The sequence below is a fragment of the Malus domestica genome, chromosome 09 (assembly GCF_042453785.1).
Source record: "Malus domestica chromosome 09, GDT2T_hap1".
Classification (NCBI taxonomy): domain Eukaryota; kingdom Viridiplantae; phylum Streptophyta; class Magnoliopsida; order Rosales; family Rosaceae; genus Malus; species Malus domestica.
The window spans coordinates 31,133,492-31,276,528 of NC_091669.1; the positions used below are offsets into that span (position 1 = coordinate 31,133,492).

The 143,037-nt window shown below is 37.2% G+C and overlaps 10 protein-coding genes, 4 long non-coding RNA genes and 1 pseudogene across 25 annotated transcripts; 7 read left to right on the forward strand and 8 right to left on the reverse strand.

The window, feature by feature from the left end:
• The first annotated feature begins 3,677 nt into the window (after positions 1-3,677).
• Positions 3,678-4,766, forward strand: LOC139188009 (uncharacterized). The gene is made up of 3 exons (XR_011571076.1): positions 3,678-4,241; positions 4,362-4,465; positions 4,635-4,766. It is a non-coding gene; the product is annotated as an uncharacterized lncRNA (long non-coding RNA).
• A 4,896-nt stretch (positions 4,767-9,662) lies between these two features.
• LOC114827044 (uncharacterized) lies at positions 9,663-10,620 on the reverse strand. Its single transcript, XR_003776316.2, has 2 exons — positions 10,390-10,620; positions 9,663-10,260 (listed from the first exon to the last, which is right to left on the reverse strand). It is a non-coding gene; the product is annotated as an uncharacterized lncRNA (long non-coding RNA).
• A 1,024-nt stretch (positions 10,621-11,644) lies between these two features.
• LOC103444126 (ribulose bisphosphate carboxylase small subunit, chloroplastic) lies at positions 11,645-13,423 on the forward strand. Of its 2 annotated transcripts, XM_070804839.1 has the most exons (4): positions 11,645-11,688; positions 11,820-12,130; positions 12,683-12,817; positions 12,920-13,423. In XM_070804839.1, the coding sequence occupies exons 2-4, from the start codon at positions 11,945-11,947 to the stop codon at positions 13,148-13,150; spliced, it is 552 nt and encodes a 183-aa protein (XP_070660940.1). In that variant the 5' UTR covers positions 11,645-11,688; positions 11,820-11,944; the 3' UTR covers positions 13,151-13,423. The 2 variants fall into 2 exon arrangements, with proteins under 2 accessions (XP_070660940.1, XP_008381263.3); XM_008383041.3 differs by lacking the exon at positions 11,645-11,688 and having other exon boundaries at positions 11,769-12,130.
• A 2,133-nt stretch (positions 13,424-15,556) lies between these two features.
• Positions 15,557-17,776, reverse strand: LOC103444128 (uncharacterized). Of its 2 annotated transcripts, none has more exons than XM_070804840.1 (4): positions 17,512-17,776; positions 16,620-16,819; positions 16,456-16,519; positions 15,557-16,197 (listed from the first exon to the last, which is right to left on the reverse strand). In XM_070804840.1, the coding sequence occupies exons 2-4, from the start codon at positions 16,784-16,786 to the stop codon at positions 15,901-15,903; spliced, it is 528 nt and encodes a 175-aa protein (XP_070660941.1). In that variant the 5' UTR covers positions 16,787-16,819; positions 17,512-17,776; the 3' UTR covers positions 15,557-15,900. The 2 variants fall into 2 exon arrangements, with proteins under 2 accessions (XP_070660941.1, XP_028964675.2); XM_029108842.2 differs by having other exon boundaries at positions 16,456-16,522; positions 17,512-17,685.
• A 13,573-nt stretch (positions 17,777-31,349) lies between these two features.
• Positions 31,350-35,962, forward strand: LOC103444132 (caffeoylshikimate esterase). 4 transcript variants are annotated; one of them, XM_029108542.2, is made up of 9 exons: positions 31,350-31,687; positions 31,781-31,992; positions 32,514-32,543; positions 32,760-32,886; positions 32,978-33,124; positions 33,870-34,000; positions 34,110-34,247; positions 34,459-34,589; positions 35,533-35,962. In XM_029108542.2, exons 1-9 carry the CDS (start codon positions 31,630-31,632, stop codon positions 35,549-35,551), a joined length of 993 nt encoding a protein of 330 aa, XP_028964375.2. In that variant the 5' UTR covers positions 31,350-31,629; the 3' UTR covers positions 35,552-35,962. The 4 variants fall into 4 exon arrangements, with proteins under 4 accessions (XP_028964375.2, XP_070660944.1, XP_008381270.3 ...); XM_070804843.1 differs by having other exon boundaries at positions 35,608-35,962; XM_008383048.4 differs by having other exon boundaries at positions 34,459-34,557.
• A 307-nt stretch (positions 35,963-36,269) lies between these two features.
• Positions 36,270-39,110, forward strand: NS (protein ABA DEFICIENT 4, chloroplastic). Of its 3 annotated transcripts, none has more exons than XM_070804845.1 (7): positions 36,270-36,356; positions 36,542-36,609; positions 37,382-37,610; positions 38,006-38,106; positions 38,243-38,371; positions 38,471-38,559; positions 38,643-39,110. In XM_070804845.1, exons 2-7 carry the CDS (start codon positions 36,565-36,567, stop codon positions 38,794-38,796), a joined length of 747 nt encoding a protein of 248 aa, XP_070660946.1. In that variant the 5' UTR covers positions 36,270-36,356; positions 36,542-36,564; the 3' UTR covers positions 38,797-39,110. The 3 variants fall into 3 exon arrangements, with proteins under 3 accessions (XP_070660946.1, XP_028964376.2, XP_070660945.1); XM_029108543.2 differs by lacking the exon at positions 36,270-36,356 and adding an exon at positions 36,374-36,428; XM_070804844.1 differs by lacking the exon at positions 36,270-36,356 and having other exon boundaries at positions 36,445-36,609.
• A 1,118-nt stretch (positions 39,111-40,228) lies between these two features.
• Positions 40,229-44,326, reverse strand: LOC103444130 (mannose-6-phosphate isomerase 1-like). Of its 2 annotated transcripts, none has more exons than XM_008383044.4 (5): positions 43,540-44,326; positions 43,228-43,395; positions 41,261-41,473; positions 40,859-41,125; positions 40,229-40,746 (listed from the first exon to the last, which is right to left on the reverse strand). In XM_008383044.4, exons 1-5 carry the CDS (start codon positions 43,900-43,902, stop codon positions 40,429-40,431), a joined length of 1,329 nt encoding a protein of 442 aa, XP_008381266.1. In that variant the 5' UTR covers positions 43,903-44,326; the 3' UTR covers positions 40,229-40,428. The 2 variants fall into 2 exon arrangements, with proteins under 2 accessions (XP_008381266.1, XP_008381268.1); XM_008383046.4 differs by having other exon boundaries at positions 43,228-43,377; positions 43,540-44,136.
• Positions 44,327-47,072: 2,746 nt separating this feature from the next.
• Positions 47,073-48,867, reverse strand: LOC139188010 (uncharacterized). Its single transcript, XR_011571077.1, has 2 exons — positions 48,660-48,867; positions 47,073-48,061 (listed from the first exon to the last, which is right to left on the reverse strand). It is a non-coding gene; the product is annotated as an uncharacterized lncRNA (long non-coding RNA).
• A 3,048-nt stretch (positions 48,868-51,915) lies between these two features.
• Positions 51,916-57,564, reverse strand: LOC103444129 (uncharacterized). The gene is made up of 10 exons (XM_008383043.4): positions 57,291-57,564; positions 56,504-56,599; positions 54,082-54,166; positions 53,450-53,571; positions 53,300-53,324; positions 53,124-53,207; positions 52,973-53,002; positions 52,774-52,879; positions 52,591-52,655; positions 51,916-52,178 (listed from the first exon to the last, which is right to left on the reverse strand). The coding sequence occupies exons 1-9, from the start codon at positions 57,378-57,380 to the stop codon at positions 52,592-52,594; spliced, it is 702 nt and encodes a 233-aa protein (XP_008381265.3). The 5' UTR covers positions 57,381-57,564; the 3' UTR covers positions 51,916-52,178; position 52,591.
• Positions 57,565-58,819: 1,255 nt separating this feature from the next.
• LOC103411733 (uncharacterized) lies at positions 58,820-62,701 on the forward strand. 4 transcript variants are annotated; one of them, XR_011571079.1, is made up of 9 exons: positions 58,820-58,929; positions 59,051-59,323; positions 59,407-59,446; positions 59,804-59,877; positions 60,010-60,103; positions 60,244-60,326; positions 60,664-60,871; positions 60,967-61,288; positions 62,396-62,701. XR_011571079.1 is itself a non-coding variant. In XM_070804846.1 (8 exons), exons 2-7 carry the CDS (start codon positions 59,252-59,254, stop codon positions 60,850-60,852), a joined length of 552 nt encoding a protein of 183 aa, XP_070660947.1. In that variant the 5' UTR covers positions 58,820-58,929; positions 59,051-59,251; the 3' UTR covers positions 60,853-60,871; positions 61,135-61,274. The 4 variants fall into 4 exon arrangements, 1 of the variants encoding a protein (XP_070660947.1); XR_011571078.1 differs by having other exon boundaries at positions 61,219-61,288; XR_011571080.1 differs by lacking the exon at positions 60,664-60,871 and having other exon boundaries at positions 61,219-61,288.
• Positions 62,702-68,020: 5,319 nt separating this feature from the next.
• On the forward strand, positions 68,021-69,807 carry LOC103444133 (uncharacterized). Its single transcript, XM_017334175.3, has 2 exons — positions 68,021-69,347; positions 69,449-69,807. The coding sequence occupies exon 1, from the start codon at positions 68,533-68,535 to the stop codon at positions 69,325-69,327; it is 795 nt and encodes a 264-aa protein (XP_017189664.3). The 5' UTR covers positions 68,021-68,532; the 3' UTR covers positions 69,328-69,347; positions 69,449-69,807.
• Positions 69,808-82,234: 12,427 nt separating this feature from the next.
• On the forward strand, positions 82,235-88,457 carry LOC103411799 (probable GPI-anchored adhesin-like protein PGA55). Its single transcript, XM_070804847.1, has 5 exons — positions 82,235-83,092; positions 83,207-83,271; positions 83,383-85,173; positions 87,295-87,406; positions 87,579-88,457. Exons 1-5 carry the CDS (start codon positions 82,936-82,938, stop codon positions 88,301-88,303), a joined length of 2,850 nt encoding a protein of 949 aa, XP_070660948.1. The 5' UTR covers positions 82,235-82,935; the 3' UTR covers positions 88,304-88,457.
• Positions 88,458-89,740: 1,283 nt separating this feature from the next.
• Positions 89,741-90,421, reverse strand: LOC103411800 (uncharacterized). Its single transcript, XM_008350423.4, has one exon. It carries the CDS (start codon positions 90,419-90,421, stop codon positions 89,741-89,743), a length of 681 nt encoding a protein of 226 aa, XP_008348645.3.
• Positions 90,422-91,376: 955 nt separating this feature from the next.
• LOC103411801 (uncharacterized) lies at positions 91,377-92,025 on the reverse strand. The gene is made up of 2 exons (XR_003775823.2): positions 91,743-92,025; positions 91,377-91,565 (listed from the first exon to the last, which is right to left on the reverse strand). It is a non-coding gene; the product is annotated as an uncharacterized lncRNA (long non-coding RNA).
• Positions 92,026-121,013: 28,988 nt separating this feature from the next.
• LOC103421938 (uncharacterized) lies at positions 121,014-123,546 on the reverse strand (annotated as a pseudogene).
• Positions 123,547-143,037: the final 19,491 nt, after the last annotated feature.

Consider the following 143,037-nt stretch of genomic DNA (forward strand, 5'->3'; position numbering starts at 1 on the left):
GAGCATATTCAAAATCCCTGCGTTTTTCATCCATCGTTGAGTCCCAACAACGATCCATGAATACAACGCTGTATGTATCGACCAAATCATGATACATCCAACAAGTCAACACCAAGCATATTGTGTCTACATCAGCATGAGCATCAGAAGATTGAAGTCAAGCAGTCCAATCCCAGATAACCTTGCTGACATCTACACGGAGTCACTACCGAAGTCTACATTTCAGAAGCTTGTCCAAGGAATTGGTATGCGTAACTTTCTCATTTGCGATGCTTGTAGTTTCATTTGGAAGTTTTGTCAAACTCAGGGGGAGTATCTAGAAGTATACTCAATTGATCTTAATGTACTCTTTTTCCCTACGATTAGGAGCATTTTTCCCATTGGGTTTTTGCTACCTAACTAGGTTTTGACGAGGCACCCATCCTGGGCTGATCATACCCTTGTGAGCTCTTCTACTTGCGTCCAGAAGACGTATAGTTTTGACTTAATACAACTTCTCACTTTTCTCCTTAGCCTATGGGCTTTTCTCCCACCTTGGGTTTTGCCATAGCAAGGTTTTGTGAGTTTTACCACTCCTGCATTCTTCCGTTTGTTTTGAGACTCGCATTCGCTACTTGTGCCGACTAAACGAGACGATTTCATCCACTACTTCTACATTTGCCTGAAGATCTGATGCGTCATCTACTTGAGTATTTGCACACTCAAGGGGGAGTGTTGTGACATATGTTCTTATCAATATGTGATTGTGTAAATCCTAAGTAGAGATAAAGTAGGAATCCTTTGGGATCTAGAAGATCTTCCCTAATATACTTTGTATTACTTGGAGAGCAAGTTTCTCTCCTCCTAATTACTATAAATAAAGGCACAAGGACTGGAGAATTAACACACAATTCCTCAAGTCTATTCTCCAATCTCTCTTCTTCTCTTTGCCGCACATCTCTGTAAAATATAGGCCACAACAAACTTATCAGTTATAACTAATCATAAGAATAAGGGTATGCAAAAAATAAAAATAAAAATAAAGAAATGACGATAATAATGTGGAATTGTAGTCCTTGGATCTACTTAAAAAGCGGATGAATTCTAATACTAGGGTACAAATTGGACTAATATCAAATTTTCCCCAAAAAAAACTAACATAAAAGTTCAGAAACTAAAATTAAACTAGAGGCAAGTTTAAAAACTATCGCTACACTTAAGCCTTAACGTATAGCACCTCCTCTTTCGTTTAGGGAAAAAGAAAAATAAGGCATGGCACTTGTAGACTCCCTTCTTGGATCCTGTATTTGTATGAGAACCCCTACCTTACTGAGCCCATTAAAAATAAGACGTCTAATAATATGGCTGGCCCAATAATTAATTCATGTTGAGGTAAGGGTTGTCCAAATTTAAGAAGTGGGCATTCTCAATTTCAAAGTTGGAACTTCTATTATTTTACTTTGTCAATGGATCGCCGAGTAATGTCGATTTGCTCTAGAGGAGTTTACATAGATTTATCAGAGAGACAAGCTAAAGGTCTACTACCAATAACATCAATATTATCTTGAACTTGGTAATTACCAAATACACAATCCGTCATCTGGGGTTTTATCACAAAGTATAAGTATTAATTGGAGTGGGGTAGGATATTTGAACTATTATTTCTCTCTGTCTATGGCCAATGTGGGATTCAACTCGCCCCCTCACGTGTGGAACCCAATTAGTGGGTCACACGTGGAAGATCTACACATCCACAACCACGTGGTGTCAAAGAACTCACCCTACACGCAGGGCTAAGGGACCCACCATCATCTCACGGGGTTAAGGGGACCCACCCATCATGTGGCAATATGAACCTGCTCCTTGGCTCTGATACCATGTAGAATTATCAAAGATACAAGAGATGGGCCAAAGGCCCACTTCCAACAACACCAATATTGTCCCCAACTTGGTAATTACCACCTGCACAATTTGTCAGGTGTGAGATTTTATCATAAAAGACCTCGGTGATATTTAAACTATTATTTCTCTCTTTCTAGGCCAATGTGGGATTCAATAGTTTCTATTATGCAAGGAGCAACATGAATGACAATATTGTATCTGAATATCTATATCATATTAATATTGTTATAGTAACGTATTGGTACTCGTTGAAAAGTTCAATTATTTATCATTTTGGTTTACTATTATTTAAGGATATTTTGGTATTTTAAAGTCTTTGGTTTTCTTGTAGATTAAGGATTTGGATTCCTTCCTTCTTAAGGATTAGGGTTGACTATTGATAAATAAGGAGTTTTCTTATTGAGTTAATACAAGTTAATCAAGATATAATTCTCAGTTTGTAACCGTTTCGACAATCTTGCTTATTTATTTTCCGTTTAATAAAATAATGTTCATAGCCTATCTTTTGTTTGTTCTTAGTACTCTGATTTTCAACTTCAACAAATCTTAAATATAAACACTTCATATTTCTTTAATTTCAAAGCTCTTGAAAACACCAAAGGAAGCATTTTCCAACCCAAAACTCAATTTTCTTTCCTAGCACTAGATCATCACTCGCTGAGCTCGTGACTCCAAGGTCTTTGTCCCAAAAGGATTCTTGATCATTTTCTTTAGGGTACATTACACAAAACTACCTCAATTATTGGTTGCACCACAATTTCATATCTCATATTTTAAACATTGCAATGTCATACCTTAATTTATGAATTTGTTGTAATGTCATACCTCCGTTAATTAATCTGTTAAATTGACCGTTAAGTGATGACATGGCGAATGCAGGGCTGACCCATATTTTGCTGATGTGGCAACCAAATTTTGTCAACTAATAAAAATATGTAATTATTAAAATTATTTTAATTCATGTAAAATATTATTAAAAAAAATCAACCTCATGACCCTCATCCCACCCAACCCATCCTTCTCCTCGCTTCTCTCTATCGCCACACATGAACCAATAACCACCATTTCTACAAAAGCAGTCAAACCCAATTTCTAAATCGTAAATGGCTTAGCCAAGAAAATCAAATAAAGCCATGTAATTTACATCAAAGGAAGAAAAGGAAACCAAATTAAGCAAACAAGCTAGCATGGGCTGAGGATCGAATTCGGGTAAATGCAGGAGAAGTCGAGGAACATGAGCTTCTTGACTCTGAATCGGTACGTGCCATCAATGATGTTGGTTTGGATCTAGAGATTGACAGTGATGAAATCGCCACATCCGTGTTATTAGTGTAAATGTCGTTAACTTTGGTGGCGGGAGCGATCACGAATCAGGGTTTCTGGGCAGATAAGAAGGAATCGATGTCGGTTTGGCGAGTGAGGTCGAGCTTAGTGTGGGTGCCGAGGGCGAGTGTAATACCCTAGAAAAAAATTTAAAATATATGATTATGTAGAAATTCTTACCGGAAAGTGAAATGATGAAAATGTCCCTCGTTGAATAAACGTAATTTGACGATGACGTATTTTATCCTCATATATTTTGTCATGTTTCTTGACATATTTGGATAGAGGACAATACCACGAGCGTGTGGGTGAAAATCGTTTGTGAAATTGAGCTATAACGAATAAGTTATAGGCAAGTAAATATAGGGACAAAATGGTCATTGTGCCTTGAATTTGGAAAACTCTAGCAAATCTGGAGCTTTGAGTTGAAGCCATGTGTGTGGCTGGGATGGAAAGGAAAGGAGGGAAAATGAGGGTGATGCAAAAAAAGGGGGGGGAACGGGTCTCTTGACCCATGCGACCCAAACCGACGGGAACCATGAAATCCGATGGTCTCTCGACCAATTTCTAGTGAGTTGCAGCCACCCACCACCTAGAACCAACTCAACATCATCTCCTCTTCCTATTACACCCCAAAAATCAAGAGATTTGGCTTTGAATTTGGGAAAACAGCATCGATGGGTGCAGTGGCTCTTGCTCGAGATCCACAAATTTTGAAATGATTTCATCCAATTAATACCACCATTAGACTCCCCTTGAGCCCTTGAACAAATCCCAAACATTGGTTGGGACGTCGGAGCGGCTTTGGAGTCGAATCAAGAACACCTAATTTAAGGGTTTCCGACATTTCGAGGCCTATTTGAGGTGTTTCTCAACCAAATTGGACTTTGGCTCAGGTATGAAAGTTTTTCCTCTCATTGAACTCTGCAAGCTTGTAAAATTTGGTAATTTTTAGAGTTCGTCGGAATTTGAAGTTTCCATTCCCCGAAAACCGCCACGCACGGAGGCATGTGGACAATGAGCTAGGCATCTATGTTGTGAGTGCATTATTTCAAAATTGTTGTGAATAAAGTGGCATTCATGTGATATATATATAGTTCTAAGATGTAGGATTAAATGAACACTCTCGTTACCTTACTTCATACTATTGTGGTCAGATTGAAGTGAGGGTAATCGGCCGTGGGACCGGTCATCAAGTTGGATTATGTTGGCACCCGAGTTCTGAGAGAATCGTGGTGACGGATGTGTATAGCCAATAATGGTAAGTGATTTTATCATTGATTATGATTTGAAATTCCAATGATTTGGTGGGAATTTCTTATATTTGATTTGCCAATTTAAATGGTTTGGCTTGAAATTGTGATTTTTGTCAAGCCATTGATGATTATGGCTTGGTATTTTGGTATTTATTTGGCCGATGATTGTTACAGCTTGAACTTATGATATTTGTTTTGCCACAGATGAAAATGGCAATAATGGTAAGTGGTTTTACCAATAGTGGATGTGGCTTGAAATTCTGATATTTATTTTGCCAATAAGGGTTACGACTAAAATTTATGATATTTGTTTTGCTAATGATGAATATGGCAAAATTTTTTTGATGTTTGATATCGCCAGTGATTGTGGCTAGAAATTTTAAGGAAGAATCGTGGTAACGGCTGCATATAGTCAATGACGGTAAGTAATTTTACCAATAATTGTGATTGGAAATTCCAATGATTTTGGTTGGAATTTCTAATATTTGATTTGCCAATTCTAATGGTTTGGCTTGAGATTGTGATATTTATTTAGCCACCAATGATTATGGCTTTCAATTTTGATATCTATTTGGTCGACGATGGTTACAGCTGAGAATTTATGATAATTCTTTTGCCAATGATGAATATGGCAATGATGGTAAGTGGTTTACCAATGATTGTGATATTTATTTTGCCAATGTGAACTATGGCTTGATGTGATATTTATTTTGCCAATGTGTATGGCTAAAATTTTCAATATCTATTCTACCAATGAGCATGCTAGGAAACCTGAGTATAAATGATTACCTTGTGGAAGTATTTATTTCTAGGGCTTGAATAAAATCGTAAACTGAGGTTATGATTTTATTCACTATAAATAGAATGGTGAAATTAGCTTTAATTCCTTTTTCTTTATTCAAGGGTAGAAATCTCTAGAACGAGATTTATTTTAAAGGGGGATGAATGTAATACCCTAGAAAAAATGTAAAAAATATATGATTATGTAGAAATTCTTACCGGAAAGTGAAACGACAAAAATGTCCCTTGTTGAATAAACGTAATTTGACAATGACGTATTTTATTCTCATATATTTTGTCATGTTTCTTGACATATTTGGATAGAGGACAATACCACGAGCGTGTGGGAGAAAACCATTCATGAAATGGAGCTATAACGAAGAAGTTATAGACTAGTAAATATAGAAACAAAACGATCATTGTGCCTTGAATCTGGAAAACTCCAGCAAATCTGGAGCTTTGAATTGAAGCCATGTGTGTGGTTGGGATGGAAAGGAAAGGAGGGAAAATGAGGGTGATCCCAATCGGATGAGAGAACAAGGAGGGAAAGGAGAAAAAAAAATAGGGAGGGGGAAACGGGTCTCTTTACCCGTGTGACCCAAACCAACGAGAGCAATGAAATCCGATGGTCTCTCGACCAATTTCCAGCTAGTTGTAGTCACCCACCACCTAGAACCAACTCAACATCATCTCCTATTTCCTATTACACCCCAAAAATCAAGAGATTTGGCTTTGAATTTGGGAAAACAGCACCGGTGGGTGCAGTGGTTATTGCCCGAGATCTACAAATTTTGAAATGATTTCATCCAATTAATACCACCATTAGACTCCCCTTGAGCCCCTAAACAAAGTCCAAGCATTGGTTGGGAAGTCATAACGATTTTGGAGTCGAATCAAGAACACCCAATTTAAGGGTTTTCGGGGGTTCGAGGTCGATTTGAGGTGTTTCCCGGCCGAATTGGACTTCAACTCAGGTATGAAAGTTGTTCATCTCATTGAACTCTACAACCCTGTAAAATTTGGTAATTTTTAGAGTTCGTCGGAATTTGGAGTTTTCGTTGGCCTAAAACCGCCACGTGCGGCGGAACGTGGACAGTGAGTCAACACTGCCTTTCTAAGCTAATTTTGATATTCTGAATCTATGTTTAATATGCAATTGGTGTGAATCACTTTTTTGAACTTAGTTAGTGATTGTTAGTCACTTGAATGATTTTGGAAATGAGTTAAAGATTGAATTTGTGAACTACGAATAGCTTGATCCCTTCGTAGGGTACGTGGGCAGTCTAACGAAGAGGTTAGATGCAGCCATAATAAAATAATTGAGATTTAATCTTTTCTTGGAAATTGTCTAAGAAAAGGAATTTGGTGATTATCTTCCAAAATAAATTTTGGGCCTATTTTAATATTTGCTTCCAAATATAAATTTTCGGGTCATTACAATGAGGTTCGTGAAACCTAGAGCTTGGAGCTTGTAGACGATGGTGGAGCCGACGAGGCCACTGTTGCAGCATGAAAGGGAGAAATGGAGAGAGAATATAGGAGGGAATGCGAGAGAGGGGTTGGTTGGTGGTTCTGGGTTTAGGCATGGCGAGAGAGAGGGGTGGGATGGTGGTTTTGGCTTCTGGGGAAGGAAGGAGACAGTTGGGGTGAGTGTTGTGCTGGGTTTTTTTTTTTTAATTTTTTGGGCAAAAGACTGTTTACTACCCTCATGTTTCATGGTTTTCAACATTTAGTACATCAATTTTTTTTCGTCTTAGAGTCATACCTAAAGTGTAAATTTTGGGACAATCTCATACATCCGTTAGTCAAACTGTTAAGTCAGCTGTTAACTGTGACGTGGCGCCCATGTGGCCAATGACTGGGCGCCACGTGTCATCCACGTGGAAATTTTAAAAAAAAAATTATAAAATAATATATATATATTATAAAATTAAAAAAAATTAAAAAAAAAAAAAACCGAATCTGGGCAGATTCGGAAGAAGAAGAAGAAGAAGAAGGAGAAGGAAGAAGAAGGAGAAGGAAGAAGAAGGAAGAAGAAGAAGAAGGAGAAGGAAGAAGGAAGAAGGAGGAAGAAGAAGAAAAAAAAAGGAAAAAAACTGGGCAGATTTGAAGAAGAAGAAGAAGAAGAAGAAGAAGAAGAAGAAGGAAGACGGAGGAAGAAGAAGGAAGGAGGAAGAAGAAAAAAAAAAACTGGGCAGATTCGAAGAAGAAGAAGGAGAAAGGAAGAAAGAGGAAGAAGAAAAAAAAACTGGGCAGATTCGATGAGGAAGAAGAAGGAAGAAGAAGAAGAAGGAGAAGGAAGGAGGAAGAAGAAAAAAAAAACTGGGCAGATTCGAAGGAGAAGAAGAAGAAGGAGAAGGAAGGAGGAAGAAGAAGAAAAAAAAACTGGGCAGATTCAAAGAAGAAGAAGGAGAAGGAGAAGGAGAAAGAGAAGGAGAAGGAAGGAGGAAGAAGGAAAAAAAAAAAAAAAACTGGGCAGATTCGAAGAGGAAGAAGAAGGAAGAAGAAAAAAGAAAAAAAAAAACTGGGCAGATTCGAAGAAGAAGAAGAAGAAGGAAGAGGAAGAAAGAGGAAGAAGAAGAAGGAGGAAGAGGAAGAAAGAATGGGCAGATTCGGAAGAAGGAGAAGGAAGAAGGAAGAAGAAGAAGGAGAAGGAAGGAGGAAGAAGAAAGAAAGAAAAAAAAAACGAATCTGCTACCCAGATTTAGAGGAAGGAGAAGGAAAAGGAAGGAAGAAGAAGAAAAAAAAAAAAAAAAAACGTTTTTTTTTTTATTTATTTATTTATTAAATTTTTTTTATTTTTTTAATTTCCACGTGGATGACACGTGGCGCCCAGTCATTATCCACATGGGCGCCACATCACTGTTAACGGCAGACTTAACAGTTTGACTAACGGATGTATGAGACTGTCCCAAAATTTACACTTTATGTATGATTCTGGGACGAAAAAAACTTGATGTACTAAATGTTGAAAACTACGAAACATAAGGGTAGTATACAGTCTTTTGCCCTAATTTTTTTATAAATAATTTTTAATAATTTGACAGATTAATTAACGGAAGTATAACATTGCAACAAATTCATAAATTCAGGTATGACATTGCAATGTTTAAAATATGAGACATGAGATTGTGATGCGATCCAAAATTAAAGTAGTTTTGTGTAATTTATCTTTTTCTTTAATTCCAGTTGTATGTTGTATAAGAATATAGCATAGATCGTGGTGGAGGTAGTTGTGGTCAAACTCCTTTCGCAACTACAACAATAAAAGTCTTTCACTGACTCAGATCCCAGTCTCCTTATGGATTTTTTTTTCAACTCGATTTCATGGTAATGGTCAATCTAATATTGGCTCATTGGTTTGGATTGACCGACTACCTCTTAATCCAAGGTGTTGGACCATGATGGCCTCTCGTAAACCAAGGTGTTGGACCATTCCTATAATCGTGGCTCGGACATAGACGATGAATTTGGGTCATGTTAAGAGCTTTCCTTAAACCGGGTTCTTGATTGGTATCCCTCATCACGTCTTTTTAGTCAATCGTTAACTAATGAACAAGACAACATCAGATTAAAACCAACTACTAAGAGAGCATCACACGTGCCCTAATTAAATGAATCATCATCAAGCTCATGTACATTATTATATAAAGACATGTTCATTCCAAAAAAAAAAATGTAACTATTCTTTAGCCAAAGAACTCATAACTTGTGATTCATCTTCCTCATTTTAGTCTAACTTAGGTATCCAAAGGGCTTTAATTCATACCACGCCCGTGTGACAATCTTAACTGTCTTTCAAATTGGTTGCAAAGACACCATAGTAATTCTACGCTTGTGTAGAATTCGTTTCCCACAATAACAACGGTTATTAAAAAAAATTCTAAAAAAACAACAGTTTCGATCACAACTTTGTTGAAGAATGCCATTCCACATCTAAAAAGTGATGGAATAAATTTTAATGGTTCTGCTCCTTATTGCAAAGAGGCATTTTGACAAAACTCAACACTTGTTGGGCAGACCGGTGGTTAAGTTGGGATAGGTAGTGTGGTGGAGTCACTCATTGGCCCGACTTTGAAATGTTGATATTGTGTCAAAGTGGGTTCCCTCAGAACTAATTGTTTTAAATGTGAACAAGATCCTGAACTGGTGAAGAATCTTATGATGCTTGAGAAGAAAAATGAGGCCATCGAAGTAGAATTGGTTGCACATGCGGCTTACTAAAGTTTGGTCACACATGATGGGGATGTGAAGAATCTCACATTGGACTTCACATAACAAATCACAACTTATAGAAACAAAATAAGTCACACTAAATGTGATCCCACTTGCAAGCATGTTGTTATAAATTTCAAAGCATGATGAGCTGTGTAAGTGGTTAAATTGAGATAATATCGATGTAATTAATAATCGACAACTTACTTTACTCTTAAAACTTGACAAACTTTGTCATAAACCATAATCAACTACAAAGTAAAGAAGTACATTCTTACCCTCTATGTACATATTCAATTTCTTCATTGACATCCTAATCAACCTTAGCTTACCGTTATTAGAAACTTGGTCTCCCTAACATTATCCATAATCAAAGACCTTAGCTAGCCTAAACCATTATGGTTATAATACAACCTAAAATGCACACCTTGTTTGTTCCATTGCTAAAGAAGAAGCACTTGTGCTGAAAGGTATGCTGTAACAAGTGAAAATTTACCCACATCTGCATGTAAGTATTTCCAAAGGAGGAAAATAAGGGTGTGTTTTTTTTGACACCCCTAGCTCTCACTAGATTGGACTGGACTAACAGCTAGTGTAGTCCAGCATTTGGCAAAGCAAAGGATTAGCTTTAATGACGCTAGCTCGGACTCGCCTCGACTACGGGCCTCACTAGCTGTCGTTAGCTAATCCCAACCAAAAGCATGGTATTAGCTAGGACTAGATGGCGCTGCTTGCTTCTCGCCAAATCTGTCTCAAGCAGCCTTCTTCAGTGACCGCAGCCCCCCACGACCTAAAATCTTAGAATCTGGTGACCACCCATATTCTGATTACCACTCACGGAGTTGGACATGAAAAGAGGCAGAGGGAAGAGAGAGAGGGATTTAAACGGAAAAACAAAGGGAAGTGAGAGAGGAAGCTGAATAGGAAAACTCACCATGGCTGCCATTGAATTGGCGATGCTAAGCTTTGAAGTGAGGGGTTGGGGTTTTTTGGGGGAAGGCATGTCTCCATTTTTTGTGATTTTAATTCGTACCATCTGTGCAACAGAGGGAGAAAATGAGCAAAGAAACTTGGATACACAGAGGGAGGAAAGGATTAGAGGTTAGATGGAGAGGGTAGAGAGACGGCGGAGAAAAAAATGAGAGGTTAGATGAAAGATGATTCCTGGATGATTCTAGAAAATAGGAAAAAGATAAATTAATAATACAATATTAATAAATATACAACAACAACAACAACAACAAAGCCTTTTCCCACTAAGTGGGGTCGACTATATGAATCCTAGAACGCCATTGCGCTTGGTTTTGTGTCATGTCCTCCGTTAGATCCAAGTACTCTAAGCCTTTTCTTAGAGTCTCTTCCAAAGTTTTCCTAGGTCTTCCTCTACCCCTTCGGCCCTGAACCTCTGTCCCGTAGTCACATCTTCGAACCGGAGCGTCAGTCGGCCTTCTTTGCACATGTCCAAATCACCGGAACCGATTTTCTCTCATCTTTCCTTCAATTTCGGCTACTCCTACTTTACCTCGGATATCCTCATTCTCAATCTTATCCTTTCTCGTGTGCCCACACATCCCACGAAGCATCCTCATCTCTGCTACACCCATTTTGTGTACGTGTTGATGTTTCACCGCCCAACATTATGTGCCATACAACATCGCTGGCCTTATTGCCGTCTTATAAAATTTTCCCTTGAGCTTCAGTGGCCTCCGCCGTGTAAGTTTATCTTACATTGCCGGCCCCAAGCCCGGATAAAGGAGGAGGGGGAGGGCGTCAGGTAGTCGACAGCCGGCACTCTATGATCACGTCGAATCCTTATGAAAATGAATCCAGAACAATATTAATAAATATACATTAAGTTAATAATAAAATATTATAGATATATATTAAATAATATAATATTAGAGTCCTATTTCTTAGTCCAACATTACACTAAACGTTTCACTAAATCATTCTAATGTAGACTAGTCTAGCTTAGTCCCTGAACCTAGTCTAGTCCGAGATAGTCCGGTGCAACAAACGCACCCTAATAGATAACCTGGAAGAAGGGGAAGAAGAAATCATGAATGCTCCGGCTTGAACATAAGCTGCCTTCCTCACCTCACCCCCATTTGGGGGTATGGTATGGAAAGCGACCGCCGGGAAGAGACTGACCAAAATAAGAGGCGAACCACCATCACACATTCACCTTCGACCTCCCTTGGATTAGATAAGTGAGCTCCTTCCACGTGTCAAGGTCATAGTGGTGCCTAGTGATAAGGCTTGCATTCAAATTGTTCCTCTGCTTCATGTGGTCTATATGCTGTAATGTCATCATTTACACCATCTAACGGTCCGTGTTTGCTGGTAAAATGTTCATGGAATCAGGACCGTAGGATATGACATTGCTAGTCGGAGCACTATTTATAGGAAGGGAGAATAGAAGTTGTGCATCATTTAACCAAGAGAAGTAAAGCACTCTAGCAAAGAAGAGAAAGCAGAGAGAGAGAGCAATGGCTTCCTCCATGATTTCCTCCGCTACCGTGTCTACAGTTTACACCGACCGTGCCGCCCCGGCTCAAGCCAGCATGGTTGCTCCATTCACTGGCCTCAAGTCGTCCTCAGCTTTCCCTGTCACCAGAAAGAGCAACGACATTACCTCTATTGCAAGCAATGGAGGAAGAGTGCAATGTATGCAGGTAAGAATTAATAGATGCTACTAAATTACCAATTCCATAAAATTGTGTTAGTGTTATAAACTTTTTATTTAAGTGTGATTGTGTAAATCTTATATCAGATTTGATTCTAAGGGAATGATTTCTTCTCTCCCTTATTACTATAAATAAAGGCAGAGGGAATAACATATCCTCTATACAACCCTACAAACACATCTATGTCTATATTTTCTTTGTGTCGCCGGCCCTCTCTCCTTATCAGTTAAATATAGGCCACAGTTAGTACATTTATTTTACATTTGAAAGCAATAGTAACCAAATACATTTTCAATAATTAATTAGTACAAAAGTTATTACATTATCTGTCGATATATAATAAATTATTATTAACAGTTTAATAAATTAACATATCAAACTAATAATATGCTTGCAAATTATAGAATTTATCCAAATTACTTATATGTATTTTTGTTTAACTTGGCCGAAATAATACTAATATTTGTGTAGTTTTTTGGCCAACAAAAAGGTACTAGCCGAAGTACAATGAATTTATCAAATATATTTTCATGAAAACAGGTGTGGCCTCCACTTGGATTGAAGAAGTTCGAGACCCTCTCTTACCTTCCTCCTCTCTCTTCCGAGTCCTTGGCCAAGGAAGTTGATTACCTCCTCCGCAAAAACTGGGTTCCCTGCTTGGAATTTGAGTTGGAGGTTAATAACTTCTAACATTATATATACATTTATTTGTAATTTGTTAAGTTAATTGTTTCCTAACTTAATCCTGTTGAACAAAATTGTGGTATGTATATATAGCATGGATTTGTGTACCGTGAGAACCACAAATCCCCAGGATACTACGATGGAAGGTACTGGACAATGTGGAAGCTGCCCATGTTCGGATGCACCGACTCTTCTCAGGTGTTGAAGGAGCTGGAGGAGGCCAAGAAGGCCTATCCCAACGCCTTCATCCGTATCATCGGATTCGACAACGTCCGCCAAGTGCAGTGCATCAGTTTCATCGCCTACAAGCCTGCAGGCTACTAAGTTGTTGTTGTTGTTGTTGTTGTTCATGTTTCATCATGTTTCTTCGTCGTAATTAATATTGTTGTTGTACGTACCATTGTGGCTCTTAGCCAAGGGTTTCGGTGGTTTGTTTAAGTTTGTCCTTGATTAGGGTTTCAAGACCTTTGTCAATTTGTTTCTTTAATTTTCTTTCCCTTTTCGAGGCAATCTCTTTTGTTTTCGAATTTGGTGTTTTAACGGATTCAGGATGATGTTTATTGAGAAATTCATGAAATAAATTATATCCTTATTTTATTTTTATTCGTAGAGATAATGTATTTATATATTGATCACATCTCTCACACGCATACACTAACATGTATATAAATCTTGCTATTTATGAAGATTGTTTAGCAATGTGATTCGTAAATAATATACAATTTTTTTTTATTGTTTTACTATTAGTATTTTCTTCGAGTCTTATTGTTTTAATATTACAAATTACAAATTCAAACGTTCTTTTCAAACACAACTCATCAAGTGGTTAAAAGTTAAAACCCAAAGTTTGAAGAAATAAAATAGACTGAAAGACACATGACAGAAATTTGGCTGCTTTCAAAATTTTCCTCCGAGATTGGTTTAATCACCTCGAATAAATAGCTTGATAATGCAATGTGCCCATCGGCTTTTTTTTGTGCTAATTACATTCATTTGAACATACATTTATGCAACGAAGTTATTCAAATTTTTTTCTTCTAATTTTTCAACTGGTTGGGAAGGGAAAACACGTAAGAGATATATATTAGGTTGTAAAACAGTCCCCTTGTAGATGGTTTAATTAAGAGCCACAAATGCTATAGCATATTTTGTTAATTGAGCGGCTGGTATTGTTTGTATCCTCCATCATTTGATAGCCACACTTATGGACATGTATTTGTTCAGATAAACAAACGGATAAGCTGCTTTTTTTTTCAAAGTTGCAGCAGTAAAAACAAAGTGCATTTGATGCGGCGTCTTAGACTCTCGGACCCCTCACACTACTAGTTGTTTTTGCTGTTTTTCGGCTGTTTGCCTCTCTGTGGGCTTTCTGGCATCTTTACCCTGGTTTTATTGAATCCAGTTTATCAAAAAAATAAATAAATAAATAAATAAATCTAAGTGCATTCATATTCCTGCAGTTAATTGCTCAAGGCTGAAAGCACTTTTGGGTCGCTGTTTGAGTGCTTTTGTAGTATTACTCATGTCCACAAGCAAAAGAAATTTTGCTACGGATTAGTTAGTGAGGCTAGCTTCCAACGGCTTTTTGGTTTCTCTATAAGTAACAAGGCTGGATATAATTAGGGGAATGCTAGGGAGACTAAACTTTATAAACTAAAAGACATGAAAGTTGATGTTAGATTATTACTTTAGTGTTGATTAACATGCTCATTTCTAATTAGTGATACATCATTTAGTTTGCAAATTTAGTCTATAAATTTAGTCTTTCTAGCATTACTCTTATAATTATATTCCGCCTAGTCATATGCCATAATTATCGATGCTATTAAGAATCCCTTGTCTAACCACCATGGGATGGCTAGTGGTAGTGGTTGGGGATGAATTCTAAATCCATATTCCACATGACACGTCCTAAATTTGATTCATAATGCTGGTGACTCACACGATAGTGGTCAAAGGGAGGCTGGAATGCTTTTATGAGTCTTCCCGATCCCCGAAAAAAGTAATCTACTATGACAAAGCCGTCAACTAATCCTTTTTTAGTATAAAAATAATAATTAAGGATCCCCTTGTCTTGGGCATCTTAAATGGTGTTCATCGTCACGTCTCCCCAAGTCAAGTGATTAACTTAGAGGGCAGGATAACAAGTTTCACCCCCACCGATAAGAGCACACTATGTGTACCGTCGTGCGCAACCATCATACTCAAACCCTATTGGTACAAAAAGACATGGTAACCATTCCTTTGCTAGGAAACTCTAAAAACTCTTGAATTCTTATTCATCTCCTGAGCCTAACTTAAGTGAGAGATCTTAAGATTAAATCTCAAAAACTTTTTATCGGGAGCTTTTGGCTCACACCACATTGGGATAAAAAATGTCTAACCGATCTTGGCCGTAGAAATAGCAAAGTTGTATTTCTACAGCTTGAGCAACGAACGATCAAACATATTTGAGGAGATAAAAATATACGATCAATCAAACCAACAAATAGAAAATAACCTCTACGTGTGAGTAAGAAGTATTAGGTTCAACCATCATGGATAACAAATTCAACATAAGTCGAGCATAGCAAGCACATTGAAAAATAGGCATTTGCGAGATGCCTTTCTTAGATACAGGCAAGACCAAGATAAAGCATAGCCGGCAAATATAGAAGTACCGATAATTACCAGAACACATTTATCCCCAAAAATATAACCAAAATACATTTACAGATTAATAGACCAAACTAAATCACAATTAAGCTTTTATACACTCTTCCTGGTGATTGCCAGAAAAATTATGACCCATCTTACATTACAATAGAGCAAAGGCTTTAGACATATACAAACCCCTTCTCCATAACGCAAGGTTTGACAGTTCGACACTCTTTTCGTGATGTTCCCATCAAACTACTTGCAGATATTAGCAACTGAGATGATCATCGACAACAACTTACGCTATATACAGTACTAGTAGATCTCAATTTCTCAAAAAATTGTCAAAATTCACTCTTCTTGTTAAGTCCGCTGTACTCGTGAGCTGTGGTGGCATTTAGCTTTCCTTCTTATATGTACACTTACTTCGATTAAGTTTAGGCAAATGCTGGGATGCGGGAACTTTGGCGATCCCTATTGAGACAGTCAAATCCCTCTACTCTAACTGCAGCAGGTTTAAGCCCATACTTCATTCTAACACAACCTGCTTTGCGTGGCGATGATAAAGTTGATGGAGATGGAACAGGCAATGCTGAAACAGGAGTGAGCTTCTCATCTCCAAATCGGGCATCTTGAATTAAAGGGTTAGCAGCCCTACTAGGAGGGGAAACACCGCAAAAATATGGGGGCGATATGGCAACCTCGTTAGATGATTGCTCCAACCCATAACCCTCCTGTAGATACCAAAATGTTAGCCAATCATAATATCATAACATCGAGTACAAAACAGCACCACCACCGTGGTGCAGTCATTTGGCAACAGATATCTACACAATTTATTATATAAGGGAAAAGCAAAATGCGTAAGATCAAATAGCGTGCAGCTCCAAATTTGATCAATCATTTAATCGTTTATCCGTCTTAACCGAATCCAGATCGTCATTTACATAGAAACCAAAATTATTCATAAGGAAAAGAAATAACAAGTTTACCTTCCTGAGAATAAGGTCCAGAAGCTCTGCCCCAGCTTTTGAGTCACATAACTCGGGTTGATGACTGCTAATCGCAAAGAAGAGAAGATACATGTTATAACCTATAAATAAAACATAATAACCAACATAAGGTGGAAGGGACAGCATTGGAGAAGAAAAAGTACCTCATCTGCCACCGCAAGGGCCTAACGGGGTTGTTTGACAAATTCCCAACTCGCCTGGGCTTGGGGCAAATCACAGGCTCCTTGGTGTCAGACATCAAGGCAGAACCTCGGATGTCTTCACAGCCCACGAAAGAGGCGTTCTGCTGCTGAACATTGAAATGGTTCATTTTCGAAACCTTTCCTGTTCCACAAAAGAACGCCTGTCCATAACAACACAGCACCACCAGAAAAAAACACAATCAGATAAACTTTCCCAGAAATATTCTAGATCCACAGAAAATCTTAAAATTGCTTATCTTACGGACTTAAACTCGATTTAACTTTGATAAATCAAGAAACAAACACAGAAAGAGATCAAACCCAGAAACGATAACCCCATCCCCTAATTATTTTGATTGATAATTCTGTACTTTCTACTTTCTAGGCAACCAAACAGGAAGATAGAAAATTTTACAGCAGATCTAATAAGTCACACCTTTGAGAGGATTCCTCCGTTACATACACCAATTCGAGGTTAAACACCCCAAAAAGGCCGTAATTTTTCGCATCAAAACCCAAGCTGAGACGGCTTCGATTTCATCGGAAGTCGTCGCCCAAAATCGCCTCAGAAATTAGGGGTTTAAAATTGGTTTTGCGAATAGTAAAGACAGCTCAAACCGATTTACAAAACAATATCTAACCACAAAATTCTGTCTTCCCAGAAATTCAAAAGATATAATCCAGAAAAAAAATTTCAAATCAACTCAAATCCAACCAACATTTGACTCGGATCTGTTACACATATTTTGTGGGTAATTGACTAAAATTAGGGAAATAATAACTACAATTCAACGCGACAGATCTGAAATAAACACTAGGCCAGCTACATCAGAGTTGGGACAGAGAGAGATACCTGGCGGGAAGCCTCCGGGGGAAGAAGGCGAGGGAGGGAGGGGCAGTGGCGGAAGGAAGGAGGGTGGCAACGCGATCTGGGATTCGTTTTATTTTTATATAGTGGTGAAAGTAACGGTGGTGGCGAAGGTGGTACGACGTCATTTTCATCCACGTGCTTGTTTCAACTTTGTTTTATCTGAATCCGCGTGAATTTGTTTCCCCCTTTAATCTTTTTTCTTTAATCGTCCTCCCAATTCACAGCTACGAATCCGCGTGGACTTGTTTCCCTTGGACTTGGATCCTCTCCTGAGCTAATGGAGAGGATCCTCATGACCACTAATCAATGGCCGTTGGATTTTTACCTAACGGCTACAAATAAGAAGGTCCCTTTAAAATTATAATAATTATAGCCGTTGGATAAAAATCCAACGGCTCATGATTAGTGGTCAGGAGGATCCTCTCCATTAGCTCAGGCGAGGATCCAAATCCGTTTCCCTTCTCAGTTGCAATGACATTTTTTTCCGAGTAAACGTGATATAAGTTTAATTTTATGTGTTATTATTAGATTGGGTCTACTATATTGCTTATTTGGTAAGTGTTTTTAAATAGTTAAAAACATTTTTAAAGAAAATATTTTTAAAGTTAATCCTTAGTAAAAATATAAGTTAATTAAGAAAAAACACTTAATTAGTGTTTATTGCAGAAAGCAAGCATTTTAAGTGCTTCTGGAATTGATTTTTTTTTCTTCTAAAAACGTTTTCAATGGTTTAAAAGCACTTGCCAAACGAGCTTTTAAATTAGGACTATTCACTGATTATTTACCTCAATATTTTTATAATTTGTTTTATCAAATTGTGATAAATGTCATTCTTTATTTATAAGTTTATGTTTTACACAAATTTAGGATTAAATATAAGAATTAAACATTGTTTCTCATTTTTCTTGCTCCTAATTCGTGTCTCAATTTTTTTCTTCAAACTCCATAGATTAAAGGTGTTTACAAATCTATGTTGTAGGTACTACATTTATCATCATATATACTAGTATGGATTTATAAATCTATGGATGATGCAATTTTTGAACTATTTCCATAGAAGATAGGTAGATTAATTTTTATTTATTTTTATGGATACCTCTATCACAGGTTAAATGTATTTTATCAACATATGGTATATGTATATCTTTCTGATGGGAAATTTCGAAAAATAACCAAAATTTTTGACCTCATATAGAATTATAACCAACATTTTTAGTTTATAATAATTATAACCAAAATTTGATATAAAAATACTAACATACCCTTACTAACAAATAAAGTTCCTGATTTACTCTTAACGTGAAAAACTACCAATGCTGCAGCATGCATCGTCAATGTCACATCCCGGCCCGAGCCCCCACCACATCCCGGGCTCAACCCCACTGTAACACGATATTATCCGCTTTGGGCCCCGACCACGCCCTCACTGTTTTGTTTCTGGGAACTCACACCAGAGCTTCCCTAGGGTCACCCATCATAGAATTGCTCTCGCGCGAACTCGTTTAACTTCGGAGTTCCGATGGAACCCGAAGCCAATGAGCTCCTAAAAAGCCTCGTGCTAGATAGAGATGGGAAAATACATATAAGGCTTACAGGATCCACTCCCTTGGGCGATGTGGGATCTTACAATCCACCCCCTTAGAGCAATTACATCCCTAAAGACTTTCCACCAACACCCAGCTCATTTATCCACTTAAGTGAACAATAATAGATCCCAGTGAACAATAATAGGCCAAAGCATCTCCACCCCTAAAAAATAACGTAGTCCATTTTATTAAAATATTATTATTTTTTATTATAAAATAATAAAAATTAATATTTTTATTTTTTATTTCTGAATTTATAAAAAATAAACAATATTTTTATTTCTGAATTTATAAAATAATATTTTTATTTTTATCACTGATACCAAATTGTCACATCCTGACCCGGGCACTTACCACATCATGGCCCCGCCTCCGCCGTAGCACGATATTGTCTGCTTTGGGCCCTGACCACGCCCTCACGGTTTTGTTTCTGGGAACTCACACAAGAACTTCCCAGTGGGTCACCCATCATAGGATTGCTCTCGCGCGAACTCGCTTAACTTCAGAGTTCCGATGGAACCCGAAGCCAGTGAGCTCCCAAAAAGCCTCGTGCTAAATAGAGATGGGAATATAAATATAAGGCTGACATGATCCACTCCCCTGGGCGATGTGGAACCCGAAGCCAGTTAGCTCTCAAAAAGCCTCGTGCTAAATAGAGATAGGAATATACATATAAGGCTTACAAGATCCACTCCCCTAGGCGATGTGGGATATTACAATCCACCCCCTTAGGGCGCGATGTCCTCGTCGGCACACATCTGGCCAAGGATTGGCTCTGATACCAAATTGTCACATCCCGGCTCAGGCACCTACCACATCCCAGGCCCTACCTTCGTCGTAGCACGATATTGTCCGCTTTAGGCCTCGACCATGCCCTCAAGGTTTTGTTTCTAGGAACTCACACGAGAACTTCCCAGTGGGTCACCCATCATAGGATTGCTCTCACGCAAACTCGCTTAACTTCGAAGTTCCTACGGAACCCAAAGCCAGTGAGCTCCCAAAATGCCTCGTGCTAGGTAGAGATGGGAATATACATATAAGGCTTATAGGATCTTCACCTATAGGCGATGTAAGATATTACAATCTAGCCCCCTTAGGGGCCCGAAGTCCTCGTCGGCACACTTCCGGCAAAGGATTGGTTCTGATACCAAATTGTCATATCCTAGCCCGAGCCCCCATCACATCCCAGGCTCAACTTCACCGTATATTGTCCGCTTTGAGCCCCTACCACACCTTCACGGTTTTGTTTATAGGAACTTAGACAAGAATTTCCCAGTGGGTCACCCATCATGGGATTGCTCTCACGCAAACTCACTTAACTTCGAAGTTCCAATGAAACCCAAAGTCAGTGAGCTCCCAAAAAACTTCGTGCTAGATAGAGATGAGAATATACATATAAGGTTTACAGGATCTACTCCCCTAGGCGATGTGGGATGTTACAATCCACCCCCCTTAAAGCAATTACACCCCTAAAGACTTTGCACCAGCACCCAGCTCATTTATCCACTTAAGTGAACAATAATAGATCTCAGTGAACAGTAATAAGCAAAAGCATCTCCACCCTTAAAAGAATAGCCTAGTCCATTTTATTAAAATATTATTATATTTTATTATAAAATAATAAAAATAATATTTTTATTTTTTATTTCTGAATTTATAAAAAAATAAATAATATTTTTATTTTCTCCTTCCCATCACCGCCATTACCGTCGAACAAAAGCGAGCCCATCATCCAGTACTCAATATTATGTTGCCTCTTAAGCCCGAAGTTCTTTGGCCACGAAGGCCAAGTCTGGGTGGTGATATGAGTCTAGTCGGTGCTCCGGCGATTCATAATTCTGACGTTGAAGCGACGTGGGAGATCGTACATGTAGACTTTGAGAGGTGGGGAGGTGGTGGCACAGAGGGACCGGACAACCGGCGGCGACGATGAGGGGAAAAGCGGGAAGAAGTAGGATCAAATGTCGACGGTGCCGATGAAGATTGAGTAGGTAAGGAGGAGTAGGAAGGCGAAGACGGTTTTTTCGTACATTTTGTGAGATCTGGCATTGGGCAACCTCGCACAGGAAAAAAAAAAGGTGGTTGATGTCACGCTGGCATCAAATAGGCCGGTCCCAAGGTCAGTAAAAAAAGGGCTGGTCTGAAGACTGGCACGGGCTGGGTGCCAGGCAAGTTTGTGGGCTTGAGTGAATTGACAGAGTCCCAGCCTAGTTTTTTTACTGTGTGCTAGGCTATTCCACCTCCGGTGGAAATGCTCTTAGGGCCCCAACATCCTCGTTGGAACACATCCAGTCAGGGATTGGCTTTGATACCAAATTGTCACATCCCAGGCCCCGCCACTGCCATAGCACGATATTGTCCGCTTTGGGCCTCGACCACGCCCTCACAGTTTTGTTTCTGGGAACTCTCGCTCAAACTCACTTAACTTCAGAGTTCCTACGAAACCCAAAGCCAGTAAGCTCTCAAAAGGCCTCGTGCTAAGTAGAGATGAGAATATACATATAAGGCTTGCAGGATCTTCACCCTTGAGCGATGTGGGATGTTACAATCAAGCTTTCCTTTTCCACAATTCTTGCATCACCAGTGCTGCATAATTCATGTACTATTTGAATTTCTCTTCTTGACATACTTGCCGCATAATTCATATACTATTTGACCAATAATATCAAACACTAATGCATGAATAATCAGAAAATACACTTATCCATCTCTTCACTAAATTTTGGATCTGCTTTCCCAAATTTTATTATTATTGGGCTATTAATCTATTAATTTTACCCTTTTGTTCTTAATAAAATTGTAATCTTTCTACAATATCTAAACCAATAATAATAAAATGTTTGTTTCCCAAAATCTCCATCAAAACATGTGGACGAGGAAGCCTTCATACACAAATCCAAGACCCTACTACCACTTCTTAGCTTACAAACATGGCTGCAACGGCCAAAAATCCCTCAAAGTCCGCCCCGTACAAAGGAAGAAGCTTTCGGGTTCACGAAATAAAGAAACCCAGAAGTAGTTTCTGTAATGGGTTCAAAGGTATGCTTTATATTTTCTTGATTTGCTCTTGGGTTTCGTGTTCGAATCATACAGTTTTGTATAGCTACATACCTCTGTAATGTGCCTTAGGAAAATCTAATTTTAAGAGTATATTAGTACTTTTATATTAACTTTTGGTTATAATTATCATAAACTCAAAAATGTGGCTATAATTCTATGAGGTCCAAATTTTGGTTACTTTTCCAAATTTTCCCTTTTAGACCCTCAAAAGAGTGGACTGCCGTGACAAAACCACCAGATGGTCCCTAATTTTTTTTTAAATCTATGGTGTAGGTGTCATATGATGACATCTAAATTTTATTTTAACTAGTTTTATAAAATTGGTTAGATTTTTTTTTAAAAAATAATTCAATTAAACTATTGATTAAAGATGCATAAATTAAGAAATTTAATTAAAATTGAAAAATAAGAAAATTGAGCTAAATCAAACAGCAGTTTGTTGTAGGCCTATTTAACTAAACAATTATAGGGCAAAGAAATAGGGGGTGTGGTGGCAAGAAAGAGAAGGGAGAGTTGATGTAATTCTAAGGTATGTTTGATCTCACCCCATTGTGCCTTTATTTACAGTAGTAGGAAAGGTAAATTATTTACCCTAATAAAATTACAACTCTAATAGAATAATATCTAAAGATAAGATATGGCAGAATCCTACAAGGACATCCTATGATTTAATAGAATTTACATGATCATATTCCTAAACAATTAGGATTGCAACACTCCCTCTTGAGTGTGTAAATACTCATCGTATCAGGCCTCCAGCGATGAAGTAGATCAGTTGATGAAGTTGTCGGCACAACATGTGAATGTCAGTCTCAAATTAACGAAATTGTGCATTGGTAGTAAAAACTCACAAATTCTTGCTACGATAAAACTCAATATGAGATAAAAACTCATAGACTAAGGAGAAACGTGAGAAGTATACATAATGTGTAACATCCCACATCGCCTAGGGGAGTGGATCTTGTAAGCCTTATATGTATATTCTCATCTCTACCTAGCACAAGGCCTTTTGGGAGCTCGCTGGCTTCAAGTTCCATCAAAACTCCGAAATTAAGCAAGTTCGTGCGAGAGTAATTCCATGATGGGTGACCCACTGGGAAGTTCTCGTGTGAGTTCCCAAAAATAAAACCGTGAGGGCGTGGTCGGGGCCCAAAGCGGACAATATCGTGCTTCGATAAAGTCGAGCTTGGGATGTGGTGTGGGCCCGGGCCGGGATGTGACAATTTATTGTGATGACCCGTCTTTAATTTTATGTTTTTACAAATTTTAAAAGCGTGATTTTATGAAAATACCCTTATAGGCGAGGGTCTTGACTTTCGTTGATTAACGTATAGTGAGGTGCATGAATTAATCCTTTAGCATTTTCTTGAAGTACTCGACATTACGGACTCGTAGGCGCAAGTAGAAGAAGATTTGGGGTTATGATTAAAGTTTTACGGAACTGTAAACTCGAGAAATACTTTTGTTGTAGTCATTATTTATATATTTTTATAATGTTTATATTTAATTATCATTTAGTTATTTTTAAAGTTGAAGAAAAAGAGAAAGAAGAAGTGGGGAACAGGAGAAGAGAAGAAATAAGGGCTACTGCCCAATCAGAATGAATAGGGAGAGTGACTAACCAGACGAATGAGGTGATGAGATAGCCAATCGGGAGGATGGAAGAGAGGGCCAAGGATAGAACGAAGAGCAGGGGATCAGGAACCCTTTCTCCTTGACCCGTTTCGGACCACGACCCGCATGTAGACCCAGCGACTCCAATCCAAGTTCTAAGGTCCTCTAGCAATTTTTTAGGCGAAATTCACCGAGCTTTCACTTGGGAACTTTTTCACGACCTCTCCCTTCCTATTTCTACCAAAAACCTGAGTCAATTGGGGCTCCAATTCGTAGAAAACGAACCGGGAACCCAATGGGTGCACGACGGGGAATCCGCCATTCCTACCACCATTTTCTTTGATTACCACCACAGTTAGCCTTCCCTTGGACCCAGGAATAAGACCCAACCGGTGGTTGGGGCAATGAAGCTTCGGAGACGACGAATCGATAACCACCATTTCTAGGGTTCCGGCTGGTTTGAGAAAAATTGGAGCTTTTCCCGTCTAAATTAGACTTGGTCGTAGGTATAAAGTTTACTCTACTCATTGAGATCTTTATTCTTATAAATTTTGGTAATTTTTGTAAATAGTTGAATTTTCCGGCGAGTCGAGGTAGCCGACCGCCACCCATGGCGACGCATGGCCAGGGGGTTGTCAATGTTATTCTTAGGCTAAATTAGATGCCTTGAGCTTAGTTTTGGTAATTGTATGACATAGGTTGATTGTTGGAACCTAAATTCTCTACATTACGTTAATATGTCATTATATGAATCGACGATCTAGCCGTTGGATCGTCACCAAACTTTAATATGTTATAGTACGTAATATTTGAGGACCATAGGAACTTACAGATTATGAATCCGATATATGGATCTTCTCAAATTGGATTTGTAAGTTCATAAAATAAAATGTTAACCGCCACTTGGTTTTGGCGATTGGCGGAAATCCGACTGTGGGATCGTAATGGAACTTTAGGATGTTCTTCTAGAAGTATAATGTGGATCTTTGGAAGTAAGGGATCGAAAATCTGTGATGCGGATCTTCCAAATTGAACTGCATAGGGATGTGTGTTATGTAAGTTACATATTTTATTGATAAGAATTCTGAGTTGTGATTTGATAATTGTTCTAGGGTTGTGCTAGGGAGTTGTAGCGTGAACTCTAAGTGAGTGGGCTTTTGTTTTCAGTATATATATGTATGCTTGGTATTTTTCCCAGAAAATGCGTTTAAATGGAGTTATGTTTTGAAATGCCATGCCTCATGATTTATACTTAGATTATGAGTTAGTATAGTATGCATATTGTTATTTGACGCTGTGGATGCTCAGGTAAGTACCAGGTGAGTTATAGATTGTTAATGTGAGTTGATAAGTATGTTGAGATGAATTGAGAGCTCATAAACTAGCACCCCGGTGTTAGTGCTCCCGGCCGTGGCCAGGGCATAGACCTTCACGTGATGTTCACCTCCCGCACTGTACGCTCACCTTAGATCCAAGTTAGGTGCACATGTCTGTCGTACAGATCACTATAGGTGGTTCCGACTCGTAGGTGACCCGCAATTATTCGCACAGTCTTCACGTGATCGTAGCACTTGAGTGTATTTATTTACACCCAGTCCTGTCGTACAGGCCACTATAGGTGGTTCCGACTCGTGTGCAGGTATACTTGATGAGTTATGGGTTCAGCCATACAGTCCACAATAGGTAGATCCGGCTAACATATTACTTTCATTGATTTACTTCACATGATTTACGCATTATTGATACTGAGATATTTTATATGGCATATATGTGGATTTTGCTAATTCAAGTATGGTTTCTATATATATATATATATTCTATTTTCTGGGAAATTATACAGGTTTTACGGCGAGGGGTTCTACCTTTAATAATTGAAATGGTTTTTGAAAAGCTTTGTTTTTGCCCACTCACACTTTCTATCTTGTGCCCCTCCAGGTTTAATTTGCTAAAAGTTCATATCGACGAGGATTCTTGGCAAATCTCAGGATAGGTGGTTACTTCTGGGGGTATAATCCTTATCCACTCCACTATACTTACTCTTTCAAGGTCTATATGTGGGCTCAATGATGTGTCTTGCCAAAAGAATCACAACAAAGGAGATGTCCGGTCTAGTGCACTGAGCCAAGTACAATAAAGCACCAATTGTATTTAGGTATGGAACTTCAAGCTCTAAAACCTCTTCCACATCCTCCTGAGGGCGGAAATGTTCTCGTTTAACATTTAGTGTCCAAACGGCCATAGAAATACTCGAAGACTTCGCTTTATCCTCATTAAAACAAGGTGTTGATGCACAAAACCAAAAGGGTCTTGGAATAACGTAAATCCGACCGTGAATCTACATGAAAGTAAATAACACAAGATGTATCGTGGTTCACCCCAAGGTTTGGGCTACGTCCACACTGATATAGTATTTCTCTGAGAGGGAGAAAGAGAGCCTCTGTAATGAGAGTGAGGCTATTCTCTGAATATGAGAGGTTTGAGGGTTGTAAGGGTGAGGAGGACCTTGTATAGAATAAGGGCTCCTCACTTATTACATATTTGCCCCTCCATTTATTACATAATTACACTTGAGTCCCCCGAGTATTTATACGAGGTCTAAATACAGAGGCCCTAAGTATGGTACAAACACAACGCAACACTTTTTAGTGTAGTTCGACTGATGTACTAGGATTCTATCCGAACAATACTTGATCTTCAAGCCTAGATATATAGTATCAAGTTTTCCCAAGATCTTTCATCTCAAATTCCAATTTTAAGTGTGCGGCAGTTTTCTCAAGCTCTTCGGGAGTCTCAATAAGATTCATAACATCAACATAAGCTGCAACAATCCCAAATCCAAAATATGACTTCTTGATCAACACACATTGGCATAGTTCATTATTCACATAACCCTAACTTATATATTCACTCACACAATTATATAACATTCGACCAGATTATTTCAATATGTATAGTGATCTCCTCAGTCGAATCGAAAGGGTGTTAAGTGGTCTAGAACTATTTGATCTAGTGAATGTAAGTCATTCTGGAACTTTCATGTAGATTTCTATATCAAGATCCCCATAGAGATACGCGATTACCACGTCTATGAGTTACATATTTAGTTTTTCGGAAACTACCAAACTGATAAAGTAAGAACGTTATAACGTCCATTATGGGAGAATACGTCTCCTTATAATTAATCACAAGGCATTGAGAGAAGTATTGCGCTACAAGGTGTACCTTATGTTGCACTATTTCATTATTCTCATTATGCTTCCTTACGAAAACCCACTCGTAGCAAACGAGCTTTACATGTGTAGGTGTATGAGCTACGGGTCAAAATTTCGCAAGTGAATCGAGGTCAACTTAGATTGCTTGTTTCCAGTTTGGATAATCTGTTCTACGTCGACACTCAATAACGAAATGTGGTTCAATGTCATCGCTTAGTATGATATCAAGCTACTATGTATGCAAAGACATCGTCGACTATCATCTCAGTCTAATTCCAAAGCTCATCCAAATTTTCATAATTGACCGAAATCTCATGATTCTCGGAAGGTGGATTCATCTCGTTCAAGACATTTTCGTAATCTATAATAACCTAATGCATTGGAATGGTTGAGTAGACAATGGTTGGATGCACACTAGGTTCACTAGTTTATGATGTTTTCCTCCTCTGGGTTGTGAATCTTTTGAGCCAAGAGGTCTACTACGCTTCTAGGTAAAAACAAATGATTGGTTAGCCGTCAATGTACCAGGCCGCGAGCTAGGTGCGGCCGATCCTCTTTTGAGGACAACTCATCCTTCTAGGGCGAAATTATGTCATACGTTTGGTACGCCGATCCTTGAAGGTGCATTCACAACAAATATATGTGATCTCATCACTTTTGCTAGATCGGTAAAAGCATTCAGCATGCTTTGAACAATACTCTATATACCTAGAATACGCATTTCAGTTTCAGATTGGGCAGTGCAGAGATCTAAATAAGACATAATGGTGGTAATCCACGACAATTCGTGGTGCTCTTCTAGAATTTTAGCATTCTTATCTCTATCTAATGATAGAAAAATTGTTTCATCAAAGTGACAATCCGCAAAACATGTGGTAAAGTGATTGCCTATCAAGGGCTCTAAGTAGCTAATAACTGGCATAAATTCATATTTTTCTCTAATGACCCATTTTGGTATGTAGTGGTGGCTATATTGGTACATAGACTGCACACCAAACACACTAAGTGCAAAATGTCAGGCTCGTACCCAATAACTAACTGTAGCGGTGAATGAGATTGGGTAGTAGTGGTCCTCAAGCGGACCAATATGGTTACATGCAATATTGCATAGCCCCAGGCAAACAGCTTGGTTCACATAACCAAGGTCCGAGCTATCACTAGAAAGAGCTTTATAAAAACTTATCCCATGCCGTTTTGGTATGAACATGGGGTACTAGATGTTCAACTTCAACCCCAACAGTGCAATAATCATCGAAAGACTGCGATGTAATCTTTCCAGCATTATCCAATCAAATGGACTTAATTGAATAATTATGGTGGTGAGCCATAAGCTTAATTATTTGAGTTAGGAGTTTCACAGAGGCAAAATTGCGCGTAGACAATAAATAGACATAAGACCAACATGTCGATGCATCAACGAACACCATAAAGCATCTGAATGGTCCGAATGTTGGTTGAATAGGTCCACAAATATCCTATTGAATCTTCTGAACAAACTTAGAGGGTCGTGAATAATCTTTGTAGTTAAGGGTTGAGGATTTAACTTCCCCAAGATACATGCTTTGCAAGACAAGTTTCCAGGATAAGGCATTCTAGGATTTGAAGAAGTACTTGACGTTACCTCTCTTACTATCCAAGCTAGAGGTAGAGGAGAATTTGTACATCTATATAGTTGTATTCAAAGTAGCAGTGTTCTTTGTCCTCATATGAGAAGAGTTTGGGGCTCAACTGGCTGTATTCTACACTTCTAAAGCTCTCCTCGATGTTGACCTATTTACCAAATTATTGCCTAAGAGCTCATTTCCAAAGCACGTTAGAGGTATTGGGTGTTGGATAAATAGGGTCTAATTGCTATATTAATTCACATAGAAAATTAATAAATAATTCATGCAATTATATATTAAAATTAATGCATACACATGAGTAACCAATGTTAAATGAACATGATATAATGGATTAGAAAAACCTAAAAATTCAGTCGAGACAAGTGTTAAACACTCTGTTCTTAAGACAAGTTTACGCCCCACTACGATGCTCATGATTGATCGGCGCTTGTCTCTCAAGATACAATGACCACATCCTTCTAATAATAGCACTCCAAATCACAAGGCTCCATGAACCATGATTGTGTTGAAAAACTCTCTTATATGGACTTAATGAGACTCTCTAATATTCAATGCACTTTATGTATGATTTTGTAAAACAAAGAAAAGTTATTTATGATTATAGGGGGGCTTCCCTATTTATAGAAGTAGAGATACCTCTTTGGAAAACATGTGACTATTCATGAAGAATCAAAAATTGCAACTCTTCATTTGAATAAACACATCTATATACCAAAAGCCTCCACTTCTAATTTCCATTCAATTAATAAATTTAATATAATAATAGTAATAATAATAATAATAATAATAATCCAACAATGGGTTACGCAGACTTTCAGAGCTAACGTAAGGCATCTTGTCGTTGTCGATGTTCAAGGAAGCGTCCAATCATGAGCTAGTTAAAGGGAGGCATCTCGAAGATGCCAACACTTTGGCATGTGTACTCATTTTGCCTCTGTTAAGTTTTTTATCCCACTGGCTTTTGCTTAAAAAGGTTTTTAATGAGGCACCAGTTCTGGTCTTCCGACCAAACAGTAACAGTCATCCGTCACTTGAGCCATGCCTAAAGTCATGGAAGTCCTCTTAAGGAGTTTTGCCGTTCTGTCCACGACGATTACCCATTTTTCTGGGTCATCCATATAAATAGCATACATTTTAATTTTAAGAGAGACAAAGACAAGACATTGACATGGAGTCCCTGTGATTACCAAATTGAGCAATTTGTGAACGTCCAAAGGAGAGTGTTACAGGAAATTTTATGTCCGTCCTCCAATTGATGTAGCTGTTGTAACCACTAGGCTATTAATTCCTCAAATAACTATTCATTTCTCAAGTAAATATTATAATTCATTGTGTGGCTTAGTTGAACTCCCTTCCCATAGTATAAAAATATCGATAAAAAAAAAGGTAAATGTTATAACCATTAAGCCATTGATTCATTAAATGAATTGTTCATTCATTCCTCAATTGATTGTGACACTTGATTCTCTTAATTAAATTAGTCACATGGCTACGTCACCCTCTCGTGTCAGCCAAAATGCCTCGATTGGGGTCGGGGTGTGTCATGGGCTGACCATACAACCCACGAAATTGGGTCTTAAAATCTGGGTTCTAATTTACAAAGCTAAAACAATGGGCTCCTCATTGGGCTAGGACCAATTGGCCTAAAACATATTATGGCCCGCAGGAAAATTATGAAGAAAAACACCGGATTTTGGGTGTTCTTGGCAGAAAACTTCCCGGTTCCAATTCGGGGTCATAACTCAATCCAAAACCTGCATTCAAAAGCCAAAATGAAGAACAAGGAGTAAGGATTCGAGCCTTACCAAGATGGAGTGGCGTTGTCGTCGATATCGGTCGAAAAAAATCCCTAAAACTCACGGTCACTCGTCGGAAATTTTAAGAAATGTATTTTCCCCAAGGATTCTGCATCCACACCATTCCAAAATGTCTCAAGACACCCTTATCTAACCTAACAAAATTTTATAGCAGTCTAAGGTGCTTACCTTAGTCGATTCGAGATCTCGCCAGAGTTACCACACGGAGACTACACAATATTAAAGGGTGAGGAAAGGTGAGTATGGGATGTGAGGGAGAAAAGGAGAAGTCTTGATAGTTGCAGTGTGTGCAAGTATGTATGTATGTGTTGTGTCAGGGACGAGAGCACCATTTAATTTCGCGAGCGAGAAAATAATTTAAAACTATATAAGTATATCCACATCACCAAGTCGACGAGGGCATAATCGTCATTTTCACACATTCAGGGAGAAAATATATATTTATTCAGGACGGGTCGTCACGGTTTTGCTGTTCTGCCCACGACGATTGCCCATTTTTCTGGGTCATCCATATAAATAACATACATTTTATTTTTGAGAGAGACAAAGACGAGACATTGACATGGAGTTCATGTGATTACCTAACTGAGCAATTTGTGAACGTCCAAAGGAGAGGGTTACAAGAAATTTTATGTTCGTCCTCCAATTGATGTAGCTGTTGTAACCACTAGGCTATTAATTCCTCAAATAACTATTCATTTCTCAAGTAAATGTTATAATCAATTATGTGGCTTAACCGAACTTCTCATCCTCATAGTATAAAAATATCGATATACTAAAAAAAAAAGTAAATGTTATAACCATTAAGCCATTGATTCTTTAAATGAATTGCTCATTCATTCCTCAATTGATTGTGACACTTGATTCTCTTAATTAAATTAGTCACATCAGTATATAAAAATGACCATGCCTCACATTAAAACGTACTTAAAAAATAAAAATAAAATTTCAAATAGAATTCTCTTATTTCTCTCTCAAATTATTTTCTCGATCATTTTTTTTTCTTTTTATTTGTTCAATAATCAATATTAAAGGCTTCCCAACCAGATCGCATCTTCAAGTCTGTAGATAACATAATTAAATTATTTTAATTTCCGAAAAGACAGATTCCCATTTGGTTTGGCTTCCTCCTACCCGGCGATTCCATTTATTTCTACAATTAATCATTAATTTAATAAAATCTCAGATGGCGTTGAAACTCGCCAAGCCATACAGATACAGTCGCCACCCTTTTTCTCTTCCCGGTACAATTGACCTTACTTCCCGCTCCAGTTGATTTATCATTTGGTTGTTCTCGTTTCTGACTCCAGAAAGAAACTCCGTTCGAAACGTTTCAGAGCTCAGCGCGGTCCCGTTTTGTTTCCGAATTAGAAAGAGGAAGAAGAGCACAGAAGCAGCAGCAATGGCGCCCAAGAAGCGGCAGCTGCCAGGCGTCGACGAGAAACTGCAGAACCTTCTGGATGCAAACATGGATGAAGCTCCCGCCAGACGGCGCGCTCGTGAGGCCTTCAAGGAAATTCAGCTTGGGATTGACCACATTCTGTTCAAGGTATTTTGTTTGGCTGTTTTTCTGTCTGTTTACTTGTGGTATTGGTAAAGTGGACTTTTTATTCATTATTTTTTTTGTGGGGTTGTTTTAGTTAGATTGAGTTGTAGGTGGCCAAGTTGGCTGTTTTTCGCGCAAGTTGTAATTTGTGAGAGTGTAATTGGGTTTTGTAGTGGGTTGGTGATGATTGACACGGAAACTTGTAAATGGGTCAATTAGAATAAGTGGTTGGGAGGAATGGATGAACTATTTTTCAAAGTAAATTTTTTTTTAATTTTTTAATTTTTTTTTACATTGACATTATTATTGCTGCTCCCTGAGTTTGTTTTCGGTTCAGTCTTGCAGTCCACACAAGCACGAACCGCTACTGAAACTGGCTATTTATACTATTTTGCTTTGGTTTTTTTGGTCATGTTTCTTAAATGGTAGTTCGAGTTCAGGATGTTATGTAATTGTTAAGGGGTTGCAGACATTTTTTAATATTAGTAATGTTTATTGTTTTATTTTTTTTGGTTAATTTGCAGACACCGACTGATGGATTGAAAATGGATGAGGTAATAACTCTTTTATGATGGTAATCAACTTACATTGTTATTTCATTCGTACTTATGTCATTTCAAGTTTCTCTGCTTACCTATAATTAAGTTTAAGCGATCATGTAACATGCTAGGATTCGTTATTCATAAGCATTGGGCCCCCGTTTTAGATTTCCGAAGTTTCTGCGGTCTATTTTTCGTTTGAAGATGATCACAGCATATTCTATTGTGTAGTCATATGAGGTGAACTCCAGGGGACTGGAGATCTTCAGCAAGAGTTGGCTTCCAGCGACATCTTGTCCCAAAGCAATAGTGTGTTACTGTCATGGCTACGGAGATACTTGCACTTTTTTCTTTGAAGGCATGTAACCTGTGATGAGAGTATTTGCTGACCAAATTTCTGCGTTTGACATGCTCCTTTGTGGAACATAATCGTTTCATGATATCTGCAGGAATTGCAAGGAAGCTGGCATCAAATGGGTACGGAGTTTTTGCAATGGATTACCCTGGCTTTGGTCTCTCAGAAGGTCTTCATTGCCATATTCCCAACTTTGACAGACTTGTAGATGATGTCATTGAGCATTACTCCAAAGTCAAAGGTACGCTAAATATATATTAACCTTCCTGTTAGAACTTTCTAATTTGAGTCAAGTGAGAAGTATGGGCCTGGAAATCTGAGGGTCAAAAGAACTCTAATGGGGTGTTTGGATGACGGATTTCCAAGTACCAAGTGATGTCAAAAACCAAATTCAGGGAAAGTTTTACTCATGACGTAATGTAGCTCTTCTCAGCTACTTATTCTTTTGTACTTTGCATCTGAAATAGAGAATTAAACTCCTTGGTTGCAGGGCCGGCCCTGAGGGAGTGCAGGTGGTGCACACCACCAGGCCCTAATTTTGAAAGGCCCCCGAGTGTATACATACTATATATAAATATGCGAATATATTATTATAAAAAATAAATAAATAACCCAAAAAATTCAAAACTAGGTGCTCTTTGATGCAGGAAATGCATATCCACCTACCACATGATCATATGTTTTTATAATTTATGTGCTGAAACTATTTTATAGGAAAAACTAAAAATATAATTTGTAACTTCTTTTCATGGTTCATACTCATAGTGAGAGTTTCAGTTAAAATTTCGCACAAGGCCCTCGAAATTTCAGGGCTGGCCATGCTTGGCTGATGGTAGATCTTTTTATTTATTTTTATTTCCCATGGAACAATCAAGTGATAGACTAAAGGATACGTCTGGGTCTGTCTGTTCATTGAACAAGAAAATAGACAAAACGCCATCTTCATTTCAATTGTTAATATTTACAAACTTTGGTTTGGAGCGCAGAGCAGCCTGAGTTCCGTACACTCCCGACCTTTCTCTTTGGACAGTCCTTGGGTGGAGCTGTAGCACTGAAGGCTCACCTAAAACAACCTAGTGCATGGAATGGCGCAATACTAGTTGCACCAATGTGCAAGGTAAATTCCATAAGATTGTGTTAAGCATTAGGAAGAAGGTTTTTCCTTAATTTTCACCTTCATTCACTTAAAAGGTGTAAATTTATTTTTTTATTTTTATTTTATGTAGATTGCAGATGACATGGTTCCACCATGGCTACTAACACAAATCCTGATTGGGGTGGCCAAGTTCCTTCCAAAGCAAAAATTGGTTCCACAAAAGAATCTGGCTGAGGCAGCATTTAGAGACTTGAAGAAAAGAGAAATGGTTAGTCACTTAGTCTCTTTTCTTTGATGAATAGCTTCAAGTAGTGAAAACATGGAGGGTCTTATGTTCATAAGATGGGTGGTAATGCTATTTTACTAGCTTTCTCAAGTTGTTCTAATCAGTTATCTATGCCATGATTTGATGCATCATTTCTTTTTTAATCTTCTTGCAGAAGTTGTGGCTGATAATTTGTTCGTTTTCCTGAATGCAGACAGCCTATAATGTTATTGCTTACAAGGATAAACCACGCCTGGAAACTGCTCTAGAAATGCTCCGAACTACTGAAGAGATAGAACACCAATTGGAAGAAGTATGCCAATCCATGACTCCTTTTTTATTACAGTTAATTTCTAAACCAATTGAACCACCATTTTAGTTTTCTTTGATTGCATCAAGTTCTATTCAGTATGTTCAGTGTGAACCTTTTCCCTTAATATGTAACGCCTGTTGCTTCATATTCCCTAATCTCTTCTTTGTTCTTTCTGGTGGTTAACAGTTCCCGTGTCTACATAACTAGGTGGTAATTCTTATTAAGCTTAATCCACAGATGTCATCTGAAGTAACTTTAACCCATTACAGTTTGACTGGATTACAAATCCAAAAAAGAAATAAATGCAACTTTAATATTTACATATATAACCTACTGCTCTTTTAGATTATGATTCTTGATATGAAGTAGCAGTAGCACAGGACAATTACACCACATTTCCATGGACTGTCGATGATGTGTTTTCCTAGAAACCATTTTTCTGTATCCAGTTTGACATGACCCTATTTGGTTTAGCTTCTGCTTATTGAGGTTCAGGTTGGGCTTCATTTCTTTTAGACCAATGAAGATCAGTGGTATTGCACTCAGAACCAACCTGAGTCTTGCTTGCAGACCCCTATTTGACTCTAGAACCAAGATGTACTAATTAGGACCTTCACAGCCAGTAAACCTATGTTAGGTATCTTTCTGTCAATAAAGCCCTGTACATCTTTCTGAAATTTCCACTAGATTCAATATATGTTAGTTAAACGCAAAACTGTCCGAAAAGTTTGTAAAATTGTTGAAACAGAATCTAGTAGGTTGTGGTAGTTTCTTATTCTTTTGGGACAGTGCAGGGGACTGGACAACCGGTGTTAGTTGGCTCTGTCTTTTCAACAAATACACGATTTTGTTTCAAATTTTAGATATTATATTTAACGGTTTACCCAAAAAGTTCAGTGTATTTCAGTATAATTTAGCAGCAGTAGCATATAAATTCTAAATTTATTAGGTCACTGCTAATAAATTTCATTACAGGTCTCTCTTCCATTATTAATCCTGCATGGAGAGGCTGACATTGTAACTGATCCAGCTGTAAGTAAGGCCCTGCAGGAAAAGGCAAGCAGTTCCGACAAGAAGCTCATCCTTTACATGGATGCATATCATTCCCTTTTGGAGGGTGAGCCAGATGAAATGATAATTCGAGTTCTTAGTGACATCATTTCGTGGCTTAATGAACACAGCGAAAAACTAATAGGCAGCTAAGGGAAGGGGAAGAATAAGAAGCACTGGAAGAGTGTCTATTGTGAATGTAATGATTTTTTGCCGAACAACATTGGATTATTGTATTATTTATGGAAACAATTCAAATAAATTATGTCTATTTCTCCACTTTCCTAAGGGAGCCTGGAGCTTTTCTAATTTTTTCCCTCTTGCTTGGTGAATAAAATTTTAAGTTTTTTTAGTAGTTAATAAGATTATAGTTAGTTAAATACTTAAATTACTGTTGTATTTAATTAGTATTTATTTGATTAAAACTGGAATATTATTTTATCAGAACCTGTATTGGATTGTAGCCTTGAGGAATGAAGGATCAGTTCCTCTTTGCTAGAGAGTGAACGTTATCCATCCATTTGAAAAAAATATATGAATTGTCATTTTCTTCTGTTGTTTGGACCACTGAGAAAGCTACAAACAAATGCAGTACAAGTGGGCTGTGGGAATGCGACTTTCTTACCCAGGAATGTGTTACGCAACGACGCCGTGGTATTCCAAACCAATAACGAGCTGCCATATGTTTGATTTTTCTACGTGGTAGTTAATTATTGGTTTGGGATATCGTTACAGTTACGTCTCAGAAGGTAAGTCTCCTATACCCTCCCCTCTCGCTCTCTCCAAGCTCGGTGTCTCTACTGTTATCTGCGAGTGAAACTGTAGTTTTTTTTGCATTATTGAAGTTCTTTCCTTATCTTCATTTTTTTTCCGAATTCCCAATTTCAGTACTGTAAAAACATATTATGGAGCAGCCATTATTACTTGTATACAGGGCTTTCTGGTCTCACAACAGAGATGGCCTTCTCTTCTTGCTTTTGCCATTCTCCATTCTCCTTCAAGGTATGACTTCTTCTAAGCTTTCCAAGCTTCATTTTCTCTTCCCTCCATTTTTTTTCTCCTGTTCGGAACGTTTCTCTGGGAATGATTAAGTATATAATACCCTGTTCCCTTGCAGTTTTTGGATTTATAGTTGTGTTGTTTAATTCTGTTTCTGGTTAAAGCCTTTCTCTGGGTGTCAAAATGGGTGTTTGCTAGAGTAGTTTACTTGGATTTACGATTTGTATACCCCAATGCTGTTTTCCTTGGCCACGAAAATACGTAATTGTTCTTCTTTTAAAATTGAAAAGTCCATTGCATTTTACCTGTAATTTTGTTATCTATTGTCTTTATAATAACCGAGAGGTCGCACTTGGTGCGATGGCAAGTGCCTTCGCCCATGAGCGGTAGGTCTCGGGTTCGAGACTTGGGAGCAGCCTCTCCATAAATGGGGGTAAGGCTAGCCGACATTCACCTCTCCCAGACCCTGCATAAAGCGGGAGCCTTGTGCACTGGGTACGACCTTTTATTGTCTTTATGATAACCGTGGCAGCAATATTTAAAAATCTGGAAAGAGACATTTCACCATTCCTTAGAATTGATCCCATTCCCATTGGGTACGGCGATGACGCGAACATGTTTGATGCTTGTGTAAAGCTTTCCTTTGGTATAAGCGTTAATTTAGAGCTCAATGGGGGGATGGATGTGAAGTTTTGGTATAAGCATTAACGTGTATTCCGATATAATGTTCTGAGTTGGGAATCTTCTGTTACAACTAAAGTTTCGTTTCTCATAGGTTGACTATGGCAAGAAGACTATAAGACATTGGAGCAACGATACAAGTGCACAAAGCTTCACATTTACGCTGAGAGGTTATAACACCGAAGTCTTAGGTCAACAAGTTGTGACAGTGGAATCTCACATGCACAAGGACTGGAGTTTTGTCGGAGGTTCAACATTTCCCATAAGACCGAAACTTGAAAGATACATTCCACATCGAAAATGCTCTGGAGTATACATGTCATGTAATCCTTTCTGCTACTTTTAATGCTTTTCGTTTATAATTGATATCATTTGCAGTGTTGCGTGGTTGATTTGAATCTTGCTATGTTTTGTTAAGTGCAAAAGTTAGGATATTTGACCGTATGAAGATAAAAGCCCACGACCATCATTAATAAGATGTTGAAGTACTCATTACTGGAATTCCTTCCTATAAAATAGTTACCAGTGGCCGTGTCATATGATGCACAAGTTTGACAGACTGATAGTTTTAAGAAGTGCAAAATCATCTTATTTCTTCCCTCTAAAAGGAATGGTTTATCGCCATTACTTGTTCATGATTCGTTTATTATCTGTTGACAAGTTCTCAAATACCATCTATATCAATAAGGTTAGTGTATTTTTCTTTTTGTGCGCTCAGGGTTGGCAAGTTCTCAAATTGCTAGTAGAGTTTTTACCTTGGGAACGACTGCAGTTCTCCCATTTTATGCCCTCATGGTTCTGGCACCTAAAGCTCAACTGGTATGTTCTTGGTATGTATGCTTTCATGCCGTAAATGCTTCTTATTGTTATTATTTTTCACATCAGTATAATCTTGCATGATTTGCCCAACCTAAATTGATGGACCTAATTCGTTGAAGTCACTTAAAAAATGCAGACAAAAGTATTTACAGAGAGTAGTATACCATATGTTCTGCTTGGAGTTCTCTATGCCTATCTACTATACCTCTCTTGGACTCCTGAAACGCTGCAGTTGATCTTTGGAAGTAAATACTGGCTGCCTGAGGTGTGTACAGTTATTAGTAATATACAAGTTAAACAACCCTTTCTCGCATGTTATGAAATTTTATACAAGCTTTTCCCCCTACCTATGTACTATGTGCAGCTGACTGGTATAGCAAAGATGTTCACCAATGAGATAACATTAGCTTCTGCCTGGATTCACTTGTTGGTTGTTGATCTCTTTGCTGCAAGGTCTCTCTCTCTCTCTCACACACACACACTCACACGACCATGCATGCAAAGACAGTTCTAACACTTTATGTTCATTGATCCAGGCAGGTTTTCAGGGATGGTCTGCAAAACCAAATAGAGACTCGACATTCAGTTTCTCTTTGCCTGTTTTTCTGCCCCATCGGAATACTTACTCATGTCATTACCAAAGCACTTACTAAAAGTGGTGGAAGCTTAAGCGGTCACAGTATACATTGACAACTAAACTAGGCTGAAACAATCTAAGAATTTCGGGAAGTTGGAAAAAAAACAACTTTCACTTGAATGAAGTCGCTTAATTTTATAGATTCCTTTAAATCACTGATCTTATTGGAATGATTAAGTTATTTAATGATTGCTGTTAGTTGTTACCATTGTATTGAGCCAAGAGCACTAATTGTAGCAATTTAGTTCTGGCACCTCTTCATCTTCTTTCTTGCACCTCGATACATAGATGTCGTAGGAAGCCTTTGTTGCTTGATCTCTCTGTAATGTCTTGCTCGTCGATACATAGATGTGGTTTGTTGTATTGATGTTCTAGTGACCAGTAAGAGTTTCCAGCACCACTGAGGACACATGCCAATTGTCGAACCTCGTGTAAGTTCCATATGGTATCAGAGTGGGATCGTCTGCTGTTTTTTTCAATTCAATCTGATGACGACGATCCAAAGTATGAGGAATGCTTTGCCTGTTGCCAGCCAGTATCAGCAATCCAAGGTCTTGAGATTTTTTTTTTTATTATTCTGCATGACATCTTTGGATCTCTGTCAAGGAGATGCATGGAATTCAAAACAATGCAGACATGATTTTTCAGTTGAACAAGGATAAAAGCAGATGTCTTCATTCACCAAACAATTCAAAACTGCTCTGTATTTTTTTTTCTAATGTACCAGGATGATGGTGGTCTGAACGTGACAGGCAGGTTTTACCCTCCTATCCGTGTTGAAGGGGTTGCCCATGACATGGTGTTGGAATGTTTATGGAAGTGCTCTGGCAAACTTATGTGAAAGTGCTTATGGTTTGTAGAAGTGCTTTCTTGTGAAACACCTTCTAGACATTTCTTCAGGAAGCACATTGAACCGTTTCTAGAAATTATTTGGATATTTGTAGCAAACACAAAAGTGCTTCCCACATAAGCAATCATAAAGGCTTCCCTTTAATTTCCACCAGAATTTACTCATTCACGTTCTTAACACACCCCTCTTTATTTCAGACCATCAAATATGATAAATCAAAACAGAAATAACATGCACGATTAAATAGGGATGTAGAGAAACAATAGGATATGTGCATATCACATCGTTATACTAACTGTCAGCTTAAGGCTGGTGTGGCATGATCCCACTAGATCAAAGCGTTGGGCCGTACACTTATCTTCTTTTTAGCCCGTTTATAAATTATTGTGGGTCTAATAGCCATCAAAGCTATTGACACTTCTTACTGACAGAAACATTGATTTCAATAGTTCTCTCTTTTTAACTAACTAATAACTACGGTTAAAGGGTATCTATTTTCACTTGTAAGTTAGAGTTCTTAGCTTTGACTCACATAGATGGCGAAGACTATTAAATTTGTGTTGAATTTGATACTTAGTGACTTGTCTATTGTGTCACAAACGATTTAAATGGATCTTTTTATATATATAAAAAAAGAACTCAAATTGATGCATTTTTTATTCTGTATAATTCTTACTTCATTTCATTGCACACCAGCACAGGCATTCTCATGACAGTGCTAATATTATTATTACATTTATTACATACGCTTATTGTAAAAAAAATCAAAAAATGCAAAATTCATAAATTGTGTGCTTTACGCTAAAAGCTAAGGTGTGCAGCTGTTTAGTGAAATTCATGACGCTTGGAAGAACATGCTGCTCACACCCGCTCGGTATATCTGCAACTCGGATGCGCCTGTTATGCGAATCCGAGTGTTTGCTGGTGCGAAAAGAACGTCTCCTTCTGTAATTACATCACCTTGAACATTGCTTGCATACATGATTCCCTCCCCGAACGTGACCACAAAAATCGAAGGCCCCGGGACTGCAGGGAACTCTGCCGATTCTCCCTGCGGGAGTTGACAGCGATCAACCTCAAATTCATCGAAAGGTGGGAGGTACCTTGTCACATAAGGACCTATTGCAACTCCTTGCAGGATGTCAGGATACCCCTGCAAAAGAAAATATATCAAATTTCGGACATGTATGCGAAATGCAAGGAAACTTCGCACCAAGCAAGTAGACGTTAAGAGTGAATTCCACGGCGGGGATGCTGTATTTTACCTGCTTGTATGACAGCATTGAACAAAGGGTTTGAACATCCATATGCTTTGGAGTAAGGCCAGCCCTCACTACATTGTCCGAGGTTGCCATGCACTCAACGCACTCGCCAAATATGTAAGCGTGAGGTTCATTAGCTCCGATGTACAGCGCTTCGCCCGGATTAAGCTTCACATGGTTCAAGAAGAAGGCAGATATAACACCCACATCAGTTGGATATTGCTTTACCAACTGCAACACCAACTGTTCCTTCTCTGTCAAAAGCCTCGCCTGCCAAAAGAGCGAAAACAGTTACAGAAACTCAGAATGATCATAGCAGGATCTTCAATCAGATCATCCTACGGGCGAGAACTTGCCCTTAAACGTAATTTGACAGTTACATTGAAGAAAAACGCATCGACCAACCTGACTTTCGGCGTGTAAACGATCTTTCATTTTAGTAATTACTGTGGTTATCATCTCTTTGCTAGCTAACATGAGGTGGGTGAAAAGTGAACGCAGAGCAGACTTTACTTTCTCCTCCTCATCTAGATCAGTGATTCCGGATACTTTTTTTGCTTCTTCACTGCCAACCAGTTCTTCAATCTCAGGGACATTATCAAGCACAACTTTGAGTTCCTGTAAACAAAATACGAAAATTGTAATTACACTTGTAAATTATAAGTAATTATAATTAGTTGGTATTGCCACAGAGATCCCAGCAGAGAAGGCAATATTCCTTTAGAGGATAAACAAATGGGAAGAAGAAAGTAACACTACACCTGCTATTGACCTCAATTATTAAATATAATCTAAGTTTAATTAAAGAAATAGCAGTCAAAACGTCCACTATGATGGAATCCAATATTATGGTAGTGGAATTCTTAGTTGCATTATGATTTGAAGGTTTAATTTATTTAACGAGCGTCAGAGAGTATGCCAGCAAATGTATCAGTTTTGTCATTTGTGCGTAAAAATATTTAGTAATATGATTGTTTAGATTTGCTAACATATTCTTTAATATATAGATAATGTCCACAAAATAGTATGGGCTCCCTTACCGTAAAACCTCAATAAATGAATGTTCAATAAAATAATAACCTCAATTAAATAATAAAATCTTTTGATCCCAACTCGACTCTAAACTACATATTAATAAAATACTCATTGTCAACCAAAATTCTATGAAATTATCAGTTTAACCATTTAATTAAAATGAAATATGAAAAAGAAATATGGGCAAAAATTTAATTTCACAACCAAAATTTTGCTTTTTTTTTTCAAAATCTAACCTACATGTAATTCTGACATATCTCTAATTAAAAACTATAAAAAAATAAAAAAATAAAGCCTCTCCCCAACTATCACCCTCTTCGTCTCTCCTCCTACTTCAAAAACAAATTACTGTATTAAGATAATACTCTTGCTAAATGCATAAGATAATAATTTCTCGTAATATATATATATACTTAGAAATCGTTTACTTAACAACTTCTATTTTCTTAATCCAGCTCTTTTTTCAAAATATGATTCTTAAAAGAAAAATAAACAAAAAATAAAATTCTTTATAAATAAATAATTATTCATTTATCGATAAATTAATAAATTATTTATTTATCAATATAATAATAACTTCTTTCAAATAATAATTTTTTTAGGCCTCAAATTATTCATTTATAAAGTTTTATTGTATATTAACGAGTGTGTGATTCTAATATTGTTAATTGTTTTTACCAATTAAAGCGAAAATGGTTTGATTCCTAAACAGTTGGAAGGAGAAAAAGTAATTTTTCAACTCATTTGGCATTATATCATTCTCTGCCCTAATAGTCCTCAATAATTCTAATTTTGACCAGGTAAAGGGCCAATTATTCAATGGACCCCATGCAGGATTCCAACTAGTTTTGTTTATTATTTTTGTAAATCACGTAACATGACAGTTGATGGTTAGACTTTTTCTTTAAATTATTGAAAAATAAGTTTAATAATCAAACGTCACACTATATGATTTACAAAATACAATTTAAAAATTAATCACCCTAACATTTCTTTTGTTTAATATCAAAATAAACAAAACAAAAGGAGGCACGGAAACATTCAAAAGTGTTAATGATTGTCATGAAAAGACTCAGCGACCAAACAAGTCAAGCCGACCCAATGTTTTGGGAAATTATGTATCCCAGATATATCCCCTATTAGCATCTCTCATCATTCGCTCATGCTCAGAAAAATGCTAAGACAGCTTGTGTTTAGAGAGATGTTAAGACGGGAATATACAGTCAATTATATGTTAGAGTCTGTTAGTTAAAAACTATCTTCAGATTCTTATCATATTTCGAAATTAAATCAACACGAATCAAACCTGAAATTAATAAAAACATGAAAATCATTACCTTAAGATTGATAAAACCACAAAGAGCCTCGAAGTGTGTAGTAGCAAGGGCCATCTCAGGCTTGTGATTGGCATCCTTGTAAACATTTGGCATCAACTTGTGCAAAATCTTGGCCAAATCCTTATCTGGGTGTGCCTGTATTGACAATGCCTTTCCCACAGAAAGCACCTGAAAACCACGATAAACACACAAACACCAAACAAAGAAAACTCCACACCAGAGTCCACACCCCCAATTTTTGGAACAAACACAATCCCAAAAAAATTAAAAATTAAAAATTAAAAAAAAAATTAAGGGAAAAAAATGGAGTACCTTGAACAGAAAAGGGAGGTCAGAGCCCCACTTTTGGATCACCTTCTCACCAAGCACATTTGGGTTTTTGGAAATCCAATCTTTGAGAGATATAATCTGAGACCCAATTGGGAAAAACCCATTATTCTCATCCGAATTCCGAATCAAAAAAGAAGGTCCAGACTCATGGGTTCCCATCCAAAATTCAGCATATGATTTTTGTGGGTTAATCCCAGAACCAGAGTTGAAAGCAGAGAGCCTGGCCACTTGGGAATCTTGACCCCTCTTCCCCCAATCGTAGTTTTGGATGGAGCATCTCAGCCGCTGAATCAAACCCGCCCTCTGGTTTTGGTTCTTCATTGACTTCTTGCCGACGGAGTCCATGAATGATTGGACAATTCAGTCGAGTTGTTATAATAAAACTGCTATCGTTTCGCCTCGGTAAAGAAGAGGGAAAAAGGGAAAACAGAGTGTGCGAATGAAGGCTAAGAGAAGGAAATGGAATGGGAATGAGATGCGCATTAGATGGTGGTGGCCATGAGGGAGGGATTTGAAGAAGAAGTTGCTGCTTTTATAAGTGTTTGAAAGGGAAGAGAGAGAGAGGGAGGGAAATTACTTAGAGAGAGAGAGAGTGAAGGGGAAGTTAAGAGAAAGAGATAGAGAAGGAAAGTGGCAGTGGGGCCTACACTGCCATAAGTCTCATGACTTTACCCACAAAAAGTGTTTCCAGTTCTCCTCTCCCTTACCATGTCATTCTTTCCCTGTCAGATTAAATACTTGTTGCTTTCTGCGGTTGCAGGAAACTTCCTACACTACTTTTTTCTCACCATATTTAACCGTCAATCACTCGTTTAATAGTACTTATTTACTTATAAATGGGGTATTAAGTTCGACGCTTATTGATATCAACTTATTTTAATAATTTGGACGAAGTTTAACATGCTTAATGTAAAATATACACTTGTTTTGTAAAAGTAGTTTTTATTATTTTTTAAAACAATTACACAGTTTTGGTTTAGATCGAGGAATAGTTGTTGTATTTGGCTTTTGTCAATTACATGTATTTGACGGGAAAAACTATTTTATTATGTTCTGTTATGTACTGCAATACAATGTATCAATGAAATTTCCATATTTATCATTATTTAGAATGAATTTTAGATGTGCTGGTGGCGATCTATGGGAATATGTTGTTGGAGGAATACATTGCGTTTATATATGGTAAAAAAGAATGATTTTGTATAATATTCATTAGATTTTTCCTTATAAAAAAAATCGATTAATTGATAAAGTTTAACAATACAACAAGTATGCGTGCAAGAATAAAACGCTATTGGTAATGATCTTGTTATAGTAAAGAGTGACAAAAATCATTCAATGTACCAAACATGGTAACGATCTTGCTATAGTAAAGAGCTACCTTGATACCTCCATTGGAAAATTGCCAAAATAGTGTTGTCTTTTCAAAATAAATAGTAATATCAAGATATTTTGTTTTACAAAAATCAGAATATTCCAAAATTTGTCCGAATTAGATTTCTCGAGTCTCCTTCGATATTAATATTGTCAAAACTCATTCATACTATCCAATGTAACATAAATTCGTCAAAGAGTCATAACTTCAGCTTGTAACACAAAAGTGTAACCAATCAAAAATAGATCGGACATTAAATTTAACAACTTTATTTTAGTTGTAACAAACAAAAGAATTTTCATTATCAATATTAAGGAGAAGAAACTAGGATGAGATTTAAGAAGGTGGAATGTGATTGATAGTTTTGATGACGTCTAAGGTTGGTGGTGGATGGTAGGTAGGTATGAGAAAAAAAAAAGGGTAGGGAGAAAGCCACGTTAAATACGATGACATATTTAGCTTACGGCCAGTATTCCAACGGAGGGCGTCAAATCATACAACCCCAATTTCGACAAAACAGCAAAAACCCTAGGACTTCCTGCACGACGAATGCGAAACCAAGAACGCCGTTATGGAAGCAAATCGTCGGTGGATTTCTATGTTGAGATACTGGGCCCCACGTCATAATATGCTTTACAATGATTGATAAACACCCATATGTTACTCGTGGCCTTTTTATGCACGCATATTTTTCATACTATATTTGTACTAGCTTTCTAATATATGTATGATCAACTAACATATATTAGAAAGATAATACAAATGTAGTATGAAAAATGAGAGACTATTTTTTAGACAGCATTTTTGTTTATCATTCTCAAGTGGTGATAATGCTCATTCTACTTGTTATCACTAAATGATTTTTAAATTTGAGATTTGTGTCTATCATTACACATGTCTTGAAATTTAAACTCATTCAATAGAAATAAATAGAATGTGAGCATCACCGTTACTTGAGGGTGCTGAGCAAGAATATTCTCATTTCTATGACTATTTTATAAACTTGATATAGCAGTTGATGATTAGACTCATTTTTTAATGATTTTAGGAAGAAGTATAACTATTAGCCGCCACATCAAAAGATGGTCTCTCTAGCATGCTAACATTTATAGAGAAGAGTAATGCTAACAATCATCTCGCTTACTTTTTCATTTCAACCTTCTCATTTCTCTTCCTGTCACATGTACTTCACTAGCACTCAAATTAATTTTGCATGCTAGTGAAAAAAACGTGGCAAGAGTAAAACTAAGAAGGTTGAAATGAGAAGGTAAGTACATAGATTTCTAACACTCCCCAACATTATAAATGGAGAAAGATTACATGACATGAGTTTACTATCACGGTGACGCCTCGTGCTAAAAAAAGAAAAAAGATGTGTAGTTTATGTATTACGTCATTTTCATTGATAAGAGGTGTCACTTGATAGTGTATTCGTATCATGTAAGTTATTCTCATATAAACGATTTTTTTAGATTAAAACACAAATGAATAAAAGCTTGACTTCCTTTTAATTTTCTTGAGATTTTCTTTTCTGAGATTTTAAAAGGAAGCCGTGATCTCTGTCATGTGAATTGTATAGTCACGTGGCGTGCTTTTACGTTTCTACGTCAAAGCAGTTGGGCACCATTGCTCCCTTTCTTTTTGGTCCAAACTTTGGCTCCACTTGTTGCGTTTTGAACGGGAATCGCATGAACTTTGTCTCTGATGTCGTATTGGGCAAGTTGGAATTTAATTGGGGTTGGCCATTTATCTGGCCAATTGGGCCTAACCAACAACAAGAATTAAAAATCGAATGTCCATTTTAACAAAAAAAATGTTGACTTATGTTCAAAAGGTGGTTGTTTTTGGGAATACAAACTATTGGTAGAGGACGAGTCGAAACTTTATAATGACTGGTTTTTTTTCAAGATTAAATCTTCTGTATTTATTTTTGTGTGGTATTTATGTGATCTCTATTATTGATTGACATGTGTTAAGTTTTTGACAAAAAAGTTAAAATGGTTAAGTTTATTAATATGTGTCAATCAATGATAGATGTCACAGAGAGATCACACACAAAATGAATGCAAAATATATGAACGGTATAACTGTGACTTCTACATCTACGCGTAAATGAGTCTCACCATGTTATGGTATAAAATTTTCTGAGGGCAAACGATGGCAAATTTAATTGAGAAATAAAGCATTACAATCAGTAAGGGGAACATCATGGATAGTATATGAGAAATTTTCAAACCAAAAACTCATGATCAGAGAACAAAGCCAACTTGGCCAATCAGTCAGTTGCAAATGAGCAAAACCAACTTTGACATCCTCGCCATTAAGAATCAAGGGAGAAGAAGTGATATTACTACTTTAAGCTACACCGAAGGGGATGAAAAGAGTTTAAAGATGGGATGCAATGGTTGAATAGGAAAGCCCTATTTACCACTCGCGTCCACATTCACTTTCAAACAAGTTGCAGAGGCGGCGTCCAGATAGTAGGGGAGGATGAATGCTAGGTTTTGTCGGTAGGTTGGACTTGAAAAAAATATTTTGCAGACGAAGGTTGGCAGCTTTACGAAGATCAGCTAGGTCGTCACATTTGCCCTCCCACAAGGAATTTTTAGCAGTCCAGAGGAAGTGGACAATCATCATCAAAGCATCCATAAGGCCAATCACTAGCAACCTGGAGCAACAAATCTTGTATGGAAAATGCGAGGAAATTATAAGACTTAATTTGAAGGGAGGATGAAAAAGGACGTGTTTAGTAAATGGGCATTAATCCTTGAGCACATGCAACATGTCTCTGGAGAGGAGTTACAGAAAATACAACAATCATCCACGACCACGCCTTTCTTCGCTAAATTTGCTCGGGTTAGAAGAATATCCGAGCAAACTTTCTACATACAGACTTTGACCTTGCCAAGATCATTCACACGCCAGGTTAGGTTGCTCGCCATATACTAGAGATAGAGCCTAACAAAATGGAAGAAGCACCAACAAAATTCAACCCATTCACCACTTTGTAAGCACTATCAACATAAAATAAGCATTTCGAATCAAAATGCCAAATTAACATGCCCGCCAACCTACTCGCAAGTAACACAGTGATCTGGATGATGCATGGAACAAGCCTTTTTGACTATGCTGCAGAATCACAAAGTCACCAACCTACTCGTCAGACAACAGTGATATCTCAAGTGTGAGATTACTTTCATTATTGCAACTAAAGTTAACTCTTGACATGTAAGTAAAACTCTATACAAGAACTTGATCGCGTTCATTGTACACAATCTTTTTTTTATGCACATACACACTTGTCTTAGTGTTCCTACATTGATGGATCGGTATGAGTGGATATATATTGTGTATTTTTATATATCCACTCCATATATCTCACAAATCGGGAACAATTTTTTAATAATCACATAAAGGACAAGGTCTCTACAATCTAACTTATTTAGATTTCTCTTAACCCTTTAGGATACCTCTTTCTTATGTTTATAAATTTGTTATCCATGACCTAATATTTAGGATTATTTGGTAATCCTATAATTAGTGGTCTTGCTCAAATGATTTGTTTATGGACTAATATCGTCCTAAAACTTTATCATCTCTATGATTGATTTTTAGGGCATACATCCAATGTGCGTGTGGGTAAAAATCATAGTTCTTTATCTAACCAGGCAATCCACTAAGAGAAATTAAACATCCAATCAAGGAATTCTCAGCCAAACTCAATTACCTAGATCTGTCTAAGCAGCAATTTGATACCACTATGCAACCTTCGATTTCTTCTCATCAACACTCAGTTCATTCCTCACAAGCACAACACTTTATCAACTCGAATCTTCATCTTGCGCTACGAATTCCTCATATGAAACAATGAATGATAAAGAAATGCAACTATGGATTTAAGATTAGATTTAATTTCTTCAAGAAACACATTCAATCTTGAATAAACCATATTAAATTAATTCACTCATACGTGAATGGTTGATTTGATTTAATTAGAAAAAAAAAAGCTTTGATTGAATTTTTTTAGTGCAAAAACCATGATTATCTGACACAATCTACAAGAAACTGTATAGCAAGATAATAAGAATTATAAGATATTACCTGACAACATCTAAGCAAATAGACATATATCATGACGTAATGCTTCAAATGTTTTAAACATGACAGATTCAAAACATAAGCTGAAAACCCTAGTTTTGTAAGTCGATTACAACACAGAAGCATGCAGATTTTGATGTCGATTTTTAACCTGATTAAGTTTCAATTGTATAACTAAGGCTATGATACTAATCCTTATTAGTTCATACACGTTAAAAAACAAACTGATAACTAACCCGAGATAGTCAGAACAGTCATAGCAGTCATAGCAGTTGAGTTGAGTAGAGAAACCTTCACATTCAAATAAAGTGTTAATCACAAGAGATGAGAAAGATCTATTAGGGCTTAGGGTTTATACCGGAAAAAGAAGTGTGAGAGTCTATTGTATGTTATAGTTTTCCGAGAAAAGGAAGAGCAAAAGGAACGTAAGAGGCAGCAAAAATGAAGGAGCAATGCTTCAAACTCCCTCGCAGGCCCCCAACATTCCCATACTTGACGTTGATCGAACAAAGTATTGACATGGAATATTGGAAGCCCTTGAGGGAAGTTGAAACCTTCTCCTATAAACTCAATCTCATCAACTTCATTAATTTCCATTTGACACCAAACCTTCACTTCATGGGTTTATATATTACTGATAAGTCTGAAGTTGCTTCTGAAAAATTAAAAGCTGACAATCGAATCCAATCTTTAACGAATATATATAGCTAGCTAGGTTTCTTTCTTTCTGTTGTATCAAATCTCAATCGCAAATAGTTGCAGCAAAACAGGCAAAAATTTACACCTTTGGCTTCGCGACAGATCATGGATATTGACTTCTTTTAAATCACTGTAGTCAAAATTGTTTGTTTGGAGAATAAAGGTCGACTCATTCCCTCTCCCAAGGGTCATGGGAATTTCTTCTGTATACGTGCACACACAGTTAGGGAATGCTGTTTAATTTGCCCATGTGAATCAATCCAAATTAAATGAAATAATTAGAGACCTGAAAAACACAATAAAAAGGAGATAATTGCGGCTTTCTCATCCACCTACGCATGTTTGGAATCCATGAAATAATTTCATATGGTTTAGTTTTAACCTTTAACTGATGAAGAATAAAGGTACTAAACCGAGGAAGAAACATTATGAAAAGCCAATACAAGGCACTTGCTTTTGTTATATTGATTCTTTACATTGGTGTAGATCAAACTTGAAAGTAGGTGAATGATTTTATTTTGAGGGGACCGGAAGGGCATTATAGATGAAAGAAATTTATTCGATCTAATCTTACCATTTTGGGAATTAGAATGAAGTAACTCAGTAGTTGGAAACAATTTTTTCATTTTTTCCTTCAACACACCTTGAATATAATGAATTATCGAATCCAATCTGAGACACCCTATATATCCATTAAGAGTCCCTTATGTTGTCCCACCCCCTTTACATCCAAATGGGTATTCATTCGACTAGTGAAGAGATGATAATCAAATGCACTAAATATTCGTAATGCACAAAGTTTTGATTTTATATGAATTTAGTTCATGATCACCTTTTAGAGCTTCTAATTCGATATGCAGGCCAGTTGTAGAGCAGCGTGTGATTGTAATCCATAAAGAGGGGATCGATAGAGAGATTACAAATACATCGAAAATTATAATGTATTGTGCTTGTTTCGTTTGAAAAATAATGAGTTAGATTTTTTTGAGATGATTTTACGTGTGAAATAAAAATTCACTACTATGACAATAGATAACATATTTATGATGAATAGTCAATTTGTTTGATTTATATTAAAAGTTAAGCAACTTTTAAATTAAATGAACTTTTGTAAAGACGATATTTATATTCTGCATGATGTATGGTAAAATGATCCATCGTCATCATGAGAAATAGCTCCTTCTATGTGAGGAGCCAAGTAGCGTCGCTAGTTAAATCCTTTGACGCGTTCATATTGGCGTACACTTTGGTTGGGATATAAGAATACAAGAATACAATCATAAATAGGATACAATAATAACTCCTAAACCTAAGAAGGAACAGTTTCCTTGGATGGCAAGGCTCCTTGTCTAACATATTCTTCTAGTATTTTTGCTTGTGTCCATTCTGATGCCTTTGTTCCTCCATGACCTTTTTATACACAATCGTTTATTTGTTTGGCTCTTATATGGAAGATAACTTTTTGTTGCTTTTACATTTATCTAAAATGGCTTGTCTTCCTTAATTTTGGTGTGGCAGGCGGTTCCAGCTTCTTTGCTCTTGAATTTTCTTGGTTTGTTTGGCTCCAATTTTCCGAATGTGCATTTTGTTTACAAGTTTGTCTTACTTTTTTAATTTATGAATCCTCTAAACAACCGTAGTTTTTTTTTTTCATTCAATAAAACTCTCTCATTCACCTCTCCCAGACCCTGCGTAAAGCGGGAGCCTTGTGCACTGGGTACAACCTTTTAATAAAACTCTCTCATACTGTAAAGTAAAAATATGGCAATAAAAGTCAACTTGCTAGTGGCCAGTTTTATCTAAAGCAGTTAACCTAATTATGCTCCACTTGCAAGGTCAACTCACTAGATAGTAGAGAGCATCTGAGAGTAATCGAAAGGCTTGTAAAGGGATGACCAATATAATTATTGGAATTCTTGGAGAGCCGATTAGATATCACATGGCTCAATTGATTGACATGTTCACTGTAATTTGTTTAATTAATGTCATTCACTAGTACTTGGAACGGGGATTCAGTCCGTCACATCAACCGTAATTTGAGACTCATTTGTATAAGAAAGGCAGTTATCATGTTGTCAATAAATCTAACCTTTTTTTTACCATTCCAATGATTCTCCAACGTCTAAGCATTGGCCAAACCAATTTCAAAAAAAAAAAAAAAAAAATGATGGGTTGGAACAAACCAATTTCAAAAAAAAGACGGTCTATATTTTTAGGGTATAAAAACTTTACATCAATATGTTTAAATCTTTGTTATGAGTGTAAAACACCAGTATAAACTTTACAACAACCATCAGAGTGTAATAGTAACCCACAATGAAAGGGTTGAAAGAATCAGTTGTGGCTAAAATGCCATGAAGCTAACTACTCATCAAGGGAGAGTGGAAAAAATAAGTGAGAGCTGACTCTCCGGGCGGATATGAGACGACTGATCCAAAATCTCCTGGACCTGAAAATTGTAGAGCAGTAGAGATGTTGGGAAAAATCTACCTTTTAATTATAATTCGTCTAGGAACATGTTTCCCAACGATTCATCCAGCCTTCTGTTAAAAATATCACATATGCATATACATATGCAGCTTTCCACAAAGAACTCCATTCCATTGTCTTGGGGGTCTGCTGTTGGCTTCTCTAAATGTTTGTTAGAATAGGATTTTCTTCTATGTTTATCGTTAAACTAATGACGGAATTCTTTTTATTTCTTATGTATTTATACATATACAAGAAAAAGAATGCCTTTGTTATTTCTGATTTGTTTCGGTGTAAATTCTAATGTATGACTTTGTACCTTCATTATGTATAAAATAAATCTACTCAAATATACACATGTAAAATCAATTCCGTGAAGAAGGAGACTGTACCTCACGATAGAATGACAAGCCCTAGATACACCGATGCAGAAAGAAATATAAACGATATCAATCCCCTGCAAATAAAGATTATTATGTTATGAAAAAAAAACATCAATTCATCAGGACAATTACGTATTTTTAGATAAGGAATTTCATGTTTCTGCTTTGAGCTTGTCATGCTATATGGCTTACCATATCACTCCCCATCCAACCCCAGTACAGGGGCAGGGGCAAATTTCTGCAAATTTTTCAGCATCACTGGAGTTGACCCTTCTAGATATTAAATCATCATATATATCTGCGACAATTACAGTCTAGTGATATAAAATCTGCAATTTAATTGTTCAGAATAGCTAATATACATATGTTATGAATGATCACTGAGAATTACCATAAACTGAGAACAAACTGTTCATCACACCTGCAATTTCAAAGTAAAATATAAGCAACATTTTATTTTGCACACAAGAGAAGTGACAATGATGCAGAACTAAGAAGAACTTCATCTCAGAAAGTAAAGATTTGAAAAGATAAGAATATACCAATAAAGAGAATGACATAGCGAAGAATACGGACTTTAGTTAATTCTTGGAGAACCCATACTATAGCAAGGAATACAATAAATCCTGAAAAGACTCATCAGTAAGGATCAGTAATATCTGGAAGTATGTGAATAATATAAAACTAATACATATTGCACGCATGTGAAGCTACTCACCAATACAAAGTCCTCTAAGTGTCCACTGTATAAAACAATAGAATTTAGAATGCAAGAGTGAAGAAACTAAGATCCTGAAAGCTCTAATCAAAGAATATGAGAATGGAGCTAAAACATTATTGTCTGCATAAGTTTACTGAGCTCTCTTACATTTTTTGCCACAAAAAGCACAACTAGCAAGGCAACGCCAAGACAACCAGCAGCAATTCGAGCAGTAACGAGATTTGTCGATGCAAGTATTAAAGCCATTCCCCAAAATGATGAACCCAGATCTGGATGCAGAAAGAAATACGAAACCATGAGAACCAAGATCTGGATACAACTCATAACTATTTAGTTTACTACAAAGCCAATTTTAATTAAGACCGAAAAGAAAAATACATATTTTTGAAGCCAGCATGGTTTTCATGTAACACCGGGATGCATGAAATATGAAACCACGAGAAACAGTCCTACTTTAGCATCAGACGCCATGTTCAGTGTCAGCACACACAATTCGCCTCGTGTCATAAACTGAGACACATCTTAGACATGCAAATATTGAAGATGAAGACAAAGTAACAAACTGAGGAGGGGCAAAAGTTTCTGAACGACAAATGCAAGTGTGAGAAAGTGAGAAACTTATATGAGGAACTATGTATGCTCAAATCCAGAAGGATACTCATATCATGCTAAAAAACGTCAAAAATTGCATTTCAAAGCCCATTATTTATGTCTCGTAAAGTACAATAATAAGGATACATTGCAATGAAAAATAAAGTTTAGGGACAAAGGTGTAGTACATCCTGCAGGCAAGATCAACCAATATATACCACCACGTGTTTGTGTCACCCCACCCTCATTTGCGTGAACCTGGATGCCCTCCACCTACAAATTGATTCAAACTATAAAATCCATAAGTGACATGGGAACTTCCCTAGAAGCTAAGGGCATTTAATGTAGGGGTAGGTGGTAGCAAGTTAGCAGCATGTGTTTTTGTGTATGTCAGCCTTCAAAAACAGAACTATCAGAAAGCTTCAACTATTGAGAGTATAACCATTTAGAAAACCTATGAGATGCCAAAGCACAGGAAATATACAGGAAACCGTAAGAAAATGACAAAACAAAAGCATAATAATAATAATCAATAATTATGATGATAAGAATTAAAATAATATTAGCAACAATAGTAATAGCGAGAGTGAATACTATTAAAGACATGCAACATTCCAATTTGCAATAAGCTTTGACAATGAATAGCTAGTGCAACAATACACGTACATTTGGACTTTCTCACTTGTAGAGTAGCATAAATCGTATGTTCCTCGTCAACAATTTAGAGCTCTTAATTTTCTCTTACACTATTTAAACAACTGAGTCATGATCTGACATTCAAAATAAACTAGATATAGCAAAATTCTTTGCTTAAAACTGTCGCTGATTCAAACCGACTGGGCCAAAGCAGAACAAGCTTTAGTCCGCTGATACGCTTGTCTAGAAAAGTAAATTGTGAGCCATTGATCAACCTTCTAAAGAGAATATTGTACGACAAGCGAGGAACAACATTTTCAGCTAAGGATCTTTTCAATCCCATGATGAATTAAGGACTTGATAAAACAGAATTCAGTGTAATCGTGAACATGTGTTTAAACTCAAACTCATGCAACTTGAGATGTGAATTCTTACATAACAAGCAAACAACTTTGGAAATAACAGACAAGTTTGAAAACTTAATAACTTGCCAGAAAAATAACACGAAAAATATTTGTAAGCAAGAACAAATATGGGAAGATGACCCGGGGGGGGGGGGGGGGGACCTAGTAGTTCTAAAACCAATATGTGAGCAGATCAAGATAATCGCAAGAGCTCTGGTAACAGAAAATGAGTGAGTGAGAACCTTGCAAGCTTGAAGACTAAGAAAACTTTGAACTTGAAAAAGATTGTGTGAAATGATATCCTTGAATGCCGTTTTAGCTGAGAAGCTCTGTTAAAGCCTAGTGACCAACAACATTGTCTAACAATTTGTGAAATTCTGATCATATCTGATTTTCCATGGGATCTTTTAACCATCCCCAAACTCATTCATTGCCCTTATGTTTTCAAATTATAACTTCCTTTGGCCAGCTCCCTCATCAAGGCTTTGTTATCATGGTTCCACACATATGAGCGAATTGAACCCAAGCACAAAACAGGGCACAGAAAAATCGGGAGAGAACAAGAAAATATGCTGGTGTAGACATATTTACTTAAGATATCCTAAAATATGGTGTAGATAATTCAACATCAGAAATTTAAAACCTAGCATAGCAATATATAAGATCTTTAGCCCCTCCAAATGTTGCTAATTGGTTTGGATTGAATGCTCTAATTCTATCACAACCCAGAGCATCAGCGATCAAAGTAAACAGAACAGGCTAATGCCCTGTATTCTATTGAATAATGAAATTGGGTCTCAGATTGAAGGATGCTGACTTGAAGTTAAAATGGATGTCCTGACTTATGAGGACTGTGGTGATGATACATAATGATGGTTTTTATGAAGAGGACAAGGACTGGTCAAAGAACTACAAGATCTGAGTTCTAAATTAATGGTTAGCAAAGCTGAGTTCACTCAGCGAGAGCGAGTACTCCGAAACTGCATATAGAAATTCAGTGAAAACGCTATATAATGTAAGGCCTGGTACATTGAACCACCAGTCATTCAATAAAACAACAGAAGGCCTGGTACATTGAACAACACAAAGAAATTCAATGAGGAAATAACACCAAGGCTAAAGAAAATGAACACTAAATCTTATTTGATTGTCCAAACTTTGTCCCTTGCTTCTCTACAACGTAGGGTCATGCGGAAAATCCTCCAGCCCTAATACAATAAGGAAACCTTCGGTAGAAGATTAGTTTCTTTTGATCTAATGAAAACTCCACAAAGTAAACAGAAAAAATGATTGCCCTTGGATCCTTGACTAGGATACTGGCAGCACAACATGATACTGTGTCAGTTAAAGATCCCTATTACCTAGCTTGAAGTTGTGAACAAGTGAACCAATTACATTTTATATCTGTGCACTTGTGTATAAACTATCACCAAGAAAGAAATATAAATGATGAACTGGAGTCCTTGAAAATAAATATTTATATAGGAAAGCAACAATTCTTTCCTTTTCGGATCTGACCACATCACTGAAACAAGAAAGGAATAGAAGATAAAAAATACTTTCTTCTTACCTTGCCACATGTGAGTATGCAAGCAATTGCATGGCTTGCTTCATGCAAGAAGACCGTGATGAGCTTAAAAGGTGTGAGTAGTATTGTCCTCCAAAGCTTTAACAGTAAGAACAAACATTCAGATCAAAAGGCTAACTGGATCGAGTCAGTGCCAAACTAACAATGAGATTGATTAAAAATTAAAATCAAAAAATCAAAAAATCATGCAAGATATATCTAGCCAACATAACATGGCCTTTCTACAGATCATATAAGTGAGTCCATGTTATTCTGCTATATTTATATCCTTCCCCAAATTCATCAAATCTCTTCGTACAACCTCAAACAGCACTCTGAATTTTCCCAAATCCACTAGGTGGATTGCAAATGATTTTATCGACGAGAGCCTCTAGTTACACATGACCAAACCATCTTGGTTGCATGTTAGCATAAATACAACACATAGCTTCATTCATATATTTCTAAGCTAGTTAGCATAAATACCAGCGGAAAATAAAATTGGGGTTTCGGAAATCAACTTTGTTAGTCCAAAACCATTAAAACTGACAACAAATTGCTGAGAAAAAAAAGAAAAAGCAAAAGAACAAATGATATCTTTGACCTCAACTTTTCCCTCTTTTTTCAAAATCCCAATTCAACAATCTGGTCAACAAGTCGAGTCAACCCGCTTAACTTTGAAGTTCAAGAAACGATAACAAATACACCGGAAAGACCAATCCTAAGCCTTGTATCTACAATTTTAGTTTGTGTGAATTGAAAAAACAAAGAGAAGGTAGAGAGCGATTACCGCGAGGATGACAACGGTGAAGACTCCAATGGTGGCCAAGAAGACGACCTGGTCATGCTTGCAACAGCTCTTCAGCTCCCAATTCGGCATTCTTCAAATCCAGGACTTCCGAGCCAGCTACCCAGAAATCTCAGACGAGCGTTGGCTGGGAGTTGAACGTTTGGCCAGAAAGATGTTCTTCTTTATTGTTTTTGGAAGAGAGATGTTCTTCTTTTTGGTTGACAACAAAGGTTGTCCTTTTGTCCCTTTTCTTTTTACATCCCATTATTTTAATATATACAAAGACTACAGTTGGTATGTTCTCATTGGTAGAAAGACGTATAGCGCGTGTACAGCAGTTTATGTTAGAATCCGGATCCTCGCCGTCGAATCCTTTTTGTGAAGATCTCTCAATTTTACGGTTCATCCTCCATTGTGTAGTAAGAAATTATTTTAAATATTTTTTTAAAATTAAACACAAACGTAGTTGATAAAAATTGACCATATATTATATTGGGTAAATTGTCAAAATGATCCCTAAGATTTGCATAACTCATCACTTTGGTCCCTTAGATTCCAAATCAATAAAATTGTCCCTGAGATTGTTCACCATCCATCATTTTGATCATTCCGTTAAAAACTCCGTTAAGTGTCTCAGAGCTCTTTGTTGGAAGTTTAGGCAATTTTTAAAACTTCATAACTCAATCGTTTCTTAACCAAATTCGACCCATAATATATCAAAATGAAGATAGGAAAGTGTAGAATAAGATTATACCTATTTTGAAGCCCAATGGTTACCAAAGATTTCCTGAAAATTGCCTCAAAGTTGACTGGTCCAAGTGAAAACTTGAAAACTCGCCGGAAATTGGATAAACTTTAAACGTTCATAACTTTTTCAATACTTAACAAAATCAAGTGATTCAAAACAAAAATCATACTTCTCGACGAGACAAAGAGAATAGTACCTTTTTCGACAGCTAACTTGTCGTGGTTTGGCTGAAAAACGACTCGAATGTGGCTGTCTTGGTCTCGAGTTAACCACTTTTGAGCCGTTTTCCTGCCAAACCAAGGCAAGTTAGCCGTCGAAAAAGGTATCATTCTCTTCGTCTCGTCAAGAAATATGATTTTTGTTTTGGAATGACTTGATTTCGTTGAGTATTAAAGAAGTTATGAACGTTTAAAGTTTCCCCAGTTTCAGACGAGTTTTCAAATTTTCACTCGGACCAGTCAACTTTGAGGCTATTTTACAGCAATCTCTTGCAACCAGTGGGTTTCGAAATAGTTATAATCCTATTCTACACTTTCCTATCTTCTTTTTGATATATTATGGGTCAAATTTGGTTAAGAAACAATTGCGTTATGAAGTTTTGAAAATTGCTCAAACTTCTGACCAAGAGCTCTTGGAAACTTATCGGAGTTTTTAACGGAAGAACCAAAATGATGAATTGTAGACAATCTCAGGGATTACTTTTATCGATTTGGAATCTGAGGGATCAAATTGATAAGTTATGCAATCTCAAGACCATTTTGATAATTTACCCTATGATATATGATGAATGGGCCGTGTCTTTTTCTTCCTAGTTTCCACAGCCGCAAGGCCCGCCGCAACCCTACTCTGCAACCATTTTCCAGGTCGCCGGACGGTCCTGGAACCACCCTGGTACGTTTTACATCCGCCCTACTCCGTTCATCACTTGCTTTCTTGATTTCCCGTCACTACTCCGATTCATCTCCTTGGATTAAACTGCAATTTCAAGACTTTGAGATAAATCGATTTCCAGGTTTTTAAATTCGTCTGCAAGGACGAAGATTGGTACGGCAAGATCAGCCGGACTCGCTGCAGTGTGGCAAGGTTCTTGTTTGCCGAAGCCCTCCTGGCGCACCTCGTTCCACCAGACAACTTGGAAAGCCGCCTTCAAAAACACAGGGACTGTGTATTCCCATTCCATTGAGTCCCACACCACGGACAAACACGGGTTATAATGTTTACGAATGATCGGAGGCAAGAAGAGCGAACTGGAAGATCTGGAACTCCGAGGCTGCAATACCTTCAGGTACAGCAACACTAATCCTTTGTTTAAAAGGAAATGGTCCCATCTATTTGTGTATGCATTAGTTATTGTTCTTTTTGTTCCAGGAGTTGGTGACTCGATTTCAGAGTACAACTGATGATGAAGGTACGCTTTGCTGCTCGTAATTCGTGTTTGCCTATGGTTTGAAGCTTTATCATGCATTTTCTAGCTCTCTAGTTTGGATACATTGGTGTTTCTTTTCTTTAGGTTCTCTTGAGTTGTGCCACTCTTTCTTCAGTGATAATTTATGTGCCTTCTCGGATGTTTGTGGATCCTCATAAGTGATAACGCTAGCAGTAGGAGTTTCGGTGTTGGCATGGAAATATTTGTTTAGGTTTGTTAGTAATTTGTTATTTGTAGGCAGAGTACAAGGCTATATTTTAGAATTCTTCTGATGAGTCAATGACATTTGATTCATCTCATGGTTAGTTTATCAACTATCGTCTGTTCCATTCTTTGCAGAGGCAAAAGAGAAAATTGTTGCTAATTTGGCAAACTTTGCTTATGATCCTTACAACTATGCCTTTTTGCGCCAGGTATACAAATAATTTGATATTGATTTTGATTTTTGTTAACATTTTGATGTTGAGTTGATTTGTCTGCAAAAGACAATTTAACTGTTTTCCATGACGGTTTTGGCCTGATAAGGATTTTATGATTACAAACAGCTCAATGTGTTGGAATTGTTTGTGGACTGCATAACCGAACCAAATGAGAAGCTGGTGGAATTTGGTGTAGGAGGGATATGCAATTGTTGTGCTGGTAAGTCTACCTATCTAATCCCAATGGTGATCCTGTATAATTGGTCTGCTGCTATTAGTTTTTAAGACAACCATCTAGGAAGCGTCTATCAATAGTGTGTGTGAGTTGTGTGTTTTGTAACTAAATTTTTTAAGATGCAGATCCGGCAAATGCTGCAATTATCGCTCAATGTGGAGGAATCTCTCTTGTTATTCAATGTTTATCAAGTCCAGTCAGAAACACTGTAAGTAGCAGCTTGAAATTTGTGTGCGTTTGTGAATTTTCTGTTCTGAGAATGTGATTTGAAAGTTGGACCTGATCAAGTCTTATAGAATAGGAACACTAACACAATTAAGTTGGAGCTTATTGATTCTTATAGAAATGGAGGAACATCGAATTATGCCAATATGACTTGGGATTCTGTACTTGTATTTTTTTCCCAATTGTACTGGTTTAAAATAATCCGTGCTGGTCAAACTATTATACGCCACTAATGTTTAGGTCAATCAACATGGTTATTAGTGCTTTATAAGGAAACTCAGTTTTTGATACATTATATTGAAAATTGAATTGATTGTTAGGTGAATTATGCAATTGGATCCCTATATTATCTATGCAACGCACCTAACAAGAAGGAGATTATAAAGCCAGAGGTGGTTGATGTCATGAAGAGATATGCTGCAGCTGAAGCAGTAAATGTCAGTTTCAGTAATCTGGCCAAGGCATTTTTGGACAAACATGTTTCTGAAAACAACTTGAAGGCAAAGTAGTTTTTGTTATTAGACTAAGGTATTGAATGCATGTTGATTATTGGTCTTTGTTAACATTTTTTTTTTTTTTTTTTTGTGTCTTCCTGAAAACTGTTTACTTTTGTTTTTGCGTAGTTGGTTCCAGCATCTTTATCTAAGGACTTGTATGTTTTTTTACTGTGGAACATATTAAGCAATACCCCCTTGAACTTTAGCCATGTCGCCGTGTCTGAAATGGTTCTTGAGTTTATTTACTCTTTCCCGGAAGACGTTCATTTTGTTTTTAAAAATGTTTCTGAGGAGAGTGCACAATAAAGAATTCGTATTTGATCCATGTATTGGCCAAAAGTACCTGGTCCTTCACTTTGTTCCTCTCATCCAAATCAGGAATCCCACTGTTGACGACGAAGGCGAGGACGAGATATTCTTCCACTCTCTTTAGGATCCACTGGACTTGGTAAGTTTAATCTAGAGTCTAATTTCTAATATTTTCCATTTTTCATTCTCCTCCTTTCTCGTTTGATTTCTAGGTTTTGATGTGTTTATCCTTATATTCAGTTCTGTGTATTTTTGTTTTTTTTTGTTTGTTATTGTGATTGATTATGCTTGATTTATATGCTTTTGGTCTGATTGTTCTTAATTTTTTCCCCTGCCCTACTCTATCCTTTTTCCAAGGGAGAACTAATAAAAAGTCCCTCACAAAACTTTTTTTTTTTTTTTAATTGAAAAACACGTTAGATATCAAGGACAATTTTTGTATCATAAGGACAAAAAAAAAATGAGTCACATTTCGTGAGGGTGACTGGTTTATTCTGAGCCCTGTTGCTTATTCGTTCTGGGAATCAATTGTTTCTTATTCCAAATGTTTGTGTTTCATCACAAGAAATACTTTACAGAGGTTATTTGTGGATCCAAATTTGCAAGAGCAGCATTCCAAACTACTTGATCTTCTTCAAGTAGTCCATTCTTATCCTGACTTTTAGTGTCTTTGAAGAGTATTGACTAGATAGAAGGCTTGAGGTGAGGGTTGTGTCGTCATTGTGGAGTTAACATATGAAGATGCAAGAAACAATGTTCGTTTGATTTCTTTGACAATATTCTTAAGTGCCCAGTCGACCTTTCTTATTGTATGTGACATAGTGATTATAACTTTTGGTATTTGAGGAATGAGACACTCCAATTTACTCTGTTAGGTATATCGAGCAAGAAATGACTGATTCGATGAGGGGGGGAAATTGTGGAAATTTGGGGTTTGAAATCCCATCGAAAAAGGTAGAATTTTGTCAACCCCAAGTAGTTTTTCGATTTTTTCTTTTGCAGTCCAAAGCCCTGAAGCACCCAACGTTTAAGATTAGACGCCCCAAAAGAGGAAATTGTAGTTCTAAGCTTGGGATTGGTTTCTTTTTTCGTTTTGATATTTTCTTATAAAAACTTCACACATGGTTCTTCATTCTTGTGTTGCGTCGGGTAGTGTTATTGCTTTGGTTGTTTCTACCATTGTTCTTGGTTATAATCTAATGAAATGCAAAGTCAAATGCAGTTGATTGCCCCTTTCTTGCTACAGGTTCTCGGAACACCTACAACAACGATTCCACCAATAAGAAGAGAAGAAATTTGCAGGCGAGAACAAGGAAAATAGGACCAAAAGAAGATTAGGGGTAAACAATGATTCAATCATACACAGAGACAAACACAAAATATGAGTTGAAGTGATGATGAATTGCTCGATAACCATGCATTGATGTTAACTTATGATTTTGAATATCTCGAGAAATATCACTAGCATCGTAGATTGTATATTTTGACATGTTCGTGTGATTTTTGTTTGGTTATTTGTGGCACCAATACAAATTTGTGTCATTGACAAGAAGTACTATGTACGTATATATCGACAGTCTCGACACTATCTAGTTTTTGCCATATACATCAAAGCCTATCGATAATACAACACTAGCATTTAGTAAAGGAGTTAGCTAGTGTGAGCTTTTCCATGTACATCTGTGTTTAGATATTTCTTGAATTCGAAGAGCAATCGGAGAACTTCCGGCACGCTATGTCTCTCTTCGAGGATGAGATGGACGGAGTGGACAGAATTATTGAAATTCGGTGACTGTTAACCGAGAGATTTTCGTAGAGAATTGAAGAGTGCAGTGTTTTAGGTGCTGGGTAGGCGGTGGGTTGCTATGCTGGTTAAAATTCCTTTCTACCGTGAAAAAGTATACTTCATGCATGTCACACGATGAATTTTGTTGGAAAAATTAGTAGAACTAACGGAAAGAAAGAACCAAAATTGTAACTTGGGTTGACCACCAGACCAATTTTTAATATCCAAGACCAAACGCAAATCAGGGTTTAGGGTTTAGCAACAATTCTCGTATAACCCGAAATGATTATACAAATTATAATTTCTCTTTACCTAAGTTTTAACCGTCTTCCCTCTTTGTACCAAATAAGAACATGTAAACAAATAACCAAGCAAATAAAATTAAAAATAAACGGCCTAAAACTCTGATACATACTATATTCTCGGACATGACAGAAAAACCCAACCCCAAACTCTTATCACCTCTTTGTGGGTCATGGTCCAGCGAAGGGTAGGGTCAATGAGGTGAATTAGCTCAACAACCACTTTCATACTTTTCAGTTGCTTTGTTTTTCGAGCAAGAAACATCAAGAAAAAAGAAGAGAAAATGGCTTTAATTATTTGTTTATCTTTAATTTACTTTCTAATTTTAGCCACTTGCCATGTGAGCAAACGCTAAAAGAAGCAACAAACCAAAGAAAAAGTGGTCATGACAAGTAAATTATCGTGACTATATCTTATATAGTTCATTACAACCTTTTCATTAATAATTTTTAAAAATTATATAAGTTACAGCCACAAACACATTATTAAAACTAAATAACGTTTAGTAACGAACTGTGACTAATATACATTTAGTTAGGAAATTATGCACACCCTTTTCCCACTTTTCCCCTTTACGTGTTTGTTTATTTCTAACATTTAAATTGAATAAATTAAAAAAAATTAAAAGTACAAATATAAACATAATTGTTCACAAAAAAGTTGATATGATACGGAAGTCATTTTCCTAATAATTGTTCCACTACATAATAAATAATAATTGAATAAATTCAAGAAGAATCGAAGAACAAATATAAACATAATTGTTCATATAAAAGTTGATATGATACAGAAATCATTTCCCTAATAATTGTTCCATTACATAATGTATAGTCTTCATTTTTCTACAACGTGAATTCTGTGTCGATGAACCGTATAACCAAGTGAAGGTTTTCATAGGTAGAAGAATAGAAAGATAAAGGATAAAGAAATAAATCTGAATTTTCTTGCTTGAGAAATTTGACCGATTAATTTCTAATTATATAATTTTGCGTTTGTTCTGGTGATGTTCTTCCAGTTGATTGTACTGTTTTTTAATAAAATACAATCACTATTGTATTTACCAAAATAAATTATATTTTTCTTTTTAAGTCAAGTAATATAATTGAAGTAATAAAGTCAAGTGGTATAATTATATTACTTTGACTTTAAATGCAGTGTCTTTGGAGCTCAGCAGCAACACTAAAGAAGATGGGGCACCATCACTGCAATATGTCAATGGTTTTACAAAGATGGTACAACGGCTTACCATTAGCCACACAATTGCGGTTCTCCTTTTAACTTGCGTCTTGCCACCGACCTGAATAATATTGTCGGATTTTTATCGCAAATAATCCTTGAAATTGACTCTCACCATCAAGATAGTCTCTGAAATTGAAAATCAATCAATATAATCCTTGAAAATAAGTGTCGTAAATCAATGTGATCATTTCGTTACAAATCTGTTAAAAATTCCGTTAAGTGTTAATGTGGCACATAAATGGGTCTCATAAGTCATTTTTCTCATAAATGGTCCTTCAAATTAACTCATGACATCAAAATAGTCCCTAAAATTGACATGCGACATCAAAATGGTTCTTGAAATTGAAAATCGATCAATGTAGTTTCTCAAGTAAGTGTCCCAAATTAATGTAGTCATTCCGTCACAATTCTGTCAAAAATTCTATTATGTGCTGATGTGACACATAAATGGATCACACAAATCTAATTAAATTTAAAAAATTACAAATAGGTTTAATAATTTAATAGTTAATAAAAAGTTATGATCCCAAAACCCAGTCCTGCAATCACATCCAATCCCAGTCCACATTCCTCTACCTCATTCGTTGTCTATTCTCTAAAAAATCTCAATACCCCCATCTTTACACACTTCGACACCCTTCACCGAATTGAACCTAGATCGAGATCACCTTTGGTGAGGGTCAATTTCATTGTGCAACCTAGACCGACACATTTCGACACTCTATTCGGAGTAGGTCCTACTATAAGGAAAAAAAAATCTATTGTGCAAAAAGGTATTTAGACAACTTTTTAAATTATTTATTAAACCTACATCAACACATAACGTTTTTTTTTTTTACAGAATTGTGGCAAAATGATCATATTGATTTATGACACTTATTTTCAAGGACTACATTCATAGATTTTCAATTTTAAGAACCATCTTAATGGTGTGGGTCAATTTCATGGACTATCTTGATGTTGTGAGTCAATTTCAGGGCTCATTTATGTGTCACATCAGCACTTAACAAATTTTTTAACAGCATTGTGACGGAAGGACCACATTGATTTGCGACACCTATTTTCAGGGACTACATTGATTGATTTTCAATTTCAGGGACCATCTTGATGGTGAGGGTAAATTCTAGGGACCATTTGTGATAAAAACCCTAATATTACTTATTAGAAGTGGAACCACTCAACATATATTGTAATTTTAATTTTTTTATATGAAATTTTGGTATTCTTCAACACACTCCCTCATGTGAAACCACCAAAAAGTGGATCACAAGTGACATCAATCATTCAAGCACAAAATCTAGGCAATGTAGTAAACACGATAATTCAGGCAAAACAAAATAAAAATCCAATTCAAGCCTAGTAAAAAAAAAAAAAACCCCCCGCATTGAGATCATGTACAACGAATATAGTTTTAGTTTTTGCATATTGAACATTGTTCTAAAAGTCCCGGCCTAAAGCGGTTTAGTCCCCGCCTAAGCGCTAGGCGGCTAGCCACCGTCCCGATTAATCTGTAGGCGTTTGAAAATCAAGACGGTCTAGGCGCCAGCCCAGCCTTCCCAACCTGCCCAAAACCGCCTAAACCCCCGCCTAAGTTGCGATTCTCACTTAGACGGAATATTATTAACTTTCGTTTTACATTTTATTATTTTCAAAATTGTAAAAAACTTGTTGAATACTTAGATGAACACACAATATATGTTTGTTCCCCATGTTTTCATTATGTTCTAAAACTTTATAATCTATGCCATTCTATTTTGTAATTTATGTATCCCAATATAATTATGTATTTTTTAAGTATAAGTAAACACTCATTTATACGATTATATAATAAATTTACTTACATCCACCTAATCTGCCTAGGCCCTGCCTAGCTGTCTAGGAGTTAAAACCAAACCCGTCGACCGATTAGCGCTAGACGTCTTTTAGAACCTTGATATTGGATAATAGTTGGTAATGTGTCTTGAGAAGTTGACCCAAAAAATCATTAGGGAAGAAATGGAGACCCATGTTGTAGTGTTATTTGCTTTCTCAAACATGTTAGGGGGAAAGTAAGGGAGAATTAAAGTAGGCAGTAAGTGACTTGCATGATTGTAATATAATTGCATGTGTGTCATGTCAACAACATTGATAAATCCAATTATCATCTTTGCTGCTTGAGATTAGGGTCACAAGTCCTTTTCATGGTGTGATAATATGAGGGAAAGCAGAAGTTAGATGCTTGAGATTAGGGTCACAAGTCCTTTTCATGGTGTGATAATACGAGGGAAAGCAGAAGTTAGAGCCCTGCCCATAAAAATTGCTTTTGGTTACAGCAGCTCTTGTAGTTTACGTGCATGCGTACCGAAAAGTTAAGCCACATTTAAGGTAATGAAAACCATGAAATGTACATACCCATTCTAGTTAGTGAGTAAGCTGGACTATTATAAACGTATATACATGTTCTTGTGAAATATTTTTGTTTTTTTATATATTTTGAATTATACAGATAAATAAGCAATTTTGTCACATACACACAGTCATGGATGGAACCAAAAACATTTTTTAGTGGGGCAACTTCAAATGATAAAATTAATGTAAAATTTTGGTACAATGCTATTAGCTTATTATCAAACCACATGATTTTGGGGAAGAGGTATTTAGAACAATAAAATTGTAAACCATTAGCTAATAAAAATTACATGGCTTGGAAAGGTGAAAGAGTAGGAAAAGTATATAATATGAGAGTGTATTTTGAGTTGAGTGTTTGGGTTGAGACTTCACTTCTGAGTACATAAGTAATTTATAGTTTTAATTAGAGCATTTTTCATAGAAAAAAAAGTTGAGTGCGGTGGGCATATATTACTAACGGATTATAGTTAGTAAATAATGTTTTATGTGCCTCGTATTTTACTAACGGATTATAGTTAGTAAATAACATTTCAACATATCCGACGTAGGACTAGGACTGCAGCTCAGATTGGCGAATTCCAGCATAAATTGTGTTTTAGGAGTTTTTGCAGCTCGTTTTCTATCCACGATTCTTTCTATAAAAGAAACGACTAGATGAAATCAAATTCTTTGCTTTGCTACGACCTAAGATGAATTTCAAACGTTTGAGATCGTTTAGTGGGTCAAAAACATATTTTAATTATTTTTCGGACGTACTTTCTTGTTTTATTTCCTTTTGTTGTTATAGGGTTGTGGCACTATTTAAACAACTTTTGAAATTATATTTAAGTTATCTTTTAATTCTATAATCAATTAAAATAAAAGCTTCTCTCAATTCTTTAGTATTCCAAAACTTTATCTAAAAGTAATCATTCGTGATCCCTCAACCTATAAATTCCGCTCACTATCCCTATTGAAAATGGTTCTTGAAACGTGATAATTCAAACATAGATTTTCAAAATTTTGCCAAAATTACCATAAAAATGCCTAAAATGATTTATATATTGAATTTTAATTGCTGAATTGATCAAAATTAAAATTTTCCGACATATTGATCAAATATTAATAACATAGCAATAAGATATCGACCTAATACTTAAAATATGATTATTTCATCAATTAAAATTTTGAAAAAAAACATTTCTTGTTAATAAACAAATTAAAATAAAATGAAAAAGAGAAAATTAGGTAAGCATACAATTTGCTAATTGATCAACCCCTTTTCCCACGTCGATAAAAACATGGCCTACCTGTTTGAGACAGCAGCAGAATTATTTCAGTCCCTCAATTACTTCCACCGAGGCCGGCCTAACTTGGTTGCTTGCTTTTATCTCCCTCTGAAACTCTCAACCAACCGACTTGGTCTTTCAGTTCACTCCTCTTCACTATTGTCCAAATCACTTGCTTCTCTTCTTCATTGGTTCCATCAACAACAAAAAACAATCTTAAATTCATCACTCTTTCTGTGGTTGAATTGAATTCCCCGTTCTATAAAATCCAGACATGTCCATGTTTGAAGTTTTAACCCTCAAAACCAACATGTTTTCTTGGTTTTTCTTATCCTAACTTCTCTCTGAGTGATTTTCTGGCTTTGGCTTTCCTTGAAATTCAAGTAATCTTAAGAGAAAATGGCAGTTGAGCTGTATTCAGATAACCCTAGCAGTATGGAAGTGATGAGTCCGAGGATTTCATTCTCCTATAATCTCTGCCAATCTGATGTTGCAGCTGTCGAACAGCAAAACCACTCTCTCAGATCCAATTCTTTATCCTCACGAGGTATGAATTCGAGCATGGAGTTCGACTTCTGCGTCAGCGAGAGCTTCGAGCAGGATTCCTCCTCCGCGGACGAGCTTTTCTCGGACGGGAAAATGATCCCAACTGAGATCAAGAAAAAGTCTTCCCATCAGCCAAAGCAGTTGGATCAAATCATGCCTCCATTGCCAACAGCACCGGCTACTAATCAACGTGACCCGAAAATAACTACGGCGAAAGAGAGCAAGATCATGACGAATAGTAGTAGTAGTAGTGAAGGTGATGAGAAGCAGAGTTCAAAGTCTTTCTGGGGTTTCAAAAGGAGCAGTAGCTGTGGCAGTGGATATGGCAGAACCTTATGTCCATTACCGCTTTTGCCAAGAAGCAATTCAACTGGTTCTTCGTCAAGTGCGAAGAGATCGCTGTTTTTGAAAGAGGGTCAGAATCAGAAGCAGAATTCCCATAAATCTGCATCCAAAAAGCCCTCCTCCTCACAATATTCTTCTGCTCCAATGAGTAATTATCAAAAGCCTCCACTGAAAAAGGGTCAATATGGTTCATATGGGGGCAATGCTGTTCCATTTAGTCCTGTCCTAAATATTCCTACGGCTAATATGTTTGGTTTTGGATCAATCTTTCCCAATGTCAAGGATAAGACCAGGAAGAAATGATGATATGCATATGGGATTAGGTCATTAACTTTTTTTTTTTTTTTTTTTTTATTGTCTAATTTAATTTCTTGGGATTTTTTTAATGTGATTTGTGGACATTATCTGTATGTCAAATGTAAAGGGCTTCTGAAGGGTCAAGACAAAGAGATAAAAAGGTGCATGAAGGGAGGGGACATACCACAAGGCATATGCATAATTCAAGCCACATGCTTTGGAGTGCTAAAAGACAAGGTCACCGTACTTTTTCTTGGTTATTCCACATGCATGCTCTTTCCATTGGTCTTTGTTCACATATTTAGATTTCTGTGACATGGTTTGTATTTTAATCTTTTTCTCACCCTGTATTAGTGAACAGTAGAATTTAGAGAGGTATGATCTTTGTACTTGAGGAGTCTTTGACATTTTCTTTGTACTTGGCTTGGAGTTTCATTATGTTAGCTTGTTAATTTTTATTTTGATGAATTCTACATTTCTGTGTAAGATTTTGTATGTGCTTATTGATAAACATTATAGGCCCAACATGGTCTACCACCTTGTCCTAACTTAACCGCCTATTACTAGGTATTGGGTTTTACCACAAAAGGGATTGATAATTTTAGGGATAGAAACCCTCATATATTAATTGTATGTTATATTGTCATATGACCAACGTGGGATCCCATTCTCTAACACTTATAAGTAATTGAGCTATTCCACATATTGCTAATTGGTTTATGGTAGAATCTCAATTTTCTTGATGATAACAGAGAATGTTGTCGCATGTGTGAATCCCAAAGGGCACACGTGCTCCATGTCACCCGATTTGTGTTACCCATGTGCTAGAATTGAAAATTCTCCACAAGTGAAGGAGTGTATTGAGAGTATAAATCCTATGTCGGAGAAAGAATGGATTTTGTATGTGCTTATAAGTAATTAGTCTATTTTATATATTACCAATTAGTTTTATAGAATCTCAAATTTTTTCATGCACACACAAGGTGCATTATATGAATGGGGTTCTCATTAATTTGTGCATTATTTATTCCGAGTTATCGTGAACATGATAATTAAGTCTGATAATCATATGCCTTTTGTTGATCAATCTTGTAAAATATATGAAGGAAGGGTTCCAACAGGAAATCCATTGGCAATAAGAGTATATTTTCTGATGGATTCCAGTTTCTTATTGTTTTTAAGTAAAACACTTACGCATGCTAGGCATTTGAATAAGGCACTTATTGCAGATAAAGAGAGTGATGAAAAGATAGAGAAGTTTTTTTTTTTTTTCAAACAAATAAAATCTTGTTTGGGCCTTATTTGTTTGAAGGCGTGGCTAAGCTTGTTTATTGTTGGATTTTTGTAAAAAAGGTGAATAAGTCATTGTATTCTACAGTAAGCGAACTAGGCCCAAGGCATCTGGAAAGAGAAAGTAGCCTTATGAATATGCTTTGTTGTTCTTCCAGCAGCTCATATTTGGCTTCCTAGAGTGCATCCAATAGTTCTGGAAATCGTTAAAGATACAACAACAACAACAACAACAAAGCATTTTCCCACTAAGTGGGGTCGGCTATATGAATCCTAGAACGCCATTGCGCTCGGTTTTGTGTCATGTCCTCCGTTAGATCCAAGTACTCAAGTCTTTTCTTAGGGTCTCTTCCAAAGTTTTCCTAGGTCTTCCTCTACCCCTTCGGCCCTGAACCTCTGTCCCGTAGTCACATTTTCGAACCGGAGCGTCAGTAGGCCTTCTTTGCACATGTCCAAACCACCGGAACCGATTTTCTCTCATATTTCCTTCAATTTTGGCTACTCCTACTTTACCTCGGATAACCTCATTCCCAATCTTATCCTTTCTCGTGTGCCCATACATCCCACGAAGCATCCTCATCTCCGCTACACCCATTAAAATCGTTAAAGATGAATGGTGAAAAAACTCTTCGCATGAGAGTTTGAGGCGTGGTAGCTAAGGATCAGCAAGGTTAGTAAATGAGAGATATATGATGTTTGGTTTTACACTTTGTAAGATATATTTTAGTAGTGGTTCAGTTGTTGGCCATAGTGATGGAAGGGCTTTAAATGTAGAAGATTAGTGGTGGGCATAAGGTTGGATTTGTATCATAGGTTATGATGTTCTTCCAATAGCCAGGAGAAAGTGTTTTCACATTGCATGCATTTAAAAAGTTTACCAATCGTCATTATGGTTTGCAGTGAAGGTGAATGATTTCAAGGAAAGGAAAGAGAATAACAAGGCTTGGAGCGGTTGCTCGAAAGCTGAGAGAAGAGTTTCTCATGGTTGTAGTTGAAAATTATCCCCTCCCTCTCCTGCTCTGAACTTGGCTTTCTTTTTATACAGGCCGGAAACTCTTTTCTATATTTGTAATGGTAATGCTAGGAAGATCGTCTTTTTTTTTTTGGTCGACAACAAAGTAAGCAGTTTCTTTGAAAGAGGAAAACCCAATACAAGTACATCAAATTAGCCCAACAAAATGGGATAGCCAAAGGCCAATCAGCAAAAATGCAGAAAATAAAAAAACATTAATCCTTAACCCGCACAACGACCTCCACCACCGCCATCACCTCGCTAGGGACCACATAGGCAGTCATTTGAAGAAATTCAACTCCGCGTTGAATTCGATGAAGGAAACGTAGCGCAAACCAAATCAACCTGCAACAAGGAAAAAGCCCCAACCAAAATTCGCCACCAAGATCGATAAACCAGAGAAGAGCCCACAGATCTGAACCATGAACACAAGCACCTTCAACGAGTAAATAAAGGTTATAATCTTCTTATGTCCTATGAGTAAAAGAAAACGATGAAGGCTTATTTTTAGTGGGATAAAAAGGAACACCAGAAAGTATCACCCTTGCTTATCCCGCATGGGAAAACTCTAAATAATGAGCTTGGACTTCGGTGCTCCATTGAACTCCCATGGGTTCCATATTGAAAAACAATGAATTATACTCTTAATAGCACTTCACATTTACCCTACTTTTCTCAACTTTGTCCATAGTAAGAATTGCAAAGAGAGCTTTACTTATGGAGGCAAAGAGAGCTTTACATAAGGAAACAAAAACACCAAATATATTTCATAGAATAGTTCACTAGTTTTGAATCATTTTAAAGAAAGACACAAACCCAAACCCCAATAAACCTATCCAAAAGCAAGCAAACCAAAATTTTAAAATTCCAATAATGCTCCCCATAGACTTCTTACTTAACCAAGCCAAAACTACAAACATACATCATTTATAAAAACTTCAAACTGATTTTAGATTCATAAAAATTAATTTATGCAAGATCAGTTTGAAAATTTTCTGCACTTTTAGGATTTTGTAACACATGTTTTTGACACACATTTTGACACCCATTTTTAGGGCCCAGTTCATAATTCATTTCAACGATCCAAATAATCTATATTTTCATACATCGTTCTAAATTATCTTTGCAAAAAATTAGACTAATACAAAACTATGAAGACATTCATTTGTAGTGAAAAAAATGGACGAATGCAGTTTTACAAAGAAACACTAAATTTAATCCAACAGTCATATGGTTTCAGATTTAGGTGATTTTTGGTATACATGATCTTTGAGAAAGATCTCAAAGATAGACAGTTCAAATCATTAAAAACATTTCAGAATGTGCCTCAAAAAATGTGTGTCCCCAAGTCCTAACATATACATATACATATATACATATATACATATATAATTGATCGTATATCTTTAAGTTACTTGTTTGGATTGATTTTGTATTTGCAGCTACCACGGAAGATAGTGAATAAGAAAATATAGGACAACAAAATGTGTCATCTAACACTAACTTTTAAAGAAGGTTATGAAACTTTATTTTTTTGGGTAGCAGTGGTGTAATTTTTTTTAATTTAGTTTTGGACGTCTTGATTGTAGGTGTCACAAATCGATCAATTTAGTCCTTGAAAATAGGTATCGCAAATCAATATGTTCCTTCAGTCATAATTCTGTAAAAAAAAAAATTTGTTATGTACTGATGTGAGTTTAATAATTTAATAATTAGTTAAAAAAGTTGTCAAAATACCTTTTTGCACAATGTAATTTTTTTTCTTATAGTATGGCCTAATCCGAAGAGAGATCCCCTCTATAAATTCTTAAAGGCACAAAGCTTAACCAAGGCCTAAGAGGGGGTTTGGAAACAATTTTCAACCAACAATAGATGCGCCTCAATTAGAAGTTCATTATTTCAAGGCAGACTTTGTCGTCCTTTGCGTCACCAAACCACCAAGGGAGCCCCCAACAAGCTCTTGATACGAGCATATTTATGCGACTTAGTTGGCTTGTTCTTGTGCATTTATGTCATGTTTCCTTAGTTATTTTAATGTTTAAAGTCATTTTCGTGTGTTTTCAGAGTCTAAGTACAAAGTATGCAAGAAGATGCATTTTGGAGGCCTTTGGAGCATGTTTCGGGCTTGGAATGGATAGCAAATGCATGGGCCAAGTGGATGGACGAATTTGAGAACTAAAGAGGCCAAGAATATGAAGAATTATGGTCCAAAAGATGAAGAAAACAGCCCAAAAATCTGTCACCCCAACTTGCATTCCTTGCCATGCAAACCACATAGAATTCCCTTTGGATTCCATGCCATGCTTGATCACTCGTCCCCTACATAATTTCTAATTTCATGCTTCAATTCATTTAATTATTACACTCAATTGCTTGATACCTCTTGTTCCCTTCACTTATTAGATTTTAGACAACATTTACATCCATTACATGCACCAATTGATGCTCCATCATTCACATTTGGAATCCCATGCCTTGTGTACCACATGTTGCTGCACCTTTGACCCATTTATTGACACATTTTCACCTCCATTTCCATCTCTATGCAATGTACACAATCATTCATGCTCCCTAGCTTCAAGACCACTCCATTTTACCCTTCACACTTTGCATCATCACTTCATTTTCACCCTTGGACCATTGCACACCACACACACAAATTACCATGCATTTCATCCTTAACCTAACTTGATTTTCTAAGGTTTTTGGGGCCTATAAATACATGTTTACACCCCTTGGCAAAAGGACAATCCCCCATATTCATCATTTTATCACAGAAATTCGTCCATACACACCCTAGGAAGCAAAACACCCCAAAAACACCATTCTAGTGCCTAGAAAACATAACAGTCACTCCACCTTCTTCCACCCTCTTTGCCTAGTTCTCTACCACTCCCCAACCATCAAACACTCTTCCACTCTCACCCTAAACCCTTCCACAAAATTCCCCATCCATTCTACACCATAAATCCACCCAAAAATCTGTCCACAAGCTTCATGCCGCAACAAGGAGGAAGGGAGATCCATTGATGCACTTGCTTTCCAAGTTGGAGCATTTTAGGTGTTTTCTTTCCTTTGATTTTAATGTCTAATTTTATGTATCTTTGTATTGCTAGAATGAGGAACTAAACCCCCTTAGTTGGGGGGTGATTCGAAACCATGTACATGCTTGCAATATGATTTGATTACATTCAGTTGTTATTTCATAAGTTGCGGATTCAATTCGTTCATCTACTTGATTGATAACTTATTTGTGTATGTTGATTGAGAGTGCACGCTTAGTTTTCATGCATGAATATGATGCTAGATTATGAGGGAGTTTCACCTAATAGTTACAATCTTATAATCACAAGTAGTGAAGGTCGCTTGAAAACGATCGCGTTGAATGAATTATTGGCACTAGTTTCATGCTCATCATAGTAACAAATGCCTCGTCAACACTTATAGTTCTCATTGTGCTTCATGATTCTTGATTGTATCTTTATTGTGCTCATGACGTAAGGAACCTTTGAGGAATGCTTTGAATTGTTGTATGCGCTTTTCCATCCAATTCATTAACTTAAGGAGAACTTGAAGGTTAATTTAAGCGTATCTAATTAACTTGGGGTGTTGAGTTTCATAATTTATTGAAAGAACAACTGAAAATCATTTTGTTTGCAAGTGTGTCATGTGTGGAGAAGAACCTCCTAACTAGCCTTTTATCCATCCTTTTCATCAAAAAACGTTTTACAATCTGTTTTGTTTTCAATTTTCGTCCAAAACAAATCCCCCTTTATTTTGAAGTCTTAGATTAGTTAGAAAGTGTTTTGATTTGTGTTTCTAAGTGTTTTGATTCAAGTTTTCATCCAACTTCGTCCAAGTTCTTGTTAGGTTCTCAAAACTGCCCAGAAAGTGGTTTTTAGGCAGTTTTGAGTCATTAGGTTGCTGTTTTGAGTTTTATGTTTGTTTAAGTATTTTAAAGTATAGTTTTGCATTCTTTGAGTCTAGTTTAGTGTTTTAAATTTTGTTTTTATGTTTTTAAGTCAGTTTTCAAGTGTTTAGCAATCCCTCCTAATCCCCGGCCTAGAACGATCCCTACTTACATACTTTACTACATTTGATAAAAAGAGGGTTTAATTTTGTGTGTTAACTTATTTTACGCATCAGCTCTTCAAGATTAAGGTTGTGAGAATGTTGATTACCTAAATATTAATGGTGATGTCACAGAAGTCGTCGCCAATCCAAGCTATCACCAAAGGTGATGTCGATCCAAGTCCAATTCAGTAAAGGTTGTCGAAGTGTGTAAAGATGGGTGTATTGAGATTTTTTTTTCTCTAGAGAATAGACAACGAAGGTTACCATAGATGGAGGTAGAGGAATGTGGACTGATATCGTAGGTGATTGCGGGACTACATTTTTGGGTTGACAACTTTTTTTATTAATTATTAAATTATTAAACCTATTTGTAATTTTTTTTTTAAATTTAATTAGACTTGTGTGACTTATTTATGCATCACATCAGTACACAACATAATTTTTTACAGAATTGTAATGGAATGACTACATTGATTTGAGACACTTAATTGCAGGAATACACTAATCGATTTTCAATTTCAGGGACCATTTTGATGTCTCGGGTTAATTTTAGGGACCATTTTGATGTTGTGGATCAATTTCAAGGACTATTTATTATTATATATATATATATATATATATACACACAAAGGAACTTATGAGCCCCATTTATATGCCACATCAGCATTTAACATAATTTTTAACAGAATTATGACAGAATGACCAGATTGAATTACGACACCTATTTTCAGGAACTGCATTGATCGGTTTTCAATTTCATGGACTATCTTGATGGTGAGGGTCAATTTCAAGTACTATTTGTGATAAAAACCCTTTTTTATTTTAATTTTTTTATTATCTTAGTAGGTATGTGATTCATGAGGACTCATTATGATTAATGTGTTAGAATATAAGTATGAAACTGAATATTATGGTCGGTCATAGTGTTTCAATTGACATAGAAAAGTCTTGCTTGTAGGATTTAATTCAGATTATCCTGGTCCTTGTGGGATTGGAAGTTGCTGATGTACTCATAATATGTTTGGATTCATAGTTGGTATCCTATGGTGATTCTAATAGGAGAATTATTAGGATTGATCTAATATAAATAGTGGTAATTGCTCCCACAAAACGTACACTCAATATATCGAACTAAGACCTATTGTTAGTTTGAGTACTTTTGGTTTGGCACGAACCATGTTTACTAGAATGGTGAAACTCTCTTTTAAAAGGATAGTGAAACTCTAATTTTTACTTCATGGGTGGCAGGGGAGGAGCCAGATCGAGTCGAGAGTTGTAGGTTGAGAGGTCTGAGTTCTAAGTTTCATGAATTCTGATCGGAAGAAGATCGGTGATAGGAGACCAGAGTATGAATATCGACGTAGAAAGCTTGGAGGGAGGACATAATCAATATATTATTCTGCAGACAAGCAAACTTAACGCCTACTTCATGGAGTTAATTAAATTCACATAATGCCATTTATATTAAGTTCTATGTGGCATTTCTTTTCACTTATAAATGAGAAGTCTTATGTTCACATTTTCTTAATGCCGATGTTGATACCAATACATTCCCCACCCTTGAATGAAAATATGTTGTTGTATGTACCAAAAAAATCCACACAAAGTACGGTAAAGTTGAATTTCAAGAAATCTAGTAGAAATAATTATAAAAAAAAAATTAAAATCAAGTTACATGGATATACAAAAAAAGAAAGCTTTAATGAAAGGGTAATGCTAGGAGATTAAATTAGTAGACAAAGTTTGCAAGTTAAATGATGTGTCACTAATAAGAAATATGCATATTTATCAACAATTAAGCAATAATCCAATTGTCAACTTCCATGTATTTTAATTTACAAAATTTTTATCTACAAATTTAGTCTCCATAGTATTACTCATAATGAAAAGAGCTTTTCCAAACTTTTTATTAACAAAAAAAAAACCATATAATAACTTTATTTAAAAGACATAAACTTTAATGAAAAATGACTTTCTTGTGAGAGTTAATGAAAACGACTTCAACTTTAATAAAGATGACAAAAAACGGTTAAAAAAAAAAACTAAAAACTAATGCACAAGTCCCGCGTGTCTCGTCACACACTATTTTCTAAATTGAATACTAACTATTTATAGAACTGAACACTGACTATTTCTTAACAAGTACTATCAATATTTCTTAAAACTGAACACTGATTATTTCTAGGATTAAATACGGGTATTATCACTATTTCTTAAATTGAACACTGGAAATACCACTATTTACTATTTCTTAAACTGAACACTAGTACTATCACTATATTTTAAATTGAACACTGACTATTTCTAGAACTGAACACTGACTACTTATTAAACTGAACACTAGTAATATCACTATTTCTTCAAACTGAACACTGATTATTTCCAAAACTGAATACAAGTATTATAACTATTTCTTAAATTGAACACTAGTAATATCACTATTTCTTAAATTGAATGCTGACTATTTCTAGAACTGAACACTAGTACTATCACTATTTCTTAAACTAAACACTGGTACCATCGCTATTTCTTAAACTGAACACTGACTATTTTTTAAATTCCCCATAAAAAAAAAACCACCTTGTTTATGCATGGTCGGTTACATCCTCTGTTGAAGCAGTGAAATATGCAGAGATGTTCTTGATTCAATTGTACCCATAAGTCATTACATTTCAAATTGCAACATCCTTCTCGTGAATCATATCAAAAACCACACTTGAAAACATGCGGTGTAAATATTGACATGCATATAGATTGGACTGAATTATTGTCATGCATATGGTCAACCTGCAGTTTAAATATTTTACAAATAAAAATATATTTTGGAAATAATGAATGGCTGTGGACCTTCTGGTGCATGCATTAGATAGTTCTATTGCCTTTGGATTTTTCTGTTAATTTTTTTTTTTTGTCGTGATTTTTCTGTTGAATAGTCACGGAGCATACTTGAAAACCAAATGCTTGGAATCGGCTTAATAAATTAGGCTTACTCCCGGCGCATGTATAAAAGGCGCAGTGTGTGTATGCATTTTTTGTCCTTATCATTACATAAAATTATTACGCTTTTGGTTAATGTTTTAAATTTCCATTTCATTAATTTTCCTAAAAAAAAAAATTGCCTTATATAATCCTTTAAATGAACATAAATTTCACTTGTTTTGGCACACAAGTATATTTGGCTAATTTAATTAAGACCACAAAGCTCAATTAATAATATTGACAATTCTAACCCAAAAAGATATTGTCATTTAGTATTATGATCTAGTGGTATTCCTCTTCACTTGTAAGCGAGAGGGTTTTGGGTAAGAAACACTAAACTTACGCTCACTAATAACATATAAAACCATCTAAGTTATTAAAAAAAAAAAAAACGGACACACGCGTTTTGATAGAAATGATCAATGATCATAACTAATAAATGGACACAATTTTTCCTTTTGAAAACAAGCGATAATTACAATTTAAAGAAAAAAAGACTTAATCAAAGGTAAAACTTTTCTTCTGCATATGACTATGTGCCCTCTCCCTCCCCCAAAGCACCTAGACCTCTCAAACCCTCTCTACTATTGGCATCTTGCTCTGGCTTGGGGTTGGCAGCAGCCCATCCCTTCCCTCCTCGCCCTCCTCCCTCTTCCCCTTTCTTCCACCCTCTATTTCATCACTATCTCCCATCTCTCCCTGATTTTCGCCCTTCTTCCTCTTCTCCTTTTTCCACCCTTGTTTCCTTACTTTCTCCCCTTCTCTTCCTCTCTTCCCTCTTGGTTTCCCCATCTCTCCCTTTTCCTCCGACTCTACCACGGTTTTTCCCTCTCCAAACCACCATGGTTGGAGATTTAGTTATCTATTTTTGCATTTAGCTTTCGGTTGTTTTCTTTCTGAGCATTTTGTGTCTCAAGTTGCTTTGAGCTTGGTCTCAATCTTCCCTTAGTTTATCTCTAATATGTTTTCTTTGCCTTGTTCCTTTCCAAACATCGCTCCTCACCGTGAATCTTCTACCATCTACTCTTGCTACTCGTTTCATTGAGTGTCTTTTCCTAGGATCTCCTCCTGAGGCATACTTTGGTGGTTCGTAACATTTAAAGTGCATTTTGCACTATTTGATAGGATTATGGAAGCGCTCCCAGCGCGGGTAGCTTGCTTACCCCCATTTTCCGTTCATCAATTTGGTTCTTTGGCCCTTCTTTCGGGTGATGGTGATGGATATATGCTGGCGGTGCATCGGTTTTGGTGGAGGTGGCTGTCTAGGTTTTTCGGTTTGGTTGCTGCTATGGGCTGCTCACTTTGGGCCCTTTTCATTGTAGTTTTTGTTTATGGAGTTGAGCTTTTGCTTGGCCATTTTGGATTCTCTTTTGGAGTAGTTATTACCTTGTATTAGCTTTCTCATTAAATGAAATTTACTTTGTTTGTCCAAAAAAAGAAAAAGAAAAGAAAAAAGGACTTAAACTTGAGACACTATAATTTAATAATAATAAATAAAAAAAGACTTAAACTCGAGACTTTGGCCCTGTTTGGTGGGCTGAATGTGATAGGTTGTAATCAATTAAAATGAATTTGAGTTAAGTTCGTTGTTTGTTGTGTCAAATGTGAGATAGAAATGACTGAACATGATGAATTATGAGTCCATAATAATGTAGGTTATCTAACCTATCCTTATACATGAGCTCCAAGTTCTGTCTTATAAGTCATTGCCAATCATTTCCAACCCCTTACATAAACATTGCCCCTTTTTTTTAGTACAAGATATATTTTAGGCTAAATAACCAAAATGGTCCCTGAGATTTGCATAACTTATCACTTTGGTCCCTGAGATTCCAAATCAGTAAAAGTGGTCCCTGAGATTGTCCATCATCCATCATTTTGGTCATTCTGTTAAAAATTCTGTTAAATGTTCTGGAGCTCTTGGCCGGAAGTTTGGGCAATTTTCAAAGCTTCGTAACTCAATCGTTTCTTAACCAAATTCGACCCATAATATATCAAAATGAAGATAGGAAAGTGTAGAATAAGATTATACTTATTTGGAAGCCCAATGGTTGCCGGAGATGGCCAGAAAATAGCCTCAAAGTTGACTGATTCGAGCGAAAACTCGAAAACTCGTCGGAAACTGGGTAAACTTTAAACGTTCATAACTTATTCAATACTCAACGAAAGACAAAAATCATACTTCTTGACGAGACGAAGAGAATAGTATCTTTTTTGATGGCTAGATCACCGTGTTTTGGTCGGAAAACGGCTCGAAAGTGGCTAACTCGAGACCAAGACAGCCACTTTCGAGCCGTTTTCTGGCAAAACCAAGGAGAGTTAGCCGTAAAAAAAAATGTATCATTTTCTTCGTCTCGTCGAGAAGTATGATTTTCATTTTTGAATCACTTGATTTCGTTGAGTATTGAAGAAGTTATGAACGTTTAAAGTTTATCCAGTTTCCGGCAAGTTTTCAAGTTTTCCCTCGGACCAGTCAACTTTGAGGCTATTTTCAAGCTATCTCCAGCAACCATTGGGCTTCCAAATAGGTATAATTTTATTCTATACTTTCATATCTTCATTTTGATATATTATGGGTCGAAATTGGTTAAGAAACGATTGAGGTACGAAGCTTTGAAAATTGCCCAAACTTCCAGCCAAGAGCTCTAGGACACTTAACGGAATGATCAAAATGATAGACGGTAGACAATTTCAGTGACCACTTTTATTGATTTGGAATCTCAGGGACCAAAGTGATGAGTTATGCAAATCTCAGGGACCATTTTGGCTATTTAAAGGAGGAGAGAGTTTGACTAAACCGTATAATGAGCAACCTAATTTGATATCGAATTTGTTAAAGTTAAATATAAAACCTTGCACTTACAAATGAAGACTATCAAATCGTAATACGAATAGCAAAATTGCCATATTTAGACCTAGTTTGAGAGTGAGGTGCTTAAAAAAAAAGCACCTATGAAAAAAAGTTGTTAGGGTTTTAGGTGTTTGGTAAACTAAAAAAAAAAGGCTTATTTTGGAAGCTGCTGTGAGAATAAGCTGAAATCAAAGGAAAAAACTGAAGCTACTATTTGCAGCTTTGGAAAACTGGTTTTTTTTTCAAATCACACGGGGCTACAGTGCTCATTTAATGAAAAGACCCACTATCAGACTGCTTTTTTTTCCAAAAGCACTTTTACAAAAAAGTTTACCAAACGCTCTGCTGATTTATTTCACAGCCGCTTATTCTCACAGCACAACCGCTTATTTTCACAACAGTTTTTTTTCAAAGTACAGCAATACCAAACCAGTCCTTAATCTGTTTAAAATTATCAGTAGTACTCTCAACAAGTCCAATCTTTTAAGGTACATAAAATTTGGACATTATCTGCGGTGCGTGGGATTTGACGTTCCCGGCAGCGAGTAAAAGATGCATTGAGAGTATCGATTTTTAGAAAGTTGAAAACACGGGCTCCCAGTGTGCAAGACAGCAGACAGACGTAGACCCAACGAAATCTCCAATTCTCCAATTCCAAATTTGTCCCTATTCTATTCCCCAAAACCCCCAAACAATACCATTATTATATTACAACCCCCACATATTCACAATAGTTTATTATTCTCTCTGTTATGTTTGACTAGCTGTGCACTCTACAGTGCGCCTGGGGTGTACAGTTGTCGTCCTCCTCTTATCCTGCGCACGCGCCACTGTCACTGACCAAAGCCAAAGTCTCTTTTCGCAGTGAAAATGGCAGAGAGGAGCCTCCTCGAGCTTCTCCATGTGGTTTTCGATCTCTAGGGCTTCCCGAGAACATACGACGTGTCGTTTGCAGATTTCCTTTTCTCTCGATCGGCGCTTTTCGTGGTCGTTATTCCATTGTCGTCATCCTCACCGTCAATCTGAATCTCTTCAGGCTCTCTCTCAGCTGCTGCTTTTCTCTATCCATTGCGTGCAAAAAAGGAATACATTGCGTCAGACGTCGTCGTTTTTGCAGTGAAGGGTTGCTTTTGTTGCTCTGCACTTGCAGGAGAGAGAGAGAGTGTTCTGTAGTCGCTTAAAGGAGTGTAGTTATTGTACGGACCGTGTGTTTTCTGGTATGTTTTTGGGTGCTTTCAGAAACAAAAATTGGGGGTTTGGAGGAAATGTGAGTCCCTTTTTTGGTGAAATGGGGTTTTTTTGAAAATGGGGACTGGGCTTGGTAGATTTCATCAAAAGCTCTCCACTTTTTGGGCTTTGAAAGAAAAGGAGCTTTGAGGTTTTTCATTAGTGGTGGTGGGGAAGAAAAATGAATGATTCTGCAGGGAAAACGGCGTCGTCTTTGGTGATAGCAGAGAAGAAGATTCATAGGCCGGGTGGTTGCGTTGGCATTTTCTTCCAGCTCCTTGACTGGAACCGCCGGTTCGCCAAGAAGAAGCTCTTCTCCAAGAAATTGCTTCCTCCATGTCAGTCATTTATCTTCTATAAAAGCTTCTTTTTATTTCCTTTTTAATTAAAAAAATAATTAGAAATATAAAAAGTTTGGTGACATTTTTGTGTGTGTTAATTTGATGGATCAGCTCGAGCAAACAAGGTTTCCAAGAAGTTCAGAGATGAAAAAATGCCGATTTCCAAGCTACATTTGGTATGCATCTTATTGTAGCTTGTAAATTTAGATTTATTTGTACTTTTCTTGGTGGGTTTGATTGTTTTAATTCTCTCTTTTTGTTGGGAATGCTGTGTGTTTGAATGATAGATTGCTGATGAAAACAGTGGGGGTTTCCCAAATGCGAAGAAAAACGGGAATCCTAGTGTTGTTTATGAGCACAAGCATGAACTGCGTGCTCCGAGTTTGGTTGCTAGGCTTATGGGTCTTGAATCCATGCCTGCCACACGCGAGAAGCCCAAGAAAGCTTCGTTTGCTGATGTTAGTGACAGTGGAGAGAAGACAATTGTGAATAACTGTAGTGGTAATGATAGAGAAGAACTGAATTTGGAGACACAAAATGGAAAGTCTGAAGCAAGGCCTCAGAAGCTGCAGAAAATGGGACCGTATGAGAAGAGGGCAGTGACTAGGTTTGGAGCCGAGGCACTTCAAATTAAGAGTGTTTTGTCGTGCTCGAGAAAGCATCACCCAAGGCTTGCTTCTCCAGTGAAGAGTCCGAGGATTTCCTCTGGGAAGAATGCTTCGCGAAACTCTCGGTTGATTGGTGCTGCTACTAGAATTTTAGAACCTGGACTGCAGTCTACGAATAGAGCAAAAGGTGCCCTCACTTACTCGCCTTCGTTTCAATATCCTCCGGTGTGTGAGGTTGTGGAAGATGGAGCAACAGTTCAATCACCAGAGATTTCTAAGCATGCACGTTGTAATGCTGGTGCGTCCAATTCTCTGATAGGCCAAACTTCTTGCAAAAGCTGTGGTAGTTCAGTAGATGTTGTGGAATCATCGTCAAAGGTGGAGGCACAACAACCTGCTTTCCCATCCTTTGCTTCAAACATTATCAATGGCTCTTCGATGGTAGCAGAACAAAGTAAGCCGAAGTCATCCATATCCTCCTTTGGGAAAGAAAAGGATGCAATTTCTCAGGGAACTCGGAACCAACCTGTATCAGTTTCTGGTCAAAAGGGAATACGATCCCTTGGTGAACCTGTCACAGAAGGGAAGTCTCTACCACCAGAAGGTCTAGCTTCATGGCAGTTGTTGTCAAATCAACCATGCAAACCTCAGAAGGGAGAAGCATCTTCGATTACCTCAAAGAATAGGTCTCAGATGCAGCATCGAATGTCACTAGGAAGAGAAAGGATTCCACCCAGATCCAAACTAAATAGTCTTGATGGCAGAAGAGACTCATCTGCTGCCAATGCTGTTACAGGGACCAAAGACTTTGTTGCCTTGAACCGAAATCTGACTGGTCGTTCCCGACCAAGGGTGCTTACCAAAATGAACGATTATAAGTTTGACACAGAGAAGGAAGCTTTTAATGGAAAAGATGATTATCCATCACAGCTAAGGACCACAATACGGAAAAGGAGGATTATCAATGGTAGTGGCCAAGTTGGAAGTAGTGGTTTTGTTGGTTCAACTTCCACAAGACGGGGGAATTATCAGTTTGATGTGCCAACTGGAAAAAGATTAGGAAATGGTGTTCATTTTATGAACCACACTTCTGCTAGGAATGAATTAGCAGGTCAGAGAGAAGGTAACAGAGCAAATGGAAATAAGGGCACTGATGTTATTTCATTCACATTTAATTCCCCTATCAGGAACAGGACTGGAAACCCTGCGGGAATGCAAGGTACAAACATAGACAATTGCATAAAGGCACCTCCCCAAGAACCATTGCCATTGAGTGGAGATGTTATTGGTGCCTTTCTGGAACAAAAACTGAGGGAGCTTGCTTGTCAAGAAGATGAAAACATGGCAACAGGTGCTTCATCCAAGAGGTCCACTGCTATGATTCTCCAAGAGCTAATATCTGCCTTGTCTGCAGATCATTCTATTTCTTCTCATGACGGACAGATGGCCAATACAGATATAGCATCACCTGTAAGTGTCTTTGTCTATTCAACTGTTTTTATTGACATAGCATTACTTATACTTTTTATACCAAGAAGAATATGTTGGAAGTGTGACTATTTGAGTCTGGGAACTAGTTGGAATGAATTTGACTACTTTGAGAGATGATATTTGGGTTTTTACTTTTTACTGACATTATGAAACCCGAGAACTTTAAATAGGAAAAAACTCAATGACTACAGTTATAGGTTTCCCTGTTTTATGTATTTGATAACTGGTTGGGTGGTTTATTTCTCATATTATGATCCAAACCTTTTGGTACTAGTATTTGTCTAATATGATGCGTTTTAGATGTATTACTGAAGTTCTTAATTTGAAACAAGCAGTACAGTACTAGGTTAATTAAATGGTATCTGATGTATGACATATGTAACTGTCCATTAGAGTTGGCCAATACATGGAAGATCTCTCATGGATGATAGTTGAGCACTTTTCGTGTTTGTATGGTTTAGTCATCTTAGGTTGCATCGCTGTTTAATCCCAGATTATTTATGTCCCATGCATCATAAAATAGTTTTGATTTCAATTTCGGGGATACTAAAAAAGATAGGGAAAGTATTTCTTTATTTTAGTGCTGACCTACATTAAATGAGCTTAGATATTTGTAACCTCATGTAAATTGAAGATTCATACACAGTTATTGCTCCTGTTAGTGAGATTGGATGTTCATGTAATCGTAAATGGGGGCCAAAACGGAACTTCCAATTTTATATAATTTTAATTTTAAAAACTTTATTCTTGTTTTATATGGTAGGAGGTTGCATTTCTGTGTATTGCGGATACAAAACAGAAACTGTTCTGACCTGGGATGACTAAAATAAAATGGATACATCATTGTTGCTGGGTGGATTTTCATTAGACTTTCTTGAGCGTTCTAAGTACTCATATAGTGCTTCCACCAGGGTAGTTTGAGGTATACTAATGCGTTCTTTCTTAATTATGAGGAATTTGCCTGTGGATTCTGTTTATCAAATATCAATTCACGTGCCATGGAGGGCTTTTGTCCACGCATACGCCAATCTGTCAACAGTAATTACTTTGGCATCTACATAATGGAGGTTGTCTGTGCATGTGCACCATGTTACTAGTAATTTAGATGAGTGGAATGGAGAAGAATTCAGGTCTTGGGAAAGCTAATTCAACAAAGCATGCTGCTGTGTGATCTATTGATTTAGTTTCCTCACGCTTTGCTTAAAAATACCATGAGCAAGAATTTCATATTACATTGATAAACTAGTTACGGTGGTTTGGACATGTGAAACGAAGGCCTACTGACATTCCGGTTGGAAGATGCGATTACGAGAAAAAGTTTCAGCCTCGGAGGGGTAGAGGAAGACCTAGGAAGACTTTGGAAAAGACTCTACAAAAAGACTTGAAGTCCTTGGATCTAACGGAAGATGTGGCACAGAACTGAGTGCAATGGCGTTCTAGGATTCATACAGCCGACCTCGCTTAGTGGGAAAAGGCTTTGTTGTTGTTGTTGTATTGATAAATTAGGGGCAACCCCTGGTTGTTATATTCAGAAAGTGACTATTGGTAACCTATAAGCAAGTGAAAAAGTTATCAACTTCAAAGGACGTACATTCATGAGTTGGTTGCCAGTAGCATGTTTACTGCCATATCTTGTGTATGTATTACCCTATTAGGAACAATAATATTAAGGAGATGCTGAACCAATAGGGAGTATGAAGGGAGAATGGAAAGAAAGGTCAGGAAGACGAACAAGGGGATACCTAGGCTTTAATATTACATGATGAAATTTCTCAGTATTACTCAAGTTAGCATCTCTATTCAATCATTTCCCTGTATGCTTTCTATTTGCTTCTCCTGCAACTTTTACCGGTTAAAGTTTCTGTGGAATATCGTAGATGTTAATACTCGATTAGCATTGGCATGCAAAATTAGTTGTTTATACACACTGTCCTTTAATGATTTAATCCTCATCGCCAACTTCTCTTGTAAAAGTAGGAATTATTGTTAATCTCAGTTAATGAGCCTGCATTGTGCCTAACTTCAAATCTTTCTTGTGTTTTATAAAAAGGTGTTTTGGTACATTTCTTGACTCTTTTAGCTTCTGTTGTTCCTCATCAGGCTTGTGGAAAGACAGATAGATCAGTTGGAATCTTTCATGATGGTCATCATTTGAGCCCTGGGTCGGTTCTTGAAGCTTCATTTTCTTCGAGTAGTCTGGATGATAGCTCAGGTAGAGTACTTGAGTAATAGTAGAAACTGCTAGGCAAAAACAGATACATAATTTCCTTTTCTAAACCGAGGTGGTAGAGTACTCGGATAACCCCCTAATCTAAATGTGATTTGTTTTGTTTTGATAAGATCCTTGAAATGTGATTTTATCTTCGTCTTGCTTCTGATTCCAGGGCATAGGTCCTTCTACCCTCACTCTATGGATTACTCTGCTGATCAGTTGCAACTTGGACATGATGCTGATATTGTAGACTCTGCCACTTCAGCGGACAAAAATAAGACTGGCGGTGAGATGATAACTGCTCTTTTCGGCAATGTATCAAGAATGTTGCATAGCATCGATGCTGGTGGGGAGAGATTGAGTGGAGGCAAGCTCACCAATGCAAATGAAGTTATCTTGAATGCCGAACTGTTGTTTGGAGATGTGACTCTTCACAATAAGGGGAACATAATGGAAGGTCTTTTTGTCAGTCCCTTGCTTCTTGATCTGGAAACTATTGCTGGCACCATGATGACGAAATTCCATGTGTATAGTAGTTTCAGGGGCGTCAAAGAACTTACTGAATTCCTATTTGGCTTTGTCGTTGAGTACTTGGAATCAAAATATGACCGATACTGCAACTCCGGATTCAGATTTTGGAAAAAACTCCCCGCAGGCATGAACCACAAGTTGATGATTCAAGAGGTTCGGGAGGAGATTCAGAAGTGGACGGATTTGGCTGGAATGATTCCTGATGAGTTGATAGAATGGGATATTAGTCATTCCCTGGGGAAGTGGACGGATTTTAATATCGAAGCGTTTGAGGTCGGTTCTGAAATTGACGGAGACATTCTTCAAAGTTTGGTTAATGAAGTTGTGATCGACCTCTGCGAGAGCAGGCTGCTGGATTCCTTTTGAAATTCATGTAAAACCCTAGCAACCATTTTTTTATATTTTTGAGTTCGTATGATCATAGATCAGCCATGTCACATGTTAATTTCTGTGTGTTAAACCAAGCAAATGTATTCTTTTGTACAAATCAATGGAAGGCTTAGGGTTTAGTTTAAGATCAGTTATCAGGTTTTGCCAGTTTGTACGTGCTAGTATTTTGCACTTTTTTTATTTTCCCGCTTTTGAGTGTCATAAAAGTTGGTCAACCTTGTCAATCCAACTGCTGATATAATAAATAGCCGAAAAAAAAAAGTAGATAGTGTTTGATAACCTGAAGTACCAAAAGTGGTTTTAGCAAAAAGAAAAAAAGGAGGGGTATCATTGTGAAAATGAAAGTTTCATTATGTTCACCCGGCCTTATACGAAAAAGCGCTTTTTTGAGAAGCATGATTAGAGCATCTTCTGTTTTTTGCAATTTTAGACTAAAGAGGCTGCTTTTTTTTTTCTTTAGCTTCACTTTTTTATTTATTTTTTCTTTTACAAACACAATTTAGGCCTAGTTTGTTATTTTTTTTTCACCAAAAACTGATTAACTTTAAAGTTAAGCAGTTAAAAAAGTGTGGTAAAAGTAAAATATACTGCTTACTTTAAAAGCAATGGTCTCTAGACATCAGTTTTTAAAAACTGACTGTAAGTTATTTTTAAAAGCTGCTTTAATAAAAAAATAGAGTTGAGCCTTTAGAATATTTTAAATTTATGTTATTTATTTTAAACAATGACATTATTTATTCTTGGACATAACTTGGTTTCAGCAGCAGTTCTTGCTGCTCAATTATTTGGACACGTGTCCATCCGTGATTGGCCAGCAGCATGAGCTATTGCTTATTTTTTAGCAGCCAAGTTTTGTTCGTATGAAAAACATTGTTAAGAAGGATAAAGAACAAAACTTGGCTGTTGGCTAATCACAAATGGACATGTGTTCAAGTAATTGATTTTTTAATCATAGATTGAACACGTGTCCATTTATGATTGGCTAGCAGCTGCTGATTTTTCAGCAGCCAAGTTCTGTCCAAGTGAAAACCCATAACCCTCGGAAAATTTGAGAACAAATGGCCAAGCGGTACCTCTAAGCTTTTGCATTCCATCAAAAAACAAAAGTGGTAAGAGCCGTTACAAGTAAAAGTTCCATTCAAGTAGATATCTGGACCGATCAGATCAAAATTTTTACTACCATGATTTGATCAATCATCTTCAATTAAAACAGAGGATTTGCACAAACAACAAATCAAGGGGAAAAAAGTACATCCAGGAGTTGAAACGATTCATCAAACTTTATCATTGACTAGTTACATTCCGAAACAAATAAAAAAAAAAAAAAGAATTTTAAGTGGTATTCGAATTCCCAGGCCATGAAACCACAAACAACATATTCAGCAAAGAAGACCCCCCAAAAGCACCAGACTTTCAGAACTGTCTGTACCCCAAAACAGTCTTTGGCATTGCTCTGCCATTGCCGTTGGCATTCCTTCCGCCCCTGTTTTCGCCGCTAATAGCATTAGCGGCGGCGGACGACAACCCCTTCAACTCCTCCATACTCGCGTAGCTCTTCCTCCCCATGATGCCTCCACCATTGTTGTGCCTCTTCTCTCCCGCGATCGCCGATTTACTCCCTCTTGAATTCGACAGAACCCCGTCCGCCGCTTTCGCCCAACTCTTCGCCGGCGGAGTCATCTCCTGCATCGACGGAAGCCTCGACGGCGGCTTGCGGTTCTCTTTCCGCAACACGGCTGAGAAATCAGGCACCGATTGAGCGAGAACGGAAGACCCTTTTCGCGAATCGGTCAGATGGGTCTGAAATTTGACTTGTTTCTTCAATGGGGTCGGTTTCGATTCGGGTTCTTCGGACTCCTCTGGGCTCATGTACTTCCTCCTTAGCCGCGATTCTCTGAGTTCCGCGTAGGCTCTGTATCTGGGTCCTCTCTCCATGGAGTAGCTCTCGGTGGCGAACCTCAGGGGGACTGGATGCTGATCTGGGTTAGGGTTCTGTGAGAGAATGAGAGCGATGGGGTCGAGGGCTTGGAACAGCGACTGAAAAGCTTGGTTTTGTAGGTGGGTTTGTTGCAGAGAGCCGTTAGTCTCTGCCATTGTTGAAGAATTCGGGGTCAGCTGCGTTTTGTTTTCTTCTTCCTTCTTCTCTCTCTAAAATCTCAATCTTTCTCTCTCTAGAATCTGAAATTCGGTCGTTTTTGGGGTGATTTAATAATGGCGTATGTAGTTTGTGAATTCGGTTTTACTTAGTTTGCAATTAAAGGTTTTGGATTTGCAACGGTCGAAAAATGGAAAGAGACTCTGTGTTACCATTTTGCTTGCTCTTTTTCTCGCTTCCAACGTTCTGAATTTTGAATCGCTTTGGATACCCTATCGACGGTCTGATTTGACTGACTTTTCCACGATGACTTTTTAGAGCCGTCTGATATTTTATTCCTTGTGCTGTGTCAGCGGCAGGGGAACTAAAAATTAATCAAGGGAAAGTGGCTAATAATTCAAATATTTGGTTCTAATTTTGCTATGTCAGCGTACTTAACGGAGCTGATGATAAACTTGACGGAGGGGGTAAAATGGGACTTTAAACATCGGTCATGAAGGCAAGATGAGTCACTTTATCTTTTGGCCAACAAGGTGAGATTTGCTCATACTAATAGACTTTCATACAACGGTATTATAAAAGTGTGCATTTAAGGGCTCGTTTGGTATACATAATTGGATTAAAATAAATAACTTATTAAATTAAAGGTAGGTTGAACGAAAAAAATATAAAATTATGAGTACCTAAAGAATAAAAGATAAATTACTCACAGAGAAAACTTATCCATTTCAACCTTCATTAAAATGGTTGGATTAGTAGGGATAGCTAATCCTCTTTTAATTCCATCCCGATGAAAAACCAATCACTTCCGCCTTCAATATACCTTGAATTTGAGAGTTCTTCGTTTCAATCCAATCGTGTGTACCAAACGAGCCATTAATCTCTCTATTTTAAGAGGGCAATACATCAATTACGATTTTGGCATATATTGTTAGCTCTTCATATAAGGTGCCATGGCATTAATATTGTGCAAATTACATAACTGTTTCGGAAGAAATATGTCACACACAAAAGGAATTGTGCAAATTACACTTTGTGGTATTTGTATTTCTGCCTCAAATTGAAACTAGTGATGGTCTGGTCAAATCCATTGAGCACCAGGGTACTTACAGCTTCAACCCCTTGATCCAGTGCTGCATCAATCTGACCACATATATAGCAGATATTGGTCGCACCTTTAAGATCAAAGGTCGAAATGCACACACGTCGAAATGAACAGGCACCGTAAATTGTGTATGCGTGAGCATTTGTACACGCATCATGCGGATGCAACCAATTATTTAGAGACAAAGACATAAATATTTTGAAACAACCATATACCTGATGTCTGTCTACGGTACTGAATCTCTGTGGAAGATGGGCTTTCATGTCCACAGTTCCCGGTGGATTTCCGATGCCTGAAAACGTAATTCAAATATTTTTTTTGATTTTCCACCAAGGCAAGCAATAGACCTTGTATTGAAACTCGTACTAGGGGCAGTACGAGTTGCGGTAGTTTTGTTTTAGACTTAATTAACAAACCATCCTGATTTTCTGGTGGATCAAATACCAACCCATATTAGACCGAGAAAGACCACTCGAACCAATTCAAACCCGTAGTTTCGGGCGGGGTTGGTTTCTCACCGAAGTGGGATTAGTTTCATTCTATTTGTTGAATGCATACATATAGTAAAAAACTCCACAAAAGCAGTACATGACATTCAGTACAAGTAATGGAACCCTTCCTTCACCGGATACAGATTGCAAAAATTTGAGAACATGACTTTTAAGACTTGTTCTTTATGTTACTTCAACCTTTCCTTAAAGTGCAACAGAAATTTAGATAGTGGATTCCCACGTTAATGGCATGGCCAGAACAGAGTTTCATGATATGGCCTTTGGGACATCACAGGGTTTAGGTTTTAAGTACCAAAATTATAAGAGAACACGTATGAGTAGTGGTACTTAAAGAACAGTTATATGAGCCTAAATTGACGCAAAAATGCAAGCAGAAATGATGAGAACAAACCGATTCTCCGCTATAATTCATGTAGGCTTGAGGCTTCACCAACGTAATTGGTACTTCTCCGATGGAACCTGTACTGATCCCGCAAAGCAATCTGAATGAACAACAAAACACAAGAGAATGTGGAGCTGAAAAACAAGGACTGAAGCGCTTAAATACCACTGAAGACACACCTATTCCAACCAAGGCCTTTGACTGAATTGTATTCATCGCAATGCCTTCTGTTTTAGCAAATACCATCAATCATCTCGAAACCAATCTAATGTAGGGCATTGAAAAACCATTCAACTGAAACAGTTAAATTAGTTTATAAGGTTAGAATATTACATTGTGCCTAGTCCCCTCCTCAACCCACTACATTTTGGGTTCAAACCTCCGCCTTCCCCTTAACATAGCTTAGAGTAGTAACATCGCTTGTAACATAAAAACTGGTCAAGTTTCGACATTTTTAATGCCTCAGTTGGCTAAATTTTGAGATTATTTGTTTTTGTTTCCTGGAATTATTGTATCTTTATGGACAAACACACATAATTTTAAGCAGAAAATATGTACGCTCCCAAGAAATAAAAAATAACAGATAAGCTGGGAATAACAAGGATATGATAAATAAATGGAAAGAAAAGTAGAAAGAAGGAATGAAATCACGAAAAAGATAGATACCGAACCCGGCTAAAAATTTTGGAGGTTGAATTTGACGTTGGGGGAATATGAATGTGAGGAAGTTGCGGAGGGAAGGAGGTGCAGGGAAGTCCTTTATGGTTTGCAGATAGAGGGAGGTGCTTCAGAGATGGAGTAAAATACCAGCAAAACCTCCGGAATTTCACTTTGCGTTGGCCCAATGCACCAATTCATTGGTGGGTTGGGCCTCTAGTGGTCATGATGGATCTTATATAGTGCAAGTACAAATTGAGCGAGTTTTTTTTATAATGTATTGGTGGAGTCAGAAATTTATCGAGAAATGTCAATTTTAAGCAACTAAGATTAAAATAGAGAGCATTATATATAAAGACAAAAACTTTCATTATATTTCAAGAAACTCAACCAGTTTTTAAACAATTTTAAAGAGATAAATTAAATATAATTAAATTGTCTGTAAAGGGCATTGATTACTGAAGTAAAACCGTCACCTCTTCCACCCATCTCTCTCTCTCGTCACTGACTCTTTTGACTTTTGAAATCTCTCCAATTTTGTTTCTTGATAGCTGATACCGTGCAAATGCGTACCATAACAAATGGATAGAAGGAGTTAACAAAATCATGCGTTTGTGGGACTATATATATATATATATATATATATATGATTTATAAAGAAAAACTTAATTAATCGTATGGTATTTGAAACTGATTTTGTAAAAGTGATCGAAGATGGGTTGAATTGATTCTGCAAAAATGACTGAAGACGGATCGAACTGATTATGCAAAACTAAATACGCAAAAAGTGGTCAAAGACGGGTTGAACTAATTTTGCAAAAATAGTCGATGACAAGTTGAACTGATATTGCAAAAATGGTCGAAGACGGTTTGAACTTATTCTATAAAAGGTGGTTGCGGACAGATTGAATTGATTTTGCAAAAAGTGGTCGAAGACGAGTTAAACTGATTCTGAAAAAATGGTCGATGACGAGTTGAACAAATTCTGCAAAAATGGTTGAAGATTGGTTGAACTGATTCTGCAAAAAGTGTCGAAGACGGGTTGAACTGATTCTGCAAAAATGGTTGACGACGGGTTGAACTAATTTTGCAAAAATAGTCGAGGATCGGTTGAATTGATTCTACAAAAATGTTTGATGACGGGTTGAACTAATTCTGCAAAAATGTTTGAGGACAGATTAAACTAATTTTGCAAAGATGGTCGACGATGGGTGTGGAGCAAAAAATAATCAGGAGACGACACATGAATTTTGGGTCAAAATGACAAAATTACCCTTGAGTAGCACCAGAATTCCCATACGTGAGCAGTGGACAATCATCCCACAATCAAGTCAAAAGTACCCAAAATAGGTATTTATTCAAAACCTATTTCATCCATCTTCTCCAAAAGGTAACCCCAAAACATTCATTTTAAATTATGTTAATTAGCTAATTAATAGATTTATTACCTAATTAATCTATTAATGGCTAATTAAATTACCAATTAACTACAAAATACACTCAAAAACACCACAAAGGGCCGGTCACCTTCTCCCCCAAGGAGGCCTGCCATGCCTTATATATATTACCCCATTTTCTCTAAAAACCTAGGTCTACACTCTTGCTAAATACTCAAAATTCTCCAAACACTTTTCCCTCAAAATTCTAACTTTGGCATTGGAGGTTTTTCTGCCAAAGCCCTCCCCATTCATCGTGGGCGCGTGAGGCTATTGGCCTTGACCTAAGGTGTTATTTGTTTTGTAGGTGCAATTTTGTCTAAGAACAAGGAGGAAGAAATTTGCATCCATAAAGTGGTGCTTTCATTGAGAGTTGAGTCCCACACTCGTAGAAGACTCTCGCATCCAAGAGATGGGACCGCGGCGATCCAAGAGGCTAAATGTGACAATAAGTGGAGTGGCACCACCACCACGAGTTTCCACTATGGGAACCATTACGGTGGCTACCACGGTAGTCACTTGCGGCAAGGTCCATGGTGTCACCACCACGGCTCGAGCCGTGCTATCTAAGGCCCATGGCACCAAGGTCACGGCCCAGGCAAAGTCATTCCACGCCCAACGTGAGCCCAACGCTTTTCCAAGCCGAGTCCAAGCCTCGCACCCGTGTGTGCCACACGTCGAGCAACCCACTCATGTGGCCCAGCTTGCTCTCACCGAGCAGCCCACTCTCGCAGCCCACCCTATTCCTGCCGAGCAACCCACTCTTACGGCCTAACCTGCTCCCACCGAACAACCCACTCCCGAGGCCCAACTTGCTCCCGTGGCCTTCTAAGTAGCTCAAATCGGTCCAAGATTAGTTCAACAGTCCCGACTCCAAATTTTCGGATCGACGATCAAACCGGGAGCATTTTCACCACATTTTTCTGTGAATTTGACATTTCCCAACTCAAATCTCGCGCTCGGAGTCTACCACACTTCCATTGCTCAATGAGATACATTCCTTCCAAGCTCTTCCAACCTAAATGGAGAACAACACTTGTCTAGACAAGTTATAGAGTTGACGAGTGCCCTCGCATAAAAGACGAACTTGGTGAATCAGCTCTTGCAGCTCACCGAGATGCAATGTGCCCCTGACGAGAGGTCTCAAAGTAGGACAAGGGTAGACGAAGAATCTCTCCAGCAGCGTCCCAGCAACCAGCCACTTGACCAGTCACGAACTGAGCGTTCTAATGGAGTACATTCGAGACTGGGCCCTCGAGATAGCGTATACTCATGTCTTAACGCGTGGAGGAGCGTGCATTCTCAGTTAGGCCCACGGAAAAACATACATTCATGGTTGGGGCCACACTCCGATAATCGACATGAGCAACCTTCCAGGCAAAGTGTTCATTTGTGGCAAGGCCCGTAAGGAGCATCATCCACCTCACATCAAAATAGGCAGCACAACGGACTAAGAGAAGCAGTCACTCAATCTAGCTCAAGTTCAACCAGTAACCTGCGAGTTACCTGCTCGTTTGCTAGGAAACATACCACATGCACCGCAGCTGCGCCGTAGATGAGCCGAACACATGGATGAGCAGCCTAGACCAGCATGTCATGACCGGGGGCAGCCGAGAGCTCTGCCACCTCAATAAAGGAAAATTCAGGAAGAAGTAGAAAAGCTCATGACCGAGCGATTGCACGATTTCCTGTACAACGAAGCTATTGACAAGGCGCTCCGATGAGACATGACCAACATAAACGAGTCATATTTCAATGACAAGATCGATGAGACATGACTACCCCACATAGATTGTCGAATACAAAGACTACTTCTGTTTCGACAAACGCAGCAGCTCAGCCTAATGGCGCGCCAGGGGTAGACGAGTACTAGAAGGACACATCAGCCTAACTACCAAGAACCGGGGGTAGGCCTTATGGTCCTAGTGGTCCAATCCCTCTTGCTGCGCATAACCTGGCCCAAGCCCTGCTTTCACAGCCTTGCCTACCCGTTCCATGGCTCTCGGTAGCCATTGACCTATCACCATGGCTTATAACTGTGCCAATCTTGCATCACAGCTCCCAGTCGTGCCAATTTTTCCATGTTACTCGCGTCAACCAAGCCTAAAAAAGGCACACGACGAAACACCTAATGATGGTGAAATAATTCTGGGAGCAGCTCATTGCGCTTACACCCTTACATGGGTTCCACAAGCAGTTTGAAGTCTCAAGCAGTTCACCAAAAAAGACCTCGTAGGTTGAGGATTATTTTAGTTATCCAGCAGTCCAGCTTTCCTTAACTACTATCCATAACAACTGCTCAAAACCCTTTATGGGTCTGCTCTCCAGTGTGAGAGGATAAACTAATTTCTCTCCAGTGCGAGAGGGTAAACCAATTCCCCGACACCCATATGGGTTTGCTCTCCAGTGCGAGAGGATAAACTAATTGCTCTCTAGTGTGAGAGGGTAAACTAATTGCTCTCCAGTGCGAGAGGGTAAACTAATTCCCCGACACCCATTTGGGTAAACTTTCCAGTGCGAAAAGGCCACATAGCTCAAAAGATCGAATGCTTGAAGATCAACTAGGCAGCAAATGGTCAGGGGGCAACAACCATTTTTGCACTTAACAGTTCGCTCATCTGACACTTCATCTTCAACTGCTCTGATCTTCGTAGCTCCACCCTTGACTGCTCCATCTACGGCAGCTGAGAAATCAAACTCAAGCAGTTTCCTTATTTTTGGAAAGCAGCCCAGATGTGGCAGCCCAAACCGTTGCTTATGCCACGCCACTTCCTCGGCCAATGCCGAGCCAATCCTTGGCTTCAATCAAGCCAAGCAGCACAAGCAATGGCCCTTACCACATCGCCTTCTTGGCCCATGCCAAGCCGACTCCTGGACCCTGCCAGCCGAAGAGACAAGAAGGATTAATTTTTTCTTACATCAGTGTGGCACGAAGAAGACAAAGAAATCAACGGAAGACGGTTCTTTGCACGAGCAAGCAAAGAAGAGTGCTAAGGGATGGGGAACAAATATCCTCTAGCTTTGTATCTTTCTTGTAGGGATAAATAATTGCCCTCCGAAGTTCATTTAATCCCCTACTTAAGGTAGGCTTAAATAGGCTTTGGAGGCGATTTATTTCTCTTTCCTAGAAGAATCTAATTCCAAGTCCAAGAGAGAATCTGCATCAAAGTTGGAGATCTCTACACTTGCTGCCCTTTCCTGCGAGCAGCCCATCAGGTGTGAGGGTATTTGTGGAGCAAAAAATAATCAAGAGATGACATGTGGATTTTTGGGCACAAAGGATAAAATTACCCTTGAGGAGCATAGAATTCCTATGCGTGAGCAGTAGACAATCATCCCACAATCAAGTCAAAAGTGCCCAAAATAGGTATTTATTCAAAACCTATCTCATCCATCTTCTCCACAAGGTAACCCCCAAAACATTCCTTTTAAATTATGTTAATTAGTTAATTAATAAATTTATTACCTAATTAATCTATTAATGGCTAATTAAATTACCAATTAACTACAAAATACACTAAAAAACACCACAAAAGGCAGGCCACCTTCTCCCCCAAGGAGGCCTGCCATGCCCTTTATATACTACCCCATTTTCTCTAAAAACCTAGGTCTACACTCTTGCTAAATTCTCCAAACACTTTTCCCTCAAAATTCTAACTTTGGCATTGGAGGTTATTCGGCCAAAGCCCCCCCATTCATCGTGGGCGCGTGAGGCTATTGGCCTCCTATGGTGTTATTTGTTTTGTAGGTGCAAATTTTTCCAAGAATAAGGAATTTGCATCCACAACAGGTTGAACTGATTCTACATATAATTTCAAAACTGATTCTGCAGAAATAGTCGAAGATGAGTTTAACTTATGGCGCGTATTATAAGCTTGTGTGCTTCCTTCTCTTTCTTCTTCGTCATGACGGATGATTTAGAGAACCTTCCTCCTCCTCTATCATCGCCATTGTTGTTGTTCGATATCTCCCTAACAGATATATCTTTTTGCACTGTTTTTGCACTCCTTCTCCTGCCTGCACCTGATCCCTGTCGTCTCTCTCGGCGACTCCCTTCGCTCCCACGGATTTTCAAACTGATTTGATTTTTCCCTTGATTTTTTCTTCTTCTTTGAGAAGAATTCTGATGATTTTTTTTTTTAATAAATAAATTGATTCCAAACCAACAAATAAAACGAACCGAAAGTTATGATGTTGTAGTAGGCGGTAATGTGTGTCCGGCTGCCCTTTTAAACAAATAAGGAAGAAAACGTAATTTGGTCACTTACGCACTAATAGAGAAACTGCTTTTAATGTGTTTTACACTTGTAATAAAATTTGTCTCTTTTTGAAATGTTTAAAAAATATTGTCTCAATATAAAATTAAGTACTAAAAGTATACTTTATGTGTACTTTTTTTTCTAAATAATAGCCATAATATTGCATCTAAGTCAATGAGACGGCGGCCGGCCATTATAATTTACAGAAAGTTGACAACTCTTAATGCAGAGAAGAGTTGTTGTGGCTTATTTGAAAGGGTGCTGCTGAATGGATGCACACCATTCAAAGAGAAACAGCAGCCTCTATAAATAGAGGGGCTTGCAGGGTTGATTATCTAATTCATTATGCAAGGAACGTCGTCATTGAAGGTACTCTGTCACAGCCCGTCCCAAATAATTAATTTTTCGATAATGTGAAATGACGGTTTTATCCTTGGACGGGGAAATTGTTGCGTGTGTGTATGACATATTGAGACTTAAAGATTATTTTGTGGTTTTGGATGGGTGACCCACGTGGATCACACACACACACACACACAAACCTCATTCTTTTTCTTCCTCCCCGTACACCCTCTCTCTCGGTTTCACTCACTCTCTCTCCTTGCTATTCGTACGGACAAGCTTCAAGATCACCCCAAACTTCACAGATCGAAGGTTTTGGGTGCACCATTGTGTTCCTCATGGTGCTACGAGTTGATTGGTACCTATTTCAGGAAAATCTAAGCTTATAGGAAGCTTAAAGAGGTCTTCACGAGTCTCGGGGTAGCTTGTTCGAGGAATTTGGACGTCGAGATCACGAGAAACGTCGAGTTGCAGTTTTGGTCGGAATTTTGAAGCTTCCCCGACGTGATTTCGTGAGATTTGAAGCTTCAAATAGGTATAACGCCATTCTTCTCACTCTAAGCTTTCATTTGGTTCAAATTTCATGAAAAATGGTTGAGAAACGAGTGAGAATAGTGAGTTTGAAATTTTACCCAGTTTTTCGACGACCGGCGACTCGCCGGGGACGAAAAAGGAATATTCCGTCAGTTTGGACGGAATATTCTCACGATGTCAGTTAGATTAGACGGAATCTGTTAGGTTTAACGGAATATTCCCTAACGGTGGTTAGGGAATCCGTCAGGTTTAGACCGCAAGTGGGGGCGCGTTTTGCCGTGCCCTTGCCGGCGCGTGGCGGCACGTAGGAAGTCCAAAAATATTTCTAAAAATATGGGGATGATCCTGAGGTTGTGTAGATCACTGTGGTATATTCATATACCTATTTTGAGCAATGTATGAGAAGTTATTAGCTAGTTTTGTATATGTGCTTAAAAATAACGTTTCTATAGTTAACTCGAGGACAAGCGTATCCACGGGCGACTCGGGAGCTATGACTCTTCGACTTATCAGTGAGTGAGCTTTTGTTTTTAGTATATATATTTATATACTTGATATATTTCCCAGAAATGCATTTTAAAGAAAGTATACTTTGAAATAATATGCCAAATGCTTCTATATTTTGAATATGCATTCTATGATTGCATACATTTATAAATGGGGTGCTGTGGAGGCACTGGTGAGTTCAAGTAAGTTATGTTTGGTTGTGTGAATCATCGATGATGTGATATGTGATATGTGATTGAGTAATATTGAGCTCATAAAGCTGCACCTAGGGTGATTGTGAATTAGCCAGAGATATGAAGTACATGCCTGTTTATTTACCTCACCTCCCGCACTATATGCTCATATTGGATCCAACTTAAGTGCACAGTCTTGTCGTACAAACCTTATTCATGGTTCCGACTCGTAGGTGACTAGCGAACTATCGCCCGACTATTATGAGATAATAGAGTTGAGCATAATTATATTTCACCCAATCTTGTCGTACAGACCCTTTTCAGTGGTTCCGACTTATGTGCAGTATATTGCCGTATAGGTCATAGTAGTGACTCTGACTAGATTGAGTTTGAGCTATGAATTCAGCCGTACAGACTACCTCAGGAGTTCCAGCTAGCATATCACATTTCTATGAAATTATTCTTACCTGGATTGTTTACTTTGTTATGTTTTGACATAGCATGCATATGAATATGATTGTGTGAAGCATGAATTGAATTGATATGATTATATATATATATATATATATATATATATATATATGTGTGTGTGTGTGTGTGTGTGTGTGTGTGTGTGTATATACATGTGTGTATATGCTTATATCTTAATTCTGGGAAAATCTTACATGTTTTACAGCGAGGGGTTAGTATGTTGATAAATGAAATGTTTTTGTAAAACATTTGTTTTTGCCCACTCACGTTTTCTGTTTTGCACCCCTCCAGGTTCTAAGTAAGTTGCTGTTGGTGGCTCGGGATCGTCGGCAGTTCTGACCTATTTGAATAATAGTAGGACATTCCTGGTATTGTGTAACTAGTACTTGTCCTACTGGACTGCACCTAGACTTATTATGCTCTGATTAAGAGTGTTCACTGTTATAACTAACTCCTATCACTTTCGTTTAGTAGTGCACTCTAGTAATTTGGTTTTTAATTATTCGTATATTTACTATCTTTATCGCTTCCGCACTGTGCACATGGCTACGTCACTCTCACGTGACGGCTAGCATGCCTTGACCTCGGTCGGGGTGTGTCATACTCTTTTGGATATTCTATGTCTAAAACAATTGAGGTCGGTAGAGTTCATTTTTGCTCCCAGAGTTTGTAATAGGCAACATATCTAGTGGCGTCTTTTGCCTTCAGACCTGGGATAGCTTTGAACTAGAGTGGTTGTTCAATACTCTGGCTTCTGATGTAAATGTTTCTATTCAAATTTAATACAATTTCACTTTCGACAAAAAAAAAAAATCATTACTTCTCTTATTTCATTTTTTGGTGAGAAAAAGTTTAAGGGGAGGGGGCTACCCTATCCCAAGGTAGGACATAAAATAAAGTCTCTTTAAATTTGGATTTAAAAAGATACTGATAGTTTAATTAAAAATGATATGGGTGTAGAATGTAAGTCAGGTGTAGAGAGAGGTTATAGGGATTCAAATATAATTTCCCTTACAGAAGGGGTCTTAGTCTTTTTATTTTTTATTTTTATAGGTCGCCCACCAAGAGAGATTGCCGACAGTGAGACTCGAACCTAGTCTTTGGTCTAGCGAAGAAAATCCATACACCTTCTCTTCTTTTACTAACTAAATTCTCTCCATATAATTTCATTATTTTCTTACAGGGTGTTCTTGTTTATCTAAACTTTGCTTGTGCAGAACATTGTTGAACATCAGAGTGAGTCTAGCTTCATTGTATCCACAAGGCATATTTGCAATTCCCCTTTGCAACTCGCTATCTTTCATACTTCTTCCTAGCCATTACGCACTTATTTTCCTACACTTAAAAGGTAAAAATGTGTATGAATGATTACAAGGCCGTTTCCAAAATTTTGGGGACCTAGTCGAAAAATTATAAACGAGCCCTTTTGCTCCAGTACAATGAATAAGTCCTAATTACATAATCTCACAAAAGTATACCGAAATTGTAAAAAAGTAATCATTATTAGAGTATCATACTTAAAAGAAATTTTAAAGTTATGTGATCAATCAACAAAATCATTAGTGAACATATAAAAGAAACCATGAAGCAAAACAAATGATGAACAAATCAAGGTAGAAACTAAAACACTTATCCAAATTGCAAAAAACAATTATGGTAGACCTGAATAAAGGCAACTTTTAATTTTGCGGAACAAATGATGCTAAAGCCTTAATCTCTCTATCTCTCTCCCTTCTCTCTGCCCAAACAAGAAATAAAATAGTCAAATTCCATGTATGAGTCAAATGTAACCATGTATGAGTCAAAATTCGGGGGCCTTTAGAGGTGGGGCCTGTACAATTGCACAACTCAAAGTTGGGGGGCTCTTTAGAGGTGGTGCCCTGTGCAATTGCACAAGTTGTTCCGCTCAAAGTCTGCACTGAATGATTAAATAATTTCATTGAGAATGATGAGTTTTCTCATTGCATATATACATTAATTTACGAACTTAACTTTCAATTTGTGGATATATGGTCTGAACCATGGGATTTGAGTGTGTCAATCTTCTACAAGGCCCGACCTCAAGAAGAGATAGCAGGTGCTCGGAAAATTTTAACCAAGTGTGGGCCATAATGATCAGGTTACTCACATTTGTTGGGATCGTTCCCTCCCTACTAAGTTTATGAATGCTCTTTTTTTTAATATACTGTGGTGCTCGCGGTTCTTCCATCTAATTTATTTGTTTTCCCCAGCAAACTGTATATATCTCACAGATCTCAGAACACGCATTATCTGTCTCCCACAACCACCAGATATCACTTGTGGAGTCTAAAATAATCTTAAAAATTCTAAAGGTGACATGTAAATTTTTACTCACATGATTGCCCACATTAAATGGGCATGATTTTCAAATACTTTCACGCGCAGCTCAACATCCCTGGAGGTTCAAGCAACAGAATACGATTGCTCATAACTCTCCTCCTTGTGGCAAGAAAAAGTCAAAGACATTAAAGATATAAATTAATTACCAAATCTCATCTTTAATACATTTCAAATTGAAGATTAACTTCATCAAGTAAGTAATCCATATTTCAATCGATTAGGGATGCTACATCATTATCTTAAGTATTATTTCTTATTTAATATCTTGAGAATATTCTTTCCTCACACATTGGCCAATAGGATGCCACCACGTGAAGGGAAAAACCCTAACACTGTGACCGGCCTCTCCCCTATATATACCTCCATTTCTACCAAATTTTGGTAAGCTTTTGCTATCCCTAAAAGCCCTAAACACTCACTCTTTTTAGAGAAGCTAACAAAGACATTAGAAATCCATTGGCTCAACCCCACCCACCTCGTGGGCGAGTGAGTCTTAGGTCTTTGATCAAATGTGTTGATTGTTTTGTACGTACATTTTCATCAAGATTGAAGATGGGAGAAATTCGCTACCACAAAATGGTGTTTTCATTGAGAACTTGATTCAAATATTTGAAGAAGACTTTTGCAATTGGTTTTTGAAAATTTTTATTATGATGAATTTTCTACATGCCGTATCAATTAATTTTTCTTAGAAAAGTTTCTTGATCAGTCCCTGGAGAAAGGATACAATGGTAGGAAATTCTGAAACCACGACGAATGAAGTCCCATATGTTCAAGGATTTAGACCGCATAATGGAAACGAGGACATAACCTCACAACGATAGTCCTCGAAGCTCAACGCGACATCAGGAAGAGCCCCACCACCATGGCCACTGCCCAGCGTAAGGCCGCTAGACAGCAACCTATCTTGCTGCCTTAGCAGCAGAATCCACCTTCCTACTCTTCATAGTTGCGAGCCTCTCTGAAGCTGAACTAGACTTAACTCCAAACGGACACTTCGATGCAAATCCAGATACAAAGGCACCACAGAACTACTACGTTAGGTGATTTTCTCCTTAATGGTCGTGGCTAGGGCTAAAAAAAAAATCCCAAAAATCCCAAACCAAACCGAAAAAGTCCCAAAACCGAACCGAAAAAATCCCAAACTAAAAATCTCGAAAATTTCGGTATGGAAATCGGTCTCAAATTTTTGGGATTTTGGTAATCCCAAACCGAACCGAAATAAAAAATATATATGTAGAATTTTAATAGCCATCGGATTCGGTTGAGGTTTAATCTCAACCGTTGAATATTATCAAACATACTCAGAACAACAACAAAGCTCACTCACTCACACCACGACTCACGCAGCCATGCTCACCCTCTCTGACCTCAGACTCAACCTCGCTCACCGTCATCACCCTGCTCGCCGATTTCCCTCTCTGTTTTCAAATACGGCCACAGAAGTGACTCACCTAAGTCATGACTCACCTCTCTCTCGACTATCACCTCTCTGATCTCTCTCAATCTCTCTCGACTTCTCATCCATCACAGATAGTGGAGGAGGAGCATTTGTCTCTCGACGTCGACTGTGCACCGATTCTCTTCTCCCCCAAATCAGGTAAATTTTGGAATTAATTTAGGGTTGAAATTTAGTTTAGGGTTGGAATTCTAGATTAGCGTTTGTGAAATTTAATTTAGGGTTGGAATTCTAGATTAGGGTTTAGGGGTTGAAATTTAATTTAGGGCTTGAAATTTAGGGGTTGAAATACACCTTACTGGTTGAAATTTAGGGGTTGAAACTTATTTCACCGTCTGTTTTTCACACAAATGTTTCTCCATACAACAGGTGCATTCTGAATTGAGGAAATGGTTTCAAGGAAATGTCAGTTCTGAAGTTGATGCATCAACCTGGATTATTTATGGAGGTATCTTTTTACACCTTTACTGCATCATTTTGTTGTTTATCTGCTTGTACATCCTATCCTTTTCTCAATTACAACTTTGAAGGACCTAAAATATATTTATGTTGACTAATGTGTATTCCCCCCACCCCACCTTGCCAAAAGGAATAATATCTATAGAAATAATATAAGAGTCAGCTGACTTTCTGAAAAGTTGTTTAACTGTCCCAATAATGAAGCATTATGACATTTGTATACATGTTTCTTGTACCCTTAAGTATGGCCTTTCAAGTCTCAATTCTTGTACCCTAAACCCTAAGATTGGATGCTTACTAAAACACAATTTACCTGGACTTTGGTGGAAAAGTTAAACTCGAAAGGGACTAGAGGATAAGAATGATCTGTTGTATGGATGGAGGCTATCATCTGCCAAAATCATTTTGAGTCATAAATATATTTGTTCTCTTGCGAAGAATTCATTTTGTCTTGTGTTTGAATTAAGGAGTCCACTCAGTTTTCATGTCTTGTGTACATATGGGAAAGCTTATCTTTCTCTGTTCACTTTCACAACAATTGGCTGAAACGGATAATTTTTTTAGGGTCTGTGAACGGTGCAAACAACAAAGAACTAGCAGGTCAGCGTAATAACGACGGATTTTTTTGTTGGTAGAGCTTCTCTAAAGGTAATGATCATAGGTTATGCATACTAATTGTGATCTCCCAATTTCGTTAGTAAAAAAAATTTTGCTTATGCCTAGTAAAAAAAAAGTTTGGTTATCCCCGTATTCTTACATTTATGCTTCTCTCCAGCCTGAGTTTATTGACATTATCAAGTCTGCAGAGTTGGACCTGGTGTGACTTTTAGATCTCTTATCTGTGAGGTAGCGAATATTTTCCGTACAATTTTACGCGTACTTCTTTTGAGGAAATAATTATGCTTCTTTTGAGTTAAGGTTGCATGTTGTTTACCAAGCCTTGAGGCATATGTAGTAGAAATTGAATAGGCAGATCACAGATGTTATTGTGTACATATTGGCAGATTGGTTGTATACTTGTATGTCAAATTTTAGTCTAACAGATTGGCAGATTGGCAGCCTGGCTATATGTCAAATTTTCAATATAAAAGGTTGAATTTTAGCCCAAAAGCATAATATGTCAAATTTTAGTCCAAAAGCCCAAAACCATTTCGGGATTCCCAATTTGTCCCAAAATCCCGAAACTATTTTGAAATTCCCAAAAATTTCGATTTGGGAATCGGGACAAGGGTTTCTGTTCGGTATCCTATACCGAACCAGCCCTAGTCGTGGCCACCTTCTAAGCCTCTAGCTTTGCTGGCTCAGACTTAGTAGTCCATTTCTTTCCCTTGGGAGAAGTCAAATCAATGACAAGCTTTTCAGTAGTGGAGGAGCCCCCACGGGCGGTAGGAGAAGTCCTCAGCTTCTTCTCGATTGATGGTTCTCGGCAACAATTTGACAAGCAAATGCCTTCTCCTTGATTCGCTAACCTCTTCCCTAAGAGGCAATCCACCTTTTTCACAACAAAGAGGACTGAGCAACCAGCGCCACTCACGCTACTCAGTGGGAATGCTAAGGGCAATGTGCATTTTTTTCATATCTGGCGAAGTTCTTAGAGTTGAGCCAAATTTCGAATCTACACAAAGTAAGGATGACGATCAATAAATTGAAGTCAAGGGAAACTTAATAAAAATTCCAAGCAAACCAAGAATGAAGCTGTTTACTTACCCTTGATGAATTCAGTCGGAACGTGCATCTTAGGAGAGGAGTCAGACTCCTACCCACCGCTGACCTCCAAGGTATTTCTCGCCAATTCATGATCACCTTTGTAGGAAACATCATACAACCTATGGTGATACTCAGCTGCCCCACACTTTCCTTGTGGCTGATCTTGAAGAAGTACCAGAACTCATTAATGGTCAAGCCTAGATCAAAGAACCTACTCAAGTTCGAGAACCCCACAATTACGCGAACTGCATTCGGGGAACATTGAGAAAACGCACACTTCATGGAGCAGATCACTTCCTGGAAAGGTGTGGCATGGAAAAAGTGAATGCCAACACAAAGTAGTACATGTGAAATTTGATAGCTCTCTTCCTAACTTTGGCAGCTTAACTACATGGTTCATGGCTATTGTCATCTTTCACCTGCTTGACATGAACTCCTAATGGAATCGCATGCTTGTACATCTTAAAGAAATCTCGAAATAACTCATCGAAATTGAACTTGACATAAACAACCTTGAAGTAACCCACTTTATCGGAAGACCCACCTTGATGATACAAGGACATAGAATATACATCACTCTTGCAATTAGAGGAAGACATCTAGAAAATTATATATATATATATATATATATGAAATACTGCACGAGCCCAGCGCTTGCCCCACGGCCCAGCCTTCTAGCAGCCCAAGAAAGGTGGTACATTCTCATCTCTTTTCCAGCGCACATGCGCCCTAACAAGGCCCAAGAGTTTCTAACCCTACTCACTAGCAAGAGAGATAGCACCCTGTGCCTATCTCTCACCTTTTTCTTTACTCCAATGAGCCTGAGCCCTTGCGACATGCCAGTCAGCCCAACGTACCAGGTAAGCCTAGCATGCCAACGTCCTAATGCTCACCTCGGCTCAAGCCGAGCCATCACCTGGCCTTAGCCAGCCAGCCATGCCACGCCGCACTAGCCGCTCGGCTCCTTGCCGAGCCATCCTACTTACAACAACTCCTGGAGCTGCTCGCTACAACAACTCGTGGCGTTCAAGCCACACCAATTCCAATCCTCGGCTCACACCAAGCCAATTTTTCAAGCCTCGAGGCTCCAAAAAAATTAAAAAGAAGAAAAATGAATTTGTTTTCTTACCTTGGTGCGGCGCAGAGAAGAAGAAGAATAACGAGAAATGATTCTTTGCAAGGGCAAGCGAAGAAGAAAGTTAGGGGAGAGGGAATAAATTTCCTCTGGCTTCTCTTTCTTGTAGGGATAAAAATTGTTCTCCAAATTTATTTAATCCCCTGCTTAAGGCATAATTAAATAGGTATTGGTGACAATTGGTTTTCCTTTCCTAGAAGAATTTATCTCGAAGTCAAAGAAGGAGATTTACATCAAATTGGGAAACAACTATCTACACACCTAAGCAGCTTGTGATTTCTACACTTGCTGCCCTTTTCTACATGTAGCCCAACATGTGGCGGGGCATTTATGGAACTTAAAATAACCCAAAAAATCCTAGAGGCGAGACATGAACTTTTATTCAAGAAAGACATGATTGCCCTTATTAAATGGGCAGGGCTATCAAATACTCCCACGCCCAACTCAGCACCCCTGAAGGTTCAAGCAGCTGAATACGACTGCTTATAGCTCTCTTGCTCATGGCAAGGAAAAGTCAAAGGCATTAATGATAGGGATTAGTTACCAAATCCTATCTTTAATACATTCCCAATTGAAGATTGACTATTCAAGTAAGTAATCCCTACTTCAATCAATTAGGGATGCTACCATCATTATCTCAAAATATTATTTTCTATTTAATATTTTGGTAATATTCTTTGCTAACACCTTTGCCAATAGGATGTCTACAAGTGTATGGTAAAACCTTAACACTGTGGTTGGCCTCTCCCTGATGTGGTTATATTTTCATATATTATTAGCATATACTTCTTTGGATTTTGTATATTCGAATGGGTTAAATGCACTAAACTCTATTGTTTTAATTTATAGGCATTCAATATTAGAGTTACATGAAAAAGAAGTGGAAAACGAGCTTTTTGGGTGTCTAAGGTAATTCCAATGGAGCAAGAGACTTATTAATTGTGCCAAGACATATGCATTACAGTAAGAAGATGAAACTACAACGGTTTTGGAGATCAAATGGACATGGGAATGCTATTCAATGAATTTAAGGAGAGAACTTAATTACTAGTTTTATTATTTCCGTTTATTTTTCCTTTGCTTTAATAAGGACTTAAAGTCTATTAGTTAGGATTTTAGTGGGTATTTAATTGGATTTAGTAGGATGTATTTTCCTTCTTGCCGTGAGTTTTATATAAGGAGGTCACTTCTTATTATGAGTGAGCCAACAAATAGAACAAATCATATTTTAGATAGGGGTTGCAGCAAGCAAGGGAAGAGGGAAGAGCTTTTCCAGTTTCTTTTCTTTTCTAGGGCTACGATGTAGCTTGATCATACTTAATTGCCTTGTGGCATTGTTATTATTAAGTTTTATTCCATATTGAGTGTCTTCTGCTATTCGCAATGCGCTTGATTTTTATTTAGATGCTTGATCACCATCTAGGTTTAGTTAAGATGATTTGATGCAAGTTAGAGTAGATGCCATACTTAACTTGGGTTTAGCTTCTTGCAATTGATACCTTAAACACCTATTTGTAGGTGCCATGCAATTAGGGCCGGTTTGTGTGATTTTCTAACGATTTCAATAGAGCTTAATGAGTTCTTACTTGTTTAAATTCATCTAGTTGCCATAAAGGGTTAACATGTAAGGATACTTTTGATGCAACCAGATATTATGGCCATTGAATAATTTGGAAAAAATCGATCATCAATATTGGGGAATAACTTGAGCATAACATATTAAGGGAATTAAGTAGAAATGGTTACGGTGACTTCGGATGCCCTAAGTCTTCTTTTCATATGTTTTCAATTTATTATTACATGCATTTTATTTTCAAGTTTTATTTAATTTCAATTTAATTCAAAATATATATATATTTTTTTGGGTAAAGCTTCTCCATTATAATTTGTTTCAATTTAGTTAGTAGGATTTTTAGATCAATTCGACTCTGTGTGACGATATTTGTGCTTATATGCTATAATGTCATATGATTCTTATACTTGCATTCACTAAAATTAGAGACTTAATGAGGTTAATTTTGATTATCTAATTTTCGCAACACTCCCCTATATATGCCTCCACCTCTACCAAATTTCAATAAGCTTTTGCTAAGCCCTAAACAATCACTCTTTTTACAGAAACTAACTTTGGCATCGGAGATCCATTGGCCTAACTCTCCCACCCCACCTCGTGGGCGCGTGAGGCTTAGGTCTTTAATCAAAGGTGTTGATTGTTTTGTAAGCACATTTTCGTCAAATATCGAATATGGTGGAAATCGCTACCACGTCACCCACATATATGATGCAGGAAAAAAAACAAAGGACGAGAGAAATAGAAAGAACGAGGGATAGATACCTGGGAATCACTTAACTAGGGGCAACGAAAATCACTCACATTGCTAATCGTGGATTCACTCGACATGACCAAGTCTCACACTTGATTTTTGAAGGAGAAACAACTCACTTCGATTGCACTAAGAAAATGATATTTTATTCATTCAAGTCTCATTTCTCAAAGGTTTAGTCCATATATTTATAAGGAATACAACACAATGAAACTGTAGTCCAAATTGGACTTTTGCTCTACCCCAAAAATATTTAAAATGTTCTTAAATGACTACTTAATTATTTGTGTTGCTTTAAAACTCAATTAAATATATTTGATGGTTCCAATACGCATGAAACTCTTGGTAGATTCCAATACATGAATAAGAGCCTTGGTTACTGCATCATTCTCCTCTTCTTTGAAGAAACTCGTCATCGAGTTTAAATCTTTGTTGACTCCGTTATAATCTTGAAATTGATTTTTGCCTTTCCATGCAAATAAGTACTTGGAATATTTTCTTGTTCTTGAAGTGGTAAATTCATGCTCCATGAAAAATCTTGCAATCCAACTTATATCAATCTTCATTTGATTGACTAAATCAACTAAAACATGAGAAGCCTTCCAATTAAAAATAGGGTTATTAGATATAGATCCTTGCAACTCTTATTTTTTAGACAAAAACCCATCTAGTTATAAACATCCAAATAAAACCCAAATTTAAAAATAACTACCAAGTATAGAAGTAATAAACCTATTATTACAAAATATTTACAATTTGTACCACAATATTCAAAATAAATTTAATAAATGTTATTACTCACCTTAATTATAATGAAAATATAATTATTGTACATATTATTACCCCTAACACACATATATACGTTCAACTGTATATATTACTACCATAAGATCAATATATATATATATATATATATATATATATATGTGTGTGTGTGTGTGTGTGTGTGTATGTGTGTGTGTGTGTGTACATATATAGTTTACCCATATGAACGTATAGTAGTACTACATATATAGTTTACCTATATATAATACTACTATACGTTTATATATATATATATATATATATGCACAGTACAACATATATAATCAAACACATTAAACTAATTAATCTACCTATATTTAAATTTATGATGAGCAAATAACATATATTTTGTAGGTAAATTAATATTGCATCAAATAACATTCTTTTATTTTGTAGGTAATTTATTTTCCATGTATTATTACATATATTTGGCACATTTTATTATTATAAGATGTGACGGCCTATCCCTAAAAATTATAGTTTTTGTAATTTTAAAAGTGTGAATTTACGAAAATGCCTTAGAGGTGAAGGTGTTGACTTTCATTGACCAATGTGTAATGAGACGTATTAAATATTCTGTTGATGCACAAAATCAGTGGGGACTTTGGTACAACAGAAAATGTTAAGTTTGTGACCTTCGCTAGATTGCTCCAGTCACTAGTGTGGATAAGTATGTAAATGGATAGAGACAGGGAAGCAAGCACAAGATGTACGTGGTTCACCCAGATTGGCTACGTCCACGGAGTAGAGGAGTTCTCATTAATTGTGAAGGGTTTACACAAGTAAATAGGTTCAAGCTCTCATTTAATGAGTACAAGTGAATGATTTAGTACAAATAATATTTGGAAATATTGTGGGAGAATGATCTCCTTTTATAGAAGAGAGTTTCTAGCTTTGTTCTGACATTGACACGTGTCGTGTTGTGATTGGCTTCTGATGTTGACACGTGTCGCGCTATGATTGGTTTCTGATGTCGACACGTGTCGCACTGTGATTGCCCTCCTGGTTGAAGGGAAACTCTTATGGGTCCTTGACGGTATAACGTTGACCGGTGCTCAGTAGTTTCGGGATTGGTCAAGTATGGTACAAACATATTCTTTTAGCGTATTCCTGAAGTACTCGACGATATGAACAAGTAAGCGCAAGCAGAAGTGAATTTGGAATTACGAACCGAAAGTATTTTGAAGAAATAACTATTTAATTTATATTATATTAATGTATGCTAAATTAGGAGGACATGTGTGTGTGTGTGTGTGTGTGTGTGTGTGTGTGTGATAGAAAAGGGGAAGAAAAAGAAAAGGAATGGGGGGAGCAGAAGAAAGGAGGAGAAGGGAAGGGCTGCTGCCTAATCAAGAAGAGAAGAGAAGTGAGGTCACCGACCAGAGAAGAGAGCAAGGAGGAGAAAGAAGGGAGAAAAGAAAAAGGGGAAACCAGGTTTCCCTCAACCCGTGACCCGACCTGGTGGATTCTCCCATCTCTGGCCACCTTGGACAACAAGGTTAGTGTCAAAATGACCCTTACCACGAGGCCAACCGATCCCTCTTCCATTTACATGTGAAAATTGGATGGAAATTGGTGAATTTTGGGTAAAATCGTGCAAGAAGGGGGCACACGGGTTGGGTTTCATTCCACCATGATTGGAAGCTACCTCCTTCAATTACCATTACAAATAAACGCCCCTCAACCTCAGGAACAAAGCCCAAACACTTGTGGCGGTGTTGGAGTGAGCATGAAGGTCGAATTGAAGCACACAATCTTTAGGATTTTCGACGGATTTATGTAAAATTGAAGCTCTTACCGGCCAAATTGGCCTTAGTCACAGGTATGAAAGTTACTCTACTCATTGAGATCTTCATTCTTATAAATTTTGGTAATTTTTGGAAATAGTTGGATTTTTCGGCATGTCGGGGCGACCGACCGCCACCTGCGGCGGTGCGTGGCCAGGAGACTGTCGATGCTACTTTTAAGCTAAATTAAATGCTCTGAATTCAGTTTTGATATCCGAATGTCATAGGTTGATCGTTTGAATCAAATTTTGTTACGATACTTGGTTTGGCCAAACTATGAATTGACGATCCGACTGTTGGATCGTCACCAAACTTGGATACATTATAATATGTAATATTTAAGGATCATAGGAATTTATGGATCGGGAATCCGAAGTACAGATCTTCCCTAATTGGATTTGTAAGTTCGTAAAATAAATGTTAACCACCACTTGGTTTTGGACAATTGGCGGAGATCCGACCGTTGGATCGTAATGAAATTTTAGTATGTTATTCTAGAAGCATAATGTGTATCTTTGGAGGTTACAGATTAGAAATCTGAGATGCTAATCTTTCAGATCGAGTTTTGCAGGGTTGTGGATCCAACCGTCGATCTTCGATTGACGATTGACTTATGGTCAATGAGTCTCAAACTATTTTAGAATGTCCTTGATGATGTGCTTTATGTGAATTACGTATTCTATTGATAAGAGTTATGAGATGTAGCATGGACTCCAGGTGAGTGGGTCTTTTTCTTTTGTCATATGTATATAATTGATAGTTCCACAAACACTTCGAAATTGATTTATGCATGTTACCTACAAATAATTACTGTGAACTACGATTGGCTTGATCCATGTTTAGGGTACGTAGGCAGTCTAATGAGACGTTAAATGCAGCCATACAATAAATGAGACTAAATAATTGAGACAATAGCCTTGTTTGGGGAATTGAGCAGTGTGAAGGAGATTGGTGGAAAATGTGAGATTAAACCTTATGTTTTAGTGGTTAAATGTTGATTATAAATCAATGTGTGAAGAATCATAACATTGAAGTGAAAAATAGTTAGTAATGATAGTTAATTAAACTAGTGTTTAGTTGAGCTTATTACCGATAATTATTTTCGAAGGTAATTAGTTCCGGAGTGGGGCAATATAGCTTATGCATTTTATGCCATTTGTGTATATGTTTATATGTTTGGAAATAGTATGATATGGTTGAATTTCAGATTTTCATCTTGGTATATTCACATGTATGTTACTTGCACACAATTAAGGGTGAACGCTCTGAAGTGCAAAAGGGAACGCAAGACACACGTGTAAGTTCAGGTGAGTTTATGATATTAATTGAAATGATGGAGTTATAACATGACTACATTTATGTTTTAGGCAACTCCGACCTTGTTGTACAGGTTGCCCATGAGTCATACATGTTATATTAGATGTAGTTAGAGCTCATAAACTTGCACCCCGGTGTTAGTGCTCCCGCCCATGGCCAGGGCACAGTCCTTCACGTGATGTTCACCTCCTGCACCTTACTCTTACCTTGGATCCAAGGTAGGTGCACAGTTCTGTCGTACAAACCACTATAGGTGGTTCCGACTCGTAGGTGACCCGCGATTATTTGCAGTCTTTACGTGATCGTAGCACTTGAGCGTATTTATTTACACCCAGTCTTGTTGTACAGACCACCTTAGGTGGTTTCGACTCGTGTGCAGGTATACTTATTGAGCTATGGATAAGTCGTACAGGTAACTAGATGTGACTCCGACCTATGAGTTAGCATATATGATGAGATATGCTATGAGCTAGCATATATGAAGAGATATGTTATGAGCTAGCATATATGATGAGATATGTGATGAGCTAGCATATATGATGAGATATGTGATGAGTTAGCATATATGATGAGATATGTTATGAGCTAGCATTTATGATGAGATATGTTATGAGCTAGCATATGTGATGAGATAAGGATAAGTCGTACAGGTCACTAGAGGTGACTCCGACTTATGAGCTAGCCTTGATTGATGAGATATGGATAAGTCGTATAGGTCATGTAAGGTGACTCCAGCTAGCATGTGATGATATATTGATTCAACCGTACATGATAGGTGGATCCAGCTAACATGCCATTTCATATTGGTTTATTTCACCTGGGTTACTTATTCTTGTTAAGATATTTGTCGTGGCATAACTGTAAGACTATTATTTTGGTTATGGTTTTGATTTATAGTCACGCCTGTTATTTTCTGGGAAATAATACAGGTATTACGGCGAGGGGCTACTACCTTTGGTAGTTGGAATTGGTTTGAAAAGTTTTATTTCACTCGCTCACATTTTTTATTTTTCTACCCCTCCAAGTTTTAGCAACAGAGTTCCGTACAACGAGGATTCGTGGCACCTTTCAGCACATGTCTTTTTATGATGGTATAATCATTATCTCACCTTACTGTACTATACCTATGCTCTGTATCACGCGTGAAATGGGTCCATATCCGCTCACCGCACACTCGTGTACTTAGGCACTTTTAGATTTTAATTTATTCACATTTTATACATTATCACACTTTATGGCTTTGTCACCTTCCAGGTGTCGGCTAGCACGGCCCGATTTGGGTTCCTAGTGGACATTCCAGGTCAGGGTGTGTCAATAAGATATATGTACGAATAATAGGTAAATTAATCTTGAATAAAATACAGTTGCTTTATTTTGTAAGTAAATTAATTTTGAATCAAATAACATATCTTCATTATGTAGGTATTTTATTTTGTATGTATCATCATATTTATTGGGCACATTTTATTATTATATGTACAAATAATAGGTAAACTAGTATTGAATAAAATAATAACGTTTTTTTATGTATGTATATTATTTTGCATATATTAGGTTTGCTTTATTATGTAGGTAAATTATTTTGCATGAATTTTTTTTTGTATATCTGGCATTTTTTTGTTTGTTGTTATATATATATATATGTGTGTGTGTGTGTGTGTGTGAAATAATTTACCTACATTTATATGTAAAATATAATTTTATTGACTTAACTAAGCATGTATTACTACATTTATTAGGCATGTTTTATTGTTATTATATATTAGGCAATGAATTTATTATTTCTTTATTTTTGTAAAATCATTAATTCTCCCGTACAATTTGTATGGAATTAATTGTGTAAATCAAACATTCAAATAAATATGGGTGTTCTGGGCATCAAATTGATGCGTAAAATAAGTTAACACACAAAATTAAACCCTCTTTTTGACAATTGTAGTATAGATGTAAGTAGGGTATCGTTCTAGGCCGGGGATTAGGAGGGATTGCTAATCTATTCTAAATTAATTTAAAAATATTAAATAAGACTCAAGGACACAAAATTAGGCTAAAAACTCTAATAACTCGAAACACACTTAAAATGACTCAAAATAATGAAAACAATTAAATTAAACACTAGGAACTGAAATGGACGGAAATTAAATTAAAAGACTAACAATAAAGAAAACTAACTAAATAATATAATTTAATAATGGATGGGTGTTCGGTTTTGATGAAAAGTAAATTAAACTTAACTAAATTACAGAATTGACAAAAACATAAAATTAAGGTAAAATGATAAATGACGGACTAGCTAGAGGGTTCTTCTCCACACATGACACATATGCAACCTAAATTGATTTTTCAGTTGTTCTTTCAATAAATTGTAAATCTCAACACTTCAGATTAACCGTGAACAGCACTTTTTTAATCTTCAAGTTTTCCTTAAGTTATTGAATTGGACGGAAAAACGCATACAACAATTCAAAACATTCTTCAAAAGTCCCCTACGTGAAAAGCACAATAGAGATACAATCAAAGATCATTAAACTTTGTGAAAACTATAAGCATTGACGAGGCATTCGTAACTATGAAAAGCATGATACTCTTGCCAAGAATTTACTTAACGTGATTGTGACTAGCAACCTTTACTACTTGTGAAAATAAGTTCATAACGATTAGGTGAAATTCACTTATATTCTAGCATCAAATTCATGCATGTAAATTAAGCGTGCACTCTCAACCAACATACACAAATCAGTTTTTATACGAACGGATAAGTAAATTGAAATCACAACTTATGAAATCACAACCGAAGGTAATCAATTCATATTACAAATATATCCATGACTTTGAATTAACCTCTAGCCAAAATAAAATTAATTACACATTATTAAAACAAAAATAAAATAGGAGTTTGGAAAGATTAAACCGAAAGAAAGGATCTGCTGCTTGGACTCTGAACTGCATGGACTCTGAACTGCATTTTCATGCTGACCTTCTGTCCTGCCAGTCAAACTGCCAAAGGCAGCTTGTGACCCCCCTGCGACTCTTTCCCGCTTCTGACCTGCCCTCACTTCCTCTCACCTCTGACTCCTTCACGCCACCTGTCCGTCTCACCTCCTGCTGCCTTGGGTAGCTACCCGCGCCTTGCTCCTCACGTCCCTTCTCCTTTCCTCTCTCGCAAGTCTCTCTATTTCTGTTTCTCTTACGCTGCCTAAGGCAGCTCCCCCTCCTGCCTCTGCGAGCTGACCTTCTGCGAGCTGCCCAAAGGGCAGCTCTCTTCTCCCGCTCCAAGACCCCCTTCTTTTCTTCTTATTTCTGCGCCTTCAGTCTTCTCTGTCTCCCCTCTCGAGCTGCCCAAAGGGCAGCTCCCCCTTTTCCTTAATTCTCCCCCCCCAAGACCGCCTTATCTTTCCGTCTCCCCCTTTTATTTCCTGGCTTTTCTTTTCTTTTATTTCCCATTTCTCACTCGTATTTTATTCCCTCCGTCCATCAAGGCTGCCAGACAGCCTTCCTTTTATTTTTCTATTCTATTCTTAGCGCTGCCCAAAGGCAGCTGCCTTTTTCCGCGCCCATTTCCTTTCTTTTTTATTTACTTCATCAGTCCTGCACGTTTTTCTCTCTTGGATTCCCTTATTTTATTTTCCTTTTTCTCCTGGCTGCCTCACTGCCCTCAATTCTGTCGGTCTTCACAGCTTTCCACCTGCAAGGGCCCGCATCAATCCCTTCTATCTCTCCTCTTGTTCCAAAATTATTCCCCCAGCTGTCTCCCTATTTTTCTTTTCTGACCTTTTACTTTTCTTCCGCTGGCAGCCTACCTTCTTGGATTCTCCTTTCACAATATAATACAAAATTGATTTGTATCATAAACTCTAAATTAGTAGCAGTTTGGGAATTAAGAACAAATTCAAGTAACAAATCCAAAACCAATATTCTATGAAACAATCAATTCAATGCATATAAAATAAACCAAAATAAAACCCAATCCAAAAATAAAATCAATATTCTTTCTGTTTATTATTTAAAACTCATTTATGCTATTTTTATTTTCTTTGCATTATACCCTATAAACACAAAAATAACATAAATAGCTCAAAAATATAAGGAACTAATTAAGAAAAGACGAGTGAATTCGAAGTAAAAATATATATAAATATGATCCGATCACAAATTTTTTTAAATGTGTAAAGTCAAATATAATTAATGAGTTTGCTAATGTGGAATCTAGTAAATGAGTTTTATTCAAATAAAAAACTTATGTTGGGTTTTATGTGGAAAAAATTAAATTTTAGGGGCTAAAGTCATATTTTCAGTTAAAAATATCAAAACCAATAAAATCAATGTATTCATAAATAGTACCTTCTTTCACATCAACAATATCTTGAAATTTGATATCTCTCACTTCAGCAGTGTCATCTCTCATATGTGCAATGTGGTATTGACCAATCTCCTTCAAATATTCTTGAAATGAAGACCCTTTTTCTCTGCCATCGAAATTTTTGTAAGATGCCCATTTAGCATGTCGTGGGTTAAGCTTTTTCTGAGTACTAAGAAAACAAAGTGCCTCATGATCAGAGTTCAATATGAATTCTACATTTCCTAATGCCCTTGCAATAGGCACCATCGAAGAACATACATTGGAGCTTGGCGAATCATCATCAACATACTCATCATAAATTGAAGGAGACTTCTAATCTACCAAGCTAATCCCTTCAACCATTTGGTTTTCAAATGGATGGATAATATCACCCATGATCTTCTAATGTAGCGGAAAACCTACTTTGATGCCACTTGACATAGGAAAAAACCAAAGGAACGAGGGAAATATAAAGAACGAGGGATACCTGGGAATCACTCAACAAGGGGCAATGAAAATCATTCACGTTGCTAATCGTGGATTCACTCTACACGATCAAGTCTCACACTTGATTTTAGAAGGAGAAACAACTCACTTCGATTGTACTAAGCAAATGATATTTTAATTCATTCAAGTCTCCTTTCTCAAGGGTTTAGTACATATATTTATAAGGAAAACAACACAATGAAACTTTAATCTGAATTGGACTTTTGCTCTACCCAAAAATATTTAAAATGTTCTTAAATGACTACTTAATTATTTGTCTTGCTCTAAAACTCAATTATATATATTTGATGGTTCCAATACGCATGAGACTCTTGGTAGATTTCAATACATGCATAAGAGCCTTGGTTACTGCATCAAGATACCACCCACAACCCCCAGATAACAACCATGACATCATATACTCGTGGTTCTTCCATCTAATTTATTTGTTTCCCATTGTTCTCTTCTTGTTTTTGGATTGTATAGTTGTGGAGTGACTCCCACATACCACCCATAACCCCCAGATAAACAAAGAGAGAGAGAGAGAGAGAGAGAGAGAGAGTGAGAGAGAGAGAGAGAGAGAGAAAGAGAGAGAGATATGGCAGCTGCAATGCAGGATTCCAGTAATGTTTCTGAGGCATATCCAATGAAAGGTGGAGATGGCCCTAACAACTATGCCAACAACTCTACATAATAGGTTCTGCTAATTAATGAAAACTCTTTTTTTTTTTCCTTTTTTTTTCTTTCTTTCTTTTTCTTCAGGCTACTTCGAAATTCTTTTGATGTCTTCTTCATTAGTAAACTTGGAAAAGAGAAAAACTTCTTCTTTCTTAATCCTTTATGTTGGAACATCTATTGTCCCATATCAGCCAAAAAGGAAGAAGGAAAGCGGTTTAAATAGAAATACATGGGTGGGTCCCGTTTGGCCATGTGCGATGGTATCAGAGCCAGGAGACATGCCTGTATTGCCACATGATTGGGTGGGTCCCCGTTTGGCCACGCCTGATGGGTGAATCCTGACATGGCTTCACGTAGGCCAAAGATGCCACATGATTGGGTGGGTCACCATTGGCCTCGCACAATGGGTGAGCCCCGACTTGATTCCACGTGGTTACCAATGTGTGGATCTCCATGTGTGACCCATAAAATGGGGTCTCACGTGCGGGGGAGTGTTGGAACATCCATTGTCCCACATCGGCCAGGAAGGAAGAAAGAAAACAGTTTAAATAGAAATACCCATCTCTAACTAATACCCTTTTGTGATAAAACCCCACACCTGAGGATTGTGCAGGTGGTTAAGTGGGGACAATATCGTTGTTGTTGGAGTGGGCCCTTGGCTCGTTGACTTGAAAAATTCTACACTTTCTATTAATTTCTAGGAAATTCCTAGGAACTCTATTAGCATTGTAATTTGGTTTGTGATTTTGCAGAAAGTAGTTGTTGATGCTACTAAAGAACTTCTAAGCAAGGCTATATTATGATCCCACATCGGCTACACAAGCAATTATGTAGTGATACTTAAGTCCTTAGGGTCTTCCCACCTATCATGCTAGTCTTTTGGGTTGGGCTCTTCCCTTGGGCTTAAGTTCTAACAGGCTATGAAAGAAAAACTTGACCTAGACATGTTTTTACCATTCAACGCCTTCCATATTGCAGATTTGGGTCGTTCAGTTGGGCCGAATACATTTTTTTCTGTTGAAAATATACTTGAAGCTGTGAAATTTGAGTATCAAAGTGGAAGGCCGGGTTCTCAAATCCCGGAGTTTCAAGTTTTCTTCAGCGATCATACCTTAAATGATTTTAACATGCTCTTCAAATCCCTCCCTTAGAACAGGAACTACTATGCAGTAGGGGCCGGCCCTGAGAAAATGGGGGCCCTAGGAAAGCCTTCGAGTGGGGGACTCAAAGTTCTTTGACACCCAACTCATTGTACATTTATATGTATAAGAAAATGGTTCGCTAAATACGTGAAAAAAATTCATTTCTACATAAAAATCATTAGAATTCATATCCAAAGAAGAAAGATATGCAAACATTACTTAAATATTACACGTCTCGCGTTTTTAGACGCAAATGTATTAATTAAGTTTACATAATATAACTTTTCAACCAATTCTTTTTCAATTGACAAAATAGCTAACCCATTCAATCTTTCTTGTGACATAGTTGATCGAAGATACGATTTGATCAACTTTAATTTTGAGAAACTTCTTTCTGCAGAGGCAACTGTAACTGGTATGGTTAACAAAATACGATAAGAAACCCATGCATTTGGGAAACAACTATCCATTTGTCTTATTTATTTCAGCACTTCCATTGCCCGATTTATTTCCTTCAGCATCAAAGTTTCTCTCAAGATTCTTAGCTTTATAAATAAGTCTTTTCCATCAATATCAGAATGCTCACCATGTTTTAGAAATCCTTCTAGATTGATACAAAAACCCTTCAAGCTATCATTGTCTACATCTTTTAACTTCTTAAAATTAAACAAAAGCCCAAAAGTTTCTTTGTATTTCTAAAATTGTTCAAACCTGATATGAAGTGAAGTACGAGCTTGATCAACTATATAAATGAAGTAATCAACTCTAAAAGCTTCAATTGCTGATTGTGTTGCCGCTTCACTAGCACTCTCATCAAACTGTTTCTTTCTTCGAATGATGCATTTCTCACGAAAAACAGGCTCAATCCCCATCTCACTTGCTATTTTCTTAGCTTCATTCATTGCCTCTTCAAATCTAGTTTCTCTATACTGATCAAGAACAGATATAAGCCTTTTCAATTGATCAATAGCAACATCAATATGCATGTCTTCTTTTTGAAGAGTTTTGCTAACAGTATTAATAGCAAACAACAATTCATGCCAAATAACCATACCTAACAAGAACTCAAAATTCTCTAGCTCATGGATTGCTAGGGATTCGGCTTCACTCTTTGACTTAGGATCTTCACTAGTATTTGCCAAGTGAATCAAAGCATCTATTATCTGTTGAGCACTTTCTCTTATGGGTTTAACACTTTCAATATGACTATTTTTTATGATCCATTTCTTGCTACGTATACTTGAGCTCAATCTCTTGAAACTTGAAATCCCCTCGCCAAACTTAGCCTAAAGAAAATTTTTGATTCCCTAATAAAGAAGAAATTGTATAACCAGTGAAAGCAAGAAATTGTATAACCACAGTGAAAGCAAATTATTTCATCGTTTTTCAAAAGATGAGAATAAAATTTTAAACAAAAGAGACAGAATAATAATAGGAGAATTCTTGAGCCATTTTTGGGACATGGAATAGCAAGTGCATCTACTTTCATTCTCTACCTTTTTTTTACCATATACTTGGAACTGAATTCAGATCATGAATGATTGAAATCTCTCTCTCTCTCTCTCTCTCTCTCTCTCTTTCCCAACGAGTTTGTGACAATGGTTTGAGGGTGTGATTTTCTTACACATGATATGTAAAAACTTTCTATCGCTTTGTTGAGGATGAGAACAATGTATATATACGTTGTAGCACTAAAAAAAAAGACATAGCTTTAGGACAACAGTTGACCATATCACAAAGTGCAAGATGAAGGCAATGATAACCACATGAAGTGCAGAATGCTCTAGGATTTATTTCAAGTACTCTGCTTTGCACGCCTTTATTTTTTCCTTTCATATTTGAACCGTTGTCATAACCTTGTCCCCTTATGTCATCAACATCAAGTTTAAGAGTGCTTAATGCACCTAAAAGCACATCAAACAGTGCACGCCCTGTTGAGTCATGTACATTCAGAAATTCTAAAAAGAATTCTTCAACCTTTATTGGAGTTTTTGTAACATCCACACACCTTATTATAAGAGACATTTGATCTTCATGACTGGCATCCGGAGTGCAATCAAGTATCACTGAAAAATACTTTGCTTCTTTGATTCTTGCTATGATTTCACTTTTGACCTCACTTGCCAACAGTTGTATCAATTCATTTTGAATCTTGTGACCAAGATAATGGTAATGAGTCTCATGTGTATCAATACGCCGAATGTGCTCTTGCATTGTAGGATCAAATTCAGCAATCATTTCAATCACATTTAAAAAATTTCCATTATTCTCTTCATACAGCTTCTCATTGTCTCCACGAAATGTCAAAGTAACTTTTGCAAGTTTTTTCACAACAACAATTATCCTCCATAACACTTGTCTCCAATGTTCTTTCTCTTTGCTGATTTGTTGTTGCACACTTTCGTCAATTATTTTACATTTTTGCAATCTTCTTTCGAATTCAATCCATTCACTCATGTAGTGAATGTGTTCCTTGCTAGTTTCATGAGTTGTAAGTCTGTGACCAATATTCTTCCAATCTTTAAGACCCTCATTATCCAAGTAAGTCTTGATTCCAATTTTCTTGAATAACTTGCAACAAAAACAAAATACTATATCCAAAGAACATGAGTACACTAGCCACTTCCTATCTTGCGTCTCCCCATTAGGCAATTTTCTAATGTAATGTACAAAAGAAAAATGCCTACCTGAATTATCTTTCAGAAATGCAACATCACCAACTCTTTTAGGACCTCTTTCCACTAACATGTCCCTAAGATTTTGATCAATCTTATCTCAATTCCCTGGATCATAAATATTCAAGGGAAAGACAATTTCATTATCCTCACCATTCTCATTACTTGATCATGTTCTTCAACCAGTCTCAATCAGAGGTTCATCTTCTTGCTTTTTACTACCATCGTCAGATAGAGACTCATATCGCTCATCTTACTCTTCATTATCAGTCTCAGTCGTGAATTCATCTTTCTCCCCATTACTGTCATGATTCCCTTGTTCCTCATTCACTGAACTATCATCTTGTTTCTTGAAAAACTTACTAAGAGATCTAGCCTGAGACTTTATTAATGCTTCTTCCTTTTCCTTATTTCTTCTTTTTTGAGACCCAATGAGATACTTTCTGTTTCTGTTAGTGGGCTTACTATTTCAAATAGGAGGCATGATAGCCAACTCTTTTTCAATTAGGAAATAACAACCCCACAATCAACAATCAACTCAATATTCTGTAAGCAACAATAATTGACAAAGAAACCTAAAATTCAAAATTTACCCACTACCCAACACAAAAGTTTGATACAAATGACACAACACAAAACGAGGCGCATAAAAAATACGGTAAAATTCAACATCGAAACTTCGAATTATCTTGAACCAAAACTAGTTAGGAAGCAAAAGTAACCAACCTTGTTAAGTGCACCCATAATCCATTTATCTTCTTGAAGGGATTTAACCACTTTATTAAGTGCATCCACAAGTTTGAATTTTATAACTGCAATATAGACACTTGACAAGTGAATACTCTGATTTCGCATAAACAATATGCATTAAAATAAACAAATCATAAACCCTAGAATCGAAAATCCTAATTATATTTACAAACATAGCACTCACAAATTAAATTATAGAAAAAGAAGTAGAAGAGAAGCATTAATCGGGTACTTGACCTTTGTAAGCGGAGTGGGAAAGAACCGATTCGTAGGCACATACTTGCTACCAGTATGCTGGGCGTTAAATTCCCAAAAAAAAGTTGAATTGTTGCTGAAGTTTCACCCCACCCAAGACACTTTGTACGCCAAGTTTCAAGACAATTATATGATTTTATATTTAAATATTTTATTAAATTCAAACTCTAAAAATATATTTATATATATTATATATACACACACATATTTAAAAAGAAATATTTTGGGCCCCCCTAACTTAAAACGCTGCACGGCAAGTTCCAAAAAAATATTTATAATTTCATATTTAGATATTTTACTCAAACTACAAAATTATATATATAAATATATATAGAAAATTATGATGGGTACTCCAAAATTCTCATTTTACATTCCAAACTTTCTATATTTGGAAAGAAAAATACACTTATGAAGAGTGTATGATGAGATTTTTAGAGTATCAATAACACTTCCCTATATATAAAAAATAAAAATAAAAAAATTTGGGGGGCCCCTGAAGTGGGGACCCTAGGCAGGCGCCTACTTGGGCTACCCTCAGGGCCGGCCCTAAGTGGGTGTGCCAGGTTCTTTCTACGGTCGCTTATTTCCCAAGGCTTCCTTTTAACTTTTTTCACTTTCATTAGCCCTTCATTTGCTTTCTAGAGTACCAAAAGATGTATTGGACAAAAACAGCCGTGCTTGGAATAAAGGACGAATCCACTACTCAAATAACCAAGACGAAGTATTCAAGGTATATCAAACTCAATATGCTGAGGACATGGAGTGTTTCCTCCGAGGCAGAGCACTAGAGAATCTGCATCGAGGATTGATTGTGCTTAGCCTTTTAGGAAGCCCTCGTCACTTTATTGAAATTGTGGGTTTTGATCAACCTGCATACACCGGTCTATTAAATTCGTTTCGTTATAAGCTTTTTTCTTTCTGAGTAGAGGTATTCTAACGGATTTTGAATGTTTCAACTTCAAGGTGAACGTGCATCAAAATAAAATAAATAATAAAAAGTAGTTGTGACAATGCTAAAATAAATCCTATCTATGTATAAAAATCGATCAATGTCAAAGTAACTGGAGAGTTTTATGTCACATATTTGATATTGCAAATATTGTTGTTTGATGCAGTATTTCAGAAGACCGTATCTTTCATACATATATGGGTGTGTAATTAGTACTATGTTTTCGTTTATATATACAGCGAGTAATTAGTGAAGAAAAAGTAGATTCATTTAAGATCCCTTGCTACTTTGTGTCTCCCCAAGAACTGCTGGAAGTCATTGTGGAACGAAATGGATGCTTTAGCATAGAGAGATTGGAAACCTTACCTCAGCATGTCTTGAAACATGGCACTCCCGGTGCTCCTGCTATAGCTAAAGTTACCACATCTACCTTGAGAGCTGCCACAGAGGGACTCATCAAGCAACAATTTGGTGAAGAAATTTGAGATGATCTCTTCAGCTTGTATCAGCAGAAACTTGAAGATCAAATCTCAATATATGAGTCAACGAAGCCACTTTTCCTTTTTGTTGTGCTTAAACGCAAGACAAATTGATTTGAACATCATTGCTTGTATTCCTGAAACTATCCGCTTGTTAGTTATTTAATATTGTAGAGTAGATTTTAAGTGAGTTTCCCTTGGTATAACAATAAAAAGGTATTAAGTACCTATATTAGAAAGCGTATCTGCAAATGTTTAAAGAGCATCACCATAAAGTTATGGTTTGAAATGCCATAATGTCCCCTCACAATATGATTAAATCTCACATTGCCCTTTGAAAATATGACACATCTTTGCCCGTTTGATCTATATATTTTGCATTCACTTTGCCTCTTTATCGCAAAATCGTAAAAAAAATCTGTTAGTAATGCACAAATGGGAGAGAGATGGCAGCTGCAGTGAAGGATTCCAGTAATGTTTCTGAAGCATATCCAGTGACAGGTGGAGATGGCCCCAACAGCCATGCCAATAACTCTACACGCCAGGTTCTGCTCATGTAGCCTTTACTAGTATATATTAAGAATTCTGACGATGCGTTTTTTATTAGTTCAACTGGTAAAAGTTGCAAATTAAACTATTCATTGATGATAATTTTTTTTTTCCTTTCCTTTCTGTTCTTTTGTAGAAAGGAGTTGTTGATGCTGCCAAAGAACTTCTAACCAAGGCAATTAAACAAAATCTTGATCTGGACATCTGCTTACCTTGCGACACCTTCCTGTTGCAGATTTGGGTTGCTCGGTTGGGCCTAATACATTTTTCTCTTTTGAAAACATACTTGAAGCTGTGAAGTTCGAGTATGAAAGCTGAGGGCTGAGTTATCAAATCCTCGAATTTCAAGTTTTTTTCAGTGATCAGACCCTAAATGATTTTAACATGCTCTTCAAATGCCTCCCACTTAATGGGAACTACTATGCAGCGGGTGTGCCAGGTTCCTTTTACGGTCGCTTATTTCCTAAGGCTTACATTCACTTTTTCACTCGTCATTTGCCCTTGGTAAGGAAAATTCATTAAATATAATGATTAACTACCCAAATCCTATATTTACTACATTTCCAATTGAAGATCGACTTCATTAAAGTAAGTAATCCCTATTTAAATTAATTAGGAATATTTACTTCATTATCTCATATATTATTTCCTATTTAATATATTGAGAATATTTCTCCATAAATGTGAAACCCCACCCCAAAAAATTAGTGTAATTTCACAATTTTTAAATAAAAAAATGAAATTACCGTTCTGTCCCTAACCTTACCCAATCCGAATCTACTTTTCAGATTTTCTCAAACGTTCACTCTCTTTCTCTGCTTGCCCCGTGGCGCCACCCTTGAAGGAAATTTTGTGAAAAACATGTTCATTTGAGCAACATCTATTGCATGCAATTAACATTTAAAGGCGGAATCATGCTTGTATGCACTCAAAACAAAACAATACCCATGAAATTCAAAGCCTAGTAGAAAGGTGAACCATGACTCAACTCAAGAACAAAGTGAGTTGAGATATTTTATACCTTTGTTGATTCCTCTTTGCATAAGCAAAGGCTAATCACCCAAGGAGAGGGCCTTCATTCCTTGCCTCTTAGTTCCATTGATTTCTTGGAGGAGGATGGCATAAAGGATTCTCCAAGTTCCCAAAATTGAGAACCTCTAAATTTTCCACACCAAGGAGGGACATGAAGAAGAGATGAGTGACCTTGGAGGATGAGAGATTGCTAGCTAATCTCCTCCAAGGGGGCCGGCCTCTTAGAGAGAAAAGGGAGAGACATGTTCTCTCCAATTTTCTCCAAAAGAAACCCTAAGGATGAAATGGCTATAAAGTTGCCTTTATACCACCTCACAATGGAGTGGCAAACTTGCAATTAAAGCAAGTTGACTACCCTCCTCTATTTGGCCGGCCTTAAGGGTTTATTGGGCTTTCAAGCCCTTTGTTTATTCAAGTTGTCATACAAGTTGAGTTAATGGGCTTGACATTCAAATCCCATTGGGCCTTGTGGCCCAAAACTAACCCGAGGTCTTTAACGAACTTTATTCGTTTGATTAATTAACATATTAATTAATCATTGCCATAAATAATTAAACCATTTAATTATCCTTACTCATCTCCGTTGTTTCTTCAATCTCTACCTTACAAGGTGTACGATCCATTAGGTTCCTTTTAGCGAGGCAGTGGACGATTAGAACTCTTTCAAATCGATTGTGAATTGAAACTTACTTTCAATTCTCCCTTTAGTGATTATACACGTTTAGGGCTTCCACAAACCATGAGTGACACCAAGCAGTATGTCATGGTTACCCAAGCTAATCAAAAGAGGTGGAGAACCTATTCAGTTTAGGATTACAATGCAATACAGTCTTTCTCTAATACAATACTCTTGACCACATTGTTTGGTTTGATAGTTTAATCATGTCTACTATCCAATGTGATTCATTTACATATATGATTACCTTGAATGTGATTTGGAATGACTTCCTAAATCTCATTCATACTCTGGCCAGAGATTCTTAATCATATCATAGAGTATTCTCCCTTAAACGGTTTGAAGGTTAGAGATCCCTTGTTGCGCATTCACTTGCCTCCATGGCTAAGTGACTTAACCCCAACTATGCCGTGGACACCCTTTGACAGAGTGACTTTGACATAGTCAAAGATCAAGGACCTAACCACAAGACAACTATGATGCCTCAGGTCAAAGGACTACTTTGCATTATCCCAACCATGAGTTCTCATGTGACATGAGTATGAGAACTCCTCGTTGATCATGTTCAGTGAACTCATTCTCTATTGAGCACCTACATGCTTGTCTTGGTGTCAATCACACCAATGACTCGAGACCAGTCATTCTCCCTGAGAGAAGACACAACACGTACTGATCTTAACGGACTGTCAATGCCCAATTGGCAATCCTATGATTTGGAACATTTAGGATATGTATACGAAAGAGAATGGTCTCATGAATCTAACTTCTTTAAATTACATTCTCCTAATTACATATTTCTTGGACTTATCGTTTAAGCATATAACATTTATATGAGACGGCTTAAAACAATAATCTTTGCCCTTGATATTAAACTAGATTAGTTTAACATGTGAAATGTCCGTAAAGTATCATCATATGATTGGTTTTAGGGCACATTTCCAACAATCTCCCACTTGCACTAGAGCCAATCAGCTTGGTCATCAATGATGATACCTCTTATGTAGTCATTTCAAAATGGCTGAGTAGTAGGCCTATGCAATGTATATCTATATGTTATCCATAGAAGCAACCTTAAGAATAACGAAGTCATCATTATAAATGATTCTCAATTATGTGGTTCAGTCTTTCATTTGAGTTCGGATCTCGATGAGACCGTGATTCCCTGGCTTGAGCTATCGCCCCATTAGTGTCGTAGTGTCGGTACACTGGAGACACTTTCTGGTTGGAACCAAATAGAGAGTTCATAAATGAACTTTCCCATCCAAACAATATTGTTGTAAGCTTCTGTATGGCAATATATTTTGCATTCATAATGGAACACACTAAAGTCATTACTTTTAATGTTTCCATCCAAATATCTCTTTAGTCATAATAAAGAGATATCTGATTATCTCTTCATTCATAATGAAGAAACATCCAATGATGGATTAGATTCATAATCTAATACATTTACGCTTTCATTACGTTACTCTAATTCTTCCTCATTCACTTGACAGTTGTCATGGTTCTGATCCTGGGTTTACATTTTTCATACAATATGAAATACATAAATCACCTTTTTGCGTATATATAAAGGATTCTATTTACGCATTATTTCTTTGGGAGTCAAAGGGTATGTTCCCTTTGAAAAGAGCTACCTCCTAGTCTCACTAGAGTTGTTCTTCTGATTGAAGTTTATCATCATATGAGAAACTTCCTACCATCTTTTGTCTATCATTAGGGCTTGATATAATCCAATTATATCCTGAAATATATCATTATAGATTTCCATCCCATGTTTATAGACTATGTCTCCCATATACATTCTATCGTTATAGAATGTTTAAAGTCATAACTTTAACGAAGAAGTATTCTTTTCATTTCCAAAATTAATATATCATATATGTGTTATATTTTAGGAACATGATTAACTCCCACTAATCTTTTGTAAACTTAGTAAACAAAAGATTCATTTACATCTTTATGAGAAATCAATTGATTTGATCTTTCTCTCATAAGACGCTTATAGTTCCCACTAGCTTGCCAAGATCCATGATGGATGGATCTCTATAACTTACATATCTTGTGATTCATAGTTTTCGACATATATTATCAAGACTATCTTAATAATGGTTTTGGAAACCCATATTATGTCCAAACATTGAATTACCATTTAGTTGTAGCTAGCAATCTTCGAATTAATTGAAACCAAGACTACGTCAAAGATGGTTTCTTCCAAGTCAACCATTCTCTTTGATTGTAGTCACCTTAAGCTACCATTTAGCTATAAAGGTTTCATTGTTTCGGGTCAAATGGTACTTTACCATTTCCTTGAGTATATGTTGTATATAAACTCAATGTAGTCATAAGGATTTTCATTTTTATTTCTTTCGAATTAAGAGGTATAACTCTATGACATAATCATAAAGTTCAAACCATTCAACTGAGACAGTTTATAAATCCTTCTCGACTACCTTGGAGCTTGTGGTATAGGAACTAGGTTGTTATATTTGTTGATCACTATCTTGTCTCTCAAAGAACCCATTCTTTGAGTTCTATCCCTCATTCATTTGCTTTATCTTAGGCAAATCCTAGTGTAGGATTACAATGAACTACCCAACAAACAACATTTGTTAGTTGGTTTATAGAAGTGATATCCAAATGTTAATTTAAGGATACCCACAAGATAATTCTTTAAACAAATATTGCTTATTAGCACACAACCCCAAATCTTAACACGATTAAGACTTGTCTTTCTTTCCAACTACATCCTATGGAGTCATGAAAATTTTGGAAGATCTTCTAATTGACAATCATATTGTCTTAGAAGTATATATCCTATATATATGGGTAATTGATAACATCCAACGAACTAAATCTTATTCGAGTTCGTTCTTCTCTTAATGGAGAAATCCATTATCATATGATGCTTCTTTCCTTGATATCTTTCAAGGAAACTGTTCTAAAGTGTTACCTTTTCTTGGATCAAATCTAAGGAGGTAAATACTTTAGACATCTTACTCATCAACTTACATTTCTTGAATTCTTTGAAACCTTTTGCAAAGTATTCGGACTTGTGTTTATTCAAAATAAATGATAGTCGAACCGAGAGCGATCTTCGGTGAATGTCATACAACATGAGTAGTATTATGTTGTGGACATGTGCTACTAACATCTAAGTGAATTAACCTCAACAACTTTGTGATTCTTTCTTCCTTTCCAAAAGAATAAAGATTCAAACATTTTGCCTCTATACAATTTTAACAAGAAGGCATTGGATCCGGATCTAACGATCCAAAGCATCCATCTATGACCAACTCGTAATTTATGTTTTAGAGGTATCACAACTCAGTTGGGATTAGTCACTACCTTGCAACCTTTTGGGTTTTAAGCATCGTTATATTCTAAACAGTTAGCACTACCATATCATCTCTACTATAGAGATAATCAATTAGATTACAATAATCTAATCATTCATTAATAAAGAATAATGTTTTGTCAAACAAAACATTCATCCATCTCTCATAGTGACGGAATTAAGTTCCTTAAAATTGGAATGTAAAGACAATCTTTGGTTTTTCCAATTTCTTTGGTAGTTCATATGAAGAAGTAAGTACGATCTGCTTTCGCAGAGATCTATATTTGATTCACATTCCGAATGTGAAGTACTTTCTCTTCTCTCATTAATCTTCTACTTCTTATTTGCCACACTTTTACAATGATTGTAAAACATAGTTACTAATATGGAATCAAGCATTCAAGTAGAAGAACCAACTGTTTTGGACTTTTCAAGAACAATTTACAACAACTTCGAAAGGTGTGTTCTTGACACTTGCAAGACATTTCTTGCAAATACCCCTTCCAATGTCCATCATTTCATAAAGAAAGTTTGTTCCCTAGGACTTATTTCGCCTTCTTCATTTGACTTCTCCTTTGACTACAATAGTCATGGTCTCTAAACTCCCACTGTCTCTCTTGAAACTTATTTCAATTGTACTATACACATCAAACGATTTGGAGAGTGTGTGGTTAGTGTTCACTATATAGTTTACAATAAACTTAGTGAACCATTTGGATAGGGACACAAAGGTGAAGTCCTTGCCTAGTTTCCGTCTCTAGAAGTGGTGTAACACTTCAACACTCAATGATTCAAAATCATCATAAGTCCATGTTGATGGACTATTTTTGTCAACCAACCACTATGTTCTAAACATAATTACAAACTTTCAAGAGTTGTTCAAAGCAACTCTCATTTCTTCATACAACAATTTGTAAGTGAAGAATCATGGCACATAAAGTGTCCATGCCCTTGTGCTTACTTCTCAAGTTCCTTGTTCATGTAACAAAGAAACAAGCACTAATGTTTGCGTTAGCTAAGGGTTGTTCAAAGCAACTCTTATTTTTTCATACAACAATTTGTAATTGAAGAATTATGACATTAAAAGTGTTGTCCTATTTATGATAGACTTATCTAACATGTTCTTCCAATGGTACATTATCAATAGGAAGATTGTGAGGATGAGACTACTTAGGTACATATACAAGCCATTATAGACAATCTATGGGATTGTAGTACCAAGTCCGGAAACTAAAGCTTTCGGCTTTTTCTTTGTCAAGTTTTGGATAACGTTTGCAAATATATTGGTAAATAAATACATAACGAATATAAATTGATTGATTTTAAGCCATTTGATCCGGGTCTTCAAATCAAATAGCACCACCCACTATTTTTGGCAAATTCCATATTCCTCATCGGAAATCGAGAGTTTTGGAGGAAACTCTTAGTAGGGTATGGGAGACTCATCATTACCAAGCCCACTTCAGAATGATATGATGTTGGCTAGCATCAATAATAATGAGAGAGTACACTTACTCATTTGCATCTCTTGCAAGTACCCATCTTATTTGGCCTCTAGAGAATGAAGTCTCACAATGATATGATGTTGGCTCCATTGCACTTAGTTAAGTCATTCCTACCATGCAAGTTCGAATAGGGGTTCAAGAACAACCTCACAATGATATGATGTTGATCATTCTCGTTGCCTACCTTCACAACATCATGTATGCATATAGAACTCCTCCTGAGTGTAAGCACGCACTTTGTACTCCCCCATGATAGGGTGAAGTTGGTGTACGAGTCACAAACGATCGGAGCCTACCACGGTGGAAGGCCACGAAAGAGTGTTCAAAGCACTCTCACGCTTATCAACTTAATAATGGTTTGGTTGAGGGTTTTAGGTCTCATCACATATAAACATACATTTTAATCTTATTAAAACAATTTGGTCCTATTACAACTATTGGTCCATGTGATTGATTTAGTAGTATATAGTACTCCCACTAAGCTTGTAAAACGGTTTTTAAAGCAAGAGTATATGGTACTACTAACATAAGGTTTGCATTCATTGATGGACTATATAGTTGCCTTAAGGCCTTAGGATGACTATGAACCTTTGATTAGATCCAACACGAGCCTAGTGTTGAATCTTGGTCTAGGGATGGTGATTGATTTTAGTTACGTGTTTAATCATATTAAGGCGTCTTTTTCCTATTGGGCGTTGGACCCAACTACTCCAATTTCATGCATATCAAATAAAACAAGAAAATGAGTACTTCAAAGTAAAGAAGAGCTTATGCTCTTTTACAACATTTGATCAAAACAAATTACTTTAAAGTAAAGAAGAGCTTATGCTCTTTTACAATATTTGATCATATCAAATTACAACCAAAATCTAATCTACACATTCCCATGGTTCAAACAAATTTGAGATGGCCTTTCACATAGCTCAATTATCGTAGGCTTAGGTTCATAATCACCCTTTAATTAATTAACGCTTTAACTAATTAAACTTGAATGCAACATTGTCATTTGGTTTTTGTATCCATAGAATTTATTTAAATGGAGCTAAATGAAATGAAAATCCAATTCTCATTTAAAGAGACAAAACCATTTTGTTCTCAACCTAATTTGGGTCGAAAAGCAATAACCTCAACTTTTTGGGCTATATTGCAAAACATAAACTTTTGAGGTCACTTTGTAAAAACACAAAAGTCCACTACTTCATGTAATTACAACTAGAACCCAAAATTTCAACAAATTCAAAAACTTCATTAAAGGAACAAAACAATTTGTCCTTTAGTGATTTTGGGCCTTTACGTAAAAACGTAAACTTTTGGGTCAAACTACAAATACACAAAAATATCAAAACTTTATGTAATTGCATAAAAGCCCCAAAAGTACCCTACTTGTAGGGTGGCCGGTTTTGGAGTAGTGTGAGTGATTGTGTGTGAGTTGATTTTTGATAAAAAGCAAAGTCATAAAGTCATGCAAGTTGAACAAGTGGGTGATGGGTTGGTGTGTAAGAGAAGTACCAATCATGTACAAAAATTCAAACACATTTTCAAATTCCAATCACTTTTCAAAATTTGAAAAAATCACACCAACCAACACAAAATAAAGACTTTATGAAATCAACAAAAAACTTTGAATCAAAACACCAAACTTTTTGTTCTTGGTAAGAACATCAAGAACAATGAAGAACATCCATGAAAACCCATAAGAGTTCCATGAACATTTTCACTCAATAAAACTCAAATTTTCACTACTCAAAATGGGGTTAACATCCTAGGGTACTTAGGGGTTCCAAAAGTCACTTTAAAACACTTTTAACAAGACAAACATGAACCCAAAAAATCACCCTTTGGATTTGGCCGAATTTCCCCCAAAACATGGCACCAAATTTTAGCTCCAAAATTCATGCTCATATGAACTACATCTACAACATTTGAGATGACAAATTTTCTAACAAAATTTACATTCAAAGAAGCAAGAATAAAGCTTGTAACAATTACAACATTCAAATCAAAGACTATGAACTACAAAACCCAAAAGGATTCACCAACTACTAGACCTAGGCTCTTGATATCACTTGAAGGAAATTTTGTGAAAAACATGTTCATTTGAGCAACATCTATTGCATGCAATTAACATTTAAAGGCGGAATCATGCTTGTATGCACTCAAAACAAAACAATACCCATGAAATTCAAAGCCTAGTAGAAAGGTGAACCATGACTCAACTCAAGGACAAAGTGAGTTGAGATATTTTATACCCTTGTTGATTCCTCTTTGCATAAGCAAAGGCTAATCACCCAAGGAGAGGGCCTTCATTCCTTGCTTCTTAGTTCCATCGATTTCTTGGAGGAAGATGGTAGAAAGGATTCTCCAAGTTCCCAAAATTGAGAACCTCTAATTTTTCCACACCAAGGAGGGACATGAAGAAGAGATGAGTGACCTTGGAGGATGAGAGATTGCTAGCTAATCTCCTCCAAGGGGGCTGGCCTCTTAAAGAGAAAAGGGAGAGACATGTTCTCTCCAATTTTCTCCAAAAGAAACCCTAAGGATGAAATGGCTATAAAGTTGCCTTTATACCACCTCACAATGGAGTGGCAAACTTGCAATTAAAGCAAGTTGACTACCCTCCTCTATTTGGCCGGCCTTAAGGGTTTATTGGGCTTTCAAGCCCTTTGTTTATTCAAGTTGTCATACAAGTTGAGTTAATGGGCTTGACATTCAAATCCCATTGGGCCTTGTGGCCCAAAACTAACCCGAGGTCTTTAACGAACTTTATTCGTTTGATTAATTAACATATTAATTAATCCTTGCCATAAATAATTAAACCATTTAATTATCCTTACTCATCTCCGTTGTTTCTTCAATCTCTACCTTACACGGTGTACGATCCATTAGGTTCCTTTTAGCGAGGCAATGGGCGATTAGAACTTTTTCAAATCGATTGTGAATTGAAACTTACTTTCAATTCTCCCTTTAGTGATTATACACGTTTAGGGCTTCCACAAACCATGAGTGACACCTAGCAGTATGTCATGGTTACCCAAGCTAATCAAAAGAGGTGGAGAACCTATTCAGTTTAGGATTACAATGCAATACGGTCTTTCTCTAATACAATACTCTTGACCACATTGTTTGGTTTGATAGTTTAATCATGTCTACTATCCAATGTGATTCATTTACTTATATGATTACCTTGAATGTGATTTGGAACGACTTCCTAAATCTCATTCATACTCAGGCCAGAGATTCTTAATCATATCATAAAGTATTATCCCTCAAACAGTTTGAAGGTTAGAGATCCCTTGTTGCGCATTCACTTGCCTCCATGGCTAAGTAACTTAACCCCAACTATGCCGTGGACACCCTCTGACAGAGTGACTTTGACATAGTTAAAGATCAATGACCTAACCACAAGACAACTATGATGCCTCAGGTCAAATGACTACCTTGCATTATCCCAACCATGAGTTCTCATGTGACATGAGTATGAGAACTCCTCGTTAATCGTGTTCAGTGGACTCATTCTCTATTGAGAACCTACATGCTTGTCTTGGTGTCAATCACACCAATGACTCAAGATCAGTCACTCTCCCTGAGAGAAAACACAACACGTACTGATATTAACGGACTGTCAATGCCCAATTGGCAATCCTATGATTAGGAACGTTTAGGATATGTATACGAAAGAGAATAGTATCATGAATCTAACTTCTTTAAATTACATTCTCCTAATTACATATTCCTTGGACTTATCGTTTAAGCATATAACATTTATATGAGACTGCTTAAAACAATAATCTTTGCCCTTGATATTAAACTAGATTAGTTTAACATGTGAAATGTCCGTAAAGTATCATCATATGATTGGTTTTAGGGCACATTTCCAACAACCCTCACCATATCGCTCATTCTCTCTCTTCTTCCCGAACACTCTATCGGATTTCTCTCAGCTCACTCACTTTCCCTTTCTCTCACAGACTTTCTCTCTGCCCGATTTACACTCACGCACCCATTCATACACCCATAAGCAACCTCACCACACCGCCAACCTCTTGTGGACTCTCTTGCACTCTCCCTAGTCTATGTGAAACATGGCGAAGCACAGAGAACCTCTGGCGAACCCCTAAGACCTTCGAGCAAGAATCTGTCCACCTCCGGCCACTTCACGACGAATCAAAGGTATGAAATCTTCCCTCTTGCCTCTGTCTTCATAGGTTGCTTTTGTCAAATCGTCGTCGATCAGAGCTCGGAAGGCTCTGGCATTCGTCCAAATGAGAACCTGGTCATTCAACCCACATCGGAGCCCAAGCCCTTAAGCCTAGAGTCTTAGGTCGGGCCTTCAAGCCCAAGTCCATTATAAACCCAACCCAATTACCCTCAAATCCAAAACCCTTTAACTTTGGGCTGAGCTTCCAAGCTCAGGCCCGATTGTACAAAACCCAGGGCCTTTGGCCCGCTTAGCTTAAACCTAAATCCCAGAGAAAGACAGGCTATTGGGCCGTCCAACTCAAACTTTAAGCCTGTTAAACCCAAACCCAAAACCTTATTGGACCCCAAGCCTCTAGGTCATGGAACCAGCTCACTAACCGTTAACCCGACCCGGTTGACCCGACTTACCGACCCGGACATCAACGCTGACCGTTAGCTTCTAATCAACGCTGACCGTTGACCATTGACTTCCGGTCAACGTTGACCGTTGACTTTGACCTGTTAATGTTGACTTTTTGTTGACTTCCTGGATCCGTTTTTAAGTCTGTTTTTCGAAATTCAATCGTTTGAGTATAATTTTATTAATTGGACCTTTTATGTGCTTAGGTGCAATTATTAGCGGTGATTCTGTCATTCCTTTTTCGTATAGCTCTTCGACGACGGAGTATCTATGTGTGGACCCCTTCTAAAATGCATGTTTTAATAGTAGAAATGCATACATGAAAAGCATGATTTAATGGGTACGTTTTATGCGTAAATTAGATTTACACTTTATGATTATCATGCTTACTGAGAATATTTTGGAATACTTTATTGAACTCATGTTCTTTGTTGTATATATGATGGATGACTATATACTATTTATGAACATGTTTTTACACTTCTTTGTAGTATATATGATGGATGACTATATGCTATGAAGATGTTTTTGAGATACATGTACTTATGTTGGAAAGATTATATTCAATGTTTTGTGCGTATCTAATGGTCATTGTTCAGCCTACAGGTGATGATACTTATATTGACTTCGACCGGGCGTGTGTAGGTGCCTACGGGCGGAAGATATTTATATTGGCTTCGACCGGAAAAGTTCTATATGGCTTCTGGTGATACTGATACCACTATTTAGCATACTATGTACAAGACAAGATTTATGAAAAGTTTTATGGCATGCTAGGGTTTTCGGAACATATTATGCTATTGATGTTTTCATAATACTTTAGGGGTTAGTACTTTGATGAATAACTGTTTCAATATTTTATATATATATATATATATATATATATATATATTAACTTGGTCCACTCATGTTTGCTTTGCGCCCACTCAGGACATAGGAACGAGGCATACGATCGGAGGCATTCTCGATCAAAGCAGAGATGATATATATTGCTTTGCTTTGACATCTATTGTAATAGCGCCTCACTATTTGACCTTCTGCTTGTATTCTGGATTAGTTGTATGCTCTGAACATGTCATGCATTATCATTATATTCATTGTTGGTAGTTGAATATTATTATTGTATTTTGTAAGACTTATATTTGAATATTACTTTGCGTAGTTACACGCGAAATCTATATGCATGTTTCACATGTTCTCGGCATATGCATTCATTAAATGGCTTGCGTCACTCTCGGGTGTCGGCCAGCACATGGCCATCCTGATGTCCCTCAGACAGAGCCGGCCCTGAGGGTGTGCAAAAGGTGCCACCGCACAGGTGCTCTAAATTTTCATTACATGTATACATATGCATATAAAATAAATTAGATGCAAAAGACCATCATATATGTGGTTCTAAGTGTAGCGGTTTAGCTCTTCTACCTTATAGCTCATGTGCTGGGTTCGAATCCCTATTATATTGCTTTGCTATTTTTTTAGCTTTTGCAAATTTGTAAACTTAAAAAGTAGATAACAAAAACGCATTCAATGTGTATCGAACTTAGGACCTTTGAAGGTAAGGAAAAAAACATGGCCGATCAAACAACTTATTTTTGTTGCAGTAACTTGTAATATATTAGTTTTATAGATGAAAAGATTGAAAAAAAAATGCAAAAGAAATATAACATTAAAAAAAATGAAGGGCCTCCATCTAAGTTTTGCACAAGGCGCCTAAATACTTAAGGCCGGCCCTACCCTCAGACATCAGGATCTAAGCGTGTCAGATTGGTATCCGAGCATACTTAGGACTTCATTCTTCCATTTGGTAATCATAATCTTTCGTCTTTCTAAATCTCGGTTGCCTCTTATTAGAATTATGGACCATCCTGGTGGGAATGTACCTCGATGACCTTGTTCTGGTCGAATGGGAAGAATTTAGCAGTTGACCTCCGCTTTACAGAATGTTTTCCTGGTAGTAGCAGGCCAAGTCGTACATATATGGAGATTGCTCATAACCACGACGTTACAGAACTTAGGGCAGTTGAAGCCTGTGACGAGGCTAATGATTGGTTGGAAAAGATGAAGGATACCTTAGAGAGCATAGGATGCCCATCATCTGAATGGGAGAATACCTCTGGTTACTTCATTCAGGGGGACGCGAGGTTTTGATGGAAGTCAGCGAAGGGCTCTCGTCCATATAATTCTTTGATGACTTGGGCTACATCCAGAAGACTTTTCAGCGCATACTTTTTAAGCCCCGATTATCAACTAAGGAAGAGACAGGAGTTCTTAAAGTTTTATCAGGGTAATCTGAGTATCACATAGTTTGATAACACTTTTCTGCGCCTTTCAAGACACCAAGATAGAACCTATGAGAACCAGCGGAAGATGATGATACAAGTGCAGATTGCTATGAATGCTGACTATCGCAAGCTTATGGTAGCTCAGAGGCATGCATCCTACGAGGAAATGATTAAGATGACCTTGAGGATCGAACAGTCGAGGTGGGACAGACTTAACCAAGATCAGCCTGGGAGCCAGAACCAGCATTGAAGTCAGAACCAAAATTAGCGGGGTTATGGTTTTTGATCCCGGAGTATGATGGAGCCTTCTACTTCTTCTAATTCATTCAGCCCTAGACACTCCCAGTCATTCAAACGACAGGGTCAGGGTTCGAGACCATCTAGTGAAGGCTCAAACAGTGAGTCGGCAATGCAATCTTTCAGCCACTATACTCCGCCAATTGCGGCTTGGACGTGTTGTGGTATACGCCATCTGGGGGATTTCATTGTGAATACTACCATGTGTCACATGTGTGGTGGTACTGGGCACTATGCCTGTATTTTTCCTTCGGCGAACCCATCAGAGAGTTATGCTTCTGGTTCAGGTTACGGTAGAGGAAGTAACTCGGACACTCAGAGTTATGCTAGTACTTAGAGTTATGGCGGTAGTAGTAATCAGAGTACCCAGTTTTCTGTTCTGAAACAGCCACAGTATTCTAGAGTAGCTTCAGGTAGTTGGGCTCAGGAGAACCGAACAGGCCGTAACAACTAGGGCCCTAGGACCTATGGGGGCCATAACAGTGGTGCAGGACGGCAGGCTCATAGGAGTATCAACGCTATGACTCAGCAGGAGGCGAAGCAGTATCCCCGAGTCATTACTGGTACATTGCTTGTTTGTGGTAATTGGGCTCGTGTACTGATTGATTCGGGTGCCACTTATTCTTTTATATCTTCACAATTTATGCGGATTGTAAACCCGCAATCCACATCGCTCAGATTTGATATGTTCATACAAATGCCACCTAGAGATTTATTTTGTGCACAGTGAGAGTTTAAGGATTGCTCAGTCATAGTTGAAGGGGAACTTTTAGAGGCTAATTTAATTCCCTTCAAACTTGTGGAGTTTAATGTCATTTTGGGAATGGATTGGCTATCCAAGCATCATGCTTATGTCGGATGTAGGGAGAAATTTGTGACATTTAATCGACCTGGACGACCGTCGATCACGTTTCAGGGTGAACAATGGATCTTTCCAAATACTATCATTTCTACCATCCAGATGACTATGTTATTACAGAAGGGTTGTGTGGGATTCTTAGCCCACGTAGTCACGTGGGATGAACCTTCTTTGTGTCCTAAAGATGTGCCTATGGTGAATGAATTCACCGATGTATTTCCTAAGGATTTACCGGGGTTACCACCTGAGAGGGAAATCAAATTCACCATTGATTTACTTCCAGGTACTAACCCTATTCCATTGGCACTATACCGAATGGCACCAGCGGAGTTGAGAGAATTGAAGATTCAACTTTAGGAGCTAGAGAATAAGGGCTACATCCAGCCTATTATGTCTCCATGGGGTGCTCCTATTCTATTTGTCAGAAAGAATGATGGGTCGATGAGATTTTGCATCGACTACAGGCAACTGAATTGGGTGACGGTGAAGAACTGTTATCCCATACCTCGAATTGATGATCTGTTTGACCAGCTGAGAGGTGTTTATGTGTTTTCTAAGATCGATCTTCGTTCAGGTTATCACCAGCTACTGATCCAAAACAAAGATGTACCGAAGACCGCTTTCCGTACTAGGTATGGACACTATGAGTTTCGTGTCATGCCTTTTGGACTAACTAATGCACCCGTTGCTTTCATAGATTTGATGAATAAAGTCTTCAGACCGTATCTGGATCGGTTTGTGATTGTGTTTATTGATGACATCCTATGTAAAATCCCGTTCTTGGATTTCACTGTTATAATCTACGTAATTATATTATTGAGATTTTTAGTTTTTGGGAATTTATATTAATTTATTTGAATTTAGAATTTAACTAAACTAGTTAGGAAGAGTAAAGTTTTGAAACTAATTATTTAAAATCTGTAGATCGTTCGATGTCACAATTTATATTTTCGAATAGAGCTCGATCTCAGGAACGCGTAGGCGCAAACCGTTTGTGAAACAAAACTATAATGAAGGGGTTATAAATGTTTAAAGTTAATGATATTTCGGTAATTTTACCTCAATCAAGAAGGCTCCAGATTTTCTGGAGCACTGAGGTTATACCACGTGTGTGGCTGATATAAAAAGAAAAGAAGAGAAAGGAAGAGATGGACGGATAGGATGGGAAGGAAAAGAGAGATGATTGCCCAATGAGGAAATAAAGAAAGGAGGGAAATGAGAGGAAAAAAAAAGAAAAAGGAAAGAAAAAAAAAAGGGTATGGGGGAGAATTGGGTCTCCCTAAACCCATGCAAATCGATCGGCGGGAACCATGGAAATCGATGGTTTCCCAGCCAAATTCCGGCTAACTAAGACAAGACATCACCTGGAAACTTCACATCGGGCCTCCCTCTCAGTTCTCACCGCAAAATGGATGAAAATTAGCCTCGGTTTGGTGAAACCCGCACTGGTGGGTGCAGTGATACCTTGTCATTGATCCACCATTTCTAAAATGTTTACCCTCGATCACCACCACCTTTAGCTTCCTCTTGTGCCTTGGAACAAAGCCCAAACAAGTTTGGGGGCGGCGGAGCTACGATTTTGACGATTGAGGAACACCCAAATTCTAGGGTTCCGAGCACTTCCTGGCCGAATTCGACTTCGGCCTAGGTATGAAAGTTGTTCCTCTCATTGAAATCTACTTGCATGTAAAATTTGGCAATTTTAAAAAATAGTTGAATTTTCCAGCGAGTTGAGGCGACCAACCGCCACCCTCGGCGGCGCATGTGGCGGCGTGTGGCCAGTGGGCCGACGATGTCTTTCTAAGTTCAATTAGATACCCTGATTTCATAATTGATATCCGTATGATATGGTTTGATGGATTGAACGTAGTTCTATTATGATACATCACTTGATTGTTGTATGAATCGATGATCCGATCGTTGGATCCTCACTAAACTTTGATACATTATAGTACGTAATATTTGAAGACCATAGGAACTGACAGATTGGGAAT

Bases quoted from the DNA above. Each gene is read 5' to 3' on its own strand.
- LOC103444132 (XM_008383048.4), top strand. From the start codon at position 31,630: ATGGCGTTGAAACTCGCCAAGCCATACAGATACAGTCGCCACCCTTTT. The intron at 34,001-34,109 runs GTAAATTCCATA...TATTTTATGTAG, and splicing joins TAGTTGCACCAATGTGCAAG to ATTGCAGATGACATGGTTCC. The intron at 34,248-34,458 runs GTTAGTCACTTA...TCCTGAATGCAG, and splicing joins ACTTGAAGAAAAGAGAAATG to ACAGCCTATAATGTTATTGC.
- LOC103411800 (XM_008350423.4), bottom strand. From the start codon at position 90,421: ATGGCAGAGACTAACGGCTCTCTGCAACAAACCCACCTACAAAACCAA.
- LOC103444128 (XM_029108842.2), bottom strand. From the start codon at position 16,786: ATGAACCATTTCAATGTTCAGCAGCAGAACGCCTCTTTCGTGGGCTGT. The intron at 16,523-16,619 runs GTACTTTTTCTT...CTTTGCGATTAG, and splicing joins CCCTTGCGGTGGCAGATGAG to CAGTCATCAACCCGAGTTAT. The intron at 16,198-16,455 runs GTAAACTTGTTA...TGGTATCTACAG, and splicing joins TGGACCTTATTCTCAGGAAG to GAGGGTTATGGGTTGGAGCA.
- NS (XM_070804845.1), top strand. From the start codon at position 36,565: ATGGCCTTCTCTTCTTGCTTTTGCCATTCTCCATTCTCCTTCAAG. The intron at 37,611-38,005 runs GTAATCCTTTCT...TTGTGCGCTCAG, and splicing joins CTCTGGAGTATACATGTCAT to GGTTGGCAAGTTCTCAAATT. The intron at 38,372-38,470 runs GTGTGTACAGTT...TACTATGTGCAG, and splicing joins GTAAATACTGGCTGCCTGAG to CTGACTGGTATAGCAAAGAT.
- LOC103444130 (XM_008383044.4), bottom strand. From the start codon at position 43,902: ATGGACTCCGTCGGCAAGAAGTCAATGAAGAACCAAAACCAGAGGGCG. The intron at 41,474-43,227 runs GTAATGATTTTC...TTTTGTTTACAG, and splicing joins GTGGTTTTATCAATCTTAAG to GAACTCAAAGTTGTGCTTGA. The intron at 40,747-40,858 runs GTAAAATACAGC...TTTCTTTTGCAG, and splicing joins CAATGCTGTCATACAAGCAG to GGGTATCCTGACATCCTGCA.
- LOC103444133 (XM_017334175.3), top strand. From the start codon at position 68,533: ATGGCAGTTGAGCTGTATTCAGATAACCCTAGCAGTATGGAAGTGATG.
- LOC103444129 (XM_008383043.4), bottom strand. From the start codon at position 57,380: ATGCCGAATTGGGAGCTGAAGAGCTGTTGCAAGCATGACCAGGTCGTC. The intron at 56,600-57,290 runs GTAATCGCTCTC...TTACTGTTAAAG, and splicing joins TCACCGTTGTCATCCTCGCG to CTTTGGAGGACAATACTACT. The intron at 54,167-56,503 runs GTAAGAAGAAAG...ATCAATTTGTAG, and splicing joins GCATACTCACATGTGGCAAG to GTGGAGGGCATCCAGGTTCA.
- LOC103411733 (XM_070804846.1), top strand. From the start codon at position 59,252: ATGTTTACGAATGATCGGAGGCAAGAAGAGCGAACTGGAAGATCTGGA. The intron at 59,324-59,406 runs GTACAGCAACAC...TTTTTGTTCCAG, and splicing joins CGAGGCTGCAATACCTTCAG to GAGTTGGTGACTCGATTTCA. The intron at 60,327-60,663 runs GTAAGTAGCAGC...ATTGATTGTTAG, and splicing joins CAAGTCCAGTCAGAAACACT to GTGAATTATGCAATTGGATC.
- LOC103444126 (XM_070804839.1), top strand. From the start codon at position 11,945: ATGGCTTCCTCCATGATTTCCTCCGCTACCGTGTCTACAGTTTACACC. The intron at 12,131-12,682 runs GTAAGAATTAAT...TCATGAAAACAG, and splicing joins GAAGAGTGCAATGTATGCAG to GTGTGGCCTCCACTTGGATT. The intron at 12,818-12,919 runs GTTAATAACTTC...ATGTATATATAG, and splicing joins GCTTGGAATTTGAGTTGGAG to CATGGATTTGTGTACCGTGA.
- LOC103411799 (XM_070804847.1), top strand. From the start codon at position 82,936: ATGAATGATTCTGCAGGGAAAACGGCGTCGTCTTTGGTGATAGCAGAG. The intron at 83,093-83,206 runs GTCAGTCATTTA...TTGATGGATCAG, and splicing joins CAAGAAATTGCTTCCTCCAT to CTCGAGCAAACAAGGTTTCC. The intron at 87,407-87,578 runs GTAGAGTACTTG...TTCTGATTCCAG, and splicing joins TAGTCTGGATGATAGCTCAG to GGCATAGGTCCTTCTACCCT.